This window comes from Lygodium microphyllum, chromosome 29, assembly GCF_053477565.2.
Source record: "Lygodium microphyllum isolate KBCC chromosome 29, Lygodium_microphyllum_v1.1.10, whole genome shotgun sequence".
NCBI classification, from domain to species: domain Eukaryota; kingdom Viridiplantae; phylum Streptophyta; class Polypodiopsida; order Schizaeales; family Lygodiaceae; genus Lygodium; species Lygodium microphyllum.
Window position 1 is genome coordinate 101,955,473 of NC_141163.1, and position 144,179 is coordinate 102,099,651.

The 144,179-nt window shown below is 41.4% G+C and overlaps 1 protein-coding gene across 1 annotated transcript; it reads left to right on the top strand.

The window, feature by feature from the left end:
• The first annotated feature begins 19,410 nt into the window (after window positions 1-19,410).
• Window positions 19,411-75,615, top strand: LRS1 (Transducin/WD40 repeat-like superfamily protein). The gene is made up of 18 exons (XM_087671272.1): window positions 19,411-19,711; window positions 24,046-24,153; window positions 24,255-24,416; window positions 24,522-24,584; window positions 24,694-24,780; window positions 24,901-25,218; window positions 25,303-25,400; window positions 25,505-25,540; window positions 26,665-26,785; window positions 26,864-27,103; window positions 53,803-53,898; window positions 53,988-54,053; window positions 54,266-54,304; window positions 54,398-54,532; window positions 56,487-56,848; window positions 57,318-57,411; window positions 74,337-74,525; window positions 74,610-75,615. The coding sequence occupies exons 2-18, from the start codon at window positions 24,046-24,048 to the stop codon at window positions 74,709-74,711; spliced, it is 2,316 nt and encodes a 771-aa protein (XP_087527398.1). The 5' UTR covers window positions 19,411-19,711; the 3' UTR covers window positions 74,712-75,615.
• The last annotated feature ends 68,564 nt before the right edge of the window (window positions 75,616-144,179 follow it).

The following is a 144,179-nucleotide window of genomic DNA, read 5'->3' on the forward strand; positions in this document are numbered from 1 at the left end:
CTTTTTGCCTTAGCATTAAGTCTAAAATTAATGCCCTATTTGGATGCATATGTTGGGGAAAAGTTGGGTTTTTTATGTAAGTATTTAGTTGATTAAAACCCTCTCTTTGTTAGCTAAAATAATTCATTGTTTTCATGGATTGTTTTGATTGAGCAACCCCCATTGTTTTAGCTTGATAATTTTTCATATCCCTTCTATACTTTTGATTTAGTGTTCAACAAGTCGAATGTCTTTATGCACTATTGCAAAATGCATAGCTCCAACCTTTGAGGATAGGGTAGAGTTAAGACTAGAAATATATTTGTTCAAATTTATCTAAAATACCTTCAACATACAGTCCCTCACTAATAAGCCTCTTTGTTGAAGTGGATAATACTACCTCTCTACCTTTTGTTTTTCCATGGGAGAAACAAAAACTTCAACCATGGCTTTCTTGAATGCATCCCAAGATGTAATAATTTGACCAATCTTGTTCATGTACCTCCACCAATTATGGGCATATCCCTCAAGATGAAGGGTTGCATAACAAATCTTTGTCTCTTCTATGCATGGGTAGAGAGAGAAATGCATCTCCAACTTGTTGATCCACACTTCCAATTCAATAAGAGAAGGGTTATCACCTTTGAAGCTCAAAATTTTATCTTCTCTTTATATTCCTTGTTATAATAATAGAGCTTTCTATTGTTAACTATCCATGAGAATACAATCTTTGCATATCACTGCCAAAAGAATGTTGTCCAAGAGGAGGGTGATCATAAGCATGTGAATTAAACTTGTGTTGTCCAACAATTGTCTTATATTGAAAGCTTCTCTCTTACTAATTTGACTTAGGTTGGAGTGTACCATATTTGGGAATTTCTTCATGTGAAGATGACTCTTGATTTATTATATCATGAGGAGATTGATAGGGTTGAGGATAAAACTATATAGAATGGATCACAACCATGCATATCCTCCTCCCTATGGCTAGAATATGCAAGTCCTTATGATGCTCATGATTCTTTGGGGCAAACACCTATATTCCCTTGAATCTTGCATATGTAGAGGTTGATTGAAATGTATCTTTGATCCTTGATGATCCTCCTACTTCAAACATAGAGCCAACATGCTAATTTTCTTAATTATTGATGGTAGGACCATTGGGAATTGAAGTAGAATCCAATTTCTCAGTTAGTATGATAAATGCTACCATTAATTGATAAAAAATGAATCCCATTCTTTGGTTGGCAACTATTAACTAATGTGACTTGGATCCCATAGTACTGATGAATACCTTCATTGATGTGTTATTAACATCATTGGAGATTTGGGAATATTTATTTGAACCATGAGAGATATTATCATCATCCCTTTGCTCATTGATGTTTGGGACTCTAAAAGAACATCCTTCTCCATTTGTAGTACTAATACCTGCAACAATTTGGCCAAAAATTGGAAGGATTTAGTTCAACATAATATGGCTATAAGTCCTCATAGCAAATATGTTGATAACTCAAGTTAGAAGAAGGTTGAGGGTTGAAATCAACACAAACAGTGCTTCCCTAGGGGCTGTCCAAGTGTTGTCTAGGAAACCCCTTGTTAGAAATTGGTTGCAACTTCAGCTCTTGATGTTCAATTGCCAAGCTTTTTAGGTTAGATTGTAGGATATAAAGCCCTCTTTGAGGAATACTTTTTTTTTTGTATTAAGATCACTCTAGTAAACTATGTAACCACTTTTTAAAACCTATTAATAATAAGAACATAACTTGTTTAGACATATCATAACCCTATTTTGCCTTATATGCCCTATAAACCTTGAGAAACCTATAGGAAAACCTATATCAATCTTATTGCACCTATCAATGCCTTGTATGGAACTTGTGATACTTGTAATTGACTTGTAAAGTCCTTATTTAAACCTATAATGAACTTGTAATCACCCTGCAATTGCCTTCAATTACCTTGAATCTTCAAGTTGACTTCAATGCTCCACTTGATTACCTATAGTGAGGGGGTATAACAATAGTCAAGGCTCCCTATAGGGGCTTAGGAATACTTAGGGGTGTGCAAAGTTTCTCCTGGACTTGGTTGTGCACCCCTTTAGAATCCTAGGTAGCAAGGGAGGGTGTCACCTCTCTTTTGTCTTGTCACCTCGTTTAGAATGGACATTTTTCGTCAATTGAAATGATTGACATGGCAAGAGTATTCTAGTCTAATCAAACAATGGGACAGGGAATTAAAATGACATTACAATTTTTAGGAAAGGAATGGAAATGATGGCATGAGCTTTGCAAATGGAATGGCTCAAATGGGATAAAAGGGAATAGGGCTACCTCAAGTACATCAATGGCATTGATACATTATAGTTTTAGGATTATTTTTCATTAATCAAATCAAGGCAATATCAAATATTAGTGTTAGAACCATTCCCATTCATTTGGGAAGGATTTAAGATGATTAAAATAAAATGTTAGTGTTAGAATCATTCCAACGCATTTGGGAAGGATTTCACTAACATTGAGCCTAGACATTGACCATTGCATGCAATTCATTCAAATTTGACGATGATATGAATTTTTGGACAATGCTAATCTATGTTTTCAACAAAGAATTGGCTTAGCAAGTGGATTACACAAAGATTAGAAAGAAATACCTCATTCTTTAAGCCAATAATTGATCGATAAAAATTATCTGCTCAATGATCCGTGGATGATTTCTCTCCAAAGGAGGCTCCAATATAACCTTTAACAACTCTAGGATGAATAAAAATGCTTCATTAACAAGACTCGGGGCTAAATATGTCAATAAATAATGCTCCAATATCTCAATCTTCAGTGTATGTCCAACAATGCTTGACAAGGAAGAGACAAGGCTAAGAATTGAAGCCTTTAGAGCAAACTTCGAAGCTTCATTGAAGCTTTAATGGCTACCAATAAAGCTCCATGTTTCCCATTTCAATAAAGGCATACAATCTCCCATACTTTAAGCTTTATTAGCATTGGTCATCATAACAAGTGTTGTAAGAATGCCTAAAATCAAGAAATGAATAATCTCAAAGCTTCTTCATAGAGCTCTTGTGGTGGCTGCCTTATTATTATCTACATAGGGTTTCAAGTTGAAGAATGTCAAAAGGATGAGTTCTAGGGCTCAAAGAATAAGCAAGTTCAAGTAGAAAGCCAAAGTAAGAAGCATAGTGATGATCAGAAGGGTTTCATGGTTGCTCCTTCAAACTAGAAGTTTTAGTGAAAATGGCATGCATTTTACACTAGGAATGTTGCTATCTAGCATGCTTCAAGCTCCCACAAATACGTGTGGATATGCTCTATTTGATTATTAAAAACTTGTTATAGAAGGTCACAAGGTAGTAGATGATTGTGAGAAGAGATGTGGAAGAAAACCCACCATGAATCTTGGAAGAAGACTTGAAGAAGGAGGAGAATAAGATCGCTTTCAAAAGGTAGAAGAGAAATGGTTATCTCTAGGCCACACAGTCCTCATTTTAGTGAAATGTCTTCAAACTTGGTGACAACCTGCTAAATACATCCAACCTTTGCCATTTTCTTTTAGATCTCCCTCAAATAGCACCAAGATTAGTCATGCTTGACTATTGAAAAGCTATGCTAGTCATTTTTATGTCTTGCAACTAAATTGTGACAAGATTGTGTGCATTGTACCATGTTTATAACTAGAAAATCACTTGAAAGGGCCTCAACTAGGATCACAATAAATCTTTGATACAAGCTAAAAGGAAGGATTCTTATTGAAAATAAATCTATTGCTAAATCTAAGAAAATATGCACACCTCATGCGTAGTGGCCATGGAAACATGCCTCCATGAAAGGTGGGAGGAGATCCTCAAGCCCCACAAGGAGATTTACAATTGATTAGAAAAAGATAGGTGCAATAGCACATCCTTTCCCTTTATAGTGATCCCCTAATTCTAGGTAATTACAAAGGTTTAGGGCAAAATTTTCTTCATTACACCTAATAATTTGCTTGACACTAAAGCTTTATTCTTTGTGAGCACTATCAAAATGGGAATAGATAGTTTGTCCTTTTTATTTAGCAGTGAATAATCAAACTCCACTTTGCATGGTCTTTTTTTTTTCATGCATAAATATCTCCTTCACTAATGCATAAAGAAGAGGGGGTGCATCTATTGAGTCATGTTCTACACAATGTAAATATAAAAGCAAGGGTGTATATCCCCACATATAGACAAGTGACAGAAAAAAGTTGCTTCCTCAAGAAGAGAGCATGCAAAAGAGCTTGAGAAGGATGAGATAAGTGAGGCTATAGAAGATTCCACAATGGATGAAGTGAGTGATAATTAGTGTGGCTGGGAAGACAAGTAGTGCCAACTTATTTGCACTAAGGTTAAAAATCTTCAAGCACACCTAAAAATAAGTGAAAATGAAGGTGAAAAAGAACATATTTCTTCATGATTACTGTGCCTTTTTTCAACATTTTAGATAATACAATATTGATATGAGAAAATGTTGAAGGATTGCCAATTGAACAAACAAGTTAGTAAGTTTTAACACAAGTAGATAGTCAAAATTATGAATGTAGACCTTTGATATTTAAGTTTCTAACACTTGGTAATGCATTTGACTTAGTGGAAGCGATTTGATCCAATCTTTAGGGGCATTGAAAGATGAATATCAATCAACAAGTCTATAACTTACACCGATAATCTTTAAGTGTACTGAGCTTTGCTCAACATGATTTATTATTCATCAATGTGTCTATAGACTAGATCATTTGTTATTATTGTAAACCTTATATTATGGCCTTATGGAAAGACAAATATTTTTCTAATGTTAGAATTGTGATTTAGGCCTCAGCAATTATGAGCAAAAGCAAGTCATTAGCATAAAAAGCAACACAATGCAATGCAATTTAGTAAAAGCAATGCCATGCAATTTACCACAAGGGAGATGGTCACTCATGCACAAGGGAAGATTGTATCCATTCTCTTGTTATGCACTCTTGCCTCTCTTGTGTATCATCAATTAACTTCAGTGAGATTGGAGGTGAAAATCAATAAACTTCGCCATGAGTGCTCATACCACAAATAGGTTGGTGCCCTTGAATGTAGACACAAACATCCAATCTTTAACAGTGGTAATAGATTATCAGCAATGTAGGTGATTGTTAAAATATTTAATGATGTTTGTTTATGATTTACTTGTAACATTGGGTTTTTTGTAATCTTTTAGAAAATAAAGTAGCCTAATTCACAAAGAGTGTAGGTTGAAAAAACAAATAGCCCACAACTTAAGAAACACAACTAAGTTGATAGCATTGACATGGAACTAAAACACAAAACAGAGCAAGGATAACAATTGACATTTTGAAAATAGTTGCCAAATTGGAGGTAGGTCCATGTCTAAGCTTCATTGCCATTTATGCTTCTCTCACCATCATTAGAGCATGTTATATCAAGCTGTTACCATTAGTAGTGCACCACATTATTGCTGCCTTCCTCACTAATGGTAAACTTTACTACCCATTTCTTGGTTTAGTCCATGTTAATTGCAACCTCCTTCAAGCTTTGTACATTTATTGATAGACATTCTCATTGTCAATTTCTAGGAGGGATCTTTATTAATTGAGTTTAAGAGAGGCCATTTTCCTAAAGGGAAATTGTATTATCAAAGGCTCTACTTTATTATGCATTTGCGAGTTAATTTATTCCACATAAGTCATTTTTTGAGAGAGCTCTTAATTTAATTATGTTTACGTAAGTGAGCCATTAATTTTAGGGCTATTGTTCTACCCAAATCTTTAGTTTGTTATGCATTTGTGTGCCTCTTTATTTTTACAATGGCTTGACTAGATCCTTAAGCATTGATTTGGTACTTTACTCCTTGAAATTTCTTCTCTTAGATTGAATGAGTTATAGTCACTTCATTATATCATCTTGTACAAAGGCCTCCTATTGTGCAAACAGGGATGCTCCCTTGGCACTTATGAGCCCAATAAAGAATGCACAAAGCAATATTTTTAAAGATGAAACATCTTCGAGAGCATTTTGAGACAAGGGGATCTACACAACATGTTAGAGCCCCAAGGGCATTGTAGATGAAGATATTGACATAGAAATGGAGAGTGATAATGGGGGGCCAAATAACCAAGCTAATGAGAAAGAGGTAGGTAACATAGTGGATGAGGTAGGGGAAGGGAAAGAAAACCAATATTGTGCAAGGAAGATCCTCTAAAACTCAACCTTGAATGCTTTCCTAGAAAGGATAGTTAAGAGGTTTGGCTATCCACTTCCATATATCCATTGTGTAGGATTATTGAGACAAAGTTCATTTGCAAGGTGAGTGCCTCTATTTTGAGAGGTCATGTATAAGGACCTTTGACAAGATGGGAGGCTATAGTACTAGGGGGCTTTTACTATCTCCAAGTGGATCTTGAGGGAGAGGAGATATTGATTACCAATGAGAGAATAGACTATTAGGACAACTATTGGAACATAGTGAATAACTTATTTGAGTATGTTGTAGATCAAAAGTCTAAGTGGTCCATATTTTTTATGAAAATAATAAGCACATGGCATGAATGCCATGCACTGCTAAATGCAGTTTTTCCCATTGCTCAATATGTTGCTTACTCTATCGTGTTTCCTAGAGGTTAATTTCTAAACCATTGACTATTCTTTAGCTATACAATGGAGGGTATCACAATGATAAGTCAAAGCATTGCTTTGTGGCTTGCCATTTCCCTTGCTCTAGCAAGCGTTACAATTTTGTGGGTCACTTATAGGATGAACAACTTTGCATACTTTCCCGCCACATTTGGTGATAGATTGTTCTATTTGAGGAGGTTGGGAAGAGGGCAGGGAAAGCACTCTATTGTCATGTCTTGACAAGGAAGACAAGTCATGGGTAAAGAGAGAGAAATGTAAGTCTTCCCATCTTGAGGAAAGAGGATTTGGTTCACAGACTAGCACAAATAATAACATGTCTTCTACTCAAGGATGAGATGGAGCAAAATATTAAAGAGCCATCAAGGGAATATATGAAGTTGGTTGAAACAAGGCAATAAGGAAGGTAGAGGTCACTCTCTCATAGAGGGAAGACATCCAAGTATGAAAGCATTGTAGATCCAACCAATTGGGGAGCATTTTGGTCTACATATTTTTCTTGCCTTGGCATGAGCCAAGTGCCATGAGGAGAAGTTGAATAAGATTGGCAAAGCATATATTCTAGATAAGCGTAAGACTCACAATGTGAGGTTGTCAAACAACTCACAACTGACCCTTTGCTCACTTGAGGGTCTACCTAATGACAAGACCATGGTCAGACATTGGCTCTACATGCATTGCTTCTAGCTTCGACACTCAACCAATATGGTTTAGAGTTGTTAAAACACATCAAAAAGCTAACTAGAGAATGGAGATAGGCATAACTTCTATGTGATGCTTTGTAGAATAAAATACTTTAGAGAGGCATTTAGAGGGCGATGGAGGGAGGGATCAAGTTTATTCGTGATGTGGATAATTAGCCAAGCTCACATAGTGCTTATTGATGAATTTTCTAAAAGTATTTGGTATTTAGTTGCCTATTAATTATTGAATGAGCTTCCAAACTTGGAAAGCATGCAATAGCGTGATGATAACCCAGCTTACATGTTTGCAAATTTGAAGCTTATTGAGGTATGATCTTTACTATTATTACATGGAAAATTAATGGACATATGGATGTGCCTATTATGGTTTGTCTCATGTTGAGTAGGTCAAGTTTGCCATAAAGAATTACAAATGTTCATGGTGGCTAGACCTTGTTAAAAGAGGAAGAACTTAAGTTGTCCTGTCACACGCACCTTATGATTGTATAGAAGACCACCAAAACATGTTCTATACCTAGCTATCCAATGCCATATCTTTCTTGAGTCATTCTTCCAACCCTCTTGACAGGCATCCTCGGTGCACTCTAACAATAGAGCTATATTGTACTATCCCTAGACAGTGTATTCGGTAGTAGTATGGCCTTAGTCATTGTATTCGTCAATGTTTCGCTCTTGTATTTTATAGAACTATGTGGTGACTAACTAATTTATAGATTTTTGTTTCAGCAATACACTCTGGGTTGATTCTTGAGTACCTTTTGTGCTTGTTTCTTGTGTTGGATTATGTCTCACTCTTCAACCAAGGCTCTGAACGTCAAAAGTGATGTCAGTGTCTATCTGTGCCAGTTCTGAGTGTGTCTAACATCATTTTTATGGCAATTGTACAAGGAAACTGATAACATTGGCAACCATGAGTTTTGTTTCTCCACGTGCTAACTTGAATGCATATGCATTTACACTATCCACTTGAGCTTATAAGCCATGCTCGGCGGTCCTAGTCCACACAATGCTAGATGGTACTATCTGTTGAGGCTGTTTCGTTTCTCAATGAGGCTATAGCTGAGGCACAACATGCTACCTTGGAATTATGGATGCGTCATTCACATTCTATTCCCCTGACTAGGAGCGAGTCGAATCGTTCTATCTTTTTGCCTATTACATCTTTGAATTTGATTAGCCAATTTCTTGCTTCACTAAACCCAGTAGGTGCTTCACTAGTAATCCCCACTTCATCTATCATCCCGGCCCCCATGGCACACCATTCTAGTATTTCCCTCCCAAAGTTCTTCGGATCTTCCAATGAAGATCAAGATGCTTTTATCTGGTAGTTTGATGTGGCATACACAGTTAATTACCTTGGTCATGCTAATGAGGCTCACAAGGTTGATGTTTTCAAATCCTCAATGCATAAGAAGGTTGCAACCTGGCTAGCTATAGAACATGGCTCGCCATCATGGAATGAAGCCCTAACTTATTTCCGTATCTGGTCCCAATGGATAGATGCACAAAAACTTGAACAACTCCACCACCTCAAGCAAGGTGATAGATTAGTTGAAGTGTATAATACCAAGTTCACAATATTGAATAGTTGCATTGATCCAAATGCACAACCAAAGGATCAAAATGCTCAATGCTTTGTATGTTCAAGGTTTCAATTAATCTATTCAGAAATCCTTTCCTCCTAATGATCTCTCTAGTGGTACTAGCATTGGCATGTTCTTTAAGAAAGCCATGAGATTAGAGGAGTTTTTGTCAAAAGAGAAGTCAAGAAAAGGGAAGAGGTCCACCGAAAAGCACCACCCTTTCAATATTTTTGGAAAAGCCATGCTCCACCTAATGCATCTTCGGCTCTACCTCACCAGATGCCATGAGGTAAGTTTAATTTTGAATCTGCTCAAACGTGTATTTGCTATTCATAGTGGTATTTTTCTAGGTCACATCATTTTGCAATCCCCTCAAAAGTTTGAATCTCCGACTGTGCCTCACCAAATGCCACAAGGTAAGTTTGAATCCCCTCAAACGTGTGTTTGTTGTTCACAATGGTATTTTGCTAGGTCACATCATTTTGTAAAATGGTTTTTCTGTTGACCTAAATAAGGTGGTAGCAATAATGGAAGCTCTCGTCCTAAATTTGCTATCTGCGTTACTTCATTTTTTAGGCCAAATCCGATAGCATGGCCATCATTTGCATCTTCTGGCATATTTGCTGTCCCACTCAACAAATTGGTGCATGTGCCTAAAGCAACTTACTAATGGAATGAAGAGGTTGACGTGGCACTCCGAGGCCTCTGGCTATTACTCTCAAATGCTTCCATTGTGATTCCACCTGATTGGGCAAAGCCCTTTGATGTATTTGTGGACGTTGAGATAGCAATCGGTAGTGCGTTGATGCAACAAGATGAAAACAAATGGTTTTTACGTCTATTCTATGCTAGTATAGGAGATTGTCAAATGTGGAGAAAAACTACTCCATCTCACTGAACGAGAATGCTTGGGCATGATCTAATCCAGTAAAAAGTTTTTGTACTATTTGCTAGGACACACATTTACTTTTCATGTAGATCATTTTGCCTTGGTCTATTTGGTCAAATAACAAAATGTTACAGGACAACTAGCTCATCGGATCCTATTACTATAGGAATTCAAGTACATAGTGGCCCATCACCTCGGGAATGAGAACGTCATTGTGGACTTTTTGTCCCACCTAGCTTTCGAAGAACCATTAACAGGTATTGATTATGAATGCCCAGATGTGCAACTCTTTGTCACAACAACAAATGACATAGACCTTAAGCTGCCACACCCTCCATGGTCATGGTATGAACAAATGATGAATTTCCTAGAAATAGGGGTAGCCCCACCCCATCTCTAGAAGGACCAATGAAAACAACTAGCCCTCCGGAGCTAGTGTTTTGAGGTCATCATGGGCCAACTATACTACCGCACTCTCTTTGAAAGAAGTGTTGTAGAGAGTGGTCCTCCCAATGGAGCAACATGGTGTCCTAAAGGAAGCACACCAAGGAGTTGTTGGTAATCACTTTACTTCTGAGGTCACAATCTGAAAAATATAGTAAGTTAGACTATGGTAGCTAATAATGTAGGGGGATGTTCGCAAATGGATCCAGCACTGTGACTCTTGCCAACAACGAATGGGCCAACCCAGAGCTAGAGATTGCTTACCACTCCAACCAATCCTTCCATTAGAACCTTTCCAAAAGTGGGGATTGGAATTTGTTGGACCCATCTCTCCAGCTATTGCCTACACTCGTAATAACAAGCACATATTGACAGCAACCAACTACTGCACCAAATGGGTAAAAGCTTAGGCTCTACCAAATAGCACTACCAAGTTAGTAGCTAAATGCCTATTCTGGGATATCTTCACCAAGTATGGCATATCAATCAAATTGATCAATGAGACCGAGGTACATTATTTGTCAATAAGGTCATCAAAGGGCTCACATCATTCTTTCTAATTGTCCATAAAGAGTCGCCTCCTTACTATCTATAAACAAATGGTTTAGCCAAATCCACCAACAAAGTTACGTGCAAGATTCTCACCAAATTGGTAGGTCAACACCAAAAAGCTTAAGATACCAAGCTTCTTGCCACACTGTAGGCTTTCTAGACATCTTTCAAGGTCGCAATCGGCATGACACCCTAGAAGTTAGCCTTTGGATTGAAAACCATTACACCACTGGAATTTGTAGTTCTTAGTTTTTGACAGGCAGTACAAGATGGGCTGATTCTCGAGGAATCCCTCCCATTCTAGATGGAAGCCATCACTCAGCTCAAAGAAGATTGCATATGTATCACCTACATCTTATTCAATGTCCAAGCTTGGCAAAAACACCAAGTTGACCGACTATACAAGAAGCCATTGTTCCACAAAGGCCAAGTTGTCCTAGTTTTCAAAACCCAAATGGGGAAATTCCCCAACAAACTCAATTTCTAGTGGAGTGGTCCATTCTGGGTATTTCATGACTTCGACACTAATTGATTTTATTTGACTTACTTATAGGGTGAGTCACTATCAAGGCCTACTAATGGATTTTGGCTATGACATTATCATGTGGAGGGCTTCTAGTGCCCATTCCCCCTCAATCTAAATTCCCTTACTTCTCCTTCTACATCGGATCCCAAATTGTCCCCTCCATTGTGGTCGCCCACCTTCACATTGAATTCAATCCAAAGTTAAGTCCTCTTGACATGGTGTGCAATTATGACACCCACTCATTTGAGAATATGCCCAACAACAACATGATTTCTCAAAAATCTTTGTCGCATCATACATGGTTATAGGTTGTTTTGTTGATGGCGCACATGCATTGGCCATAGCTTCTGCACATTAGCTCGCCAACCTTTTAAGGTAGTTTTCCTCTCTCACTACTCTCATTTTTATCTCCCTATGGTGATCATCACCTTAGCTCCCCAATTTCCCTTCTTTGTGCCCTCTGTGCATCCCTTGCTACATGTATGGCTATGGCAAACTTCTAGTTATACACTAAGGAAGTGTATCCCCCCCACTACAAAGGCCATCAATAGCACCCTTGCCCTTAGTTGGATGCACTACATCTAACCCAATTCATCACCCTCCCATGGGCCACTATCCCAATCCACCCTGATACTCTATCAATCCTGGAACAACTTGATAAAAGCCATACCATCCACATCCAAGGCCGAAAGTACAATCTCTTAACTCGTTGTGTAGGAGAAGTTGGCTCTGTCAGGGCTCATCAACCAACCCACCAACTCTCTCCACCCAAGCGATGGAAGACGCCTTCATCCTAATCACTAACAAGGAGTATTGGCTCATCAACATCCTCGCACCGCACAAGTCAAATCAGGAGGCCCTCAAGTTCTTGCTTGAGATGCTTTACTTGCAGGTGAAGGCCTTCAACATATTAACAAATGTGGCCTCTTTGTTATTCTCCCCTTCTTCCCTTATTGTTGCTTGGGCCCATATTCTGTAGGAGCACCTCTTTGTCGAGGCTAGATGTGTTTCCCACTAGACATCCATTGTCAAGGCAGTGAAGGTGATGTGCGAGCAACACTTTACCCTTCTTTTCGCCCTTTACTCTGGTTGAACATGCTTGCCTCCTTACCTCCCTAATAGTTGATACCCCCCAGCCTTATCCAGAAATGACAACCACTACACATAGCCCCTCTCCTCAAAGGTTGAGGAGCCCAAGGAAGGTGAGAAAGGACAAGGACTCAAATATGAGGTCCCAACCACCATTGAAGACCAAGTCCTCAAAATGGAGAACCACTCAGAGAGCAACCCCAACAAACAAGCTACCACCCAAGCATGTCCCTAGTAGGAAACCCCTCCTCGCCCAAGAAGTCCACCTAAGCCCCACCAGCCTCTCCTCCAAACTTGCCCTCTTGAAGACACCGGGGAGAAAATGCCCATGGGAAGACAAACCCCAACAAGAGACCATGCCCCCTGACCAAGTGACCGAAGACCCTATAGCCTTGACAAGCTCCACCCTAATTGCCCAGCCCCTCATAGGCAATGGTTGGAGAAGCTGAAACACAAGCTCTAGGTTTCCATGCCAAACTCTTGTCCTCAACTCCCACCTTTGCATGACAAGCTGGATGAGCTAGACTTTGAGGCTAAGTCTGTCCCTCCCACCCAACCACTAACCATAGTGGTCCCTTCCCTCCTCAATAGTAATAAGGTAAGAGTGCTCCCATTGGCTCTGGCCCAACACACTCCACCTTTGGCTTGGCAGTCAAATTCAAGCTCATTGCCCCTGTCAAAATTAGGAGCAGCCACATCCCTAATCGGCCGGAGAAAGAGTCCCAACCTATCCCAAAGCACACATGCTTACTAGAAAGGGAAGTAAGTTATCATGGAGGAGTGCATCCCCATCTTGAGCAACGAGAAAGCTTTCCCCAAGGCCTTGGACCCTTTTGACTTCTCCATAGGCACAAGCTTTGCAGATCCAAAGTGGCAGCTAATGGTCGAGCACTGCCAAGCACTGGAGCAATGGAACGAGGAGGCAAAGGAATGTATCCGAATCCTATAATAGGCTGTCTTGGACTTGAACCGTGACTAGAAGGTGGAATTTGACATGCTTTGGCAGCATATTCCAGAGGAACAACAAGTTAGAGTTGCCCGATAGATGAAGAAGGCTGACATTCCTCTATCCTGCTCTGATTCACAGCACAATTGACTCTCACCCTTCCCTAAAGCGTCGCCGGAGTGTTTGCCTCCATCCCAAGCTCCAAATCAAGCAAGAGTCGTGATCTGATTAGGGGGACGAATCCCCTAATCTCAACAATTCAAGCCAAGGTCAAGTAGTCGGAGATCCTAGCCTTGATGATCTACCCTTAAAAAAACCCATCTGCTCGCACCCATGACATAGTAACATTAGCCACCAATGCTCAAATTCGAGCTCAACTAATCAAATATGAAGCCCTCTCTCTCAAGTGTTGGAACCACATTCATTCCCTCCTTAGTGTTAAGACCATGCATGAGTAGGAGATGGATGCCATGTAGACCCACCTTCCTCGAGTGTCCTTTTTAGTGGGACCAACTCCAACAGCAATTCGGCTTGGCACAATCTACCTAGAGAAGCTTGTGGCCGAGCTTGTCTTCCACAACACCCCACAAATTGACCTTTGTGGACCCGCATGGACCTTTGGCTTCAACAGCACCACCTCCAGTACAACCCTCTCCCTCCATTGCAGCCACAACCACTCAATCCAGCAGCACTTTGCCATTGGCCCTCGCCAAATTGCAACCCGCTACTCCTGCCTATTCCCCAAGGTCTAGGTCCAATTCTGAACCAAGAACAGAGGAGTAATGGAGACCCAGCTTGGCGCATAGGTTGAGAGAATGTCATGTTGCTTGCCTGACATGGCACATGGGTAGTGAGAAGGCCTCGTTGCAAACAATGACCTATATAAATAGGAGGAAACAAAGCACGGTTGTTGTTGTTGTTTCAGGCATACTCTCTATCCTGGAGACCGGTAGAAAGAGGTCCTCTTGCTCAATGCCATATCCTTCTTGAGTCATTCTTCCAGCTCTCTTTGACAGACAAAGTGTTAAATCTTAGAGATAGGATTGATTTGAGTCAAATGGTTGAGCCATGTATAGCTTTTATGTTATAGATATTGTAAAACTTATCATTATTGGTCATTGCAAAGGGGAAATTCAAGTGAAATCGCTAACACTTGAAGTGGTTCTATTATAGGGACAAAAATGGAGGTTAGAAAAGAAGTGTTGGCCTACTTTGCTATGTACACACCTAGTAGCTCAAGTGTGGGGCCTCAAACATGAATGCGACTATGATCTAGTCTAAGAAGTGAACCTTCCATCATTTTAAGCAACTAGAATATTACCATAGATATAAGAGATAAATCACATGGTACTAGTTACATGCTTAATTGTGAGAGGCGGGCTTGGAATTCATTGTGTGACATGCATTGGGTTGTTGATGGGGCCTTCTTGGTATCAAATGAAGCTAGTAAAAGATTATATGTCATTATACACATTTGGATGGTGCATGGAATGAGCTAAGCCAGATCACCTTACTTATCTAACAAAGGTACATGGAGAGGTTGGGATGATGAAGCTATTGCTCTGATCTTTCAAAGACACTTATCTTCTATTGTTAGCCAACCATTTTAGCTTAAGACAATTATCAACAACACATGCAATCTTTCCTTGAATACATGGAAGGCAAGTTAGGCCCAAATATTGCCTTATTACTAGCTATGATAGTGTACTCATGGAATTGTTTGTGGCTATATTGTTAGATTGATCCCTGAGGCCATTGGAATAAGGTTGACTAGTCTTTGACACCTTCAAAGCTTATGCTTTAAGCCATTGTGATCCTTTTAGATTATGCAACTTCTTATGACTATTTAATACAATTTGACTTTGCATTAAAAAAATTTATATGCTTGAGTATCACCTATTTGGCCCCTCATTGTCACTCTCTAGGGGGCCCTTTATTGGTCCTTCTCTTTAGAGAATGCCCATAGTGAAGAAGAGTGTTGCACATCTTGCAAATTAACAAGTAAATATGACATTCATTTTGGAACTTATTATTTAGAAAGTTTAAAAATAGAATATGATTTGTAGAAAGGGGAGAGAGAGAGAGAGAGAGAGAGAGAGAGAGAGAGAGAGAGAGAGAGAGAGAGAGAGAGAGAGAGAGAGAGAGAGAGAGAGAGAGAGAGAGAGCTTGTATTTTCTACATTTGTTTGATTTTAAGACTTTTAATGTGTGAATAGCATTGTAAAATGAGTTTTTTTTCTAATTTTAATATTTATTTTAAAAATATGTACAAAATAACATGAGTAAATGAATCATAACCTATATGTATAGTAAAAAAGGAGAACAATAGATTTTACATTAATAACACATTATTGGCTTATATAATATTATTATGCTCATTATAATTATATCAAACACATATTTCTTCTCAAAATTAATGACTGTACGCCAACTACTTGCTATACATTATATTGTATTTATGTGTGTGTTTTTGAAATGGCTAACATAGAGGGAAATATTATTTTCATCATGCTACACATGTATACTATGATTAGTACATTTAGGTCTATATATTTGCAATAAGATCAAATTATATATTGGTTACTTATTTACAATATTTTTGTCTTTCATTTTATTTATGTTATTTGCATGTTATAGATTTGGTGATTTGGTTGTTTTTAATTTAAATGTCAATTTGACATCATTTAGAGTTATTTTATGTATATAATAGTATGACCATATTCTTATGTTGAACCTGTTTGTAACTATGCCAACTTGATAGAAATATGCATTCTTCAATAGTTAGGAGGTACACCTTGTAGTAGTTAAATCCTAGACTCTTCAATTTGAAATATGCTATGTTTATGCCATGTGCCATGAGGCTTGCTCACCATGAATGCAATCATATAAATAAATGGCACTTTCGTCTCACTCTTTTCCACCCTTTCGATAGAGAAATGTTTCTAAAATTGTCAACCAATGTGGTTTTTGGATTATCCAAGTCAGTAGATAGTTTAAAGCTAGACATTCTCCTACAAAAGCTATTGGAGCAATCTAAAAACCATCCATTCTTCTCTAAAAGACATTGCAAGAATTTAAAGCCATTTGTTCCCCTGTGAAAGCCATTGGAATAGTCTAAAACCATCCATTCTCCTCAAAAATTAGTCCCCTTAATCGCACGATAATGAAATAAACTTAATTGAACAACAAAATTACACAACCCAACAACCAACCCCCCCCCCCCCCCCCCCTCCCCCCCCAAAACATTTGGAATGTTTACAAGACTAACTTTTAAGGTTCTCTGGATAAGGGAATGAGAGTTCTAACATGTCAATGAGCAATTGTGGTGCATGTTTGTATATGTGACTCTAAGCAATAGATGTGATCTTTTGTTTTGTAAATTGCATAAATGCAAATGGATCACATCTTCAAGGGTGAAATGGTTAAATATAAATTTGGAGGATTATAACGATCAAAGTAACAATTGCCATGCAAAGCAATGCTTGGGGAATTAGATAATGTTACATGCTAGATCATAGTGCAAGGTTGTATTGAGGACCGTATGCTTTGCCAACATGTACCTACTCATTTTGGATGGGCATGGGAGTCATCCATAGGCTATTGATGATAGATTCACGTTAGTATTCTTTTTGCATAAACCTCACATAAATTAGAACCATTAGAAATCGTTGCCTTCAAGTCATTCAAGCCAAGATTCCATTAGGGAAAATACTTTTTGGAAGCATTAGTTAGACTTGGTATGCAAGCAAGATAAAATTATAAGAGCATGAGTTAGACTCATAGATGATCTTAAGTTGTGATGTTAGAGGATGTTTCACAAGTCTTATGAACTCCTCTTAATGCTTGAGATGAAGATGAAGGTCGTAGGAGTGTTGGTCTTCTTCTCTTGTAAATAACCTCCATCACAAAGAAGTCCTGACACCCATGCTAAATATAGAGGCAAAGATTGACAAGGGTTCAAAGCATCTTATGTGTTTCCTTGAGTAAAGTTGTTGTTTGCAATCACACACACACACACACACACACACACACACACACACACACACACACACACACACACACACACACACACACACACACACACACACACACACACACACACACACACACACACACACACACACACACACACACACACACACACACACACACACACACACACACACACACACACACACACACACACACACACACACACACACACACACACACACACACACACACACACACACACACACACACACACACACACACACACACACACACAAAATAAAAAAAAGTGAGTATCTTATGTGAACCCCCTTCATGTATCATTCGTTCCATTGCATTGCATGACATAATTGGCTATGAAAATGCACAAAGCTTATCAATGCACTTCTTACCACATACAAACCAGCCACAGTTAAGAGATGTTCCCAAGATATGAACCTTGAATACCAATGACATACTATGAAAGCATGGGAGCCTTGAACAACACCATACACCTCATTTTGGTATCCTAGTTAGATCTATTCGATGTGTAGAGAAAGGTATATTCTATTTGTAGAGAAAGGTCTAGTCATTTTCATCTCTTGGTCCATATCTATTATATATGTAAAGAATGATATTGAAAATTACGAGGTACAATGTAAAGTGGCGACTCAATGCTTCAATGCCATTTATGTGGGCGGTGAGTTCCAAATAGCCATTTGCTAGATGGGGTAGGTAGGTGGTGGTGGTGGTCCAAGAACATTTTGATGGAAAGACAACCAATGCTAGGGGGCATAGCCCGTTGGTTAAAGCTCATTACTACGAGTAAGAGCATCTAAGTTTGAATCTAGCTTTCGCAATGTCCTCATCAACAAATTTGGCGCATAAAAAAAGAAAAGAGAGAAAAAGATTCATAATGTCCTCATTAATAATTTTGGCACAAGAAATGCATAACAAGCAACTTGGCAAGATTTGTGCACATCATCGATATGAGATACAAAAATAAAAAAATCGAATATCTTATGTGAACCCCCTTCATGTCAATCATTCATTCCGTTGCATTGCATGACATACTTGTCTATGAAAATGAACAAAACTTATCAATGCACTTCTTACCACACAAACCATCCACAATTAAGAGAGGTTCCCAAGCTATTAACCTTGAAAACCAATGACATACTACAAAAAACATGCATGCATTGAACAAAAATTGCATACACCTTATTTTGGTCTCCTAGTAAGATCTATTCTATGTGTAGAGACAGATCTATTCCATTTGTAGAGAAAGATCTAGTCATTTTTGTCTCCTAGTTAGATCTATTCTATATGTAAAGAAAGATATTGAAAATTACAAGGTCCAATGTAGAGTGGCGACTCATTGCTTCAATGCCATTTGTGTGGGTGGTGAGTGGCCAAATAGCCATTTGCTAGATGGGCCAAGTAGGTGGTGGTAGTGGTCAGAGAACATTCCCTTAAATGGGAAATCCACTACTATGAATGTATCCAAAGATGGAAGAGTAATAACATGGAGATGGGAGGGTAAGAGAGAAGATGACTTGGTAGATAGCAGATGGAATGGTACACTTAGCCATTCCAAGCCCATTCAAAAGCTCCATCAATGAGAAAACAACCGAGGTTGGGGGGAACGACCTAGTTGGTTAAAGCTCATGGCTACAAGCAAGAGGATCTGAGTTTGAATCTAGCTTCCCCAATGTCCTCATCAGTAATGGTGCCTTAAAAAAAAAAAAAAAGAGAAAGCAACCACCCATGCTTGAGCACAATGACCTCTCAGGGTCATGCTAGCGTTATGCGTGAGATGTTAGCATCATTGAGTGATGCACATTTGCCGGCTGTGTGACTGGACCCTTAGAGGGGTTGGCCTTTGTTTATGCTTTCCCAGTGCCAGCTAGGCTTGGGTACGAAGCTCGGACAAGTCGGACCACTTTTTGAAACGTCAGGGCCAGCTAGGCTCGGGGGTCCGAGCCGACGTGGCAGCACTGCCGAGCCTAAACGGCAGTCTACGGAGGGCACCACATCAAAGAACGCTGTGTGCGTTTTTCTTTGTTCTCGTCATCGTCTTCCTTTTTCAACACCCCCTCTTTTGTTTTCTTTCATTCCTTGGCAACCATTTGCTGTGCGCGCATGCCCGTGCGAGTGTTTCCCATTTTGCGCCCCTTCGTCCTTTCATGCCCCGTTTGCGGCTCCGGGCTTCTGATTTGATCGCAGCCTTCCCACCATTGCCAGCTGACGCTGTGGAATTGGAGCTCGATACAGGAGGCCCTCCTCCCAGCGATGCGCTTCCCCTATGTGATCTTCTCCGTGCAGCGCCCTTTCAGCTTATTGCTCCAGCACGCCTCCAAGGAGTTTGTTTTCTGAGTGAGTTCTGATCTCTCATTCCTCCAATCCTGGCCATTTTCGCTGCCATTCGTTAGATTAAACCCTAGACTTTTGATCATCTCAAGCCTTGTTTCGCCCAATTGGAAGGATCATAGCAATAGAGGTTGGGCAGTTGGTCCACATATACATGAATGTCTCATTTATTTTAATATAAACAATCATCGATTATTTGTGATCATAGATTGCTTGTAAAAATCCATCAGCGTCCGTGTATTTTCACATGTGCGGCCCTGCTGTAGGTCATGCAGGCGGACATTGTTGTGTCTAACGTCTGTGAATATCATGGTTTGCATATTCAAATGTCTATGGCATGATTTGATTTAGAGGTCCAATCATTGCCTGCAATTAAGTACACCTTATGAAATGAAAATGGCTGTATATTCTAGCTAGCCCTAAGTTTTTCTTTAAATGAATACGAAACAAAAATATCTGGCCTTTTGCACTATTTGTCATTGTATGTGCAGCTGGACTAATTTAGCTAATTTGTACTAGCTGGGCAGGCCAAAACCATACTCTCAGTTGACTGCTAGGAGTTGCAAGCTCAGGTTTTCTTGCATATCTATTAAGCAGTGCATCTTTACATCATCTATGGCGCAGTTAAGCTAGCTACTTTTCCTGGATTAGTAAGGTCTGCTGAAGCAGTATGTCTTGTAACCCTGAATAGCTAAGACCCTATATCCATGGCTAAAGGAAATCAGAGAAGCTATCTGAGGCACTCAGGTCACATACATCCTTAGGAAGTCAGGAAAATGAATTGTAAAGAAATAGAAACCAAAGCTGGGAGACAAAGTAAGAGAGAAGGTTTCCACAAAGAAAATGCATTTCACATTTAAGAGCAGTGAGAAATTTTACCACATTTAAGAGCAATAAGAAATCTCACCAAGGAGCCAAGGTAGATGACAAAATACATTGATGAAGCTAGAGCTTTAGAATCAAATAGGTAAGTTGGCCATACTGTTAAAATCCTAGAAACGCAGGGAAGACATTTAAAGAGAATTCAAGGAGTATTGAGATAATGAACTTGTACCATAGAAGTGAATCAATAATTTGGGGTTTGTTTTGGCAAACTGCTTCTTACATGGTCAGCTAGGATATGTAAGAAGAGTTTGGAACATTTAAAGGGCTTTGTGAAAAGGAAGTTGTGGGATCTAGATTCCGATCACTAATTATTTTTACATATTTTTGGATTATCTAGTCATGATTACTCAATTGCACCATTGTGCCCAAGAACCCTAATGATAATGCTCGAGTTATCCTTTCTCATTTTGATTGAAAGAGGTCCGGCTCCTTTTGTTTTTATTCTACTATTACTACATGCTGAGTTGACAAAAATGATCCTCTATTTGATGCTAAAAGCTCACTTTCTTGATTGGGAGAAGGGCAAGAAGTAAGGTAAATCTAAAAGCCACCTCCCTAGTATGTGACACAAGTTCTTATGCTTCACTGGGAACATCGGCATGAGAAATTGTTGGCATGCGATATAGACTTCAATCTACATCTTATCATGCACTATGTGTACAATATCTCGTGGTTGGTTGTTCAAGGGATACCTTTAAATGTGTTGGTTTGGATAGGCATACAAAGTACCAAAACCCAAACACATCATGCAATATCATTATCGCCACCACTCACATTACCAAACATGCCACTATCTCAATTGCAATATACCATTTGTAGTGGTTGCTACTAAAGGAGAGGTGTTGAGCAGTGAAGAATGCGAGAAGGAGAACCAAAAAGTAGAAGGAAAACATGCCATTGGTGAAGGAAAGGAGGGTGAATGCAAGAACATAGCACTCTTTCTTTGATACCATGAAGGTGATCAAGGAGCACAAAGGGCAAGAGGGAAATACACATATTGAGGAATGAGGGGATGAATAATGAGAGATTGTAAGGGTGTCTACATATATTGAACAATTTGAGCAAACGAGTACATGAAATTGACACTTTAAGCACGAACGAACAAGGCTCTAATGGGATGAAAGAGACATATGAGGGTGCCTACATATTGACATCCTTCTGCAATGCATAAATCCCTTGTTAGAAATGTGTGCAAAGGTGTTAGGATGGATCTCCAAACACAAGAAATTAAGGTGACCACCAAGGAACTTGATTGTATATATGGTGAAAGCTGAGATGGCGCTTGAGGGTGGTGCATAAGCACGACATGCCATTAAGGGTGTTGAACAGTGGGAAGATCACCTTAGTGGGATGAGGGGCCAATCGACCCAAAGAACAAGAGGACTAAATCTTGCCCGTATATGAGCATACACGTTTATGACACATGAGAACATGGCTAGACCCAATGTGGCAGCCCAAAATGTGTCTTACAACCCTAAATAATCCCAGAAGTGGGGAGAGCTCCTAATGTCCCCCCATTAACTTTAGTGTAGGGTTCACAAACAAAATAGCATCATTTTGGAGAGATTGGCTGCAGGAACAGCTGTTGGCCAAGCAGGCTTATTTAATTGTGAAAGAATCTGTTGGAGCTGCTAGTGTTGAAAGTGGAAGACAGAATTGCAACTAGAACTCCATCTGAATTGTGTGTTTGATGGAAGATTTTGGTATTGACTGATCCATATGCTATTCAAGTAGTGTTTGGAACTATTGAAGACTGCATTGAGACTGCTTCAGTGGGTTTGAATGTCCAAGAAACTCCTGGGTTCTGAAGTCTTATGGTTTAAAGGCTGAAAATTTGGTAAATTGGAAATCGGATCACGCTTTGATTGGCATATCTCTACCTCTGCCGGATCCACTATCCTCTCTAACTTGTGCCAAGGGCCTCTGACATTCACCATGTTAAGGCCTTGTTTGATAGTGTCATGGTCAAAGGAGACTGATTCTAGATTCCAAATAAAAAATATTTCAAATGTTCCTGTAGAAATCCCCCGAATGGCCTTTTGTGAGACATTTACTGAAGCCTCTTAGAAGATTGGCACTGGCATCTCCTCAAAGACCTTCACTGAAGCTATGCAGTTCATTGGATGTGACGGGTGTCTCAATTGGTACATTTCAGGACACTGTAGGAGAGGTCTCCTGAGAGGAGCTAAAATCTTGGAAATGCCCACCTGCTTTTGAGTTTGGGCTTGAATCTGTATTGCCAACCGACCAATCTTCAAAAAGCTGGTGGTAACTCCTGCAAAAACGACTGTAAAGTTTCCATGTCTGCTGTTGAGAGGCTGTACTGAACTGAAACTGCAAACTTGTCAGCCTGAACTGAGGAGAGGAGTGTGGCTGCTGTCCTGAAGCAATAATGAAGCAGCACAGATCTGTCTGAGAAGCTATGTGACTGATCTGTTGCAAAATACTGGGCTAGAAGGCCTGCTGCACTGTTGCCTTGCCTGGAAAATTTTTGATCTGCAATAATGATGCCATTCTGGGATGCATCCCAAGTAAAATGCAAAATTTGCATACCTGAACATGCTGCATAGGAAGACAAAGCAAGAGCTGAATGTAGTTTTCTAGGCCCTTGAGTGCAAAAATATTAAAAGACAGGTGGAAATTGTTGTGCTCTGGTTCCTTTCCTGTCTGCCTTTGTAGTGTGTATCGTCCACCTTGCACACAACCCATGTCTGATTTATAGTAAATTCGGTCATTGTCTGCATACATTGTGTGGCCCATGGGAATAAAGGTATAATGTAAGTAATCTAATCGGTCAGTTAAATGCATAGCAATATTGGAAAGTATGAAAAATACCCAAATGTTCTCTGGAAAATCAGGATGACGTTGCAGGTGGCCCACACCAAGAATTACCATAAGGTATGTAATGCCTGTGGCCCAACCATTGTGAAATGTGCTTGATCCATTCCCACCACAAACATCTCAAGAACCATAAGTGCACTGCCTCTGCCCGTGATAAGTCAGAGCAAATGCGGCTTGGTACAAGAAGTTAGCCCAAAAATCCCGGGACTTGAAGTGCCAAATAAGAAACCATAAGGTGTAGTCACTCTGATGTTAGACTTTGGGGGGTTTACTAGGTCTTTGATAGATTTCCAAAGCCCCCTGTAGCTCATTTGGATTCTGTGCCTTGTTGTATTCCCCACAAGATTTTCCTTGTGAATGATATTGACGTCTACATAGCTTCATTTTACCTTTTGAACATACGGAATCCTGAATTGCGTTTCATTTTTAAGACTAGAAAAAATCAGATTTACTGATGTGGCAAGGCTTACCTTTTATCTCATTTGAAGGACTTATGTTGAGTTCAACTCATGTGCTTTAGGGCTTTGTATGATTTAGATGATGTTATTTGGGTGGAGGGATGAATTAAGAATCATGTAGGTCTAACGAGTTCCCATTTGGCATTGGCATGGAAGATGGTCGGCATGCATCGAGTGGGTAACACAGGAAATGTCACAAATTCAGTTCGTCCTCGCAGAGAACGGCGCTTGACTTATGTTCTTACAGATTCTAACGACTCCAAGGTTTTGCCCACAACTTTTGGCAATACTTTTTTGATTATTATCTCTTTTGACATTGTAGTTCAATAAGTCATCATGCTAATTAAAGTCAACTTCACTGACAGCATTGTTCAGGGATAAACTGCTTGACAGTAAGCTCCTTACCAGCTGAAGGTGGAAGCAATGGTCTATTATTTAGTGGTAGCCGTGATGGAACACTAAAGAGATGGGAGGTGACAGATGATAATGCTACATGTTCCGCAACTTTTGAATCACATATTGACTGGGTACAGTGAATGTGTGTTGTTCATTGTCAAAAGTTTTGTATTTCACTATATCGTTGGTAGTATTGAAAATTTTAAGGCTTTTTTCTGATGGAATCTGTAATACAGGTCAATGATGCAGTTTTGACAGGGGACACTCTTGTTTCTTGCTCGTCTGATACAACTATTAAGGTAAGTTAAATGCTGCAGTCTTTAAAAGGGATGCCAGTTGACTTCAAAGTCTTTACACCTTCTCTGTTGCAAATAAGTAACTTAATTTCAGTTGAACTTTTTTGTTTAGACTTGGCGAGCTTTTTCTGATGGCATATGCACAAAGACCTTACGGCAGCATTCTGATTATGTCATAGCCCTTGCAGCTGCAAAGCATGTGAGTTGAAGTTTTATTTAAGTTTAAAGAAATCACAAATATGACTACTTTTCAGATTCTTTTTGGGGCTGAAGTGTTGTTGAGCACCTCTAACATTAACTCCCTGGCTGCATATTTTAGAGCAATGTCATTGCCTCAGCAGGTTTAGGTGGGGAGGTGTTTGTCTGGGATGTAGATGCAGCCAATATACCTGTCTCTAAAGCTGCTAATGAGGCTGTGGATGAAGATGGGTATGATGGAAATGCTGGCACAGTGCTATCCAGTCAGACCTTGGCTGGGACTGAACGCTCTGCCTGTACAAGCTACAATGGTGCTGCAATTAATGTGACATCTGCACAAGGCTACACACCCATTGCTGCAAAGGGCCATAAAGAGTCTGTATATGCCTTAGCTATGAATGATGCTGGCACTGTTCTAGTGTCTGGAGGCACAGAAAAGGTTGATATGTCATCATTTAGTTGCTTTTAGTTGTCCTTGAGTCTGGCTGAATGTTGATGAAGGTTTTAGTTGTTAATTTTACAGGCAGTTCGAGTGTGGGATCCTAGAACAGGCACAAAGAAGATGAAATTGAAAGGGCACACTGACAACATACGTGCTCTTATATTAGATCCCACTGGCAGGTGACATTCTTCAAATTGAAAAGGACTTCCAGGTTTATTATTAGTTTCTCCTTTGCTCGCATATTCTTGAACGATTGTTTGTTTTCCTCTTTTATGTGTTGCAGATTCTGTTTGTCGGGGTCTTCAGATTCAATGATTAGGTGGGCGTGGAATTTCAGATATCTGCACACCACTTACAATTCTTGCTGTCTGTTTGTTTAGCATAGCCTCTTTTCATGCAAGTTTCCTGGTAAAGTGTCTGTTGAACAAATACCACGTTATCGTGAAGAACAGAGTTTGAGGTTATCCATATGATTTCTTAATTCCTGTAACTTGTTACTATTTCTTCTTTCTGTTTCAATTGTTTTCTACTGTGCATTTTGACTTTCAGCATGGCTAAATGCATGAAATATATCTAGCTGTTTACAGGGTTACATGTGGAACAGGAGGATACCTCCTACTTCTTTGATGAGGTGCAAGAAAACAGTGTGGGTGCTTAAAAGGATTAAAATGCCTAGTGGTTGTAGTTTTATGTGTGCAAATTGACATTCCAAAAACACTTTGATGAAAGGAGTCAAGATCCAGTTCTTAGATTGTTTGGGTATGGCAGTTTGCACGACGCCTCTTAGCATGTGCATATGTGCTCGCAAACTTATACTTTCTCCTCACTGTCTCTTGGCACCTCTTCTTTTGTTTTTAAGTGCCTTATAAGCACTGAGTCAGTGGACTGTTAGTTGAGAGAATATTGTACTGTGCCCATTTTGATGTGCACAATGACAAGTTTTTGTACTGGCAACATGATACCTTTGCAGGTTTTGGTTCTCACTGCATTATGCTAGTAGTGTATATGTCTTTGTCTACATTCTGATGTGTACCTCTTTTTGAGAATGGTAAAAGGTGACATGTATTGGGGATACCAGGCCTTGGCACTTGAAAGACACCTACGTAATCTGGAGAAGTTTTTGTGCTGACTGCAGTATGAATGTCTTTCTGTGGTTTGGCATTTTATCTCTGCAATTTGCAGGTCGTGTTCCAGGGTCCTTCCATGAGAGCTCTTGTAGCTATTTCCACCCTTAACTTTGTCTCAGGATGTGAATATCAATGTTATCTACCTTTGCAGTATGTTTGCATGATTTAAATCTGGTGCTGGCCACATTTTAGAGATTTAAAATGTCCTCAGTATATTAAAAAGGAATTTGACATAATTGCTCTTTGAAGTATTATACTTTTTAGAGTTATGGTGCCTAGATGTTCTAAGCAGTTGGTATTATTTATTTCAAACCAGGCTGTGGGATTTAGGACAGCAGCGATGTGTGCATTCTTATGCTGTTCATACAGACTCTGTATGGGCCCTTGCAACAACACCTTCGTTTAATCACGTCTATAGTGGTGGAAGAGATTTGTCAGTAAGTTCTATGCCTGCTTGTGTTTTGTAGTAACTAACCCATCCTTTGATTCCTACTAACAAGAAATTGGTGGAACAGATTTATTTAACAGATCTGTCCTCCAGAGACAGTCTTCTAATTTGCTCAGAACAGCATCCCATCTTGTCTCTAGCATTGGAAGGTGATGACTGGCTGTGGGTGGCAACATCAGATTCTTCTCTTCATAAGTGGCCTACAAAAGAACGGAGTTCTACCAAAAACTTGCAGCGGGCAAGTTCTTTTGTGGCAGGCACTTTACCCTTTGCCAGGGCAAGGGCATGCTTGGAAAGCTCACCACCTGTAAGACATTAACCAATCCTTATTTTCTTTTTTACTCATGTAAAAAGCTAACTTAGCAATGATTGCATTTCAAGAATTAAATTGTTATAATGTCCTCAAACTTCGGGAATCAAGCATAATTTAGCTTTTTGGTACAAATTCTTGTTACAATAAACTGAAGGCTTCAGTGCTAAAGTTTATTCAGAGTTGCCAAATTAAATGAGCAACACAAAACATGTGGCTTTTAAAGGGAGATTACACGTGAAATGTGGGAGTGTTGAACTCAAGCACGTTTTTCTCCTTGTGTATTCTTTGAGATAAGTTGTAATATATTTATCTCCTTTCACATATATTGCACAAGTTGAGTGCTTTCCTATTGTGTATTTAGTCTTTATCACTCTTGTTTATGTAAATAAATGATATGGAAAACACAGAAAAAGCAAAGTGTATGCTCAATTTGTAGAATACTGATTGATAATGAACGTATGAATGGATGATGATACAACCAGAGGGCCTAGAACTATTGTGCCTCTAGGACTAGGGCAGAGGTGATGAGAAGACGCTCTGCCATCCTCACAAGCCAAGGCTTCTTTGGAGAAGTAAAGATGGTGTTATCCACCTCATAGAGATGCACAAAAACTGACTCCATCGTTGGGGCTAGTGTAGCCTTGGAATTCTTCGCCCCAGGTCAAAGATGGGAGTATTTCTACCAACATTTCCCCTTTGGATTGCCATAGTGCGGACACTTCGGATGACCTGTGGACTTATTGTTGTCCTTTTCTTACTCTTCCTTTGGTTTCTTGCCTTTCTTTTGCTTTTGGTTGCCACTTAAAGACGTCCCAATTGGAAAAGCATGACTAGTTGTTCTTGTTCCACTTGAACTTGTCTCCTTATGTCAGGAGTTCTACTCCAATATCATAGCCCCAAGCTATTCCCATGTGATGGTATCCCAATCCCTAGAGACTAGTCTAGGAAGTGCCGAACTACCCGAGTTTCTGCTTTGATCAAACTATAGGTTCTTTAGGGATTAGTTTCAAACCAAAGCCACAGACTTACAAGTAAGAAGCATAAGTACAACGTAAGATCATAGAATATGCATACCTCAAGCTTATAAAGTGCTTTTAGGTGCTTTTATGATTGGATGTTTGTATTTAGGATTTAGAATGTCTACCTCAATCTTACTAAAGGGCTTTTAGGTGCTTTCATGGTTGGGTGTTTGTTTTTAGGATTTAGAAGGTCTACCACCTTCTACGGAAGGAGGTGACTTACACATGTGAGGTGCAAGTCAATTATTTTGTCATGTGGGACTTAGGATCCCGAGATAGCAATTGGTGCCAAAGGGAGAAGCTATAATGAGTTATGCTTGACAGGTACGAGGTGGTATCCGGTGTCAGATTTGGGCCTAGACCAATTTATTGACCACTAATGCTAGTGGTGACTTTAGGGACTAGGCATTAATTAATTAATTAATTAATGCTAGTCGAAGGATCAATAAATACTCAAGGATACTTGAGAGACAAATTGGCCTAGTTAATTTAATTATTGGCTAGTGGTTTTTTTTTGGGGGTACTAAAATAGTTATTAAGTTAATTTTGAGAATTAATATTTTGAAAATTAATTTAATAAGATGGATAATGGGATTAGAAGGTTGGCACTTGGCAAAACTTGCCCATGTAGATGGGAAAAACGTTTTTGAGAGAGAGAGAGAGAGAGAGAGAGAGAGAGAGAGAGAGAGTTACGAAAGAGAGAGAGAGAGAGAGAGAGAGAGAGAGAGAGAGAGAGAGAGAGAGAGAGAGAGATTGCCGTTGTTGCTGCAACAGTTGATAGGCCATTTCCGAGAGAGAGAGAGAGAGAGAGAGAGAGAGAGAGAGAGAGAGTTACAAAAAAGAGAGAGAGAGAGAGAGAGATTGCCGTTGTTGCTGCAACAGTTGATAGGCCATTTCCGGCCAGTAAGAGACCCTCTTGGAGAGAGAGAGAGAGAGAGAGAGAGAGAGAGAGAGAGAGAGAGAGCCGTTCTTGCTGCAACAGTTGACAGGCCATTTTTGGTTAGTAAGAGACGCTCTAGGAGTTGGTGATTCGCCTAGAAGAGAGTACAACAATAGATGACAGCGATTTGAGGGTTGTTTCAGCTAGGCAACATTTGGGGTGTTTGATAAGCGGAGACAACTTTCATGGCTATGTAGATAGGGGAGCAACTGATTTCTTTCATTGTTTTGTGATGGAAGTCTGAATTTTCTCTCTCTTCAGCATTCTCTCTTATCCTCTAGCTATCTTGCAAGTTATCTTAGCAAAATCCAGCCATTTGAGTCATCATAGATGGAGATTTTGGTTAATCTCTATTGTAAATTGTCATTTGCATAAAAAATTAGGGTTTGACAGCTACCTTGGAATGCATGCTCAAAATTGAAGACCTAGGACTTGAGTTTCAGCATTTGAAATTGAAGAAATTTCAAGAGATTCAAGAGGTCAACTAGCCAATATTAAATTTGATGTCAAATTTGTCTCACAAGGAGCAGGGTTCAAGCCAATTCTCTAGCAAACCAAGGGGCAAATTGGTTTGAAGGCTTGCTGGTCATTTATGATAGCAAGAGGCACTGGGATTAGCGAAGGAGATTGGTGAATCTTTGTTGTACTTCATCAATTTGCAATTGAAGATAAAGAATTGCCACAATGTTTGCTAGTTTTGGGGTCAACAAGTTGTCCATTGTCCAAGATTAAAGTAGTAAAGTGTGTATTTCAGTTTATGTGATTTATTTACTTTTTGTAATTATTGTTAAATCAAGTTATTACCACCCTCTCTGAGGAGGAAAATAGGTTTTAGTGATCCCTCTCGGCTATGAAGGAGGGATAGATGTATCCTCTCCTAATATGCTCAAGTTACTAAGTGGGGAAGATAGTTTGAGTCTTAGGTAGACTGTCCTTGGCCTTTGTATGTCACTTATCATCAAAATGATTAGACTTTTGATAATGATGAGAGTTCATATTTTGCTTTGGGGCATTTTGCCACCTCATTTCAATCCTAGAGGGGAGTTACTTTACTTAGTCATGATCCAACTGGGCCTTGTTGGCGTTTTTTCAATCCCCTTGCTTCCCTTTTTTGTGTGATAGAAGCCAAAGGCCCTCTCCGAATATGATAGATGGGGTTTCTTGGTAAACCTGATTGAACAACGTTATGAAACGCATGTCAAAGTATGTGACGATGCAGAGAGACAGTAGGGTTTGTAGGGAGAAACAAAGTGTGTAAGGCAAACACTAAGAGAGAAGAGAAACTCAAAAACACGAGAACGAGATGCTAAAGCACTGAATCATGCTATGTGAAGAAAGCTAATACAATGGAGCCGAAGCTCAAAAGATGACTATACTGTCCTGTTGGAATTAGACGATGGCATCTGTTGGGAATCTACACAATGAAGGGAGTGAAATGTAGTTCTCTGGGCAGTGGGCTATTGAAGTAACCTAAAGATGAAGGACAACTATTGAGGGAGAAAAACACAGTCCTTGCCATTTGAAAGGAAAAAGGAGATCGCTAGCTATCGAGGGAGCGAATTTCAGTCCTTTGAAGTGAGGAGTGGGTTGAGGTTTCAAACGCAAATGCTAGAGGCCGCAAGGCAATAAATTGCTAGGCATGAATTGATACTAGGTAGAAGAAGAGTGACGCCAAGCCAGTAGATGTTGACGCCAAGTAGGAGGAGATAATGCCAGACAGTGGGGAAGCCTTCAGACTGAAAAACGCAGGTGAAAGTGGCACTTGAGGGAGATGGGTGCTGATGCCAAGTAGAGGGATGGTAATGCTAGGTGAAAGATGCTCTAAACGCAAGGTTTGATGCTATGGGAACAGGGTGCCTAAAGTAGAGAGAAAAGATGGTGGAAGACAACCACAAACCATGAACTGCAATGTTTGCGAGAAGGGATGTGAGGGCTGGAGAGAGGAGGGAAGGGTATTTGATGACGAAAGAAGAGTTGCGAAGAGTGTGGGTAGTGGTGTAGAAAGAATGGAGAGATGGCCTATTTATAGGCCTCAATTGTCTAGCGTGGCGCACCACTGAGTGGGCGTCCACTGATAAAGTGCCTAGAATGAGGATGCCAGCCCTTTTTGGGGCTGTCAATGCGAAACCCTAATTGAGGTGGATACATGGAAGAAGCGGTTTCTCAATACCTCCTCTCAGGCCCAAAAAGGGATGAAGAAAGAGGAGTGAAAAGAGTAAAGAGAAGATGGAGAGGATCCTTGAGATCCAAGGTTTCCACTTGAAAGGTAACATGTAGTAAGGAACAATAGATAGAATGAATTAGTGAAGCCGAATCCACCTTAGGACAGAAGCTACTAGCTCTTTAACTCCATGTTGGAAGGAATTCGAAGGCCTTGTCACCAAGTCACGGCTAAACCTCCAAGGCCTTGATCTAGGTGGTACCTAAGGATCTTGGGTATCATGAGGAGAAATGACTGCTCGAAGATAGCCATCCCCAAAGAGTAAATGATGGGTGAAGAACTTCATGATGAGTAGGTATCCCCTCTGAGGGTGGAGATGGAGGAGCCCCCTCAAAAGTAAAAGAAGTAGAAGCCCCCATGGAGGGCATGGAAAGAACGTCCCCCTTTGAATCCCCCTATGTGAGAGAGAGGGAATCTAAAAACTCATGGATCACGGACTTTGAATCATTTGATGATGAAGGAAGTGCCGTTGGTTGTGCCAAAGAAGGTATCTGGGGTGCCAAAGATGTTGAAGAACTCCGAGAGGTGGCCTCTTGAATGTGAATAGTTGAGGGTGGGGAAAGATGAGGCTCATGCTAAGCCCAGGGAGGGCAAAAGTTGGTGGCTCTTAATGGAGTGGAGTGTGGAGGTGAAGTAATGGAAGGAGTCGAACAACCACTGTCTCGAGGAGTGGGCTGATGACTAGACGGTGTCCAACAATCACTATCTCTTGGTGGAGCGGACTGTAGAACCATGGGTTGGCGAGGTGGCATTCTTGAAATCCTAGAAGTAGAGAAATCTTTATAGCGCATGGCGGTGGTCGTGAGGAGGTTGAGGTACCAAGTGATCATCCTTTGGCTTGAAAGGTCTCAGTGCATATCAGGTGCACCTTATTGCCTTGAGTATAAAAATTTGAAAGCCGGTGCAGAATAAACTTTGTGGCCTAGAAGGGAGATGTGGCATAACGAGTGCCTAGATGTGTGTGTTTCGGTAGTGTAGGGAGCAAAGGTCCATGTCAGCAAGCATTGATGGGGGGTTTGATGATGTCGAAAGAGGAGCACCTAGTGGTCTGTCCATTTGCCCGTGAAGTCATAGCACCGGAATGTCAACCTGTAAAAGGAAGGGAAGGATATCTCTATCTCCTGTTGATGCAATGGAAATAAAAGGGAAATCAATAGATGATGCCGAACTTGCAATCTGTCTTTGCCTTCTCTAAGGAACAAGATCTTTAGCTCTCTGAGCTCGTGTTCTCCGATACCATGTAAGAGTATGCAGGTATGCTTTGATACCATGTTAGAATATGTGACGTTGCAGAGAGATAGTAGGGTTTGCGGGGAGAAACACAGTGTGTATGGAAAACAATGAGAGAGAAGAGAAACTCAGAAACACGAGAACAAGATGATGAGGGATTGAATCGTGCTATGTGAAGAAAAGCTGATACAGTGGAGCTGAAGCTCAGAAGGCAACTGTATTGTCTTGTCTGAATCAAGCGGCAGCACATGTAGGGAATTTGCACGGTGCAAGGAGTGAAATGCAATGCCCTGGGTAGTGGGCTATTGAAGTAACTTGATGATGAAGGACAACTATCAAGGGAGCGAAACACAGTCCTCAAATGGCATCCGAGAGGAAGAAGGAAAGCATCAGCTCTTGAGGGAGCGAATTGTAGTCCTCTAAAGCCAGGAGTGGGTCAAGGTTGCAAACATAAGTGCCAGAGGCTGCAAGGTAGATAATCGCTAAGCATGAATTGATGCTAGGCGGAAGAAGAGTGATGCCAAGCTAGTAGATGTTGATGCCAAGTAGGAGGAGATGATACCAGATAGTGGGGAAGCCTCCAGACTGAAAAACGAAGGTGAAAGTGGAGCGTGAAGGATAAGGGTGCTGACGCCAAGTAGAGGGATGGTGACACCATGTTGAAGATCTACAAACGCAAGGCTTGACGCTATGGGAATAGGGCGCCTAAAGTAGAGGGAGAAGATGGTGGGAAACATCCATGAACCACGAAGTGCAATATACGCCAGAAGGGTGTGAGGGCAGTGGAAGGGCTAGAGAGAGGAGGGAAGGGTGTTTGATGATGGAATAAATGGAGAGGTGGCCTATTTATAGGCCGTAGCTGTCCAGGGTGGTGCACCATTGAGTGGGCGCCCACTGATTAAGTGCCCGGAATGAGGGTGCCAGCCCTTTTTGGGGCTGTGAGTGTGCAACCCTAACTGAGGTGGATACATGAAAGAACTGATGTCAGCTGCTGTAGGGTGTATAGATGTTGGGTGGTGATTGAAGACAGCAAACACAGCTGTACAGCAGGTTGCCAAGCAGTGGACGGCTCTTGAACAGCAGTGGCAGGAGACCAACTGCTGAGGTATCACCCAAAAGGGGTGTAAATAGCAGTGAGCATGAAGAGCACTGATGGTAGCTGAGTGGAATAATTGGGGGATTGAATGCACAAACTCAAGACTCCTACTTATAGATGATTGGGGGTGCATTTGTCCTACTGTAAAAAAATAAAGCCATTAATTTTTGGTAATTTAGCACTAATTGCTTTTTGGGGCTGTTTTAAGGAGAGTAAATTAGTCATTAATGCACCATAATCAATAGAGAGTGCAAACCCTAATGTTACTGGTTTAATAGACCCTCGGTGCCAGCAAGGATAGAAACATGAAGAAAAGGTAGGTGGCAGGGAGCCGGCACGGTCTGAATCATGATCTGAATTCCAATCTCTTTGGTCTCTATTGCGATCCTCTTGATCTTCATGATCTTGACATAGAGAATGAAGCAATGAAGGAACAAATCTTCATAGATGAGAAATGAATGCTGAATGTAAGGCTGTGGCAAACAGCCCTTGCATGCTAATCTTGTTAGCGAGAGCGCTGGATTCAGGTAGAAGATGACTGAAATGCAGGTGACAATGAGAGAATGGAAGCAAGAAAATCTGACAGTGATCAGCCCTGATCATAGGAGGCAGTGGAAATAGCTTGCACTTGGGAAATTTACTGGCTGCTGCATTTGGAGGTGAAATTGCTGGCCGATCTGCATTGCATCTGAAGGTAGCAAACTGGCTGACCTGCTGAAGCCACATGGCAAATTCTGCAATGCAGCCATGAATTGGGATAGCTATGAACAATTGGAACAAGGTTCTAGCAAATGTGATCTGGCTGGAGAACTGAAAACACAATATGCACGTGTGACGAGATGCTCTAAACACAAAAACACAACAATCGTACGACAAAGCACAAATTGATAACACAGAACACAGTTAGGGTTAGGGTAACTCAAAGACAATAAACACAGGTAATAATGAAATGAATGACTTTTGAATATACAATGCTTATGTGGCTGGGCGACAGCCGGTAGGATGAGGCGACAGGTGAGGAGAGAGAGAACTGTGCAGGCGGTAGCTCCAACAGCAAAACTCAGGCTGGTTGGTGACATGACAGGTTGGAAACTTGGCAGCTGCAGTCAGCAGACTGAAATCAACTCTGAATAGTGGGTGGAAGGCTGGAAACAGGTGCCGAACTGTTGTAGATAGCAATGGCCAGCTTGGACCGCGATGCCCTCTATGTTTGGGGTGTGGGCAGCAAGCTGAAAGACCTGAAATCTGCAAAAACGAGATTTGAAGATGGAGAGCAGACTGTCTATTTATAGAATGTTTGGGAGCCCCCACTTAACTCTCTTGAATCGCACCCCATTTTAGGGTTTTAAGTAAAATAAGCCTAAAATAGACATAAGATAAGCTGTTTTGGGGCTGTTTAAGTGGCTAATGACACTTCTTAGCTCAACATCACGGACAGCCAAAGCTCATCCTAGGACCTAGATCATATCTAGCATATGGCATGTGCGAATATACGGAATGCTAACAAACCTTGTGTCAATAGAGGTCAGGCCGCCCTAGGGTCATCATTGCACATCATTTTAGTATCACCTCTAGCAGCTTATCCTTATTGCCTTGAACATCCATTCTACAATGTTCTATCCAAGATGTTTTGGGATGATAGTCTCATCTAATGGAGGATATATGAGCATGATGCTTAGTGTGTACATGAAACCAGCCTTCCTCCTCGGATAGGGTGGTAAATAACCTGATTAAGCACTATTTATAGAAATTAACAAATTCACAAAACTGAAATGCACACTTGACCATATAATCTTGGCAATTGGACACCCTGTTGGCCCCAAAATTGGCGCCCCTTTCGGTATTTATTTAACTTAATTGAAGAAGAAGTTGATATAGGATAGGATTCTCCCAGTCCTTTTCGGTATTCAAATTTCCCTTGCTGTCCAAAATGACCAGCAAGTCTTCAATCTGATTTGCCCCTTGATTCGGGTGGTCAATTGGCTTTCACCCTCTAAAATGGAGATGGAAAATGCCCCAAATTCGTTGATTTTCTGGTCCCTCCGCTTGAATTTGACTAAAAATAGCTTCAGCCCTGTTGAATCCAAAAGTTGGAGCTTCCAATTTCTCGCACACTTCGTGAGGCTGCTACTAAACCCTAATTTCTGTTGTAGGTTAGGGTTTACAGCAGAGAAATCTGAAATTTCTCCCCTTACTGTTCAAAATGACTACCAAGTCTTCAATATGATTTGCCCCTTGATTCGGGTAGTCAATTGGCCTTCAACCGCTTTAATGGAATGGAAAGTGCCCCAAATTCATTGATTTTTTGGTCTCTCCACTTGAATTTGACTAAAAACAGCTTCAGCCCTGTTGAATCCAAGTGTTGGAGCTTTCAATTTTTGGCACACTTCTCGAGGTTGCTGCTAAATCCTAATTTTTGTTGCAGATTAGAGCTTACAGCAGAGAAATTTGAAATTTCTCAGCCTCTGGTGATCTCAATGCTGTAATCTTCAGAGGAAGGTTGTAGAAAGCTGGGAGATGAGAGAGAATGCTAAGGATAGAGAAAATTCAAACTTTCTTTGCGAAGAATTGAAAAAAATTTGTCATTTATTGCTGCTGCCCTATCTCAATAACTTGTAAATGTAAAGAACCGAAGAAAATCAGTCATTTACTACTGTTGCCCTGTTTGAACAACCTGTAGATGTTGTCACCTGCTCCTAGCTGCCTCAGAAGGTCCTTCAATGGCTGCAAATTAGACGAGCAGTATCTCCTCTCTCTCTCTTGCAAGCCGAATACACTAAAATACCTCTCTCAAACCTCTAAAGGCGTTTTTCAGTCTTGTATGGGCATTTTTGACAAGTGAGAGTCTTTCCAAATGGTTTTTCTAGCATTATCCATAATTAAATATTAATTTTCAATCTTTAAATACTGAAAATTAATTTAATAATTATTTTAGTGCCCTGAAAAATAATTAAACAGGCCATATATTAAATTGTCTAGGTAACTTCCATTCTCGAGTGTCTCTGTGCTATCTTTGACCATCAGATTGGCGTTAAGTATCATTGAATGCCACTTCACTAGTGTCACCAATTGACATTTATGGACAAATGAATCATTTGGACCAACAACTGATACCAGATACCACCAACCACATGTGTGGCATAACTTATAGCAACTTTTATCTTTGAGATCCCGTGATTTCCTCAGGTCTTGAGCTCGTAGATTTACTCTAACCCCAGTTACACCTCACATGTGCAACATTTATTTAACGATGTGATTAAAAATTAATCCACATGTTAAGTGAGGTTTCAAAAATAAATGTCCTCATGACAGTACATGTCTATTTTTAGTCATATTTACATTAGTTCTGTATTCCATGGCAATGTGTTCTTGCAAATATATGATGTACTTTTGTTTTTCTCTGGTAGGCAATTTTGGCCTCTAATAAATATTAGTACCTCTCTTTTTTTTTCCCCGTACCGATTCGTTATATTATATCATAGACGAAGTATAGAAGAATATAAAAATTAGGGCAAGGTCACTAAAAAGACTTCTGATGCCAAGAAACTAAGTCATCTCTGACCAAGATATGAGCATGCTATATAAGATCAAGCTACCACTGGAGAAGTCCCTTAAGCTTCACAATATGATGCTTGATGCAGAATCTTCATATGAGGTTGCACTAGACCGTGATATTTAGCTTTATCAAATATCAATCAAGAGGACACGTCCTAGTCCCCACCAAAATATACCAAACGTCTGAGAGGAGGGTCCAAATCTTCTAAGAAAAAGGGCATGAGATGAATTTGTGATGGGAAGACTCAACCATAGTGGTATAGAAGAAACAATTCCCATTAGAAATACCCCTATGTTGAAGAGTCGATGCAAGGCCCCCGCTACAATTCTCCAAATGAATACCTTACATTTGAATGGTGTCTTGTTGTCTCTTTCCTCCATTATTATCAATTTCCACTAGGCTTTAGATCTGTGCAATCTCCAAAGTGCATTTGCTTTGGTGGTCAACCATGTGCGGTCTCGGATCGGGGAATGATAAAATTGATTAACTGAAGAAGATTGAAGGATCAAACATTCTACAAGATCTCAATCTTGCTAGGGACAATGAGAATCTAGGATAGGAAAGAGTTGCCAAGCTTGCAAGAGATCAAAAAATTTGCCCAAAGATCATTGTAGCTTGGAGGTATCCAAAAGACCCATCTGATAGTGCGAAAGGACATTAGTGTGCCTTGGGGCAAGAGAGTGGCATCAACCGTCGAGGTCAATCCAAAACGAGCCATGCGATTGAACTTAGGAAAACCTCCGATTTGCCTTCCCAAGAAAGTAGACAAGAGATTGCTAGAATTTCCATTTGTAATGAATTGGCTGCTTGTTTGTCCTCTGGGAGATGCCATTGGGCCTTGAAAAGCACCATTTTCCATGAGCACACCAAATGATTAAGAAGAACTGAGGTAAATGAAGAAAAATAAACCTTGGCATTAATTACATGCCATCGCGAACCTTGAATCTTCGTGTTACCATGCCAAAGTCCTCGATCCTCAAGAAAAGCACGGACAATAAGAGTCCAGGGTTGTTAATCAATACACAATGCTTGAAACAGGGACTGATGAAGGGCTGCCATATGGATCTCCACATTCAAAACAGCCCCACCTCCCATGGACTTTGGGGTGCAAACATGAGTCCACACTCTCTTGGCGTCAACATCCACCCTATGTGGCATTATCCTCCACCCTTCTGGCGGCTCCACCTTCTTGCGTTTGGCTACTAGGGAGGTTCCTCACCATTTGGCGTCTGTCTCCATTAGGCATCACCATCATCAGAGTCAGTTGCACCTTGCGTTTGGTTCCTGGCCGCTTCCCACCCTTTTGACATCGTTCTAGCAGCTTGCGTCACCTCACTAGGCTTGCGTTTGCAGATGGAGGCTTCATCGACTATCTCCCTGCTTGTAGGTACCACTCTTCATCCCTGCGTTTGCAGATTCAGAGGCTTCTCACCCTTCGACAACAGTCTCCCTGCTCTAGGTGACACCTCCTTATCTTGCTTTTGTAGACTCAGAGGCTTCTTCGGTAGTGTTCTTCCACTACAGGGCTTCCTTTTTGCTATGGCACCCTTGTATCAAATTCACTTCATCAGTATGATTCATCTTTCATCATCTTCTGTGTTTCTTTTCTCTCTCAGTGTTTGTCGTACACATTGTGTTTTCCCTCGCAAACCCTACTGTCTCTTTGGTCACTTAGTCATTTTGATGCTGCCTAGTAAGTGATGGATGATAAATCCCAAATTATCTTTACACTTTTTGCACATTGGAAATCAATCTTTCAAAAGAGTCCAAACCCTCTAGTGAAAAATCACATAAGAATCTCTCCAATAGTTGGGTCATGTAGCGCTTGAAAACATCATGACTCAAAAAGGAAGAGTTGAATCTCAAGGGAAGCCTATCCAAGAGACTGGCAAAAGCATCCATCGGCTGCCTAATCATGTCAAGCTGCAAAGAGAAATGATTAGATAAGACATTGCAAGACTCACATTTTCAAAATTTCTAGTAAGAAGGAGTTCTCATGCATGGCATAAATATGGTCCAATCAAGACTACATGGCAAAGTATTCACTTAGGTAAATATTGAAGCTGATGGAGAAAGCCAAGACCAAAGATCTTGTAGTGATGTCCATCGTAAAGCCTGCCAAGCCTTGCTTTCGGAGGTATCCATCAAAGAGTGCTCTTTAGTAGATTGGGATGGGTCAACACACATGTTAAAATCGCCCATAAGCAAACCTGGTTTTCCCAGGGCTAGAGAATTTTGAAGATGGCTTTGTAAGGCCTAATGATGCAATGTCATTAGGTGCATAAAGGCCAACTAGTGATAAAAGCTACCCTTTATAAACAATTTCAATCACTAGGAAGCGTCCATGAACATCATTCCTAATAAGCATTGATTGGAATTCCTCGTGCATAACCATGAGGACATTGAATAGTGTTTAGTCTTGTAGCTAGCATAAAAAAGATGGAATCCATGACAATCCAAAAGACGATCAACATCATCATGAGTTTAATGCTCAACTTATCGCGAAAACAAATCCTATGAGCATCATCATGAGTTTAATGCTCAATTTATCGCGAATTCAAATCCTATGAACATTCCAAGTGGCAATTCGCATATGTGAAATCAAAAAACTCATGGACGAGGTTGCTCATGCCTTGTTTGAACTTTCTTTGCCAAAGCCTCCAAAATTCCATCATCCAGAAAGCTTTCCAAACAACAAAAGCATTTTTCCCCATGCGAGCAAATTTCTTAGAAGAAGGGCTATTTCATTTGTTAGGGCCAAATGAGGATATTTACGATCCCATGGGGTGATCACATTGCCTTTACGACAAAAAACAAGGTGTATTGGAGGATCCTCGGGGTGATCTTGAGAATGCTTAACTTGCAATCTCGGTTGGGTGTTTGCTTCGAACTAGAATGGTCCATGCCAGGTGCACAAGCCACCTCTGAAGATTTATTCTTTCTACGTACATACGTATGAAATGAATATTGGGTGCTTGACGATGGACCCATCGGTTGCTGAATTTCAACCTTCTTGCCCTTTCTATGCTGAGCATGAACCCATCTAGAATAATTTGGATTTGAAGAAAGCACAGGTTGCCTATCAGGAACCACATCCTTTGCAGAGTCCATTCTTCGGCTAGTGGTGCCTCAACCATCAAAATTGGCACCCCTTTCGGTATTTCTTTAGCTTTATTGAAGAAGAAGTTGATGTACAATGGGATTCTCCCAATCCCTTTTGGTATTCCAACTCCCCTTGCTATTCAAAATCACCAGCAAGTCCTTAACCTGATTTGCTCCTTGATTTGGGCAATCAATTGGCCTTCACCTGCTTTGATGGAGATGAAAAATGCCCCAAATTCAATTATTTGCTCGTCCCTCCACTTGAATAGGCTAAAAACAGCTTCAGCCTTGTTGAATCCAAGTCATGGAGCTTCCAATTTCTGGCACACTTTCCAAGATTGTTGCTAAACCCTAATTTCTGTTGCAGATTAGGGTTTACAGTAGAGAAATCTGAAATTTCTCAGCCTCCAGGGATCCAAATGCTGAGATCTTCAGAGCAAGGTTGTGAAATGGTTGGGAGATGAGAGAGAAAGCTGTAGAGAGAGAAAATTCAGAGTTTTGTCGCGAAGAATGACTGAAAATCAGTCAAATGCAGCTGCTGCCCTGCCACAACAGCATGTAGATGCAAAGAACTGAAGAAAATCAATCATTTACAGCTGCTGCCCTGTCTCAACAGCCTGTAGATGCTGTCACCTACTGTTGATTGGTCTTCTTCTACCCTTGGTTGCCTCAGAAGGTTCTCCAATGGCTGCAAATCATTCCCGTAGCCTCTCCTTCCTCTCCCTTGCAGACTGAATTTATAGAAATGCTTCTCTCCAGCCTCTAAAGACGTTTTTCAATCTTGTATGGGCATTTTTGACAAGTGGCAGCCTTCCCAAATGGTTTTTCCAGCATTTTTCATAATTATATATTAATTCTTAGACTTTAAATACTGAACATTAATCTAATAATTATTTCAGTCCCTTGAAAAATAATATGACTGGCCAATATTTAAATTGGCTAGGCAACTTCCATTCTCAAGTGTCTCTGCGTCATCTTTGACCATCAGATTGACGTTAGGTACCATTAAACACCACTTCTCTAGTGTTACCAATTGACACTTATGGCGAAATGGATGACCTAGGCCAACAACTGGCATCGGATACCACCAAGTACTTGTGCGGCATAACTTATAACAACTTTTGTCTTTGACATCCCGTGATTTCTTCGGGTCTCGGGCTCATAAATTTCCTTTAACTGTAGTTGCACCTCACATGTGCAACATTTACGTAATCACGTGATTAAAAATTAATCCACATGTTAAGTGAGGTTTCAAAAATACATGTTCTCATGACAGCTCTCCCCCCTGAAATCTTTGTGATCGTCCTCGATTGCATTGCCAAATGCATCAAAAGCAAAGTACTACATTAGAATTTCCATAGGGCATCATAGTCAACACGACATTGCCCACTGCTGTTCAACCATTCCATATGGCTAACATATGCTGAAAATTGCAAGCCAACATAACATAAGATAAGACTCACAAAGAATCTCAAAAACATTGCTAGATTATCATGTGACGTGTCTATTTCTCATGAGCTCAACTCATCTGGCAAAACCAAACCATAGTATAGCGAAAAAGCATAAACCATGGCGAAAACATCAATGGCATCATAACATATGACGTTGTCCATGCATTGAAAACTGAGCATAATCTGATCATAAACTGATCACTTGTTGATCTGAGAACTGATCACAAACTATTGCAAATGTGACCCCAAACTAATCACAAACTCATTGCAAAAACCGACCAGTAATCAATGCAAAAACTGATGCATAACCGATCCAAAAAGTGACCATAAACGGTTCTTAAGTTGATAAAAAACTGAATTGAAACCGATCAGAAATTCTGTCTCAAAATTGAGCCAAAATTCATGCTAAATTGATCATAAGTTGATGCAAAAGTATAGTTCGAGTGCGCAGGTGAAACTCATACTCATCTGCATACATCTCACAGTGACTAGTACAATACGTAGTGATCTCATGGCAAACATACTGTCAGTGCAGTACCTTGGATACATGTTGAATACATCCGAGATTCACTACATACGAGAGCTGTCCATAACTGGAGGAGGGGAAGTGCTATCTCCCCCTTGAGCATCAAGCAATACTCAGGACCCTTGCTTTGCTGAACCTAATGGAGCCTGAACTAAAGTCGGCTCTAATTGAAAGGCATCTAGGTAAAGCTGCAACAACTGAGGATGGTCTGCCAAGTCATCCATTTGGCATCCATTGGTGAATAATTCTGAAATTTCACCAATTATCTCCTGGAAAGTTTACCTTTGATCTTTCTTTCCTTATGTGCCAAAATCTGCTCAGGTACCAAAATCTCATCTAGCTCCTCAACCTCAGGCTGAATTTCAGTAGACATATCCTCTGGGACATCACCATGAAAAGGCCTCAACAAACTGATATGAAAGGTATTATGTATTCACCAATGTAGATGTAATTTTAGTCGATATGCCACATCGTTGATCTTCTCCAACATCTGGAAGGGCCCATAGTATCTCATACTGAACTTCGGATATAATCTTTCTATTCCTTTCATCCTTTTTAGCCTTGCCTTTTCAAAACACAGCAATACTTAATCACCCTTTGCAAACTGCAAAGCACGTCTGTGGCGATCAGCGGCCCTCTTTTACTTTTCTTGCGATCTCTGAAGTGCATATTTTATCTTTGCAGATGCTACATCCAAGTTTTCCACATAACGATGAGCCTCAAAGATCTTATCCTTAGTCGGCAAAATAGGTGGTACCTTCTTGTCACCCTCAACCACTTCAAATGGAGCTTTGTCCGTAGACTATGCACTATGTTGTTGTAAGCAAACTCAACCAAGGGTAAATACTGCTCCCACTGTGTCTTGTGGTCTGAAACATAGCACCTCAAAAGATCTAACACTATAGAATTTGCTTCCTCAGACTGACCATCTGTCTGCAGATGGAAGGATGATGAGAATTTCAGCGTGGTATCCATATTTTCAAACAAGCCCTTCCAAAATAAATAGGTCATCCAGGGGCCTCAATCACTAATGATCGACTGTGGCATACTATGATACTTAAAGATGTGCTGCAAAAACAATCGTGCCATATGATCAACCTTTATTTTCTTTCTCACCGGAATGAAATGGGCTTGTTTGCTAAACCTGAAAATGATAGTACATATCCCATCATTTCCTATAGGTGTCTTAGGAAGCTAAAAAATAAAGTCCATTGCAATGCTGTGCCAAGGTCTATTTGGAATAGGTAAGGGCTGCTATAAACCAGGCATCTTTTGCCTATCATGCTTTACCTTCTGGCATACGATGCATGTCTTAAGAAATTGTTCTACATCATGCCTCAAAGCTAGCTAATAAAAGAAATGCTCCATTGCCTTGATCGTGGCATCAATACCTCAGTGTCTTGCATACGGAGGAACATGACTTTCAGTGATAACTCTAGGTCTTAACTGCTTTGTGACACATAGTCCTCCATGCATCATCAGAAATCCATCTCTTAGCACAAAGTATTCATGCCTTTGGCCATTGCAAAGCTGATCATAAACATTAGCAAAGTCCGAATCAGCAACATATTGCTGTTTCATAGCATCCAACTCAGTGTGAGAAACCATGCTGACGGTTGAAATTTGTGGCTTACGTGACTGTGCATCAGCCACAACATTCTTTTTACCATCAATATGTATAATCTGAAAATGTAACATAGAGAGAAAATTTGCCCATTTCATATGCTTCTCTGACAACTTTGTTTGCGTCAGAAAGTACCTTAAAGTTTGATGGTCTGTTTGCACTGTAAAATCAGCCCCTAACAAATAATGTTTCCACGTAGACACTGCATGAATTACAACCAAGAGCTCTTTCTCATAGACCTGCAAATTCTTTTCTGCATCGTGGAGAATTTGGCTCTCATAAGCCAAAACTCAGCTGTCTTGCATAAGAACAGTCCCATTGCTGTTACCACATGCATCACATTGAACTATGAATGACTTTCTTAGATCGGGCAACACAAGCACAAGATTTGAAGTCATCTTTTCCTTCAACTTTTCAAATGTTGAAATTTCCATTGTTGTCTATCTAAATGGCACATCCTTCTTCTGCAAGGCATTCAATGGAGATGCAATTTCAACAAACCCGCGTACATACTTCTTGTAGTAAGAGCATAAACACAAGAAGCTGCGGATCTCATGCACATTCCTCAAAGGTGGCCATGATCGTATTGCTTCAACCTTTGCAAGGTCGATGCAAATACCATTAGCCAATACAATATGGCCCAAAAAGTGGCTTTTATGCAAGAAGAATTTACTTTTCTTGTCATTGATAACCAGCCTATGGTCACGCAGTTCATTGAACACAATATCCAAGTGTTTTCTATGCTCTACCTCGTTCTTGGAATAGACAATCATGTCATCAAAGAAAGTGCCCACAAATCCTGTATGTGGCCTGAAGATACGATCCATCATCCGATTAAAAGTGGTAGGAGCATTCGTAGGTCCAAAAGGCATAACAAGAAACTCATGCAATCCAAAAGATGTTCTAAAAGCTGTCTTAGGCACATCTTCTGGTCTAATGCGTATCTGATGATACCCACTTTTCAAATCTATATGGCTAAATATAGCTGCCCCTTGCAATCTATCCATAATGTCATCGATCCGAGGGATCGGAAAGCGATTCTTTATTGTGATATTTTTTAGAGTATGATAATCAATGCACATACGCCATGAACCATTCTTTTTCTACACCAAAAGCACTGGAGAACAAAAAGGAGATGAGCTGGGCTGAATCAACCCTTTTTCTAATAGCTCATTTATCTAAGTCATAATCTCCTCCTGTTGGGCTGCACGAACTCTGTAGGGTGGCTTATTAGGTGGGCTACTTTCATGGATAAGATCTATGCCATGATCTTCTGGCCTTTTAGGCAGTAGCTGACCTGGAAGTGTTTGAGAGAAGCAATCAGCATACATTTGCAGAAATGACATGCGATTCTTCTATAACTTAGATATGTTTTCAACATTCTCACTCTCATCTTTATTCTTACTAAAAACCAAATACGTTGAAAGATGATTTTTCATTACTTTAGAAATGGCAGTTGTAGATACAACAAGGACAGATTTACTTTTCAACTTTACATCAAGTGTGAGTACCTTTCCCTTATGCTGAATAGTGATCTTTTTTTGCATGAGAATCAATCACTGCATGCATACGGTGACACCATGGCATACCAAGCAGTACATCACAATCCTCAAGTGGAGCAATGAAGAACTCTTCGCTGTCCACATATCCTTGTATGTGAAACCAAAGCTTTCCAATGAGCAGTGTGACGGGCTCCCTAAACGGGCGGCCATGTCAACAGAGATGAAGTTGGCTCATGCACCATTATCAAAGAAAATCAATGCATGTTGAACCCTAATTTTGCCCCATGCTCTGCACAACTTAGTAGCATCATCATTGTGCTAATCACTAATAACATTGAGCACCAATCCCATTGATGTTTTAGGCTTCTTTCCTTTAGAATCTCCCTAATTTTCTATTTTTCCAGCTTGCTGCCTATTGGGACAGTCCCTTGCAATGTGACTCTCCTGTTCACAAATAAAACATTTATTTGCAGCCATCAATTCCCTACGTTGTGTCAATGTTTTCGAGCCCTTTCTTTGTTGTTTTAGGCTCTTTTCAGGCTGATTTTTAGATCTGCCCCTTTTCTTAGCCTTATTCGGCTTCTCCCCACTCTCTAGGAAGCTAGAATCCTTCCCGCATAGCAAAGCATCGGCTGTAGCAGCAGTTTCTGTAAGTTGAGACATGCTAGATATGGTGGATTTAATGCAAAAATCCTTGATTCCTTTGGGCAGCCCACAAACATATTTTTCCACTTGCTCATGAAGGGGTACGGGGCGATAAGAAGTAATAGGCAGCAATGCATCCCAAAACTTCTTAATTATATTGCTCCAAATTCTTACATTCCTTAGCATCCAGCTTATTCCAAGCTGTCATGATGTCTACCTCAAAGGTACTTGTCAACCAATTCGATGCAAACATTTGCTTGAATTGTATCTACGTTGACGGTGCTCTACCTTGCATCAAAAGTGTGGACCACCACTGTAATGCATTCCCTTTCAAGAAAGTGACTGCCTTTTGAATCTTTGAGGACTCCGTGAAGTTCCCCCTTGAATAGGTTGCATCAAACTGTTGAATGAAAGTCAGAGCTTTCAGCCTATCTTGTACATCGTTGAAGGACTCAAACTTCACTCCTTTTCCACCCTCATCATAGTCGTTTGCTGCCCCTTTGGGTGTCAAGTTGTCATACACTGGCTGCTGCAAAAAGGGTGCATTTGCTGAATTTACATCAAAACCAACGCCAAACGGAGCATTTGCATGACCGATATTCATTCCTTGAGCCCCATATGCATTTGGGGGTGCAGATGCAGTACCAAATATGCTACTTTGTGCCCCAGGCATCAAGCCAATGCTGCCGTACATAGGGTTTTGCATTTTTCCAGCCATACCCAAATACATCGGGCCTTGCACTCCATGCATTGGTTGCTGCATACCATAGGGATTTGTGCCATACATTCCCGTATGCGGTCCTTGTCCAACCATAGCATGAAAAATCGTGCTTCCACCAAAATATCTTGGCTGTCCCATCATAGCATGCAGGCTTGGCTGCCATAAATCCATTGGATTGGCACTTCCGTGATGGCCTTGCATTTGCATTCCTTGCCCCGTAGGTACCAACTGTTTTATTTCATTAGCATCTTTGGGAGCTTCAAATGAAGGGTTTAGCATTATCTTCAGTGCATCTTGTTGTCCTGAAGGTGTAGAAGACGCCTTCTTCTTATTGCCTTTGCTGTCCTTCCTTGGAGCATTAAAAAATTGGGTAAATTGAGGATCCTTTGCCAATTTAGCAAAGAGATTTGCTGCTATCCACATCCGATTCTTGAACTGGTCATGTAAGCATGACCTCATAAAAACCCTTGGGGCCCACAGAAACCTCTTCAACATTATTATACCTTTAAATGGGAGTCAACCATTGCCGGATCCAAGGTATCACCGGTACCCTATCTCCCACTGTGATAAAGACTCCTTGTTATAACATTTATCTCAAACCCGTCATTGATCAATGCAATGAAAAAAAGTATGCACTTTTTGTGTGTCAACATCCAGCCAAGGAGCAAGACCCCCCTTGCATATAAACATCTGATCAAACGGAAGGTTACCAAAGGGTCAATGGAAACAAAGAGGCCTCGAATGGATCACTCTAGAAAACTCTAGCTGGGGATGGGTGAGCTAAGCCTCTAATCCAATTATGAGACAATAGCAAGGAACTATCAAAGGTGACATAAGCTACATAGAAACACCAGGGACTAGAGGCTAAGCGGCAGGGAATGGTGGCTCGATGACAAAGAAAAGGGTTAGCTGCATAAAAGAAAGGCCCAAAGAAGATCGGAAACCCTGAAGCAACTCCTCACGATCTTGGGAAGCCCTCTCTGGAACACAAAGGGTGAGGAAATCCATAGCCGCATCCCCCCTGTGAAAGGTATGGGAGGTACGAGGGAACCGCTAGAGGAGGTGGTGGGGATGGGATGAAACCTATGGAATAGATAATGCACAATTGGAAACAAGTGCAGTAAGAGAAAGCTGCCTTAGAGGGCCTTGTACAAAGGAAGGGGAATGGAGCATAGATACTAGATAGCCCCTTCTTTGACCAACCTGTCACAAAAGTGTCTCTTGTAGAAGAATCCTCAACAAAGATGGCTAGCTCGATGAAGACAACGCAGGTCTTGAGTTTGGGAAGGCCATGGGCTAAGAGGAGAGAGAAGCCCAAGTTAAGAATATATAGGGACTCAAAAATGGAGCTCGATGGATGGTCAGACAATAGAGGCAAGGTGCCAACACTATTGATAGGCACCGAAGAATCGTCACTAATAGTGACGATACTCTCAGACAGATAGAGAACCTGCAGCAAATCACCTCGAGGAGTCATAGGACTCGAGGCACCAGTAGCAATGAGCCCAGGCTATTATATGAAGAGACAGTTAAAGAAGGCTCCTCCACTTGATAAATGTGTAGAAACACAAACTCAGTGGAAATAGCGGGTGACGAAGTAGAGGTAGAGGAAGGCTCTGATGTAGATCCACCCTTTGCTCCCAGATGAAGATGTGGGTATATCCTCTAGCACTTCTCCTCGGGGTGCGTGGTCTTCTCACAATGAGGACACATGGGATATCTTCTACGCTTCCCCACAAAAGTTATCAGAGTCGAAAGATGACTCCAACTTCTCTTCTTTTTCTTCTACTCAGCTTGTCCTGTGCTTGTAGATAAACCACATAAGCACGGCCATGTGCACGGACTACGCAAGAATCTGGCTCACTGTGATGCGCATCTTCCTCAAGCACCAATGGGACTAGCTCCTCCCAAATGAGTCTCTTAGCTACGAGAAGTGAGAAGATTGGTGTGGAACACATCATATGTTGATGATGGAAGGTGTGAGAGAAGTGTCATAGCTAGGTCCTTCGAAGAAATGTCTATACCAAGGAATGAAAGCTCATCCTGAATCTCCTCCATCCTCTGGATGTGACCCCTCATCGTAAGGAAATTTGCGATAGAAGTTGTTGTAGCTTCAATTCAAGAGATAAGCGATGCCCAAATGTTTGGACTCGGAAGAGAGACATCAATCTCCTCCAAATCTCTGTAGCGGTGCAAAGATGTCAAACATGCACAAGCATAGAATCTGTACAACTCAAAAGGAGAGAAGAGCGGGCTTTGGCATTCAACTGATCCTATAAATCTACCGAATCTGTGGTCACATCATCATGAGGATCCACGATAGGTCAGGGTACAGGGATTGTAACAAAATCCAAAGGTCACAGTCATTGAGTAGGCACTCTGTGCAGCACGACCATAAAGGGTAGCTCGTCCCATCCAGCTTGTTGGATGCGGAGAGAGAGGGTAGGATTGGCACATGCGTAGGAGATACCATCAATACCAATGTGGGACTAGAAGCCTGGGAAGAATATAACGGGAGAGAGTGCTGCCATTGGAATAAAGGTGAATAATTAGAGTTGTCCTTGGGATAATCGGGGTCCATTAGGCAACAACGATACTGAAGAAGATTGATTGGGGCAAGGTAGGCAGGGACTAAGGGAGTATTCGATGTCAAAGGGAACACACAATGCCGAGCAAAGGAAGGGAGCAGTAAATGCATAGGAAAATAGGTCTTCAGTCTACAATCGCAGCCAAATTCAGGGGCTGGTAATGTACCAGAAGTGCTCGGAAATGGTGTACCTGCAATAAACACAAATGCGCCGTGCTGCTGGCCTAAAAATGAAGCCGCTTAGCACTGAAAAGAAGTTGCCCTGGTCAAAAAAATCCAGCCAATTTGAAACGTAGTAGAGAAAGGATGCTATCAAGCTCGCAAATATTCTGCCCAGCCTTAAAGGCTGCCGCCTAGCAGAAAGGAGGCTGCCTAGCAGCAAAACACAGATTCAGGGGGGTTGCTTGCAGAAAACACAAGGAATGTATGGTCTATTCCTGCAGCAAGTGTGTTGAGGGCTGCTTGCAAAAAAACGTAGGCAATATAGGGCCTGGTTCTGGAGCATTTGCGCTAGGGGCTGCCTACAGAAAACATAGGTTTGTTTTGGTGTTGCATAGCTAATAGAATGGCCACCCAGCCTGTTTGACACCACCTGGGTGCAGTAATGGTGCTGCCAAGCCTGGTAGAGGCCGCCTAGGAGCAAAACACAAATCTGCCTTGGTAAACGCAGCCCTAAAGAAAAGGGCTGGAAACAGGCTACCTTGCCCTATTTGACTCCAAATGCAATATTTGCAGCATGTGTAGAAGACGCCCAACAAGTTTCGTCACGGACAACACGCTCCTCTTCAAGATCTCCGGGTCCCATGTGTGGCTCTAATACCATGTGAGAGTGCGCAATAGAAAGAGGAAAGTGAACATTGAGAGGAGGAGACAAAGGGAGAACACAGGAGAGAGAAGGAACCATGTGATTGCAATGGCTGAAGGTACAAGGTTGCAGTAGTCAGCTCCAACATGCAGCTCTATGTGTCAGTGTGGGCACCGGATGGTAGTAGGGGAATGAGAGAATGAGCAAGGCTGGTTGATCACCAAGGATCAATGATGGATAATGAAAGTGGGAAGGCAAGTTGCCTATACATAGGTGCAAAAGAGGGAAAACCCTAAATGTGGTCAAACCTTTAAAAAAATAGCCAAAAGTGCACGAAAAGAAATACACCAATGTGTCCTCCATCTAAAGTGTCTAAAACACATAAAATGACAAACAATGTCAGAGCTCCTAATATCCTTGTTTGACTGAGACTGAGGCTCACAGGTAGGGGATGACCACACAAGACACACATGACTTCTAACAAAAGCATCAACCACCTGGTCTATGAAAGCCATATTGAGCTCAGACATGATTCGTTTTTCGCACTCTTTGCCTCACGGTTTTATCTGTTTGCGGTGTTGAAAAGATGACATCCCTGGTTGGTGCTTGACTCCCCTGGGCTGCACGGTCTGCTGTAGGTCACAGCCTGCTGTCTGCATACAGGTCTGCTGGAGTCTCTTTTTTGTGTGATAGACTGCGAAGATTCACTCATGGGTGGACTGTAAACCTGCACAAATGCCTGACCATGCAGGGGTCGTGAAGTTCTCTTTACCGACTGCAGAGCAGCGTACCTCTCTTAGAGGTCATGGTGGTCTTGGTCTGTGACCATGTCCTTGTGACTGCATGCACGTGACAGCAGGTCACATGTGCCTGTGACTGCACATGTGTGACAGCAGGTCTCGTGGACTCTGTGCTTATGCAGTATATAATCTGACTTGCCTTAGTGAAGCTCAGCTGGACAGTGTCTTTGCAGGGCTGGTTGTCTGTATCTCTACAGGCCTACAGGCCATGTCTGTCTGCTGAACAGGAGCCTGCAGGGTTGTGAAACAGCAGGGCAGTCAGAGGCGAAGTCCCTCAAGAGACTATCTCTCACTCCCTCCATTCTGCAGGCACAACAGGTGCACGCGACAGCAGATCAATGGTGCTGCAGATGCCCAGGTGCACGCGCTTTCAGGAATGAGGGCTGCAGGTCACAGGAAGGCAGCAGGCTCAGGCGCACAGGCAGCATCTTAGTGCCCCCCCCCCCCCCCCCCCCCCCCCTCTTCTCTCTCTCTCTCTCTCTCTCTCTCTCTCTCTCTCTCTCTCTCTCGTTTAGAGTAGTAGCTCACCTTTGGTAAAGACTCCTTACAGACTGTGATAACACAGATATTTTAATTTGAGCTTCAATGGTTCTCCATGCGAGAGGAAGTGGAAGCTAGGTTGGCATGAGGCTTTGCAAAACTTGGTGTGCTTGAGGGATGGTGCACCCATGTGTAGTTTCAAGAGCCATGGACCAAACTATGGCTTTTTGATACTTTGGTGACATTGACACTTCTCTATAGAGTATGAGATTTTGGGACCTAACTTGTACCACATGAGGAGAGAGCCACTTGCGAGTCAAAGGATAGAATGGACCAAGAGAGATTCCAACGACGGTTGGCAGCCCATGGAGAGGCCACTAGTTATGATAGCTTGTAGGATACCGAGTAAGTTGTCAACACCCCATGAGATCATCAAAGCTCGACTAAGTGCCACACCAATGGTCATAGAGGCTCTCTTCTAGGTGCTGACTTTCTGCCAATGACTATGGGTGCTCCCACAATAAAGATTGCCTCACTTGGCACATGGGTCCTTCAGGCAGTTAGTGGTAGAGGGTGATAGCCATTTTTGGTATGTGTGACTTTTTTTGAGCTCACATGGGATGAGGATTGATCCCTCCATTTGGATATAGCCGTGATTGCCTCTAGTTGGAGCTTAACCATCTTGAAATGAATTGAGTGATTAGGATGGATATTATGAGATAGGACTTGGGTGAGTCCCCCATAGAAACTAGGTACGAGGATGATTCTCTATCAAATACTCCTTACACCTCTTAGAGGGTGCTTTTATCACACAATGAGCCTATGTAGACACCATAGTCACAAGTGATGGCCATTTTTGGACTTGAAGATTGGAGAGACGGTAGCTTCTTTCCATCCACGTCCCATTCCATGTGACTATATAGTCACAAGTGACGGACATTCCTCCCCATCCCCTGTTCCTCGTTCCCGTCCCATTTTGTGACATGCACTTGTCACATGGCCTTAGATATGCTATTGGCCGGACCTGCTCCTCCTCATATTAGCTGAGGACAGAGATAGGGGGATATGAGGGCATCACAATGGAGGATCACATCTGCCATATATGTGGGATAGAAACAGAGATTGAGGATCACTACATGCCACTGCACTGTATAGTACAAGATTAGGGGATGTCTTTTCGAGACAGCTTTGGTCCATTACAGTGGATCATGGGGTGTTGAGGATCAGAAATGCCTTGTCAGGCCATTCTCACAAGGAGTTACCTTGGTGCAAATTGAAACTTTGTGCTAGACAAGATGCCAATGACCTACGGAGATGACCCCGTTGCCTTCAGTCTCCGACTCTCCAGATCCAAGCCATCATCACCTGCCATAGGAGGCATCCACCTAGACGCACAAGCCTTGATGACTGGGAGCAGTGGAGGAAGCACCCCATGGCAGATCTGCTTTACACTGTAGTGGCAACTTGATTGCAACACTTTCCAGGAGTAGGCTTAGCTAGAACTACTTGTCAGACTGAGTCATATCTACTGAGTAGACATGATCTGATTTTATTTAGCTTTGACTCCATTTTATCTAGTACTTCATTATGGGACATCATGTCACTTCTACTACATTCACAGGTCTATATGTCACTTTGGGTTTTTGCAGATGTTAACATACCTTTCTCTCTCTCTCTCTCTCTCTCTCTCTTTTTTCGTAAATCTCTCTCTCTCTCTCTCTCTCTCGCTTGCTCGCTCGCTCGCTAGCACTCTCTTTTGGGGCGGCTCCCCCCAAGCATATGCATGCTCATAGTATTTGTTTTCTGTGTAAATAACTACACACCCACACTTCAGCACATGTGATGGTCTGCCCTGTTGTTGATCTATGCTACATGAGTATGGAAACTTCATGCAATCCCATTTAAGTCAAACCCTTAACGCACCATAACTGCAAATGTGACCTTGGAATTAAGAAAAACTTTTTCATGGACCTCTACAGGTTCACATATAGAACTACATGAACAAATGAGTGCCAAAGCAGACAAGAAGGGGGGAACAAATTTTAATGTCTCATCTAATACCCGTGGAAACTGATGTATGGCTCAAACATTTGTTACATTATGAAGGACCTATTCTAAGATCTCCTGTGTTGCTTTAAACAAACTTTCTTATCTGGTTGGTTTTTCTTTTGAAACTTTGATTCTGTCAACATGCATTTTTCTACCAAGTGAATTATTTTTACTTTAAACAGACTGTTAGCTCACGAACGTATTTATATTTACGTGCCTTAGAGACATTCTGTTGCATTGCTGCATCTTGTGGCTTGCAGAGGATGCAGATGGGTTTTGGTTTTGCACTAGCACAGAGTAAAGTCAAGTCCAAGATTATCTTTTTTAATTGTTGTACAGGTTCCATTAAACATGGAGCCATCTTGCACCATTCTCGGTACACCAGGGATTGTTCGGCACACAATCTTGAATGATAGACGACATGTCTTGACAAAGGTTAGTGTTTGTTTTGATTTTGTCTAGTCAAAATTTGCAACTCTCAGCAATTCAGCTCGCTTTCTAATATCTGCATCACTTTTCCTTAGGATGCTGCCGGTTATGTGAAACTGTGGGAAATTACACGGGGAGCAGTGATTGCTGACTACGGCAAGGTAAAACAACTTGATTCTTACTTGCTTTGACTTTCTCTTTTAACATTTCTACTTTTTTGTTGGCAGTTTAGGCCTATACTGATATTTTGGCTGCAGCATAATGAGACTAAGGATTTGAACTGGAAATTGGCTGTTACTCACAGTTAAGTGAGGATCAGTATATCTTTATTTTAATCAAAGCTGTAACACTGCTTGGACATTCAATTTGTCAGGTCTCCTTCGAAGATAAGGAGAAAGACTTATTTGAGATGGTATTGTGCAATTTTTCTTGAGTTTACTTGAAGAGATGCCTTACTTAAAGCTGCAGATAGATTTCTTAAATTGGATTTAAACTTGCATTATAGGTCAGCGTGTCTGCGTGGTTCACAATGGACACAAGATTGGGGAGCATTTCTGTCCACTTAGATACTCCTCAATGCTTTTCAGCAGAGATGTATGCTGTAGACCTGCAGGTTCCAGGTGCATCAGAAGAACTAAAGGTAAAGTGGAACAGAAAAATTTTGAGATCATATTAAGAGAACTTGGCAATTGATATTTCTAAATTTAACTCAAATATTCCAAATTAAATAGATTTAGCCAGGAATCACTAGCATGGAATGACGCTCTGTCTTGAACTTTAATTTTATGATTTGAAAGCACATTCTTTACAAATGAAGAGATTGTTATGAGTTCTGTTTCAAATTTTTGCAGTTCCATATGCTTCTTGCTTAGGCTCAATCTTGACATACTTTCCAATTTGAGGTTTTCCCTGGGCTGTTTTATAAATCTTGTTGAAGTGTGCAAGTTTTCACTCCAAGTTGTTTGAGGAGATCGTTATGTGGCATAAGATGCTATACAGGCTGATTTGTCATAGTTTGTGCATTGTTGAACCTGCCTGTGTGACTTTCACTGGCTGCAAATGTTGTGGGCTGTTTCTTGGGGCTGAACTGAGAAGCACAAGTAGTGTAAATTGTTGCAACAGTTGCTTGAAGTTCAGATTTACAGTTGTAACTTGTGAATGATAGTGACCTTCAAGGAGGCTATGGCTGCTGTTGTCAATAGGCGATTTTTGAATCTGTTATGACTGTTAGCCAACTGGTAATTGCCTTGACTGCAAATATATTTGTCAGACTTACGTATAGCTTAGGCATGCCACATGTGGGTGTAGGAGCTACATTTGGATCTAGTAATCAATGAAGTGGGCATCGGTTGGAATCTGGACCAGATACTGTTTCTTGCATCTCTGCGAAGGAACTTGGAGCAATGTTCTTTCCAACCTCCAGACCCAAGCTACATCATCTCTTTCTATACCTGCGTATCAAAGAAATGCTTAGGTCATTTGCCATCTGCAAACTGCAGATTGTCTCCTCCGTATCAGGTGGATTGGATTTTACCTAGTTACAATGTTTTTCTATTTTTCTTCATATACTCTCAGTTGTGGATTCTGCCCCATGTCCAGGTACAGTCGTGGCTGTTTTTTTCATGTTGACTTTGCAATTTAAGTCAGCTTTTTGACAATTGAGTTCAATGCTTTGCTTTGAACAAACGAACCTTTCCTTTATTGGTATTGTTTATCAGGCATCAATAGAGAGAATGTAATAAGCGGTTGTGTACAGAAGGGTCTAGAATAATTCAACACTTTATAGCTCCATCAACCTGGTACTTGACATTCCATGTCTTCTTCTGTGGAAGGCCTGTTCTGAAATCCCATTTCACTGTCTGGCATCTCAAACACATGGATGGAGCATATCTCAAATTTGGTGCATATTCCCTTGTAGAAGAGTGGGAATATGAAGCAACTTGTTCAAAACAATGCTGACCAAATCTTTAAACATGGATGAGGCCATCCCAAATTTTGTGTTGCATATGCCTATAGAAGGGTGGAAGAAGAAGTACCTGGGCTTGCTGCATATCTGTCAGATCATGTGTTTTGAGTTTTGTACAACTTTAAGCTGGTTTGTCTTTAAGACTGATTTACAAACTCGGTTACCTTATCGCATTTTGACCACTATCTTGTCTTGTTACGGTGATGGCTGTAGGCTTTCCCTGAAATATTTATTACAAACTGTGTGACCAGGATGTTGCAAACGATTACTAGTTCAACCCACCATGTAGTTAATATTCTCTGTTTGGCAGTAATTGTCTTTACATCTCATCCACGTCAGGTACTTGATCTGCAACACAATTAAATTCCTTAATTGTGTATGAGCTGAAGTAGTGACATGGAATTAACATCCATGAATAATTACTCACAATTTGTGAACGCACTTGGGCAAATGAAAATGCATGCTGTGGCCTTGTTGTTCACTATCCTACTTCTAAGTTGAGAAATTAACTACCTATTAATTTGCCAAATGCTTTTCACAAATTTAAAGATGAACACGTCCTCTGCTCTATTTAGCCCATCATTTGCTTATGCTTTTGTGGGTGGAAATGACTGTTTTGCAAATGCAGCTGAATCTAGGTCAGGAGACGATACGTGGGCTATTCAGTCATTGGCTGACCCGCAGACGGCTGAGGGCCACAGCAGTACCAGTTGCTAATGGAGATCCTGTAAGCGGACATGGGAATCATGCTGGTGGTAGAGGTTCTAATTCAGATGCCTATATGGTTGCTGAAAATCACAATCCAATCGTGCACCCGGCTTTTGAGTTTTCAACCTCATCTCCACCTTCCATCATCACAGAGGGGTCTCAGGGAGGTCCATGGCGCAAAAAGATTACTGATTTGGATGGCTCAGAGGATGAAAAAGATCTGCCTTCGTGGTGCTTAGACTGTTTGCTGCATGGCAGATATCCCCCAAGGGAGAATGCAAAGTACTTTCTGAGCAGAACTTTCTTTGCATGCATTTTTCTGAAGTTTTTGTACTTCTGTTCCCTCTTCATTTATTAAAAGTGATTTACAACACCCAAAGAAATGTAAAGTTTGGTGGTGATCTGAGGAATGTATCTAGTTATGGTTCTGCACTTCATGCTTTAGGATCAATATATTTTTTCAAGATTCCGGCATGCTGTGCTGTGGGCTGAGGTTTCATATACTTGCTTTGGAAAGAACCTATTAAAAATATCTGATAGTATGAGCCATGGCATCTATTTCACTTGTTTAGTCCACGGTATACTTTCCCTGTTCTATGTTGATGCATACATAGGTGGTGCATCTTTTAGTCTTCATTTGTACCTGACCCTTTCCAGATGGCAATACATAAATTGATGTCTCAAGATCTGAAAGTCTGCTTGATTCTGTTTTTGTTCTCTGATAAAGGCTACTATTCTTGGCAAAATGCAGGTGCAGCTTTTATCTACAGCCAGCTGAGGGGACCACTGTTCAAGTGCTTACACAAGGGAAGCTGAGTGCTCCTCGAATACTTCGAATTCAAAAGGTGCTCATAAGCTCCATTTGCTCTGTGAATTGTATCTTTTCATACATATGTTTCTTTTTGAGTAAGTGCCTATATCATAATGTGCATACTTCCCTTCCTGCTGAATTTTTTTCTCATATTCCCCAAACCCCTATGGCAGTACTGAAAATTTTGATGTTTGATACTTGTCAAAGTACATAACTGAATCCTTTACAACCTGTTGCCTGTTGAACACCCTAGCTAGATCAAAATAGGAGTTACAATGCACGATATGATACCCATGACCCCAAACAACTGCTTGGCTCGCATCTTGCAGTTTTTCGTAGTGAACTCTCGCAGCTTTCATATGTGCCAACTCTGGAGTCTTGTATTTGCGGCCTTTACACTGGTGAAGAAATGAAAAAAGCTATGAAAGCTATCGATTGACATTGTCTCTTAATTATAAAACACATTTGGGCACAAATTGGGTCTTCAAGAGGTCTGTAGATCAGGTCTCTTTGCTGTCCTTCATGGCTCAGTTGCAACCTCTTGGCCCACTACTCAATTCCCTACCCTCAGATTTGCCCCAGAGAGGCCAGAATGAGACAGAGACAGCCCAACATGGAAGATATAGGTGCATGCAACCCAAAACTTATCCAAACTTGACATTTCGCAAATTCCATTTTCATTGGGGCCTTCACGTACAAATTCAAGCTGCATGGCCCTTTTGGCCTGCCCTCATTAAAATACATTAAATGGTATCCATGTTGGGTATTTCACTTATGCCTCACTTACGCCTATTCTCACATAGGAATGTCGGTGATTAGTAGGACACTAGGGCACTTTTCTCTGGGTATGAGAGGTTTTTTCCCCTAGACGCATGGTCTTATTTCATATGTGCTTATGTCACACACTTACGGGCACTTATCGTGTTCGGGTGTGAACACCCCCTACAACCCTAAGGTTTAAGGATTGTACCTCGTACTTTCAGTTTACACTCTTTCAGTCTATTGCATTGGGTGTCGTGCCTCACTCTCACACTGTCTATTGATTTCTGTGCTGATTTCAATTCTGTCTCCATCTCACATTTGGTATCAGAGCTTTGGCTCTGTTCAGCTTAGCTCAGGTTCCGCTCAGCCTCCGGGGAGCTTCTTGCTCAGTCCAGCTTTGCCTCCTGTCGCCACAGACCTCCAGGTTGCCACAGCAGCCACCAGCACATGTAGGCCGTCTTGCTCCCGCTAGGCTACGTCTGCCTTCAGCACCTGTGCTACACCCTTGAGCCTCTCCCACAGCACCTGCAGTGTTGCATCCTGCACTGCCAACTCGACTGCCAGCTTGCCTGAAAGCACTGGAAGCTCGCCTGAAAGCCGTCTGTGGCAGTGCTCGCCATGCCAGCTGTCCATCAGCGTTCTGCCCTGCGCCGCCTGTCAGTCATGCTACCTAAAACGCCGCCTGCACTTGAGTAAACTCTCGCCAGTCCTGTCTGAAGCGCCTCTAGCTCCCGCTAGTTCCGTCTAAAGCGCCTCTTGCTCCCGCTTGCTGAGCGTTGCATACCCGCCTGTGGCCAACGCCGCCCGTTTGTGTGCAGTGCTGCCTCTGTAGCTCGCCACCTACTCAGGCCACCCGTCTGCCGGGTAATTTAAAAAAGAAAAAGAAGAAAAAAGTACATTTTTATTCCAAAATCAATTTCTGGAAGAGGGGGGTTTTTACCCAAGCAGACACAAAATTGTGGATACGTGTCCCAGACACGGTGGATGCAAATTTCTAGGCAAATTTATCAGACATTTTGGGGCTTTTGTGTTTTTTGAGGACATTGGCATATGTACTGCAGTTTCATTCATTGATAGACTGTTTTGGACACATTTGGGGCAAGAAATTTTGGGGATTTTGTTGATAAACACTGAATGCACCTTGGATTGCGTGCATTACAGACAATGTTGACAGAGTGCACCTTAGTGTACTAATTGCAAAACTTTATTTCTTGCAATTTTTGGAAATTATGAGATTTCCAGTTTGGTCCAGCTTGGACATTGCTCTTTTGCTTCTTTTGGTAATTGATTATCATGGCAAATTAGGGAGGAGATGTCTTTATCTATGTGTCCAAGGAGGATAGATTAGATGGTAATAACTACTCACTTTGGTCCTTCATGATGAAGAATGTGCTTGTGGCGAAAAATCTTTGGGATTATGTCAATGGAGAAGAAGTTAGTCCCGGAGTTGTGGCTCCAGCTACTCCTCCTCCAGGAGGACGTGCACAACGGGCACCTTAGCATGCTCCACTTCAGCCACTTTCCCAAAGATCAACTCCTCAAAAAGCATGGGATACACGGCATGCACAGGCTTTGTCGCTGATTGCATTGGCAGTTCATCGGTCCATCATCCCCCATATTTGTTCAACAGCTTCTTCACGAGAAGCTTGGCTAACTTTGGAGTAAATGTTTGCAGGAAAGAATGAGACTCACATCTCTTTTTTAAAGAAAGAGCTAGAGACATTGAAAATGGATGAGGGTGATTCTATTCAGGATCACTTGAACAAAATTCAAGACTTGTGCGAGCAACTCATGAATGGTGATGAGTACTATTCGGATGCACAGATGATATCTACTACATTGAACTCATTACCTCCTTCATACTTGGCTTTTTATACGGCCTTAAACCTCATCATGAGGATTGCCGCATAGCTGATCACTTTTCTTCAGTTAGTCAGTTTGCTTCTAGAGGAGGAGCAAATAAGAAGAAATAGTGGTGTGGATGCCATAACCTCTGAGTAGGCTTTTATGGCTAGATAGAAGGGCAAAGGCAGCCAAGTAAAGAATGCTCTGTAGAGCTTTGGGACTTTTGGCACATCACAGACAAGTGAAAAACAAGGGGGCATGCAAGCCAAAAAGGGCAAATGCCATTATTGCAAGAAGCCAGGCTACTACATCACTGAGTGCAGAAAGCGCATCGCCAAGGAGAAGAAGTCAAGAATGTCTGTTTCTGATGCTCCTTCCATTGCTACTGAGTCTGCGTTCTTTGTTGCAGACAGGGGCTATTACTTTTACACATATAGTTATGACACTTCTTGGGCTGATCGAGCATTTAGCTCTATTGAGGATGCATGCACTTGGTTTTTTGACAGTGATGCTTCTAGGCATATTACATCTCGCAGAGATTTATTTGCTTCTGTTGGTGCAGCTCCAATTGGCAAGTCTGTACAATGTGCCAACAATGCATCATACCTTGTTAGAGGTATTGGGGAGATTGTACTCACAGCCATTGATGGCTCTATTCTTCGCTTACAGGATGCTTTGCTTGTGCCAGGCATAAAGAAGAATCTGCTCTCTATTTCTTCTTTGGCACGTTGTGGATTGGAGGTCACATTTGATGATGATAGATGTATGGTGAGAGACAAAGAACACATGACTTTGGTTTTGACAGCAGACACTTTATGTCATGGGTTATACGAGTTGGATGCTCTTTCAGTTGATCAGTCAGCGTACTTGGCATCCACTCTTACTCGTGCTATGATACAGACAGAGTTATGACCTGCTAGGATGGGGCATGTGAACTTTGGTAGCTTGATGCTCTTATAGTGTACATAGATGCTAGATGGATTACCGCTATTGGAGAAACCTCCTGAGCATTTATGCAAAGGATGTATTTTGGGAAAAATGCATCATTTTTCGTTTCCTTGTGATGTTGCTTTTAGAGCAACAGCTAGGTTGTAGTTAGTGCATTCAGATGTATGTGGGTCTATGCAAACAAAGTCATTGGTTGGATGTTATTATTTTGTGACTTTTATTGATGACTTTACTCGATTTTGTTGGGTCTACTCTTTGGTCAAAAAGTTAGAAGTGTATGATGCATTCTTGGCTTTTGTTGCACTTGTTGAGAATCAATCTGGTTGTAAAATTAAGACTCTTTGTTCGGATCGAGGGGGGGAATACATGTCCTCTATGCTAAATTCCTTTTTGAAGCAAAAGGGCATTGTCCATTAGTATACTACTGCTTATACTCCATAGCAGAATGGGGTTGTAGAGAGGAAGAATTGGTCACTCATGGAGATGGCCAAATGTATGCTGAAAGCAAAGAGCTTGCCACACAGGTTTTGGATGGAAGCTGTCATGTGTGCTTGCCATGTTTTGAACAGATGCCCTACCAAAGCGTTAAAGAAAATTATACCTTTTGAGGCTTGGAACAGCCGGAAACCTTCTGTTGGACACTTTCATACCTTTGGGTGTCTTGCATATGCACACATTCCATAGGTACTCAGAAAAAAGTTGGATAACAAGGTTGTCAAATGCATTTTTGTGGGATATAGTAGTGAAAGCAAAGGTTACAGACTATATGATCCTGTCTCTAAAAAGGTGTTTGTTAGTAGGGATGTACTATTTGATGAAAAATCAGAATTGTCCCTTGCTGGTTTAGACACATATCAGGCTGCCCGTGATGTATTTGAAGGGCTGCTGCCCATTACATTTGGTGATTTAGCTGGAGTTTCAGCAAGTGAACTCAATGTTCAGCTAGCTGTTCCGTTGGAAGATGTAGAAAATCAGCCATTGGCTGATCTGAATATTCAGTAAAGTGCTGAAATTGAAATTCAGCAAGAGCTTATGCACAGTCAGGAGCATAGTACGGGGGAGTTTCGGAAACGGGGGAAAGGGAAATGGAAAAAACCAGAGTTTCGGAGTTTTGGCCAAATTTTGGAAATGGAGAAACGGCATTTTGGATTGTACACTAAAATAAATATAGTATTATGTGGGTATATAAATATATTAATGCCTGCAATAACATGTACCCAAATTTCATATAGAACTTTGAGTCTTCATGTCATATGATTGAAATCTTGATTCATTACACATGGCATGACTCACGAGTGAAGATTGAAGAGTCAAAACTCAATGGTTGAAACTTAAGACAGCTTAACACAGTTAAGACTCAATTTTCAAAACTTAAGGTAACAAAATGAATTATAATTTATGACTCATGAATCATCTATGATCTAAAGGGCAGTGAAGACTAATATCAAGAACAATGGAACAATAATCAAGATGCATAATAAGTGAAATCCAGATACAATGATACATGTAACTACATCATGTGAATAATCTGTCAAAACTCCAAAGTCCACTGAGCACTGAGCACTATTTACTAGTCTCTAGACTCTAGTAACTATTGAGTAATAAATATCAACATCAATGAACAGCTGGCAACTGTAGTCTAAACAACAAAGCCCGGCCAAGTAGTCTTTCACTCGCGTTATTCTTCTTGATTTCTCTAATCCACAATAGTTGCACCGCCACTTCTTTGATCGGTTGGAGCTCTCGTATCCCTTGATTGGAGTGATGTGCCTCCAATATGGATCCGATGCGAAGAAGAAGAATAAGAAGAGGAGGAGGAGGAGGGGGAGAAACTGGAGTGCCTCAAAATGGATTGTAGGATGCCGAAATGCTGGTCTGCCGTTTCTGTTTCGGTTCGAAATGGCCGGTCTGTTTCAGCAGCCCCGAAACGCCATTTCGGGGTACTATGGTCAGGAGGCAAGACAAATGCCTAGATGGTACTTACAGACTATGAAAAATAGTCATCTGGATGCACCCATGGCTGGTCGTACTAGAAGGCAAGCTCGTATGCATGATACTGCACATACCACGGAGTTTGTTATGGTAACAAGCACCCTTGATGATGAGGAGCCTGAATGTTTTGAGGATGCACAATAGAGTGTTCATTAGATGGCAGCAATGCAAGCTGAATTGGATTCTATATCCAAGAATCAAACATGGGATTTAGTGTCTTTTACCTTTGGGAGGAAAGCCATTGGAACAAAATGGGTCTACAAGCTAAAACGAAATGCAGATGGTTCCTTTGACAAATATGAGGCAAGGCCTGTAGCTAAAGGCTATGCACAGAAGAAAGGCATTGACTATGAGGAGACATTTGCTTCTACTTTCCGCATGACGACCGTTAGGTCTATGGTTGCTTTGGCTGCCCATTATGGATGGACTCTGCATCAGTTGGATATTAAAACTACATTTTTGCATGGGGAACTTCATGAGGAAGTATATGTACATCAGCCTATTGGTTTTGCAGTTGAGGGATCGGAACACTTGGTTTGCAAGCTGAAAAAAGCTTTATATGGTTTGAAACAAGCTCCTAGAGCTTGGTATGCAAAGATAGATGCTTTCTTGCTTAGCCAAGGGTTTATAAACAGCTCATCTGAGTCTACCCTTTACGTATGTAAAGAGGGGGGATCCATGTTGATCATTTGCCTTTATGTTGATGATCTCTTGCTTACAAGGACACATGCTGATCAGATCTCAGCATTTAAACAAAATTTGCAGCAAACTTTTGACATGTTAGACTTGGGGTCTTTGCATTATTACTTGGGCATTCAGTTCATACATGATGCTAGAGGTATTGGTTTATCACTGTCAAGATACATTGGTAAAATTCTTGAGAAGTTTGGCTTACAGGATTGCAAGCCAATCTGTACACCAATGGAACCTGGACTAAAGCTGCCATTACATGATGATAGTGATTTGTTTGATATACACATATATGCTCCAGCAGTTGGATGTCTTATTTACCTATGCAACCCTAGGCCGGACATACAGTTTGCAGTTTCAGCCTTGAGCAGATATATGCATCAGCCATGCATGTCACATTGGCAAGCTGTTAACTATGTCTTCCGTTACTTGCAGGGTATTAGATCTCTTGGATTGCTTTATGCCAAGGGGGGACCATTACAGTTACATGCTTACAGTGATTCTGATTGGGCTGGTGATTATGATTCACGTCACTCCACTAGTGGCAATTGTTTCTTTCTAGGCTCATCTTTTTTTTGCAAATAAAGTGTGGCTAATTATATTACTTCAGAAAAACCTTGAATACGAAGAAGTGCTCCTACTCAACAGACTAGTTGGAGCTGATACAAAGTCATAGAAATATAAAATATACAAGCCTCTTAGAGTGGTCTAGGGGGAATGGGGGACAAGAAGCCATGGAGAGGGGGTGTATTGCCATTTGGGGGTGCTTGCCTGTATTACGAAAAACAAGTCCAGATAGCCCCAAGTGTACATGAAGTGAAGACGGAGCTCTTGACGAGAGCTCGTTACTCACCCTACACCTGGTCCCATCGGCCGCGAAGGGAGTGGACGATGGAGGTCCAAAGCTCTGCCAAAGTCGCTTGTACAGAAAGTCTCTCTGCTCCAAAAACCTCTTGACATCGCGCCTTCCAGATTTTTCATCTAGAGAGACTCCCTACGATCTCCTATATCTCAAAGCAGTCTGCTGTGGGGTCCAATACTCGGCGGATGGGTAGAGCCTCCAAGCCAGCTACTGCACACGACTCAACTTCAATAAGGAAGATCGTGTCCTGTATCCCAGCCTCATACAGAAGGTGACGACCTTGGCTGGCTGCCTGCCAGCAGAAAGCTCCCCATGAGATACATCCAAGGCTGGGTGCTATGCGGCGAAGGATGCAGCATGCTTCTCTCCACACTAGGTACGCCGCCTCACACAACTAGAGGCAGTGCTTTGGAGTTTTCAGAAGCTGCTATGTGCAACGTTTACATCCTCCATCCTTCTGCATCTGGGCTAACCAACTCCCTACCGCCAGGCCTCCATGTGCCACCAACCATATGAAATATGATACTCTCCTCGGCCTCCAGCTGTCCCATAGGCAGCGCTAGAAAGTCTGTCGGAAAGCATCCGTGATGTTGTGCTCCGTCCAGTTCTACTACGCAACGACGCTCAGTCCATGTCCTCCTACATCAGCACGTGTCTGCCAATCTTGGCTCTATTCTCTAGGAACGTTGGTGGCTTCTTGGCCACCGTAGTGGCCGGCCATAGCTACTCTCCTGGATCCCACTCCAGCTCATTAAGTGGTCTGCCCTCCCAGATCCAAAGGTGTCACTCCTTGAGCTCCTCCTAGAAAACATAGAGGTTCAGTCGCCATGTCTTCCTCTGAAGGCCCACCACCCAAATCCTTCTCCACAAAAGGGTAGCTATCCCCTCATCTTGCTGTCCTGTGCCAAGGGCCAGGCGTCCCCCCTCCTAAACGGTGAAGAAAGTCCCTTGCGGGGCGCCACCTATTCTGCCTGCCACCTGTAGGGGGATATTTGTTGGTGAAAACTTAGCGGCCCATATCTCCTTGGCTCTCATGCCAGGGGGCCAAGCCACTCCTGACGTATTGCTGCGTCAATCTCCCTTCTCCTTAACTCAACTCCTCTTTGGCAACCTGATGCCTGCTGCAACACGTCCTCGTCCACCAACCTGTACACCTCTCGCCAGGTCCTGATGGTGCGAGCCGGGCCGGCCTCCCAACCAGCCCACTAGATGTGGGGGTACTTGCCAATCTGTACCCCCTCCTGATCTCTGACTTGGGGGTTCCAGATCACCGGTTGACAGTCTATCTCCTCCTGGCAACCTGGGGGGACTCTGAATTAGGGCCTTATGGAGGCCTTGCCACACAGGAAGTAAGCTATGTAATAAGGGGGATCTTGGGGGGGGGGGGTTTATCTGGGCCGTTGTGAAGATCCATCTCAAGGACGGTCTCCAATCCTTGCTAAGCCTCGGGCTGCACTCGTAGAGGCCCTCTTGCAGTAGGACCTTCCAGGTCCTCCTGGTGTGAGACCCGGACTACAAGGTTGCCCAAAAGGGCCATATTCTGATACTTTGGGTCAATGAACACAAGCCCTCCCTCTGACCGATGCCGGATGATGGTCGCCCACGCCACCTCGGCTCGAGAGTCCCCGGAACCGTCGGCCCAGAGGTAATTCCACACTATGCGGCGAAGTTGAGTAGCACAGGATAAGGAGAAGCACCAACATGAGGCGATGTACCAAGCCGTCGCTAGGAGGATTTGGTTGACCATCAGGGCTCGGCCCACAAGGGAGGCGAGCAGTATTCCAATAGGTTGGCTTCCTCCGAATAGAGTCGAGGACTGGGAGAAACTGCTGGGCGGGGGTGATGTTGAGTCCCACCTGGAACCCTGGGTAGCGGACGGTCTGCCCTCTGCACACCCATCTAAATCCCAAGTGGATGCTCCACTTCGTACTGAAGTCCGGGTCTGCAAGGAAACCAATCGACTTCCGCCAGTTGATTTTCGCTCTTGCTGCAGTACAGAATACCTCGAGAGCTAGTCTCACCCTCTCCAGCATCAACTCATTGTCCTCCATGTAAAGTGCTATATCATCTGCATACTCTTGAGTCTAACAACTCCGTCTCCTTTCTCACTGGAAGGCGGAGGCCGTGTAACCTACTCACAGGTGATGTGAGGAAGTGAGACATCGCCTCTGCAAAGAGTAGGAACAGATACGGGGCTAGTGGGCAGCCTTGCCGTACTGATCTCTCCAGTCGAAACTCCTTCCCTCTCCTACCACCTATGAGAACCTTGTTGGTAGCCAATCTGTAGAGTGCGGAGACCCCATGGATCCATGCCTAGGGGAAGCCCAACCTCTCCATGATGCCCTCCAAGAAGTACCAGTCTACCCTATCATAGGCTTTCTCAAAATCCAGGAATAGTATTGCCAATCCCTGACCACTATGCTAGGTCCACTTTGTCACCGCAAAGAAGGTAAAGACATTGTCTAGGATGCTCCTATCCTAGACAAAGCCTGTCTGTGTGTCATGAATGATGTCTGGAAGCACGGGGCAGAGTCACCTACCAATCATCTTTTCAAATGCCTTATAGGCAACTGGCAACAGGGTGATCGGTCTCCACTGACACAGCTCCAACTGGTCTCTCCCTTTGGGAAGGAGATTAATAAGACCTGCCGATAAAATCCTTGGCATCCGACTTGAACTGAAAATCTCCTAGAAAGCCAGCAATAAGGAGTCCTTCACTACCTCCCAGAAGGTGGTGAGAAAGCCTTAGAGAGGCCATCCTCTCCCGAGCATTTTTGCCCGTCCTGTGTGTGGAAAGCCTCCTCTAATTCCTTCTCTGTGAAGGGGGATAGGAGGGAGTGTCCCATCTCCTTTGTGACGAGGGACAGGTGGTGATCCCAGACTTGCTATCTATAATGCTGTCCTCTGGTTGAGGTTGTCTCATGCTAGAAAAGGCGTATGTAGTAGTCAGTGCCAATCTCCATCACCTTGTTTGGGCTATAGAGCGAATCCTCCCATGCTGATCCCGAAGGCTGCATATCTACTCTCTTAAGGTGTGGGGCTCTTGTGCTTGAAAGAACTCTCTGTACATCATGTCCCCCTTCCGCGCCCAGAAGGCTGTTGAGGTGTGGAATGAGAACTTCGAGTGCCTATCCTCTAGGCCGGCGATGGCTGCTCGTGCGTGCACCTCCTGTGCGCGGAGGATGGGATCCCTTGGTGTCTCCTATAATAATCTCTGTATGGTTGCTAGGTCTCACCGGAGTGCTCTCTCCTCCTCCCAGCACTGTTGCTTGGGCTGTAGGGTTGCCTCTTGGCAGATATTGCTCGACTCGGCTAGGACCTCTGCAACCTCCTCTGCGATCCGGTCCCTCGTGCTCCACTCCCTATTCCAAATCTGCTCTATCTGTCTCTTCACCTCCTCTCTCCTGTAGATCGAGTCAAGGATCTGACATGATTGTGTACCTAGGGAAGATGCAAGTGGCTAGTATCAGGAGGACTGGGCAGTGATTGGACAAAGTGGTGCTAACCAATTGCCCTATCTGGCCTTTGCGAGAGTATCCTCACTTTTCCACATAGAACTTGTCCAACTGCTCCAGCAAGACTCCGCCTAGCCGCTTGTATTCCCACGAGAAGTCCAATGACCTTTCCCTCCTGTGAAAAACTGGGTAGGAAGATCTCCCATGCCTCCTGCTCCTCCCCAGCCATGCCTTGGTAGTTTTCGCCTCTACCTTCTTGGTCCTCTAAGGCCTCCAGGTTGTTGAAGTCTTCTCCAACAATCCAAGAGTCCACCTCTGGGAGTCCTACTGTAATCTCCACGTAAAACCTGATGCGTGCCCTGACCTCAGTGGGGGCATAGACATTGAGGACTCCAAGGTACGAGTCCCCAATATCCAAAGTGACCCATAGAACTCTCCCTACCACAATCGCCTCGTGATCTCGTATGTAGGCGGTAAGGCTTGTGCCAATATAGGTGCATACACCTCCACTCTTGCCGTGGGCACCGATGGCACACTCCCAGTAGATGTGTGACCTGCCTGGGAGAACCCTCCCTACCCGATGGGCTTGGGCGGGGGTGAGCTTGTGCTCCTGTAGAAGTAGGATGCCTATCCATCCCGCAAGGCCCGGTTGCAACTCCTGCCGAACAGTCAACTTTCTATACCATGTGTCCACTGTAGTGGAGACTATTCATATTCCAGGGTGCAAGGTGTAAGCTCATGGGGAAACCTGTGATTGATCGAACAGGCATCTGTTCGGTGTGGAAGCTGCTCATGAGGAGGAAAAACTGTGAGGCATGCAAGTATGCTTTGCCGCAGGCTTGGATGGCGAACTCCAGACCCCCATGGTGGCCCTCAGACCATAGGGGTAATAGATACTCCAGGTGATACTACCAATGCATCTATTAGCCATGCTGAGAGTCTGACTCTGTACACTGGTAGAAATGTGTCACCTGTGCCAGGGGCCACTCGATCATATCCCTTGGAGCTCCCCACTGTGGAGGGGCTCGAAAGATAATGCTCAAGTGTGGGACCTTGGCACCAGCCCACCAGTTAATGTCCATTATGCAACCAGGCCACTGCTGTGCAAACAGTGCTAGTTCTTCGTCTCCAATCCATTGAGAGATGTGGTCCGCCACCTGACTCTTCACCTCCTCCTCTATTTGTGTTGTTGTCCAATCCTTTGAGTGAGAGGACTGAAGGAAAAAAAGCGTAGTTTGGTCCATCCGATGGTGCTAGTAGATTGACCTTGCCCTTCTTGACCTATGAACCACGAAGATCCCCACCTCTAGAGGTAGTGGAAACTCTCCACGCTCCGCAACTCTCAGGTAGGACCATGGGCCACTGCGGAAAAACTCCTGTGGTAACAGCTGTGCATGTCTCGGGAAAGTGTGACGGGCGGCAGGGACAGTGAGTTGGTGGCTGTGTGGGAGGGGGAAGATTGCTAGTGCGAGGAGGATGTAGGTGTGTGTGGCTTATCACCTCCTGTGGGAGGAGGGGGGGTGGGTCTGGGGGGGGGATCACCTGAACTGGGTGCGGATCAGGGGAGGTGCTCGGCAGGGGAGGTGGTGGGTGGGAAGAGGATCGAGGGATGGTGGGATAGTCGGGGTTAGGGGGTATGTGGCGGGTGTGGGGGGGGGGTTTTGGTGGCCCTGGAAAGGGGGGGGTGTGGGCTAGGGTTAGTGGAAGGGCCATGAGAGGTAGGGGTGGGTGAGTGTGGGGGTTGTGGGATCTCAGGTGAGGTAGTTTGTGGCGTGGGTGGTGGATGTGGGGGACTACAGTCCTACCGAGTGTGGCGGGCAGGGAGGGACTGCGGAGTGCTCTATCGAGGGGGCATCGCTCGCCCTCTTGCTCCCTGCTATCGAGGCTATGTTTGAGGAGCTGGTTGCAGCCCCCCTTGCCGTCTCCCTCTCTGTCGTCTTTAGACCCATGTGAAGCCATTAGCGTCCACGCGCAGGCTTGTCGACGGAGCCACCTTGGCTTCGAAACGTGTGCAATCTGTTGCTTGATGCCCAAAGTTGTGGCAACGCAGACATTGCCCTGGTTGCCCAGTGACAATGACCTGTTGCCTAAAGGAGTGACCTCCTGCCTCAATCTCCAGGAACTTTGGTATACTCTTTGTGTTTTTCATGGCCACTCATACCTTTGGGACTCTTGTAGTTATGATTGCATCCGCGAAGGAGGTAGGAAGAATTGTGCCGAAGAGCCGTCCAAAGTTCTCCACTAATTGGTAGTACTCTACCGCCAGTCCGGGAAAAAGTAAGGTGACTGGATATTTGAGAAATCTGTTATGGAGCACAAATGTCTCCACTGTGAAGTCGCTATACCAGGGAACCATGTAAATGACCCCCTTCGTGGAGGCATTCCTTGGCCGATGAGGAGTGCCTCTGTGATCTGCGCTGTGCCAATGCACAGTGTGGAGTGGAACCAATCCTGCAGTTGGGCCCTCGATGGGGAGTGTCCAACGACCTCACTAAAGATCGCTGTTTCTTTCAACTCCAGCTTTGTGGCACGGACGGCTAATAGCTGTTCCTCAGAGAGGATGATTCGCAAGGTGTTTGACTGGGGGCACTCGCAGAATGTGCGGCGTTTGACCAGAGGTTTCCATTGTGTGTCCTTGCTGAGAACCTACCTATCACGTTGTTGTGCTACTAGAGGGGGGGAGTTGCTGCAGGGGGAGGGAGCGATTGGAGGGAGGGGTCGATGGCGAGGGGGGGGGGGGGGAGGGGGGAAGTTTCTATATTCCAATCAAGTGGTGTATTTGCCTAGCCAGGCCTCAACGCGGAGGTGGCAGGGGTAGCGAGGGGGGGTTTTGAGGGCGGGGGAATGGCAAAGTCTTGCTTGGCGGGGGGGAAGGGGGGGGCCTGGCACAGGGCCTTGTCTGGCGGGGGGGTAGCAGGGTGGCAAGCCATTGGGGGGGGGGGGGAGGGGGAGTTTGTAGGGCGGACGCGCCATTGGGCTGTAGGCAAGGCGATGGGCAAGGCAGGGAGCATTAGGCGAGGGCAGGGAGCTAGGGTGACAGGTGGGGGCGACAGGCCACAGATGGGTCCACAGGTAGGGGCGGGGGGGACCGTAGGCGATGGCAATGGGTAGGGGTGGGCGTGAGGAAATAGTCGGCAGGGCAGGGTAGCAGGCGATGCGATGGGCAGGAGTCATGTGAAGCAGAATACAAGGCAGTTTTCACTACCACAGTTGAATGCGTATGGATTAGACGTTTGCTAGTTGATCTGGATGTATCTGTTACGGAGCCTACTCCTTTGTTCAGTGACAGTCAAAGTGCCATTGCAGTGGCATGGAACCCAGTGTTTCATGCACGTACGAAACACATTTGAGATACATTATCACTTTGTCAGAGAGAGGCTACATGTAGGTGATATCGGCCTTGTCTATTGTCCTACCACCAATAATGTGGTAGACATCTTCACCAAAGCTCTTCCTCGTGACAAATTTGAAGCATTTCGCAATGCTTTAAATTTGATCTCTTTTGGTGGCGGATGATCCTTGTACTCTTGATCACTCTTCACTCCAGGGGGGTTTGTTGGGTATTTTACTTACGCCTCACTTATGCCTATGCTCACATAAGAGTGTTGGTGATTAGTAGGACACTGGGGCACTTTTTACTCTCGGTATGAGAGGTTTTTTCCCCCAGACTTATGGTCTTATTTCGTATGTGCTTATGTCACACACTTACGGGTACTTATCGTGTTCGGCTGTGAACACCCCCTACAACTGTCATGAGGACATGTATTTTTGAAACCTCACTTAACATGTGGATTAATTTTAATCACATGATTAAGTAAATGTTGCACATGTGAGGTACAACTGGAGTTAAAGTAAATTTACGAGCTCAGAACACCTGAAGAAATCACGAGATGCTGAAGGCAAAAGTGCTATAAGTTATGCCGCATAGGTACTTGGTGGTATCTGGTGCGAGTTGTTGGCCTAGGTCATCCATTTGGCCGTAAGTGTCAATTGGTGACACTAGAGAAGCGACGTTTAATGGTACCTAACGCCAATTTGATAGTCAAAGATGGCGCAGAGACTCGGGAATGGAAGTTGCCTAGCCTATTTAATTAATGGCTAGTTAGATTATTTTTCAGGGCACCGAAATAATTATTAGATTAATTTTCAGTATTTAAAGACTAAAAGTTAATATTTAATTATGAAAAATGTTGGAAAAACCATTTGGGAAGGTTGCCACTTGTCAAAAATACCCATGCAAGACTGAAAAACGTCTTTAGAGGCTGGAGAGAAGCATTTCTATAAATTGAGTCTGCAAGGGAGAGGGAGAAGAGGCTACTGGTCTGATTTGCAGCCATTGGAGGATCTTTTGAGGCAGCCAGGGGTAGAAGAAGACTAATCAACAGTAGGTGACAGCATCTACAGGCTGTTGAGATAGGGCAACAGCTGTAAATGACTGATTTTCTTAGTTCTATGCATCTACATGCTGTTGTGGCAGGGCAGCAGCTGCATTTGACTGATTTTCAGTCGTTCTTCGCGACAAAACTCTGAATTTTCTCTCTCTACAGCTTTCCCTCTCATCTCCCAACCATTTCATAGCCTTGCTTCGAAGATCTCAGCATTTGGACCCTTAAAGGCAAAGAAATTTCAGATTTCTCTGCTGTAAACCCTAATTTGTAGCAGAAATTAGGGTTTAGCAACAGCCTCGAGAATCGTGCCAGATATTGGAAGCTCCAAGACTTGGATTGAATAGGGCTGAAGCTGTTTTTAGCCTATTCAAGTGGAGGGACCAGCAAATAATTGAATTTGGGGCATTTTCCATTTCCATCAAAGCAGGTGAAGGCCAATTGATTGCCCGAATCAAGAGGAAAATTGGATTAAAGACTTGCTGGTGATTCATCACAACAAGGGGAGTTGGAATACCAAAAGGGATTGGGAGAATCCCATTGTAAATCAACTTATTCTTCAATAAAGCTAAAGAAATACCGAAAGGGGCGCCAATTTTGGGGCCAATCGGATGTGCATTGTCCAAGATCAATAGGTAAATTTGTATTTTCAAATTTGCATTAATTGTTTGCTTCTGTAATTTAGTTGTAATCAGGGATTTACCACCTATCCACGGAAGGAAGGCTGGTTACAAGAACCCTAAGGTTTAAGGGTTGTACCTTGTACTTTTAGTTTACACTCTTTCATTCTATTGCATTGGGTGTCGTGCTCACATTGTCTACTGATTTCTGTGCTGAGCTTCGATTCTGTCTCCATCTCACAGTCCAACCTCAATTTTAAATTCTGAGTGTTGAAACTTTCCACAAACATTAGTTTAGGACATTAAATCTGCTAAATTTCTAATTCCCATGACATTAAAATCATTTCCAAGGGGAAATTCAATGTCCTTTACCAAGGGGAAATTCAATCAGTAAAATTTCTAATTCCCATTACATTAAAATCGTTTCCAAGGGGAAATTCAATGTCCTTTACCAAGATCTGTCCTAGGTATTCCATTGGCACTTGTCCACAACTACTTCTGCCAACATCCCCCATGAGAGAGATAGAACCCAACATGGAAGATACAGGTGCATGCAACCCAAAACTTATCCAAACTTGACATTTGGCCAATTTCCATTTTCATTGGGGCCCCCACATACAAATTCAAGCTGCATGGTCCTTTTGGTCTGCCCTCATTAAAATACATTAAATGGTGTCCAACCTCAATTTTAAATTCTGAGTGTTGAAACTTTCTACAAACACTAGTTTAGGACATTAAATCAGTTAAATTTCTAATTCCCATGACAGAAGCCATAGATTAGATTTGTATTTCATATTCCTTGAACACTTCCATGTACTTGGTCTAAGCTGTTACCATAGTTAGAGCATAGGCCAAAGTCCTAGGGTAACATGAATTGCAAAGGCTTTTTGCATCTTATTACATTTTTTGTATGAAAAAGCACACATGCGGCGCATGTGAACATTGCTTGGAATTATGTGTTTGGTTCAGCCATTGTTAAGGGCACAAAAATGATTGAAAACAATTCAAATGGAGAGGGAAAGGGAGATGACATGTGCACTACTGGACTTAAGTTATGTAATTCCCAAGACTATGCATAAGCAAGACAATAGCATGCCCTTACAGGCAATGCTAACAAATGACTCCAAGAATTTTGTGCTAAACATCTTGTAACATTGTTAGACCTGCTAGCATTTTCCTTTTTCAACATCTGTAGTTATACAAGCTATTTATTGCATGCCTTTTCAAGAGATTGATATAGCCAATTTGTTTCTTTAGTAAGTTTTTTGTTGTGCATACATTTACTATGGAGGAGAAAAGGTCTCGATGATATTTTCCTGAGTACAAGTGTGCCAACAACAAGCTATTTGTTTTGCCTTGGAACTGTAACTCATTGTTCCTTGCACACAATCTTGCCACAGGTGATCAATTATGTATTAGAAAAGATGGTACTCGATAAACCAGTAGAAGATGGCAGTACAGACCCAGTACCATCAACAGTGCAGGGTGGCAACCAACAACACTCATCCAACGGAGCTGGATTTCGGGCAGGCATCCGGGTTTGGCAACAGAAGGTCAAGCCAGATGTGGAAATTTTGTGCAATAACCAGGTAAGCAAGATTGTTGATCAATCAATTGACGTAAAGGTGGGATACTGTTGTTTCAGTTGATTGACAACATTGTTAAATTGTCAGGTGCTTCCATCAGAGATGAGTTTGGCAACTGTCCGCCAGTATATATGGAAAAAACCAGATGACCTTTACTTGTACTTCAGAGTTGTGACACCAAGTAAATGATTGTTTTAGTGTTTTCTGCAGAGGCGATTTTGCCTGTTGTTACTGGAGTAGTTACTAACAGTAGCTTATCCACCTGTACACTTAAGAGATGAGGCGGCCCACAGACTGCCTCAGTCAGATTGCAGTTCTACTGAAGGAGGTTTTATGCTCAGTACATTTCTTCTGAACAGTTCTTGAGCCAAGGAGTTTTGATGCATCTGCAAGGCCAAGGGTCTGTTCACTGTATTCATGACATGAGGCTTGAGTGAGAAACCAACTGTATGTAAATGTCCAGGTTATGATAACACACGGAAGTCATCAATAGGTGTTATCACTTTGTTCAGGAAGGTGTGTAGTCGTAAATCCAAGTCATTTTTCAGCGGTTCACTTACGGAGTGTTCAGTATTTGGCGCCAACTACTTCCTAATATCTCTGGCTGTGTGGGCGACAATAATGGACTTCATCTATGAGCTAAATTTACTAGCTGGTAGGCATTAATGCTACTGGCATTTTTCTAGTTTGCAAGTTCTGGAAAGACATTGCTTGCTATGTGCTATTTAGATATTATTGGCATTGTACTATCATGCAAAGACATTGCTTAGTATATGCTGTGAATAGCCTAATTGGGTTCTTAAGAATGACAGAGCAGTTGGTCATAAATACCTGAATCTTTGAATGCATGAGGAGGCATTTGGAGTCCTTCCATGCATTTGTTTAGTTTTGGAGTTCAGGCTTGTATCCTGATATTGGAAGGGGTGTACTGTCAGTGGAAAGCCTGTCATTGGCTCAGGCTGATGACATATCAGTAGATATGAATTAGGATTTTTAGCCTTCTTGCAAGCATTTGACCAGGAAAGAACAGGATGACCTGGAAAGTATGTGATTAGGGTGTTTTCATATGGTTCAAAAGTAAAGAATGATCATAGAGTGTGAGTTTGGGTATTGTATTATGTGAAAATGTTTGGTTTTAGATCTGAATTTGGGGATCGTTCAGTACCTTTGTGGGTGTGCACTCACTATGCCCACACTTGAATGCTCTTGATTCTCCTCACTTCCGTTAGGGATCTCCATGACATGTGGGGGTTGGGACCCATCTCCTCCATAGGTGCTTGTAGCTGCTACTCGTGACTCGCTAGATGCAATGTCTTCCATTTGGCATCAAGATTGGTGTTGGGGAGCAACACATTTGAAACATCTGACCCTCGTTGGTGAGGCCTAAGGTCCACGATCAAGCACCTAACCCTGACGGCTTGTAGGATGAACTCAAGGTCGGCCTGTAGTGATTACTTCTTCATCTTGTGAATGCTCCCCTTGGTACCAATGCGGATTGGTTTGTAGTTGGGTCCCTCTTGTTACTCCACTTTTGAATAAACTATAAGATCCATTAGATCTCTTTTGAATGAGATCTACTTCTTCTTCACCCTTCTAGTGCAAAAAACTAAAGTTAGAAAATAATACAAGCATTGAAAAACACTAGGAAATTTGATAGACGTTAGAACACTATGAAGTTAGCCTACTTGTTGATGTACTTGTCTTTCTAGTTGCATTGGAAGGCGGCCTTTTCTTTGTTTTGAACAATAGCATCAATATAATAGATCTTGATACTTTAAGTCGAAATGCAAAATTGGTGAATGTAAGGCTCGTGAATGTGTAATGCAAGTTTGGGATATCACCCAATTGACCACTTGGTCGTTCACAATGTGATTGGAGGAAGGTCCCGATGTGATCGAGCTCGCTTTATCCCATTTAGTGCATAGAAACAATGTTGATGTAATTCTACTACTTTCTTAGCTAATATATAGAGTTAAGCGCCTCTTTTGTGGGCATTTGGGTGTCTCCCAATAGACAAAAGAGTAGATGTGATGATAGAAGCAAAATTAACGTTATGAATAATTAAGATATAAACAACTATTTGGTTTTGTATGATTGGCTTAAAATTGAGTATGGTGTTTAATCTATTTCTTCTCTCCTTTTGGGATCAATCAAGGGCCTTCTTAGATGTTTTTATTTTATCATGAATTTAACAAGTTGTCTATAATCATTGCTCTTGCATGGTTTTAACCATTTAAGAGAATGTTTGTAATCATTGCTCTTAGATGGTGTCTTTAATGGTCTTATCTTGTTGTCTTGTTCTTTTTCATTTGATGCTTTCTTTCATTCTCAAATGTTTTTTTAAGGTTACATATTGCTTCTAATCTCTAGCTTTTAAAAGGATCATAGATGTCTCTATTAATGCACAACAATTGTCTTGATAATTGGTTTACATAAAGTAATCTAAGTTTGTTGGTTTCACGAAGGTAATTGTGTAGCTCTACTTGTCTTGATTTTGCAAGTGAGACCTTACCATTGATACCAATTGTTTAGATTTGATTTGAAGGTGAAGTAATAGGTTGGGTCGGAGGTGTACAATTCTCTCCAACCTAGAGCACCTTTCCTTTTAGATTGCTTGAGAACTTATAATGGTGATCACAAAAGTTCGTTTTTACTTAGTTGATGGCCACTATCCCCACAATCTCTAGTGATCGCCCCACACCAATATTCAACAATAGGGATATTCATAATCATATTTGTATCCTTTGTGCCTAGTCCATGGCCCTTTTGTACATTGCCTATAATAATGAGCCATTGAATGCTATGAACCATTGCAATGTCCATGACCTTTATCATTGAGGACATGAATTCCTTGGGGCTTTGGATAGTTGAACTTGAAGATCATGCACACTATGGTAAGGGGTGAATAACTAGGAGAGTTCTAGTAGTAATGCATATTCATGTCCAATTTGCATGGTAAAAGAAGCATATTCTTGAAATATGCCTTGGGTGTAACTATGATCTGTTAAAGTGTTGCATAGTACAATACATATCTTAATATTTCATTAAAAATCCATTAAGAATAATAAAAGTATCCTCATTCAATGCATCTTAGGCTTGTGTGTCAAACCATATAGCCATATGATCAACATTTAATTTCTCCTCAAATTGAAAATTGTAGATGAGGCCATTGCATTTGTAAGTATACTTGCTTATATATGATGGGGCCATTGCATTTGTTTCACACTTTTGTTTCTACAAGAGTCCAAACCATATATACCAGCTTTCATATAATTTGTGTCACAATTGCAAATTAAAGTACACAAACACATGCTACCATATATCATTTACTTTGCAACCATTTAAAAAAATGTCAACTTGAGTCTCTTATTGTTTGCAAGTTGCACAACCACCATCTCTTATACAATGTTTTTCTTCTAGGAAAATTTTCCATTGAGGCTAAAAATAAGAATCCTTGAGTATAGTTGGCCAAAAACATGGTCATTTTCTAGCCCCCAAAAACATAATGATCATCCAAAGGAAATTTGGCAACAAAATTGGGTTTTTATAGCCTAAAATCGGTTTTTAAAATACAAGATAAGTGTGGATATCTATAGAGCGCCATAGATAAGTATGGTAAAGAATGTGATAAGGTGCCTCAAAGTTGAGGAGTTTGTCACCAAATGGTGATAGTTTTTTCATAGGAGACACTTGAGGAAAAAAAACACTGGTCTACATTGCATGAAATTAACCATGGTATTAGTCCATGTAAGGTCATAAGAGATGCTTGGGAAAAAAACACTGGTCTACATTGCATGCAATTAACCATGCTATTAGTCCATGTAAGGTCATAATGCAACTTATAAGCTTTCATGCTTGATAAGTTACCATGGATAAGTGCCATAATAAGTTGTGTAGTGTATGCACATCAACTTGTAATTCTTGTTTGTCCATGTAGACTCACAAGTTCATGTCACCCATTGATGTCAACATGTGTATGGCACAAGAAAGGCCCATCCATATATGCTCAACTCCAAAGACTTCAATCCCTACTTAATCCATGCTTAGAGAGTCCATGATTTCTTTAAATGTATACATCTATGGGAAGTTTAATACAAACTAATGCCATGCATATGATCTTTGAACCTTCATGCTATGGATTCATGGGTTACAAGATATGTAAATGTTCTAAAATGAAGGTATATTCTACCAACTATCAAGCACCAATTAGCATAGCATTTATGGCAACATCAAACTTTTAAGAGATATCTATATAGTTTCATGGCTCTAACCCCACTATCGATCGAGAAAAACTAGAAGCACTACCCTAGATAAAACTATGTAATTATATGGAATTATGTAAACATGTCTAAGAAGCCCCCACTATCAATTGAGGAAAACTAGAAGCACTATCCTAGATAAAACTATGTAAAGAGATTTTTTGAATGTTGCTTAATTTTCCTTTTAATGAGCTCAAATCTTGTAATTTACTCATTTTCTTATCTTGGCATTAGTGATGCTCCATTTTGCTTAGTTCATTTTTGGTCTCTCATAAAATTTTCACAACATAGTGTGGACAATTAAAACTATATTGCTTTACAAGTAAAATTCAAGTTTTCCTTTGACTAGACAAGACATATGATTAGAAGGCATATGATTTTGTGGACCTTGAATGTTTTGAAGACTTCAAACCCATTTTCCCTTACCCATTAGTACATCACAAATCGTGTGAATTTTATAGTAATTACCAATGTAATTAATCTTAAAAAGAATTATAACATTCTAAAACATTATAAAGCTTATGAAATTGTATAAATAAGAACGCAATGTTTCATCAGGAAAAACTTGGACTCGTTTCTAGACCATTTAAGAAATTCCATCTTAGTTTGGAGAGAGGTATAAAAAACCATTAAAAATAATATGATATTGATTTTATGTTTTGTCTCCTTTTAAAGGTGTGTTAAGTAGTACCACTGGGCTATTTAAGTTGTCAATTACATTATTAAGAGTATAATGGTTAGTACTTAGAATATAATGGCCCATGTTTCGATTGATCTCAATTGATGGTGCACTCCCTTTTTAATCAAAATTTGAGCCAAACAATGGTGCAAAGCCACAAGATACATTTTGACATATTCACATTTTTGAAAGGACCTTCAAAAACAAGCTAGATAGTAGAAAATGGCTAGGATGAGATAAATAGCATAGAGGGAGATGGTTGGGGTTGGATAAACAACATAGTTATAATGGAGAGACGAATATCACCTCAACCTTGAGTTTGATCATGAGCACGAATCCCTACATAAGAAATATAAAATCTTTTTGTCTTTGTCTTTCGAAGAAGTGTGTTGAGATTACAAGGGACTAGGAGTATAGACATGTGGATTAACATGACGTTGTATCCAAAAGATCTTTTGCAAAACTCTTCATATCCATGTGAGAATATAACATCCTTGATTAAATTTCTTGGAGACAGGTACAATGGTCTCATAGGATACACCCAAGATCTAGGCATAATCAATGATGTGCATGCTAGAAAGAGGTTTTCTTGAAAGAGAGAGTATATCTTTGAGGCAAACGATAGAGCAATGTAAGTAGAAGCAATTATAGAATGGGGAGATGATCACAGAGCTTGAAAAAAAAAGAGATCAACTAAGCTTATTAAAACAATAATAGGGGTTTATAAACCTAGCAAAAAACCTTTGAATATACAAGCAATGAAGTTGTGAAGGAGTGGTACAAAGAAGATGGCACATGTATCAAGGTAAGGTCTTTGTTTATTGTTTCTCTATCTAAAAATAATATTTTTATAACATTTTCATTTTTTAATAAGTGATTTTTTTAATTTCAAAAATAGATGTAACTTTCACCAAGCTATCTCATACTTGGAACCATCAATTGCACATATTAACATGATTTTGAATAGGGAAGTTGCCAAAGAAGCCATAAAGGACTATAAATACAAGAAGATTACCAAAAGGGAGATCGAGAACTTCATGAAAGAGAACTAGCTCCATCCATGCTATACACAGCCAATATTGGATGAGATAGGTATGCGGCTATCTACAAATCTCTACAACTAAAGATGAAGGGATCCAGGTAGCATGTTCAATATTGCAAAATCCAACATCATTATAAGAATACAACTATTTACAAAATCTCTACAACCAAAGATGAAGGAATCTAGGATGCATGTTCAATATTGCAAAATCCAACATAACTTATAAGAATACAAAAGTAAGTGAAAGAACATGTTTTAGAGGACTTGGGAACCCTCTTCCCAATATCTAAGATATATATTATGCATCGATAAGGGGGGTGGCATATGATAAATACAATAATATATTTTCAACTTGGAGACCATTCAATCCTATTGTATTCAATTATTTGAAGTCACCGTAGAAGGAGTAATCGTATGCTCAAATTTATGCTAAAGTAGTATAGGCGGGAGGGGGAGGTTTAGCAACACTTGTAAAAAGAACGGGCAGCATTAGTGACAAACATCAAAAAGAAAAATAAATCAATGTTGCTTAAATGATGCATAAATTGCATTGCTTAAGCAACAAAAACTCTTGTGAACGACCAATTTCTCATTTTTTGCATGGTTTGCCCATGCTTCAAAGCTCAAGTTCTATGATGTAGTTAATTAACTCTCTTTTTTGTGTGATCCCTCTCAATCAAAGCGTTATATGATTTCAGATAAAAAAAGAGCACTATAGATGGTAACGCTAAAATCACATCTCATGAAATCTTTTTACATCCAAGCTAACATAATTTGTATTCGATTAAGTTTTGCAGATATACAGTTAAACAATAGTAAAGTAGAGTTTCAGTGATTTGTTCGATTTGTTAAATCTATTCGATCTTCATTAATGTCATCCCTATCTTACTATTATCTTAACCTACTGCTATGGTATACCTTTGTTAACTGAATCAATTTAACATTTTTGATGCGGACCATCTACCACCACTTAAAGTGTATATTTTATGTTTAGTCTCTACAACACTACTTTATAAGCAACAAGATGTCCTTTTTATTTTATGGCTAAACAAGAACTTGGCAATGACAAAAACCAATTACTTGCATAGATCACAAAAATATAAGATGTTGGGTTGATGGAGACTTGAGTTGTTATTATAATAATAATAAATACTGAACTATATATCTTGATTACAAGACTGAAATGCAAGATCGATGGACAAGATTGAGACACAAAACAAGACTCAAATACAATACATGCTTGAGTTTAGCTCATGACCTTGAAGAGGACTTACCTTGCAAGCACCCCAAAGTTGGCATTGACAAGGCTAAAGGTCTTGTAGCCTAAGAGCACTATTTTTACTAATTCATGGAGACTTCTAAATAGGTGATGACATAAGTGCTAATACATTAATTGAGACAAGCATCAATATAAGCATTGAAGATCCTAGATAGGGATAGAACTAAAGCTTTTGGGCAAGGTCAAAACTTCAAAGGGATCTTCTAGTGGTCTCTAGATAATTCTTGGACTTCTTACATGTGTTGGTTGGTGCTTTTTGAAGGTTGAAACTTGGTTTACATCTTGGTTGTCTTGTTTCATGGGCTCCATTATTTTAAGGTAGTATTCATAATTAGAAAAATATGCAATGTTGAGTAGAAGCATGATAATTTTTTAAAGGCAAACTTTGAAAATTATAATAGGTACATCCAATTCTCTTAATGTATTAATTATACAATGCCAAAGATATATCTCTAAGACTTGATTTGCCTCTCCATTTGTACATGCTTTGTGGATCATTGGCCAAAGAGAGATTGACATGCACAATCATGAATTTGGAGAGACCATTCAAAAAATTAGATATGAACTATTGGCCATGGTGATAAAAAATATCATTGGATAATCCATGGTATTGATAGAAATTCTCAAGAAAGAGTTTTGCTTTACTTTTCCTAGTAAAAACATTAGTTGTTGGAATGAAGTGTGTCATCTTTGTAAATTCTTCATCTATATCGGGCTCCTTTTAGAGTTGTTTAGACCACAACCCTATTATATGGTCTATTAACCACAACTAGAATAGAATTAATGCAATCCATAGGTAACGATAACCATGGTTTTCTAGGAATAGGCAAAGTATGGTGTAAGCCATGTGGATGATTAGGTGAAACCTTGGACCTATTAGAAGTATCATGTGTGTATAGACTACTTGACATGCTTCCACATTTGAAGGCCACCAAAAGTCATGTGATATAAGCTCTATTGTCTTATTTGTTCCAAAATACCCCACCATTGGAAGGTCTTCTCTTATTTGGATTAATTGAAATGGAGTTGATCCCAATAATATGTAAATGAGTTCCTTGTAATACAACAATTTATCAACACATTCAAGGACTAGGCCTACTCAAAACATAATTGATAAAATCATCATCGGGGGCGCTATGTGGTGTTATATGTAGTATTATGATTATTGATCTAGGTAGCATTATTTAGTCCAAATAGTGGTGCTTATATGTATTTTACCCCATTATTTGACTTTTCTCAAATATTGGATGGATAATTGAATTAAAATGTTTTTGATCGAAAATCTTTCAAATGAAATGTCTTTCACTCACAAATATAAAATTAAGTCCACCTTGATTTTTGCTCTCTTCCCTACTTGCAAAAAAGAACACTAACTATCATTTTTCAATTTTTTTTTCAATAGTAGTATTGGTAGGTAATTTCTTAGTTGGTCATACATGCTCAACAACATGTATACTTTCATTCTATTATGGTGTGTGTTTTGGTATGTGTTTGTGCATATGTACAAGTGTTTAATATGTGTGCAAGTGCATATGTGTAAGCATACTACTAGTGTGTGCATATATCCAAGTGTGCATGTGCGTGTGTGTGCACGTGTCTCTCTCTCTGTGCTCTCTTCTCTACTCTCTCCCCTTCACGTGTGTGTGTGTGTGTGTGCGTGTGTGTGCGCGCGCGTGTGTGCACTCTCTTTTTTCTCTAACTACCCTCTCTCAGACCAATTTTGAAATTTTGTCTCATTCGTGTCATATTTTAAAATCTCATCATTTTGGTTTTTATTCAAGTACCATCATTTCAAAATTTATACAAGAATTCATAAAATTTAGAAAAAAATAATGAAGATAATTTTATAAGTAGAGATATATGCTAGGTTTCATTGCCCAATGTGGTTAACAATATTCTACTTTACTAAGGGATTATCACATCATTGTTTGAGCTAGTTTCTCAAGTCTATAGTAGGAAGAGCATAGATTTATTGCATTGACATGTGATTTTAACTTGATCATTGAATTTTTCACTTTGATTAAATTTTGCAAGTACATAGACAAATTCAAGAAGCTTATAATGTGAATTTAACTTGGTTTTTGACTTTTAACTTTTGTTAAATGTTGCAAGTACATATACAAATTTAAGAAGCTTATAATAGCTCCAAATTAGAGGTCTAGATATAATTACACAAATAGATGCTCAATTTTAAGATTGAGCCTCAAAATCACGAAAAATTATCAATCCTTAATTGTTATATATTGTAACTTCACATATAAATTCATGCAACTAATAGTAACTCTTAAAATTTAGGCTCTAGATACAAGGAGAGAGCTGGAGGCTCAATTTTAAGATTGATCCTCAGCATCATGTATAGCTTATCCATGTCTATGCACATGTCACATTATAGCATCTCATTTTCTCGTCTAGATCTCCCTTTGAGGGTTTTGAAAGAATGAGAAATGAAAGAAATTGTGGATATTATACAAAGATAGAGAATTAGACAGTGGTATGGTAGAAGAAAAGGCTCAATTTTAAAGTTAAAATTGAGTTTGAAACTAGAAAATGTTGTGAAAATATAGATTGGAATTGTTCAAATGGGCTTCTATGGAAAATTCAATGCTTGTAATAGCTTAGAAATTTTTGCTTTGCATAAGACCAAGTCTTCTTCTTTCATACCTTTATGGACAGCTTGGGTTGGAAGCACAGTTCCTTTAGGGGCAAGGCAATTGCATATTTTTGTCTTTTTTCCTGAAACATCAATGGGGTCATCATGCATATAAGCTTTGAGCTTCTCTATCACTTGCTTGATTTGTTCTTGGTATTTTTGCATTTCCTGTTGTAACCATTGTTTTGTTTGGTGCATTTTTATTGGAAGAGGTAATTGGGAGATGGAATAAATACTTCAACTAAACTTTTCCAATAGAGGAATATGTGTCTTCTCTCTTTGGTAGGACAATACAACATGGTCATTCCAAAAAGTATATGGAGTTAAATGATGAAGAATGCCAGTCCCTATCAGCAGGTCATGGTGCATTTGGTGTATGAGTTGGATTTCAATTGGAAGTTTGATTTCTCCCAAATAGAGCAAAGCTTTGACAATTTTGGAGAGAGTAACCCTTTTATTGTTAGACAGTTCTACTGTTATAGGACTTCTATCTTGTATATAGTCTAGAGCAAACAACTCTTAGGTAGCTATGGTTAAACTAGAGGCTATATCTAGCAAGCACGAAACTAATTGATTGGTTTGGGCTTAGAGTCATTAAGTGGAGAAGACAGTAGAGATGCAAATGGATCTCTGAGAATTTATATGGTGGCTTGTGCAATGTGCTTTCGGGACTGAATGGATCTCTTGAAACATTTACATAAAGAATGTAACTCCACTTGCATTGTCTAGAAAGCTTTGACCATCTCATTCAGTTCACGAGTTGTTTCAGTAGTAGTCCTTGAAATATCATCCACAAATTGTTGTATAATTCTTGGGTTGTGCATTTGTTCTATCTTGTGGGGAATGAATATATTTGCCTTTTTGAGAGTGTCTATAAGTACTAAGGGTACCATGCCTAGGAAGATCATGAGGATTAGAAAAACATTCTTCTTTGATTTTATTTTTCTAAATTTTCTTCTGTTTAGAGGAAGTTGTTTCTGAGTCATCAGGGGAGGTCTGAAGCTTTGATTACTCTACTTTTGATGATTCTTGTTTGCTTTTGTCTTTCCCTTTGTGATGTGATTTCTTGGAGTATGAAGTAGAGGGAAAGTATTTCTCTTTTCCTTTTGGAGAAAAAGTAGAAGGAATTGCATGTGCATTGAGGGTTTGTACTTGAGTCAAAGATTCTTCATCTTCATCTTCTTTTTTATCCTTATTGAAAGCATCATTTGTAGAAGCTTCTTCATTCCAATAACTATACATATCTGTAGAGTCTATATCAGATAATGAATCAATAGTTTTAGAGGGAGTATCAATAGAATAATCATCCAAGGATGAAGAATACTGTGATACAGAATCAAAGTCATAGGAGTTAGATATGAAAGATTCTTTAGTCAAATAGGGAGAGTCAGAGGATGTTGCTTTCGATAGATAGTGGTGCAAATTAGCCACTTTAGGCTTATAATTTTTTTTAGTCTAGTCTTTGTCCTTTTGATGAGGACTTTTGTTGGCTAAATGATTGAAGTTTCCACAAATGTAACATTTTAACCGCTTCGTTTGAGAAGATCAGTGAGCACACCGGGAATTGTGGGTTTGTTTGCTATCATTCGAACCATAATGGTCATTCTTTTGCCTTCGATAAGAGTGATCATATGCGTATTTGTAAGAGGAATATCTGTGTGACCGGTGATGTCAATGGTGGGAGACAAAGCTTTAGATCTTTGTTGGGATAAAGAGCAGTGCTCTTGTCCACCCGTAAGGGCCAGTAGTACATATACCTATCTAAAATCATTATTGAGGTACACTCTTCAATACCACAAATCGTGTGTCTCTATCTCTTCTCTCTCTCTCTCTCTCTCTCTCTCTCTCTCTCTCTCTCAACCTGCATCTCTAAACAGAAGCTCCATTGCATCTACCTCAACAAATTAGAGCTTAATTCAAGCAATCAAGAGCTTGGCATTTCTTCAGGTGCAGGAGCTTGAAGTTGAAGAAGAGTTCACTGTGAAGAGTCTACAGGCAGGGCAGCAATGTTTGAAGCTTCTTCTTGAAGCTTGAAACTTCCTCTTCATTCGAGCTTGTTGGCATCTATCGCTGGCCATTTGGGGACCCTCCCCATCATCTCCAACACTTCAACCAACATTTTAATCCCTTTAGGGCTGAAGGGGCCATCATCATGGGTATGTAGATCTGGTTTTTCAACATGCTCAAGACCTACATCAGTTGCTCCTCTTCATTTGGCATCATAGTTGCGCTCCAAACTTTGCATCTATTGCTTAGCATTGAGAATTGAAGTGTAGTATTACACTTGGGACTGATATACATTCAGCTTCAGGTATGAAATACATAGTATTCAGATCTGTAATAAATAGGGCAGCACTTGCTCTCTTGAGATTGATGCTCATTTGATGGCTATTAGATATCTTGATGCTGGATGCTTTGGGAATCATGTGGCATTGTCTTGAGGCCATTTTGAGCTAATCTTGGAAGGATTTGGCTCAGTTTGTAGACATGCTTGTGGCTTGAATACATAGTCCACAGCCTACAATTTAGAGGAAGCTCTCTTTCCTATAATGACATTGGTCCTTGGACATGCATGTTGATGCATATACATGCTCAAGTGATGTCAAGACACTGAGGAATGATATGCCTATGTATTGAAGTGCTTTTGGACTGATTTTGATTGAGATTTCACTCAGTTTTGACAAAGATTTGGCTGCTAGAATAACAGGGCTGAATGACATTTTGAATGCGTATGAATTATGTCGTGCTTTTAGACTTGGTCTCCGGCATTCTATACCATGTATTCATGCTTGCGGTTGATTTTACATGCTTGTATTTGATTTTGGAATGCATTTGAGTAGTAATTAGAGCTCATTTTTGGATCAGCTTTACTTACATGTCTATTGTTGTACATTCAAGACATTTTTCTAAATTGCAGGACAACCACTTGTATTGTTAGGAATTTCAAGATTGCACTCTGTTTTTGTCAGGAAATTGGTATGTTTACTATCATTGAATTCTTTTTTAGGCATTTTGGGAAATGAACCGATATATGTTCTTGCTGTACATACTTAGGGATATTCCTGACATGCTACTGAGTGGATTTTGGAGCTTCCATTGCTTGGCATTAGCTGTCATTTATTGTCATATAGTTATTTGGGTGTGAATCATGGCTAGCAGTAGTGACAATCATCTTATGCATATCAAGAAGCTTGAAGGAGCACACAACTTTGCAGTTTGGCAAAAGCAGTGCTATAATATGCTGTTGCAGAAGAAGCAAGCAAAGCCGATTAAACTAAAGGGAACAAAACCAGTTGATGTAAAGTAGGATGATTGGGATGAGCTGAATGAGCTTGCACGCTGCTCGACCATTGAGCTATCGATTTCTAATGCCTTGATGTTTAACATTGAAGGGTTGGATTCTACTTATGACATTTGGAAGAGACTAGAAGAGTTGTATGCCTAGAGAAGTGGTGCAAGCAAAGTCTACTGACTAAAGAAACTCATGGATTTGCGTATGAAAGAGGGTAGTGCAATGTCTACTCACCTTAGTGAGTTTAACTCCATTTTCATCTAGCTTGCCGCTTTGAAGTTCAATATTGATGATGAGTTCAAAGCTACGTTCTTGCTTTGCACTTTGCCAGAGAGCTAGGATACCTTCAGAACTGTTATGAGCAATTCTAATGCTATGCTTTTGTATGCTGATGTAGAGAGTGCTCTACTCATGGAAGAAATGAATCGGCAAAACAATGCATCCAGTAAGTCTTCCAGTGCTTTGCATACTAGAGGTAGATCACAATAGAAAGGCAAATCTGATAGCAAGAGACATAGTAAATCACGTGGTAATGATGTTGAATGCCATCACTGTGGCAAGAAGGGTTACTTCAAATGTGACTGCTATATATGGAAGAAAGAAAACGGAAGGGCAAGAAGACGGATGACAGCAAAGAAGAGAAGAAAGAGAGTCAACTTGCTAAGAAGAGCAGTGTAAAGATTGAAGAGGTGAATGTAGTCAACCATGAGAGCAACAATGGGAATGATGTACTCTTTGTCTCTTCATGTTTCGGTGCACATGCTTTGATAGCCTATATGGATGATGACATGCACACTTGGATTTTGGATTCAGGTGCCTCTTTTCATGCCACCCCTCATCGTGAGTGGTTTATAGACTATACAGGAGGTCAACATTGTGTTGTCCATCTTGGGGATAATCATGCATGTGACATTGCAGGCATTGGTAGTGTGCAACTGCAGTTTCAACATGGATCTGTCTTCACTTCTCAGAATGTAAGGCATGTACCATAGCTCAAGAAGAGCTTGATTAGTACTGGACAGCTAGACGACGATGGTTTTCATACCACCTTTGGTGAAGATGGGAAATGGAAGATATGTAAGGGATTTAGGGTTATTGCCAGAGGTTGCAAGAGTGATACTTTGTATCCACTTCATGTATTTAGTGTGCGTGACCATGTTGCCGCCGTGATTGAGTAGCCAAGTGTTTCCTTGTGGCATGGCCGATTGGGACACATGAATCAAACATGAATGAAAGTACTTTCTCATTTGGGTTACTTGCCTTGTCTTTGTTATGCTGATTTTGAGCAGTGTGATCATTGTGTTTATGACATCTCATAAAAGGTCTTTTTCACTGAAATCTTTGCCTTTAGAGTTAGTACATTCCGATGTATGTTAGATGCCAGGGTTATCTCTAGGAGGAAAGAAATACTTTGTCACATTTGTCGATGATGCTACTCGGAAGGTATGGGTTTACCCTATTTGTAGCAAGGACAAAGTGCTTGACAAGTTTCAGAAATTCTTGGCATGGGTTGAGAATCAAATTGATAAGATACTTAAGTGTCTTCGCTCTGACAACAGTGGGGAATATGTGTCCAAAGCCTTTCATGCATTTTGTGACAGCAAGGGGATAAAGAGGGAGCTCACTGCCCCTCATAATCCACCCCAAAATGGAGTTGCAGAGTGCATGAATCGGACCATACAGGATAAGGTCTGTACGATGTTGTCTCATGCTGCATTACCCCATGGCTTTTGGGCAAAGGTTGTTATGACAACCATTCATCTGATTAACAGCTCACCAAATAGGTCTTTGGGGAGAAGAGTTCCTCAGGAAGAGCGGTCGGGCAAGCCACATTCTTATGCTAATTTGCGAGTGTTTGGCTATGAGGCTTTTGTGCACATACAAAAAGAAGAACGCATCAAACTGGAACCAAAGTCATGCAAATGCATATTCCTAGGATACGTTGACGAGGGTGAGATGGGGCATAGACTTTGGGATCCCGAGAAAAGAAAAATAGTACGTAGCAATGACTTGATCTTCTATGAAGATTGCATGCATAAGCAACCCAAGAAGATTGAGGAAGTCAGAAGGGTTGTCTTGAAGGAGGATGTACATTTTAGATAGTCATTTGTGCCTGGTGGACAACATTATGTACCTCCTATAAATACTCCTAAAAATGCATGAAATGGTGCTGGAAATGACCAATAAGGTATTGTTCATGATACATCACAATTTCAGCCTGAAAACATGTAGTTAGGACAACATGCTGGAATTTCAGGATAGCAACCTGTATATGCAGAATTACAGGCATGTATTTCAGGACAACAACTTGTAAATGCAAATTTGCAGACCCAATAGCTAGCAAATGCTGAGCCTTTGCTTTGTAGGTTGACTCGACCATTGAGACCACCTAATAGGTTTGTTCTTGGTGTGCAGTATGCTGCAGATTATGTCATGTTGACAGATTGTTGTGAGCCGTCATGCTTCAAGGAAGCAATGAGTAGACTGGACAGCAAGAAGTGGTTCAAGGCCATGCTGTCGAAAATGGAATCACTTGATAAGAATGGTACTTGGGACTTGGTGCAATTGCCTAAAGGGCAGAAAACTCTTCCATGCAAGTGGGTTTACAAGATGAAGGTCATTTTTGGTTCCTCACCAAAGTATAAAGCAAGATTGGTTGCAAAGGGGTACAAGCAAGAACATGGAATTGACTTTGATGAGATATTCTCTCCTGTAGTCAAGATGACTACCTTGAGAACCATTTTGGGATTGGTTGTAGCTGAGGATAAGGAGCTCATATAGATGGATGTAAAGACTACATTTTTACATGGTGATCTGCATGAGGACATATATATGCAACAACCTGAGTGTTTTGTTGCTAAAGGCAAAGAGAAGATGGTATGTAAACTGAAACAGAGTTTGTATGGGCTGAAATAGGTACCGAGGGAATAGTATCATAAGTTTGATACTTTCATGCAGTCTCATGGCTTTCATAGAAGTCAAGTTGATCACTGCTTGTACACCAAGAAGGCAGCAGATGGCAACCTGATTATCTTGGTTCTGTATGTTGATGACATGCTGATTGTTGGCAGGGGTACTCATGCCTTGGATTCATTGAAGCAAAGTCTTCATGGCAAATTTGACATGAAGGATCTTGGTGATGCCAATCACATTCTTGGGATGTGAATACACAGAGATAGATTGAAGGGGTTACTCTATCTATCTCAGCTGGAGTATGTATCCAAGATTTTGCAACATTTCAATATGGAGGGGGGGAAAGCAATCGAAGTTCCATTGCCTCCATATGTGAAACTTAGTGCAGAGGACAACCCTACATCTGATGATGAGAAGGTTGAAATGGCCAAGATTTTGTATGCTTCAGCCATTGACCGTTTGATGTATGCTATGGTTGCTACACATCCTGACATTGCCTTTACAGTGGAAGTGGTTAGCAGGTACATGGCAAACCCTGGCAAGAAGCATTGGGAAGTAGTGAAAGGTATTATGAGATACCTCAAGGGCACAAAGGATTTGTACATTTTCTTTGGTAAGCAAAAGGCATCTGTTGTTGGCTTTACTGATGTAGACTATGTTGGACATGCGGACTACAGGAAGTCCACTTCAAGAAATATGTTTAACTTCATAGGGGATCTGTGTCTTGGATATCCATGCTATTGCAGAAGTGTGTTGCACTATCTACTACAGAGGCATAGTATGTGGCTGCCACTGAGGCATGCAAAGAGGCCTTATGGCTATCACATTTGGTTGCTAAGCTTGGGATTACTGAGGTTCCTATTCTCCACTGTGATAGTCAAAGTGCTATCATGTTAGCAAGGAACCCTGTCTTTCATGCAAAGACAAAACACATATAGGTGAAGTATCATTTCGTCAGAGAGGTACTTGACAACAAGAGCATTGAGCTGGTCAAGGTGCACATTGATGATAACCTTGCAAACCTTCTCATGAAGGGTCTTCCAGCAAAGAGGTTTGCCCATTGCCAGTAGATGATGGGTATTGGATAGGTATCATCTCTTCAGCTTTGTACATAGTTAGACTTAGCTGATTCTTTTCCTCTACCTTTGGGCACATTGCCTTTAGGGGCAGGTTGTTGGGATAAAGGGCAGTGCCCGTGTCCGCCCGTAAGGGCCATCAGGCTGTACATAGTATATATACCTATCTAAAATCATTATTGAGGTACACTCTTTAGTACCACAAATCATGTGTCTCTATCTCTTCTCTCTCTCTCTCAACCTACATCTCTACACAAAAGCTCCATTGCATCTACCTCAACAATCTCCACCAGCCAAAGTGAGACCTAGAAGAAGTCCAAGGACAACAACTACATTTATCAAATCCAAAATCCTTAATGTTTCCTAGCATCTTTGCATACTTCACTGGGAAATCTCTGTTGCAATGAAATTAATTTTTGTTGATGGCACACTTCCTTAATTGTATGTTCAACACTTTGGATGATTTGTCCCCACTTTCATTGAAATCTCTTTTTTCTTGTTGCATTTTTTGCTTGTAGAAAAAAGAGATTGGTTCTAGGAAAGAACATATATTATCTATGATCACATAGTTTAACTTTAAAAATGCTTCTCTAGCTTCGACAATATCATCCAGTTAATTCACCACTAATTCACCTAGCAATATTCAAAGAACAAAGTAACTAGGTCAGGTTGTTGGGCAATGGCCAACTTAATCTGATGATGAATAGAAATCCACCATTGTTGTAATTCACCAACAAAATCATGTGTCATGGAATTTAAAACATCTAAGCCATTCGCAGTAGGCTTTTCTAGCAATTTCTGTCCCACATAAGCATACATCATGTAGATAAGTAATTTTATTTCAGGTTTTTTCCATCAATGGACCAAATGGAAAAAAATCCACTTTTTCAAGGACACCTAATTTATCAAGTTTCTTGGAAGAGTCTCCATCCTTAGAAGAATGGGCATTCAAGAATTTAGGGTCAGAATCAATAGGGTGATGGGGATTGATAGGAATAAACTGATCATCAACTAAATCAATGACACTATCACCATCCTCATTAGAAGAGGAGATGCTATAGATCAAGTGGTTATGAGCATTAGCATCTAAAATGTACCAAGTTGGAATATTAGAGGTTGGAGTGTGTTCTAGATCAAGTGGTTATGAGCATTAGCATCTAAAATGTACCAAGCTGGAATATTAGAGGTTGGAGTGTGTTCTAGAGATTCACCCATCATGCCAGAATCATACTTGTTCTGCACATACCTACCAATGTTAACTTTATCACAGTGTTTAGGAGAAATCTTCAAGGGCATTTCTCGAAGCAGAGCATCTTCTTTCTGTTGGACCATGCAAAATGCTAAATAGTCAATATCATGAAAATCATGGTGATATTCCATTGGCTCCCATTCTGGAAACATCATGTACATGTATTCTTCCAATTCTTGTTTAGTTGGTTTTTCATGGGAATTTACCAAAGGAACTCTAGTAGCATGGCCTATACAATTTGCTGGCAAGGTAGAAGGACCAGCACCATCAGTGGGCTTAGGCTTGTAGATAATTTTTTCATCATCTTCATTTGTAGGGGGAAACATGCAAGGTACATAAATTCTTTGAATATCCGTCATGATTGAATCCATATCAGCTTCACTCATTTCATCTATATCTTGGACTATGGATTTGCCTTTAACATCTATTGAGACAACTGTATGAAAATTGAGAGAGTTCCTCTTGAGGGAGAACTAAACATAAGTGACTATCCTTTATGTAATCTTTTTTCAGACAATAGAGCCCAATCAATAACAAGAGGTTGCATCAGATTAGAAGTAGCACTTGTAGTGGTAGCAGTAACATAACTACCACTAACCAGAGATGGGGAAGCTACATTAGCTAACTATTGAATAGGGAGCTTACGTTTTAGTTTCTACATTAATTCCTATAATTCTTGTACAAATATTGAGGATGCATGCTAGGGTGGATCACTAATGAGCAAGTAGACAATCATAATGAGACATAAGTAATGACAAAAGAGAACAACTGATATTACTCAAGTAGAATGAAAGTACAATTGAATGAGAATGATAGATGCAATGGGTGTGGGGATGAGCGTGTTTTATAACCTTACAATAGGTGTTATTGGTAGGTGAAAATAGGTGGAAAGGGACCATGGTATTCACCAACTATGGTTTTAATAAACTATGCATACATGACCTAGTCTAAGGCTTTATTTGCAGTGTGATTATTTGCCTTGTTGTTCATTACAAAGGGGCTATAGAGTGTGTGTGATTGCACATTTCTCAACACCCCTCCTCAATCACAACCGAGAAAAGCATTGAGTATACATAGGCTGTCATGAGTAGAACCTTGCTAAGTATTGTAGACATAGAAAGAACCAACCATATAAAGCTAGAGGCTACCACAAGGCCTCACTAAGTGTGTAGAGACTATAGTGCAAAGGTTACATGAGGAGTACAATAGGTTATGGTAAGAACATTAGGCAAGTACACATTCAAAACCTAAAAAAGTCTATCAGAAACAAAAGAGAGATTGGGGCTTTGATATCCACTAGCTTCAGCTTTGGCATGTTGATTAATGTGGTAGACACATTATCATACTCAAGTGGAAGACTTTTAAGAAGTACTCCAATGCAAATATCTTTATCCATCTTCAAGTTGATTCCTACAAGTTGTGTCAACAATCTTTCCATATAATTCAAATGAGTTGCAAGTGAGGTACTACTTTTCATATCAAGCCCAAAGAATTCAATTCGCAAACCATATTTGGAGGATTTAGAATGTGCTCCAAATAGGGTCTCTAATCTTTCCCATGTCTCTTGAGAGGTCTTACACTCATCAACATGATGAATGTAGCTGTCATCAAGCTCTAGCTTGATGACAGCTTGATTTTATCATCTTTTTTGTCCCATATTAGTGAGAGTGTAGCTTCCCTTGGTTTCTTCTCTTGACCATTTGTAAATAGACCACAATTATTTCTTTATCAAGATTAGTTTGATCCTTGTTTGCCATGTGTAGAACTCGACACCTTTGAATTAGCATGAGGGTGAATCTTTGCCCATTTTGATGGCAGGAGCAATAGCAAATAATTGACAATAGATCAACAAGAGAGTCAAAGTTGAATGTGTCAAAAGACACAAGAAGCACTAGTGCCAAAAAGCACTATGTGAGTATCAAGAGATACTTTGATGTTGGATCTTGATGTTGAATCCCCTCCTTGCTGATTTGAAGTGGTGGCTTTGCTGAAGATTGAGTGTTGTAGCAAAGTAGATAGTTGGTGACATGATTGAGTCAAAGGGAGTGAGAAAATGGAGTGAAGTATGAGCTTGGAGTTTAATGGCTATATGGCTGCCTTTAGGGTTTTTGATAAGGCGACTAGTTTTTTCTTCCCTGTAGCTCAAGGTGACAATTATCAGCCAAGATTTTTGGTGAGTAGGTAGCTCAGAGATATGCCTTTGAAAGCCCTATGATTCAGATCAGCATTGTAGAGTGCATGGGCTATGTGAAGCGTACGACCAAGAAACACGTGAAAACAAGAAGCGAGCAGGAGAACGCGCAATGTTGGAGTGAAGAAAGGCCAATGTTATCATGTGAAGTAATAGGCAATTGCACCTAGAGCAGGAAAGGATACCCCCATAAGAAAGCACAAGTTAAAATGGCATAGTTGGAGAGATTTAGGTCCTCCAAGACAGGTAGATAGCTGTGGAGGTAGGTGAGGAAATCATAGAGAGGAGGAGAGAACCAAAATTCAACTTGTGATTACATGTTTGACTTAATTGATGACCCTAGTTACTAATTAGCAATGAGACCTACTCTGATATCATATAAAGATATTGAGGATACATGCTAGGGTGAATCACTAATGATCAAGTAGACAATCAAAATGAGACATAATGAGAATGATAGATGGAATGGGTGTTGGGATGAGTGCCTTTTATAGGCTCATAGTAGGTGGTATTTGTTAAGAAGTAAACTAGAGAGAGAGAAAGACGAGAGAGAAGACTGCAAAAGAGAGAGAAGAAGCGCAAAAGTAAGAGAAAGAGAGCGACGAGGAGAGAGAAACATAGAAAGAAGTAAGAAGCCATTAAAGGTGAGAGCAAGGTAATGAGAAGAAGGACACTAATGTATTAATGTGTCAAAAGATGAGAAAATTTACATGCCCCCTCCTTTTATACCTATGCCAGTGTGACATGGCATCACTATTATTTACACCTTAGATCCTTATTCCTCCCAATCCATCCCATCCCGAGGGTTTTTTTCCCTTAGAAAAAAACTTTCAAAGATTGGAAAAGGATGGATAGAACAGAGTACTACTCTGTTTTCCAGTTTACAAATGGGAAAATGTATGAAAGATAAGAAACATATGGACTGATATTAAGGAATGGAAGTAGGCCTCAGCTATATACATAATCAAGAATGCTTCAAAAGTACTTGGAGCCTTAAATTCTTCAATTGGTGAACTCAAAATAAAGTAGACAGCTTGCTATATAAATAGATCCTATTGAACCAAATTTGCCATAACTTCCAGTAGAAGTGTCCGAATGAGGCATGCCACATGTCAAAACATAACTCTTGGAGAGTAATTTGAGCCTGTGTAGGTTGCATAACTCTGAAAATTGGGTAGAATAAAAACTATTCTACAATAGTCTATTGTCTCCCTGTCTACACCATAATTGGCTCCATAGTCAGTAAGCTTCAGCCCACCAATATGTCCCTTAGGTAAGGAAACCCATCTAATATGGAATCAGGCCTCCAATAAGCTTCCTCAGATGGTAAACCTCTCCATTTGATCAAATATTCAATGATGTAATGAGATCGAAGCTTCTTCTCATGCTCACCTATGACAGCCCCTCGGATGTACTAAATAAGACCTTCTTCATCAATAGGTGGCAGCTCATCAAGTGTATCAACAGGATCACCGTAAAAGGCTTGAGTTGACTAACATGGAATACATTATGAATATTAGTGGAAGAGGGTAGCTCCAATCTATATGCCAAGTCTCCAATTCACTTCAAGATCCGATAGGGCCATAAAATCTATGAGCAAGATTGTTACTGGATCCATATTTCAAAGTAGAATACTGAGACTTGGGCACCTTCAACAAAACAAATTCTCCTTCTTGGAACTCTAAAGGTTGCCTCTTCTCATTTGCATACATCTTCATTTGGTCTTGGTCTTTCCTAAGATTCATCTTACATTGCTGAAGAAGGGTTTGCATTCTTTCCAATTCTTCTTTCCCACGAGGATTGATTCTTTCATTAAAGATGACTGTGGGTTAAGGCACCTTATAACAGCCATACATAGCCTCAAAGGGCAAAAATCCAATACTAGCATGAGTAGAGTTATTGTAGGCAAACTCAGCCACCAAGTGTAACCAAGAATCCCATGAATTCTGGACATCATAATAGAAATGGCAAAGATAAGTCTCCAACCACTTATTTACCCTTTCTGTCTATCCATCAATTTGTGATGATAGGCCATAGAGGGAGCTAATTTAGTGCCCATGGATGTGAATACCTGTCAAAAGTTACTCATGAACTTCGAATCTCTGTCATGAACAATCACATGCGATAATCCATGTAATCTAAAAGTCTACTCCATAAACTAACTGGCCACTTGAGAAGTAGTAAACTGGGTCTTGGTTGGAATGAAATGGGCTGCCTTGATGAGTCTATCCAGCACCACATATATACTATTCCATCCCTTTTTAGTAGTAGGCAATTCATAATGAAGTCCATGGTAATGTGCGTTCATTTGCTTGTAGGAATGGGTAATGGCTGCAACAAATCACCTGGCTTATGGGTACTGTCCTTATTTTGCTGACAAGGCATGCACTTCATGACGAAGTCCTTAACATATTTCCACAGTCCTTTCCAATAGAAACTTTTGTTTATCCTATCATAGGTTTTGAAAACTCCAAGGTGTCTAGCTAAAGGCAAAGAATGCAACTCCTCCATAATTTTGTATGTAAAAGAAGAAGTAGAGGGAATGACAATCTTGCCAATTGACCAGATGAGGCCATTTTGATGCTGATAATGTGAGTTATCTTCCATGAGACCTGCTATAATTTCTAAAAAATATGGCCAAGCTCTTCATCCAAAAGTTAAGCCTCCTATAATTCTTCAATCCAGTCACTTTGTAGCTCAATCATTGTTGAAACTTTGCAAGCTCACATACGAGAAAGAGAATCAGCCACTATAGCCCCTTGTATGAGTGATACCAAAATCATAATTTTGCAATGTAGCTACCCACCTACGCTGCTTTAGGAGTAAGATTGGACTAAGTGAGAAAATACTTAAGGACCTTGTGATCACTTTGAACTCTGAAGCGATTGCCATACAAATAATGGTACCATTTATTTATTGCATACAAGATAGCCACCATCTCTTGGTCATAAATATTCATAGCCATTTCCTTATCTGTAAGCTTGCAGCTTTCAAAGGCAATCACTTCATGCTCATGTAGCAAAACAGCCCCAATGCCTCATCCACTGGCATCACAATATATGGTACACTCCTTCGAAAAATCTGGGCATACTAGAATAGGAGTAGAAGTAAGAAGTTCCTTTAACTGGTTGAAGTTACTATTTATAAGAGCATCCCAAAAGAAAACTTCCTTCTTCAACCTATCAATCAAAGGAGCTATAATAGCCACGTAATGCTTAATGAATCAATGATAAAATGAAGATAGACCAAGAAATCCTCTAAGTGAAGTAGTGGTAGTAGGTGTCGACCAATCTTTAATACACTGCACCTTCTTGGGGTCAGCCTGAATCCCTTTTTCAGTGACAATATATCCCAAGTATTCCGCTTCAGTTTGCATGAAAGAACATTTCTTCTCCTTAGCAAAGAGTCTATGATGTCTCAATACATAAAAAAACTTCCTCATGTGTGATAGATGGTCCTGAAGGGTCTTACTATAAATCAAAATGTCATCAAAGAAGACCAAGACAAAGTAAAAGAGGAAATGCTGCAAAATCTTGTTCATCAGACTCTAAAAGGTAGTGATAGCATTTATAAGCCCAAATGGCATCACTAGGAAATGATAGAGCCCTCGATTAGTCCTAAAAGTAGTCTTGATTTCATCACCCTCTCACATACAGATCTGATGATATCCTAACCTCAAGTCAATCTTCATAAAGAATCTAGCCTCCTTAAGCTCATCAAGAAAATTATTAATCTTGGGTATTGGGTACCTATTCTCCATTGTGATCTTGTTAAGATCCATGTAATCATTACACATTTTGAAAGATCCATCTTTCTTTTTAACTAACAAGATCGAAGATGCATAGGGTGAAGAACTAGGTTCAATGAATCCATTTCAAGAAGCTCCTTGATTTGCTTGGCTATTTCTTCACGCTCACACTTTGGCAAATTTGTAGGGTGGCTTATTGATTGGCTTTGAGTTGGGCTCCAAATCAATGGGGTGATCTTTTGCTCTCTTGGAAGGCAATGAAGTAGGCATCTTAAGCAAATCCCTATACTCCTCAAGAAGAGCTTTCAAGGTTGGGTGACTTGCTGAATTTGTGAAGTGATCTTCAACCTCTTTATTCAAATGCAAGACAAATATCTATGAGCGCATTTTGTACTCTTTTTTGAGTTGTTGAATGGTGATAAGTTGAAAATCTAATTTACTAGGAATTCCCTGTAAATGGATGAGCTGTCCATCAAAGATAAACTCCATATACAATTGTGAGAAATCCAAAGTGATTTTGCCTAATGTCATCAACCAATCACAACCGAGTATAATATTTATGGGCCCCATTTCCAAAGTTATCAAGTTTACTTTTGCTTCATAATTTTCAGTCAACTGTAAAGAAATATGTGGGCATATTTGTGTTGATTTATTCTTCACCATTGGCCACTTGAACTCTTATGGCCTGCCGTAAGTCAGTGAAAAGACAATTCGGCTTGTCCATAATGGACTTATTCACAAAATTGTGTGTACTATCACTATCTATTAAGATGAACACTGCCTTCCCGTGAATGTTACCCTTCATATGAAGTGTATTAGGGCTCTTAGAACCTATCCAAGAATCCATGGAAATGGAACAACTAGTGGCAGCAAGTGGCCCATCATAAATCCCTCCTGGGTCAAAAGGAACACTCCCACCTGGATCAAAAGGAAAAGAGTCGGTCGGATCATAAAAATATTATTGCCCAACTTCTTCCTCAAGATTATCATTTTCAGTAGTAGGTACAATTGCATCGGTCTCATCAATTTCATCTTCTCAAAATCCTAAAGACTAATATACTATGAACCTTGGCTTTTGTATTTTTGTATACACACTTTTTGGCTTGATCGGGTGTATACTTTTTCCCACATTTGAAGTATAAGACTTTTTTCTTTCTTTTTTTGTAGAGGTCCATAGGAATAGACTTGGGATTCGTATTGGCTGAAATAGATTTAGGCTTGTTGTCCCCTTGTTTGAAATCAACTCTAGGACTATTTGCTATCCTGAAATTTCTTGGAGGTTGAAGCATTGAATGATGGATAAGTTGGCACTCTTAAGCTCCCACTTGGCGCATAATTGCTGCCATAAACATTGCCAACTTATCCCTGTTTGAAAACAGTTCTCCTTGGCTATCCATAACTAGGCTGAAATGAAGAATTCCTTCTATATCTTCTTCCATAGTGCTTTGCAAGCTCAATAGCTTTGAAAAGAGTGGTAGGGTTTCGCACCATAACATCAGCTGATAATAAAGGCTCTAAACCATACATATACTTGTGGAGTTTAGCTTCATCATTAATACTCTTTACATGCATGGCAAGATTGAGGAATTGGTCAGTTTGCTTTCTTACACTTAGGCCTCTTTGCTCTAATCCATACCATATTCGTGCCAATTTCTCTTTTTCAAGAGGAGAGACAAAGACCTCAGCCATAAGTGTCTTGAATGCTTCCCAATTCTCTACAAGTATATTCTCATTCTTAATGTATCTCCACCAAGTATGCGCATATCCCTTCGAATGCAAGGAAGAAAAATGAATCTTCATATCATCAATTCTAAGGAATATATCAAAGTAAGATTCCAAGTTGGAAATCCATTCCTCTAGATCAGATGGTGAAGATGATTGTCCATTGTACTTTACCAAGATGATATTATCTTTCAGCTCTCTTTCATGGAAGGGTTTCTACCCCAAAATAGATTGGTCATGAGTATTAGGCATGGAATATCCAAAATGAGATGGAATTCTCCTAATAGGTGGCTGAGAACTAGTATAAAACGTTTTGGTTGGTAAAGGACATCTAGGAATTTGGGTATTTAGCACAAAAGCTTGGGAATTGGCACAATTCAAATTGCCCAAATAGTCATCATGTCTTTGTGAAGTCTCACCTACTTCATATTCGCTATTTGGAATATCACTTTGTCTAATAATTCCATGACCTTGACCATTTTGGTTAGGTGGCTGAAGTAGGACTGAGAGTTCACTGTTTGAATGAGCTTTCTCCTTAGCTTCTTTAGATCCCATTCGCATTTGCATCCATTGGGAGAATTTAGCCATTATTTGACCATTATATTCTACTAGCTTGTCAATGGAAGCCTTTTTTTGGGTAGTGGAATCCACTAACTTCTCAATGGAAGACTTCATTTGACTAGTAGACAATACCATCTACTTCACTCTTGATAATAGCTCCATATGACATTGGGTATGCCTATTCTCATGTTCACACATGGTATTGTTGAGTGCATTGATTTCTCCATGCACTTGAGGCTCTTCAAGGCTCTCTTGAGGTATATTATCCAGCATGGAATCTCTGATTTGTTGTGTATACTCATCTTGGGCCTTATTCTTACCTTTATGCCCTACTATAGTAGTGCAGTCCTGCAACGCCCCCTATCAGAAAATTGGCTAAAGCTCTGATTCCCAAATTTTTTGATTCAAATCAAAGCCAACAATGCCCTCTTGAAGCTAAGCTATAGCACGTTATAATAGATTTAGGACAAAAAATTCTACATTCAATCTCTAAATCTGAACTATCCAGGCCTGCATCCTGTTTCAACCTGTTAATACCTTGTTTTCACATATAAGGGTAAAACGGTGGTTCCAAATGGCTACCAAACCCTGTAGGAGGCTAAATAGGACGTTTGGACATTGTGTAGTACTTGCACTCGTACTTCAGTAATGAAGTTGGTATATGTAAAGACATGTAAATACCCTGCAATGTCTTGTAAAGTCCCTATTTTGTCCTATTTTGCTCTTGAAGGTACTTGAGTCTTTGAAGGCACTTCAATCTTTAATTCTTCACTCACTGTATCTGTGTGAGGGATAAAATGGTAGGACATGCTCCCTACACAGGCTTTGAATCACCGGGAGGTGGGCAAAGTTCCTCTCGGGTCGGTTGGTTGCACCCCTTTGGGATCTTCAATAGTGAGAGAGGGTCACCTCTCTTTTGTCTCACTATCTCCCCCAACATCCACCTTTTTCCTTAGTGGGAATATCAACATGGCAATAGCACAATACTCTAATCAATCATCGTGAGATGTATTACTGAAATATCCATTCAACCCTTTTTATAAAATGCAATAGGATAGAAAATTTGAAAAATTGGATGGAAAGAGGGTTTCACCTATGCAATTCAATGACTCACTGATTGCTAGTACTTACTCTTTTACTATCTTTCAATCTTGAGTAAAAGAAATCAGTCAATCAATGGATTAGAGTAAGCAATCTTATCAATCAATCGGATTAAATGGAATGTTGAAAATTTCAATTTGAAGCTTCTAATTCAGTGAGATTAGATCCAATATACATCAAGCAAACATTGCATTACATGAATGGACTGATTCAAGCAATAGTTGGCTAAGATTTTATGAAAATTATTCAATTCTATAATCTCTCAATCAATTGGATAAAGCTCAACAAATGGATGAATGAGAGAGATTAAGAATTGAAGAAGAATACCTTTGACATGGTTGATGATGACTTGATTAATCCCCAAATGCTTGATGAAGCCTCTAGTGGTCCAATGTTGCCAAAATAATATTCAAGGCTTTTGTATTTGATGCTTGGGAGCAATCTTGAAGCTTCAGATACTTAAGATTGAAGCATAAAATCCATTTCTCCCAAATTTTGACTCCATGGAAGCTCTTGAGCTTCAATCTTTGACCATTCCTGCTCAATCCTTGCAATTTCTTCAAGAATCCTTACTAATGAAATGATCCCACGGGCTGAAATAAGGAAGAATATTCAAGAAATTGATGAGAATTGAAAGCTTGAGCTGAAGCTTTCATGGCTATCCATGGCTAGGTTTTCTTAGAAATGGGAGAAGAGGAGAATGCCAACTTTGCCCTAAATTAGTGGAAGCTTTAGCATGCTAAAGGTCTGTGACAATGCCACAAGCACCATGATGATTAGCAGGAGGAGAATTGAGCTAGGAATCACCTCAAAAATTGTGCAGCAATTTTTGGGCCTATTCTCTACAGTACACAACTCAGCCCATGCACAAATAGGCACTCTATTATAATTTTCAAAGTTTGCCTTAAAAAGAATTCTCGTGCATTACTCCCCTTTTGCTCAACATGTTGCATATTTTTCCAATCATGGATAATACACAAGTATTTTTATACAGAAGCATTCTCCAATATTCTATTTGCTGTACACATGTATTCTCCAACACTCTTTTAGTCATTTAAATATTTGTTGTACAAGGGTATTCTCCAATTTTCAAATCGAGCCTTGATGCACTTTTGAGTTTCAATGTTTTAGCTTTGAGTTTCTCCATGTGTATTACTTTTAAGTTTATTTAAGACTTAGGCCTCGAGGTGCACCACAAGCTACAACTTCTAAGAAGAACTTTTGCACTTTTTACAATTTTGTGTTTGAACCTTATGTGGACTTGTGGTCCTTAATAGCATACACTCTCTTGTAAGTTTGAGGCAAGTTCCTTCTTCAAGGTTGTGGTATTAATAGGATTCAAAATTATGCAAATAAATCATTTGAAAAGTTCTTACAAATGATGCTTTTCTTATTTGTTTGATCTCATTGTGACATGAGGAGCATGTAATATGTAATCAAAGTGAGCAAACAAAATCCAAGATATGGCTTGAAACATTCTATAAGCTTTATCTCATCACAATGGGTTTGAAAAGTACCCAAATCATGAAATAGTGTCAAATTTCTTAAATTGATATTCTCTTTTCTCTGTGCACTCTTTCTTATTCTAAAGTGTGAGATACTCTCAAATACTTATGAAATGAGGGCATATAATGTGTAATCTAAGTGGGCAAACAAGATCCAAGATATGGCTTCAAAAGTTCTATAAGCTTACATTGTCATAGTTGGTTTGAAAAGTGCCAAAAGCATGAAATAGTGTCAAAATTCCTAAATAGATGTTCTCTTTTCTTTCTCTACTCTTTCTTATTCTAAAGTGTGAGATACTCTCCAATACAATAGCATAATCAAAAACCTAAAATTTACATGAGTTCATTTGAAGTGTAAGAAAGTTTCTAACATAGCAAAAAAAGCTCTTAACTATTATAATCATTCTAAAGTGTGAGTATTTTTTTAACACAATAGAATGATCAACCTTCAAGATTCTCTACATAAATTTTCTTTATATATCAATAATAATATTATTATTTAAATATTTATCAATATATAGTTAAAAACTAATTTGTAATATTTGAAAATTTATTTATTTATTTCACTCAACTAATTATCTTAATTTATGAAATTATTTAAAATATATTTAAATAATTAAATAATCTATATATTTAAGAATTTAACTACATTTTATTATTAACTATATTTAACTATTTAACTAATAGAATATTAACTTTTTTTAAAAATTCTATATTAGCTATTAAATTATTAAAATGTTTAACTATTCTAACCAATCTAAAATTTGACTATTTTAACAAGTCTAAATAGCTATTTTCACTAATTTGAATTTATATAATAATAAGTTATCTATATACAATTTCAATTTTCTAATTTGCGAGCTTCTTCTTAATCCAAGCTAGAAGCTTGAATACAAGTGCTTACACAAATGCATGAATACATAGCTTTTGATCAAAAGGATTTTGATTGAAAAGCCTTTCGAGTGAAGCATAAGCAATATTCCACTATTTTAAAAAAATAATAGGATTGCATTTTTGAGACCAACATGATATCTTATTTCTTTAGGTAAGAACTTAACATTTAAAGCCATAAAACAGTAAAACTAAATGTGGTAGAATGCAATAACTTATCTTTTTTAAAAGACAATGTATTAATGAAAATGCAAGCCTAAACCTTCGGCCATTATTCACATAAAATACAAATTTCGAATTATGTAAAATGCAACCTCATTGATGAGTTGACTATGGCACTTCAAATGATATGGTCTTGCTCTCTATGACTAAGCGATTAATCTTTGTTTTTGTACAGTGATAACTTGCTTAAAAGCTAGTAAAAAATATGTATGCATAATATTCACAAAGTATTGATTGGTCACTTGCAAAATCCCATAATCTACTTTTTCAAGATATATAGCATTGTATCTTCTCCTCTGATTGACTGGAGATTGTTATACTCTCTAAGCCTAACAAGGGAGGGGATTGAGGAGGTTATGTCTAGTTATACCCATCTTGAGGATGGTGAGCTTATAACTATAGTCACACAATTGGCCATGCTTAACCCTCAAAGGCAAAGTCAAGTGGAGAACATTGAGTCAAGTGTTGGAACTCAATTGACACTATCCATCTCAATGTGCTTTTTTTTTTTGTCCTAGGATACATGTAAATTCTTTTTGTAAACATTTTGTGAGAGTTGGACTCACTCCTATGCAAATTTATTGTCTACATCTGATGACTCACTCCTATTTCACTATGTAAAGCATTTAAAAAACTACATGCCAAACAATGAAACCAAAATGTTGCACTATATGAGCTCAATTTAAGAGCCATTTGATACACCCTTACTCTTTCAAGGGTTAAATACACAAACTCCCTAGTTATCTCTCACCTAGCACACACACACACACACACACTCACACACACATCTAATGACTCAATGCAATGTAGTGAGTGAACTTACCAATACTTAGCATGTTGTTGATGCTCACATCAATAAGCTACGCTCCATGACCCATGCATGCACTTTCTCGCTCTCTCAAGCACTCAACTCATCATGAAGGGATAAAGATGATGAGAAGATAATGATTGAAGCTTTACCATGCACAAGTCCCTCACTCAACACATTCTCGTGCACTCCCTCTCCTTTACTCTCATACATGTGGACAATAGAATAGTAAGAAAGATAGAAAGAAAAGTTAGCACATACATGAATAGCCTCTTCAATTATTTTTTATCCTTTATATACATGATTTTTGGGATTAGGGTTTCCTAATTTACCTTGGGTATCCAATCCACTTTTGTGGTCATATGATTGGTCTTCCCTCTATTTGTGTGCACCTAGACCTTATCTTAGTGTAAAAATTAAATTGTGCACATCCTAGCCTTTTAATGCCACTCAATTTTGTATATGATTTTTATGGAAGGAATCTTGGCTCCCCATAAAAATTTCAAAATTTTTGGAAACCTTTCGAACTTTTTGGTTAACAACAATACAGGCCTCACTTCTTCATTGTTTGATACAACTAAGTAAGTATATCCTGGGCATTCTTAGCTTTACATACATCTCTCAATTTTTTACTTTTGTACCAAAAATGTTATTTAATTCCTCCCATGCTTTCTTTGTTATTCCTTTAATATTGATATGGTGGATAAGGCCTAGAGCAAGATACAAACCAATTAAGGCAAGCGCTTTTTCATCCCTTTTTGCCCATTCTTTAGTCATTTGTGGTGGTGCACTGAGGCCATGATTTTTATGGAGAGCTCTTATCGAGCTATTTCCCATGGTAGTGTCTAACTCCTTATAACGAATTAGATTCGAGATTTTGGCCAATAGTAATCATGCATATGATAGACTTTTTTACAAACAAATTGTTTAGTCAATGTGAATAGGACTCATGCTAAATTGGTTTTGAGTCACATTAGTGCAAAGAGGACTTACAAATATTTAGTTTTGACAACCTTAATGTGAACAAGGCTCAAGGAATAACTGGTTTCAAAGGAGATAGTGTGAAATGAGTTTTTTCGAAGGGGGTTACTTTACCTTAGGCTTTAGATTTAAAAAGTTTAAAAAACGCTATCTGTTTGAAAAGTGAATGCATGCAAGGTGCCATTTTTCTCAATGTTGTGCAAGCATGATCATGAGCTACCACATTTTCTGCTACTTAATGACATGATTGCTCCATTGGTGAGGATGTCAATCGTGCCACTATAATGATGCTTATGGGGCTGCTAGATTGCTAACATGGAGCTTGAGTCATGAACACCAAGTGATGCCTTAACAATGATGCATGTCGGTGTCAGCACTTGGTGGAGATGATAAAGCTTTTGTGGTGAAGCTCACTATCGGATGCTACTATGGCAATTTGCATAGCCACCTTATGTGTTGTTGAAATATGCTAGTTGAGTTAATGACCTTGTGAGAGCTAGTTGTAGATAGATCAATGCTATGTGTAAGCATTGACTATGATCAAATGTTCCCAATGATATTGGATAGTGGATAATGAAGTGACATACGTAGTATACAAGTGCATGGATCTGCCACCTATAATGTATATGTGTGCAAGTATTGTAAGTGTAGTGAATACATGGGTGGCATATGCATAGGTGCCTTTTTCTCCCAACAACCTCCCACTTAAAGACAAATGTATCTCTAGTGAGGCAACAACAAGAAAATAGTGACAAAGTAAAAATGTATATAGAATACAATAGGATGAGGAAATATGTCATCTCATCTTATGCCCATCATCTTGCAAAGGAAGGCAAAAGGTTCTAGTAAGAGACATCTAGTGAGCACATCTATAGGGTTTTGGTTAATTGATATGTTGATAAGGTCAATGGACTTGTCCTCAATGATCTCCCTCATAAATGGTAATGCATCTCAATGTGTTTTGTCTTTACATGAAATATCATATTCTTGGCCAATTGAATAGCATTCATAGAATGTGAATGTAGCATAGGAACCACATTAGTAATACCAAGATCTCCCACCAAACAGCCTAACTAAAGAGCCTCCTTGTAACCCTTAATGGATGGCTGCAATATACTTTGCCTCTATAGTAGATAGAACCTCCAGTAAAAGCGAAGGTATAGCCAGAGGTGGACTTCCTAATATCATAATGTCTTTCATAATTAGAGTTAGTGTACCCCATTACCCATGTATCCTAGCTACCATAACATATGCACATACATGCAATGCCCTTAAGATACCTCATGATACCCTTCATGGTACTCTAATGCCACTTGCTAGGAGTAGCCATATAGCATGCTACGACTCCCACTACAAATGCTATGTTAGGACGAGTGGCTATCATGATATATATCAAACTACCTACTACATATGCATAAGGAGTCTTGGCCATCTTGGCATTCTACTTATCGAACTACAAATAAATCGGGGTGACAAACCTTCACATAAGAAGGTACAGAACAGCCAATAGGCTTAACATCTCGTATATGAAACTGCTCAAGGACCTTCTAGGTGTACTCCTTCTGTGATAAGTAAAGAAGCCCTTAGAGTGACCACACGTGATGCACATCCCAAGAATATGTGAGGTCTATCCCATGTTCTTAATTGCAAAGCTCTTTTTGAGTTGACATTTTAAGGCATCCAACTTATCATGAGTGCTCTTAGTAATCAACATATCATCCACATAGAGTTCCAAAATCATAAGGCTATCATCACAAGCCTTCTTTGTGTGTATGAACACAGATCTATATCACTATCAAGATATCCTTGTGAATGCATAAAAGCATCAAACTTGTGGTACCATTTCCTAAGTGTCTTCTTAAGACCATAAAGGCTCTTTTCCAACTTGCATATTAGACATTCCTTGTCTTTTTCCTCAAATCCCTTAGACTATTGCATATAAATCTCATCATGCAAGTCCCCATGTAAGAAAGTTATCTTTACATCTATTTGATAAAGATCCATATCTAACTACACAACCAAAGCCAATACCAAGAGTAGGGTAGTCATCTTGACTATAGGAGAGAAGGCTTCATCAAAGTTAACACCATGCTCCTGCTTAAAATCCTTAGCAATTGGTCTAGCCTTATACATTGACTTGGGGCATCTAGGGGTACTCTTCAACTCGTAGATCCACTTGCATGGCAAATCATGTTTTCCATTAGAAAAAGGAACCAAATCCCACATATGATTTTTTTGTAATGAGTCATACTCTGACTATATGGCCCTCTCCCGAGAGTGACTATCACCTTTGTGCATAGCCTCATTATAGGTAAGAGGATTACCAGTATAATCTATTACCATAACTTAGTCCATGGAGGGCTCAAACCGCTCACAATTTCTATGTTATGGGATATGCCTATGCCTCATGTGAGTAATCATCAATGAAAGTAACTAAATACTTTGTGCCACCTAACAGGATTGACAAGACATAGCTCTACAAACATCAAAATGAATAAGAGTCAGAGGCTCATCCACATGCGTAATGCTAGGCTTCTTATGTGAACCGCATGTTTGTCTATCATAAAGACAATGATCAAAAGAAACAAAATATTTATAGTCAAAGGCCAAAAAATACTACAAATGGGTAAGCATTTTCATTCCCTTTAATGACATGTACCCAAGGCAATGATGCCATAACGATACATGTGTGTGGGAGCTCTCGCTCAACCGCCAAGACCCACAGACCGCTTATTGCTTCAAGCGTTCCAAGCCAAGCACTAATGGCTACCTCTCACATAACCAACGCGCCATCCATCTCTATGGGTGTAGTGAGCTTACCTCCATGCCCGATCGAGTTACCTCCTCTCCCGAGCACTCCGGTAGCTCCATGATCCAAGTGCAAGCTTCAAGCGAGCTCCATCCTCAAGCTCCTCGCTCCAAGCTCCATTGCCGCGAGCAAGAGAAGAGAAGAGAAGAGAAGAGAAGAGAAGAGAAGAAGAGAGGATAAGATGGAGATTTTATCCTCCCCGGTCCCTCACCCTCACACCCTCACACTCCCTCTCTCAACAAGCACAAGCTCAAGCAAACAAGAACAAGGAGAAAAAGAAGAAGAGGAGAGCTACTTTTGGCCACACATAAGAATAAGCTTCTCATTCACTTTTCAACTTTATATACAAAACCCTAAATCCCTTTTGGGCGGTCATCCCCTTATCCCCTTTTTTACATGGCCGGTCATGGCCTAGGCCCTTTTTCCCATTGTCCTCCTATCTTCCTAGCTACCTTCCTACTGCCCATCTACCTTTACAAATTGCACGAGTGAGAGCCCGGCGCTCTTTAAATTAAATCATGATGCGCTTGCGCTCTTTTACAAAAGTATTGACTTGCGCTTTTTCTTGTGTGCCTTTTTCCTTTATTTAGGACTTTTCTGCACTTCTTGTGTTTTCATATTTTTCTTGGCGTGCCTTCGTCTTCCGTTTCACTTTTGCCTTGGCCTTTGTCTTCTGCTTTAGATTTTCTGGATTTTCCACCTTGTTCGTTTGAGGGTTAACATTACCCCCCTCTTAGACGCCAATATTAGATTTGATCAGGTAGTGGGAGCCTTCAATGTTGGTGGTGGATCGCCCTTGTTGAGTCTACTTGAAAAAAGAAAAAGGAAGTGCACTACCCGGGGGTGTGTCTACCTCACTGTGTAGTGTTGCATGGTTTCTGTGCTAGTGGAACTGGGAGTTGGATCGAACCTCAGGGGAGCCTGTGGTGTTGTCCCACACTTGAGGACCCAGTTTGTGTATAGGGGAGGTGATGTGGGTGTCACTTAGGGAGACAAATCGAGCACAAACTCCCTAGCTGTGTCCTGCCCTTGTTGGTCCCTAAGTGTGAAGTGGGGGGACATGAAGGGCTAGGGGGTCCCGACTGACCAAGGCCACCGTACATGCCTAACCTGAGGACCCCTAGGTGCAGTGTCTATGGCACTCTGATATTCATGGAAAAGCTCATTATTCATTTTCTTTTTCTTTGCGTGGGTCTTTATTTGCTTTCTCTTTTATTTTTATTTTTATTTTTTATTTTTTTATTTCTCTTTTTTTGTTTTGTTTTTGTGAAATACGCGGGATCTCTAGCATGGCAGATGCGGAAGCTATGGAGGTTGAAAGAGGAAAAAGAAACTCATGAAGACATACCCTGACTAGGACAAATTGTTACACAAGTGAATTAGGTTCCAAGATTGAGACTTGGACTCATGAACACAATCTTGTGTATTGACAGTGACATGATACTTTACTGGAAAGAAAAGGGTACTATCATTGCATTAGAAAAAGAGTGCAAGTACAATACTTTATAGGAATTGAGTGGTGGTACTTTCTCCTACTGTGCATATGGGATTCTGGTCCTGAGCCCTCACTGCTTCTCACAAAGGAACTAAAGTAGGTGTGATTGCAAATATCTCAACACCCCTCCTCAATCACAACCAAAAGTACAAAGTGTGTAGAGGCTTTAGTGAAAGCAACACCTACAAAGTGTGGGCACACCATAAACATGGCAAAAACACCAGAGGCTGTCGCAGAAAAGGCTAAGTGTGGGTACCACAAACATGATGGACATCCAGAGGCTGTAGCAGGGACCTCGCAAAGTGTACAGAGGCTGTAGTATAGGGATAACTAAGGAGTTTACAAGTTTATGTTTGAGGCATTAGGGCTAGGAAATACAAAACTAAAAAAGTCCATCCGAATAGAAGGACTGATGAGGTTTGTCCTTCTCTTGGTGGTCTTCTTCTTGTTCCTTTGCTCCATTTTCTTCTTCTTCTTTGACTGCAACTAGATAGGCCTTTTGGGACCTCTTTCTGGCGTGGCAGAACTTCTCGATGTGTCCGGTCCTTTTGCAGAAGTGACAAAAGAGCTGATCCTTCTTGCCTTTGTACCTGTTGCCAACATATAATGCATGCTCATCTCTAGAGGTACTTGGTTCTTCCTTAGTTTTTAGCTTCTTTTCCTCCTCTAACAGTGATGCCTGGATATCAACAAGTTTAGGATTTGGCATGTTGATTAAAGTTGTTGATACATTATTATATTCAGGAGGCAAACTCTTAAGTAGAACACCGATGCAAACATCTTCTTCCATTTTAATGTTGATTCCTGCAAGTTGGGTTAGAAGTCCTTCCATGTAATTTAAATGTGTGGCAAGTGATGTGCTGGACTTTATTTCAAGCCTGAAAAACACAATTAGGAGACCATACTTTGATGATTTAGACTATGCACCGAACAAGGTGTCAAGTCTCTTCCATGTATCTTGTGAGGTCTCATAGTTATCCACATGGTGGATATAGCTGTCGTATAGCTCCAGTTTGATAATGGCCTGAGCCTTATCATCGTTCTTTTGCCAAGTGATAGAAAGATCCGCATCACAAGGCTTCTTTTCTTTTCCAGTGGTAATGACCCAGAGGTCCTTCTTCATCAGGATCAATTTGATACGGGTCTGCCAGGTATGAAACCCGACTCCTTTGAAACGGGCAGTTGGAGAATCTTTGCCCATGTTCGACTTGAGAGACTAGCAGCAAATTAGCTTCAAATGACTGAGAATAACGAGGAATGAGTTGATCTTTGTATGTGTCAAAAGACGCAAGCAATGGCAGTGAAGTATCAAAATATACTAGTTTGAAATTTGATGTTTGTTGCTTGAGTTTGACTTGATGATCTTCAAAAAATCTTCATACCCACAAAAAGAGAGCATAGCGTCAATGCTCTCATAGATGAAGGAGCAGATTTTAATATCTTGACCTATGAAGCATGGACCCTACTAGACCAACTAGAGCTCACACCGACTAATGCAACTCTTAGTCCGTACGACGGACATCCACAGCACTCATAGGAAAGTGCAAAATCTTGGTAACTATTGAAACTAAAAGCTTGCATATCCTATTCCATGTTCCTCCAAATAGCGCTAGTTGTGGAAAGGAAACCCTCCTAGGACGACCCTTCAAAAGGGCGACAAAGTGTGAGGCTGATTACATAGTGCAGAGGATACACTTAACACTATCGGGTGTGAGGATAATCACAACCTTTAGTAAGGGTGACCTCATCAAACCTTGAGGGAAAGACAAGGAACATTCCTACATGCTAGCCAAGCCTAGTGATGAGAGCAAGGACTTGTTGAAAGAGTGGCTACAAGTGCATATTGAACAGAGAGAACCAATGAGTGAGGCCAGGCTTGAAATAAGAAGGTCAAAAGACAATGCCAAGGATAGGCTTTGGACTTACAAATATCGTAGAAGACCACAAAAGAATCCCAAGCCTTATAGAGGAAGGTATCGATGGAGAGCCAGCACAACACCACGATGGATACCCAAAGCATTGCTATGTGCTCAAGGGTATTATGCAAGTAACCGATGGATTTGGGTACCAAAACCCCTTGCTAAACCAGCTCTATCAGTTGAAGACCAGATTGCATCAAAAGCAAAGAAGCATAGGAGGAAATCTAAGAGAAACTCCAGGTCTCGGGGCAAGAAACCAAACATGAGTGTTCGAAAGGAAGAGCCTCAGCCTAGCATGCTTAATATAAGATGTCAGATGTAACCATTGAGCGTGCACAAAGACCACTAGTGTTCAAGGAGCTTTTGAATTCCCAAGAGGATAATGAGCACCACAGGCACAATGCTGCTCATAAGAAGACTGATTGCTCAACAAAGCAAATGGTACAATTGTATAGCAGCCATGAGCAAATCTTTCAGCCATTGCCAAGTCCACCTAAGAGTCCCAGATCTCCTACACCCTCTTTTCCTAAATGGACATAGGAAGCACAACAGCAGCCTTCAAGTGCAGCTGTTCAATCCTAATCTCTATCCCCATCTAAGCTTCCAAATGTCCAAGAGGTGGGACATGACACCCCCTGTAGCTCTCGGCTCAAGGATATGCTTGTGCAATTTATTTTGACTAGCTTGATCCGCACAAATGAATGCACAAAGGGCAAGAAAAGACACGGCCATTTCCAATCCGCCTAAGGACTTGACATCGCAGTTGACTAATAGTAGCATGGCCACTGAACGAACTGCTACTACTTCCAATCAGGAATCACGGCAGTCATAGTCTCGAGCCGTGATGATACCTCCGGTGGAAGGCATCCTTAGTCATTCACCTATGAAAGAGGTGTTGCAACCAACATCTTTGACACCCTTGGCACTGCCAAATCACTTGAAGCCTAGGTTTGAGGAGAGATCTCTCAAAGAGGTGGCCAAGGAGAGGGTGCATTTGACCAGTCAACCTAGCAAGGCTATTCAGTAGGCCGCATCCATCTCCCATAAGGACACACTAGAGAAAGAGAATGCCGAGGCCCAACCAAACACATCAACGGTTGACCTGGTTTAGGGTCCCGATTCCTTAAAAGATGCACCACAATTTCCCAAGAAAAAGAGGAGAAAACAACAGCAGTTACTAGTGGCTGTAGACACCAAGAAGTTTGAGACCAAGAGTGCTGATGAGCTGAGGAATAAAGCATCAAGTCCATCTATCAATGAGCCCATTGCCATCTCTCCTAACAGCGGTGAAACCTCAGACACATCCGTATGCTCTGAAAAATCAAAGCAACCATTACCATCAATGGTTGCTTGCAACACTCAATCCACCGACATCAGAACTCGCATTGACCAATCAAAAGTGGATACAAAACTGTCACAACAGGATGACAAGACTATACCAGTCACATCCAAGGAGAACCATGACACAATAGCAACAAGGCCTCAAGAGAAACATGGGAACCCCGAGGACATAAGAAATCCTAGTGTTGACCAATCTTGCTCATCTGGGCCCGACCCCCCGGCTATGCTTAAGCCCAGAAAAACTCCCAGAACCTTGCAGGAGATAGCTTGGTCACCTCATATAAGGATAAGATTCACACATGTAATCTTCCATGAGGAATCACCAAAAGATACAAAGTAGCTTGCATCATCAAATTTTCCAATAGAGAGTAGGCTTTTGATCAAAGTCAAAACATGGTATACATCATGCAGAGTAAAGATGCTACGTGCGTGAAGAAAATTGCAATCGTACATCTCAAATACCAACAATATCCAATGCCAAGTCATTACCCAATCTAATAGATCCTATCATGCTGCAGTAGGAATGAAACCACTATCAATGAGGAGTAACATGAAATCAAGCCTCTGAATCAATCGGCCAATACTAAGCATAAGTAGATGAGGCATTAGTTAATTATGAAACATCAAGAGAAGAAGCTACAAGTATATAATGATCATCTGAATCATTTTGTACTATATTTATCTCTTCAATCTTGACGTTGGACTTACTATAGACAATGTTGTGACCATCATTCTTTTCTTCTAATTTTTCCTATTCCTTTTCCTTATGCTTGTCATCATGCATTTATGGCACTATGGCCAAATATGACCTGGATTCCCACAATAATGACAAGTCAATGTGGACTTATGTCCACAAGACTTATTGCAATACCATCCAAGTGACTGGGATTGAGACTTCTCAAAGTCTCTCCCACAATGATCATTACACTCTTAGCATTACTACCTCTAATTGTCAAAGCATAAGAGCTTCAAGAAGCATCAATATTCTTTCAATTAACTTCTTCATTCAATAATGCACCTTGTACATTCTATAGTTTTAGCCCATCAATAGGCATATTTTCACACATAGCATTACGAAATGTGTTCCATGATTCATGCAATGTGACTAGCAAGAACAATGGTTGAAGATTCTCCTTAAAGTCAATCCTCTACAAAGACAAGTGGCTGAAAATAGAATGAAACTCATTTAATTGGGTGGACATGGAGGTCCCCTCCTTCATAGGAAGGTTCATGAGTTGCTTCAGTCAATACATTTGAGAGGTAGGGCTTTGCTTATCATAGATATCATGGATCTTCTCCCATAACTACACAATCTGCCCTTCAAAGACAATATTGTAGAATATTTTCTTAGAGAGTGACAAAATGATTATGGATTTACATAACTTAGCCCAATCCTTTGTATCAAAGCATTTGGGCTTTACACCCTCGTGTATCAATGGCTTAATTTGCAAATTTTGCACCAAAACTTACAATATATGTGCCTTCCAATAGCTATAACTAGTGCCATCCAATTTATCAATGTTAAAGATAGCACAATCATTTGATCCACTAGCCATTATGCCAACAAATGAAAAGCATAGTACAAGAAAATAGGTTGTTATAAATGACAGCAAACCAGCCCCAAATCATAGCGAAGATAAGGTCTAAATGGAAGCAAATACCAAAGTGTAGGGCACCTTCAATTACATCATTGCTATAATAAATTTAGTAGTGAATACAAGATAAAATGTGGGCAATTGATCAAGGAAATCCAAGCTCACACTACTAGATATATCTTGCAACCAACAGGATATGTAAGAGTAGTTAGTAGTGATTGGGCATGCAACCAATAGAGCAACATTATTATGTATCAGTAAACCACATATCCAATAGAAATAGACATCATAGATATAGTAGGTCTCTTTGGAGGAATAAAAGAGAACTATCAAATGCATGACCAATTGAGCAAGCATAACGAAGCTCAATACATAGTTGAGCAGTGTGTATATATATCACAAAAAAAAAACTAGGTGCCATGTCCAAAGCATGAATAAAATCAACCCACTAAAGAGTAACTACATCTAATATAAGCATCAAGAGAGCATGTACACAACTCAATGAGTCCCACTATCTCAATGAAAGAAGCTCAATTGCATAGATTCCAATGCTCTACTCAAATGCAAAATATCCAAGTAGCTCAAGTGACTCCCACTAGAACAAAACCAAATGCCAACAAAGTAAGTGCAAGCTCAATGCATGAAATACATAAGCATCCACAAGCTAAGATACATCAAGACTATACATTCAAGAGTAATATAGTAAATCCTCAAGCTCATAAGTGTAGAACACTATGTCAAGTAGCCACTACCCAATACAAATGTCACCAAACTCAAAGTCAAATCTCAAAAGCTTTCAAGAGCATATTCGGGTGCATAGCATCAATGTCATACATCAATACATCCAATGAAGTACCCGAACGACATTAAATCCCAATAACCATAACCTTCACAATCAAATAGCTTGTTATCCACTATATTATAGCTGTGAAATACCTTGCATAAACTAAGCTACGATAGTTCAAATCAAGCCAAGAGAACCTCAAGACATCCTCCAAACATGTACCGATAATCCTATCAACATATGAGCATCAATAGGCATAGGTATGAGCTCAAAAAATAGTTGAAATGGATGTCTCTATTTTATAACAACATGCTGCCCTTTTCATGTAGTGAATGGTTGAATCTTAGAAGCTCAAAAAGAATGCCCAATGCCAGAAGACCACCAATGGAAGTAATGCCAAGCCTTGTCAAGGTTTCCAAGAAGCCATAGGAGCTAGAGATGATGTCCATTTGATAAAAAATGGGAGCAATAGTAGGAGACACAATTTGTGCTAATGTTATTATATATTAATGCTATTGATAACCCAAATGCTTAGTTCTAGAGAAAGCTAATACAAGTAAGAAAGAAGGGGAGCATCAATGTTTACCTTCAATTAAAGAAGCCATGGATGTTAAGAAGAATGTGATGTAGGTATTTGATGATCGGCAAATCAGTGCAAATAAAGGCACAAAAATGTGCTCACATGGAAACAACTTTTTGTAAAAAGACACTTTGCAAATGTACCCCTTTGTCAAAATTTCAAATATGAAGCAATGTAAAATGTGTAGTCCTAAAGAGACACACTATAAAATATTGCTAGGAAAAGGAAAGGTCAAACCCTTTTGTCTATGCTAAAAATTGAAAGGTCCTTAGACCTTAGTCCATGTATGCAAATTTGAATATTTATAATTCAAGAAAGGAAAAGGAGGTGGTTGCAGCCGTGGGATTTGGGGAGGTGGGAGGTTGAGGTGGTTACACCCTCTCTCTTCCTTTATCTTCTTCTCTCACGGTTCATTTCTCCCTCTCTCATTTTGGCACAACACTTGCCTTCTTGTTCTTGTTTTCCCTCTCTTGTGCTCCTTTGCAAGATCTCATGGAGAGTGAGGAAGAGGAAGAGGGTGAGGATGGAAGAATTGTCCAATTTTTTGTGTGCCTTCCTCTTGTGTGTTTGGAGAGCATGGATTCTTGGTGAGAAGAGAGTTTTCTTGCAGGTTTTTGTGGCCAGCAATGTATTTGCAGCCTCTACCTAGCCGGTTCGTGGTTCTCATGGTGCTGTGGCAGGGTTCGTGGTTCTCATGATTCTTAGGTCGTGGATACACCTCCCACACCCTGGTCACCCCCCTATGGGCACCTCCCTGGGCACCCCCATGGTCCCCCTATCCCTACCCTTCCCCCATGGGCCCCCCACCCATTCTCTCCCATGGGCACCCCCCCACACCCTTTCCCCCACCCAACCCCCCGGCCACCCTTCCCTATCCCCCCCACCCCCACCTTTCTCTCTCCCCGACCCCTTCCCCCCCAACCACCTCTCTTCATCTCCCTCTCCCTGCGTGCCATCTCCCCCCTCCATCTCCATCTCCACCTCCATCTCCCTCTCCATCTCCTCCTCATCTCCTCTTCTCCTCTCCCTCCTCCTCATGTCCCTCCTCCTCCTCTTCTCCTCCCTCCTCTCCTCCACGGCGCCCTGCTCTTCTCCTCCTCGCCTTCGTCCCGCCACGGAGCCCTGCCGCCCCCTCCTCGTGGGCTGCCCCGCCTGAGCCTGCCTGGCGCCCTCCCGCTGGCGTTGCAGGCCGCCCCGCCCTCGCCTGGCGTTTCGTCGTGGTGCCCGCCGTCTTCGCCCTCGTGCCGCCCTGTGTCCCTCTGGCCTGCCACCACTGCCCCTCCTCATTGCGCTCTGTGGCCGCCGACGTCACGCCCTGTGGCCCTCTGGACTCGCGCCCCTCTGGCCCTGTCCGCCACCTCCTTCTGCCGCTCGTGCCAAGTGCCCCGCCTCTAGTGCTCGCCGTCTTCGACCTGTCCCCACCATCCTCCCCTCCCACCCCCACCCAAGCCCACTGTAACACCCAACCGCAGAAACCCCCCATAAGCCCCCCGTCCCACCCGCCGAAGTCTCCTCATAAGTCCTATTCCCCCCCGCAGAAACCCAAAGGTGTGTGTGCGCGCGTGGCTGTTCGTGTGATTGTGGTTGTTCGTGTTCGTGTGCGGGAGTCCGCTAGCGGATGTTCACGCGCGGGGACGCGCGTTAGCTGGTCCGTGAGGTGGTGTGCAACCGGCTGTTCACACGCAGCTGACACGTAGTCCATTCCTGGGTATATTCCCGGATTTTTAATTCCAATACCCAAAAACACTCAAAATACATTGAAAAATTAAAAATCATTAAAAAACACTTAAAATTAAAAAAATTTACCGAAAAATCTTGAAAAATTTCCAATCTTTCTGCAGTAAATTGCAATCTTTTTCTAAACTGAAAATTTCAGAAAAAAAATTCAAAAATATTTTAAAATTAAAAATTCTTTTAAAAATACCAAAAATATGAAAATAATTCATTAAAATGGGTAAAAATTCCAATTTAATTGCAAAAAAAATCTTGAAAATTCCATTAACTTTTTTGTTTATTTTTGGAATATTTTCTAAGCTGAAAATGATGTGTCATTTTATTCCATGATTATTTTATGGTAAAAATACTTCATTAAATGCTAAATTCATAAAAAATTCTCTTTAATTCAAAACACAAACTAAAAATTCTAGCAAAATCCAGATACCTTGGTTCTTTTTGGATTGCTGACCTCCATTTGGGATTGAGAAGTGCGCATTCATTGCATACACATATACCCACTACCAGGCATTCTCTTTGATTGTCTGTGTTTGTGGTGTGTGTGTAACCATCTGAATGGCGCCCTCTCGTACTCCTCCCCCGATTCAGTATGTTCCTTTGGCTGTCCATGATTATTTTTTGTTACTGGATTTGGACGTTGTTGCTAAAGCGGGCTTGTCCAAGTTCGTGAGCCTTTCTTTCCCACTGGTTCCAGATGATCCTTCCCTTTGTGACGAGTTTTAACCTCTTACAGTAAGAGGTTTGGTCTAGTTCGTGGCACTACTGTTCTTCTGACATCGAAGAGTCTAGGCAAGGCTCTTGGTCTGCCATATCGTGGGGAGTCTGTCCCTACCGCCAGACAGTTGTTTACCAATGATAATATTTTGAAGCTGTTGCAGAAGCAAACTCAAGATGTTCTTGATCCGAAGAAGGTCATTACCACGTCAGGAGTGGGTGTTTCCATGATTTCCAATCCCTTATGGAAACAGATATGCCAATTCCTTCAGGACAGGTTCATGCCTGCAAAATCCCCATCTCATTATCTTTCCAAGGAGTTGTTTACAGCTTCACGAATGATTTTGAAAGGCATCACCATTGATTGGAGTACCTACCTCCTCTCCAAGATGGATCACCATTTTATCCGAGCTACTCGAGGAAATGTGACTAATGTTACATTTGGGTCCTTCCTCTATGTCTTCTTACTACATGCTGCCCCTGCAAAGGAAGTTCATTTACCTCCAGTTGATCCTCCAAAAGTTCCTCCTCCGCCTCATAATGATGATGTGATAATTGAGGATGATGATTCTCCTCCTCCCCTGGTCATTCAGAGAAAACGCCTCAAGAGGGTGGCTGAGTCAATGCCTATTCCTCCAATTCCAGTGACAATTCCTGCCTAGTCTTGCAGCAGCTTGCCTGCATTCCTTCAGACACCAAATCTTTTCAGAGCCCATAGAGATGGGATGCTCGACCTTACTATTCATTTTGTTCACCGCCTGGTAACAGGAGATGCTATTCCGTTCCTGTGCAAGGATATCCAGAGTTCTATTGAACTTTCGATGACTGCTTGTATCCAGCAATTATATTCTTCATTTTATGATGAAGTTCGGCAGTCTAAGGAGGAATTGAATAAGACCAATACTGAGTTAGCCTCTGCTCAGGAGAAATTCTCTGACCTTTGTACGCAAATGGAGCAGCAGACTAAGCTCATGGATGCTCAGAAAGCTGAAATTTCTAACTTGAAAGCTAAGTTGGTAGAAGCTAGGTCTCAAGTGGTTGCTGTAAAACAAAGGAGAGGGATAAGTTATAGAAGGAGAGTCAAGAGATGAAGGAGGTGATAGCTGCCCAAGCAGAGAAGTTGAAATCCACCACAGCTATTTTAGACCAGAGCAATGCTCAAATCCAACAACTCAAAGATTAGTTGGCTCAGTCTCGGTCTAATACACAGAGTCCTGTGCAACCAGTTTCTCTTTTATCCCCTGCAGACTTGGTAGCTCTTCAGAGAACAGCTACCTTATGTCCCTTATTTCAAGCCAAGGTGGAAAGATTGCAATCTCACATGGATTTGTTATGGTCTTCTTTTGAGCAGTATCAAGAATATGTTCAACCAGATCATTTCTTTTTTGTCCATTATCAACAATAGAAGTTGGCCTTCTATATAAAGCTTTCCATGATGGATTTACCTATTCCAAAGGATGGATGGAGTGGGGCCTGGTCATCTTATTTGCTGATAGAAGTCGTGAGGATGGTTTTTGAAGACTCTGTCACTCCAGATACGATGCTTCTGTCCTATATGTATTTGAGGGGTGATTTACTAATTCCAGATGATGAAGATCTGGCTTGGTATGTCGGAGATGTGGTATTGCAAGCTTCTTTGTATGTCCGACATTTGGAGTTGAGGATGATGAGATGTTCCAGGGATATTTTTCCAAGGTGGCTGAGTGTCCTGAGTTTTCATGGCACACTATGGTTGATTCTGTCATTTTGAATCACCGTCAGGTCAAAGATTCAGCTCATGCCCATAACACTAAACAACTGAGGGTGGATCTTTTAGCCTATCTCTCCAACCAACCTCCATTTGATACTTCTTTCTTTCAAGCCTATCATCGTAGATCAGCTTTAGGTCCATCCTTACCATGTTTAACTCATTATCAACAAATGGCTCATAGGTATGATGCTTATATTTCCCTTTTTCAATCTAACCCAAAAGTCATTTTACCCCTTCTTTTCCAACCTGAAGGATCTCCTCAAATTCCTATCTTTACGCATTGTTCTTTTATTGAAGATCGAGTTTTTCTACCTCCTGATCCTTGTCCTTCCCCATCCCCTGATATTCTATTAACTTTTCTTGCTTATCTTTTAACGCCTTTCTTAACAGAATCTCCTCAATTTTCAGCCAATCCATCTTTAATCCATTCTTCATTTTATGATTTTGCCGTGGGATTTGGGGAGGTGGGAGGTTGAGGTGGTTACAGAGGAAGACAGTCTGCGGTGGTCAGAGATCAGAAGTGGAGTGTTACAGATGCGGAGAAAAGGGACACATTTCACCAAATTGTCCAAATTCCACAAGGTCAGTGGATTACAAGCCCTTATGCAGTCGATGCAAAGGAGAAGGCCACACTGCAAAAGACTGTCCAAGCCCAGCCCAAGTGAAAAACAGTTCTACTGATAGTCCGGCCAAGGCCCAAGAGCCTACCTCCAATTTAGTGGAATTGGAAGTTGCTGCCATCACGCCTGCAAAGAAGAAGGAACCACCTATCCAGAAAGAAAATAATCCTCCTGCCAGAATAGTGAAGTTTAATCTTCCACCAGAAGAACAAAATAGAAGAGAGCCTGACAGTGCCGTACAGAGCACCACAGTGCCATAGAGAGTCACAGAGACAGTTTCAGAGACAGGACCAGAGGTCCAGGAGATAGAAGAGGAGGAAGTGCCACAAGTGGCAGAAGAAGTTCCCATGATGCCCCTGTTGGAAGAAGAAAGGAAAATGAAAATGGGTGTTGCCCCATTCCCTAACCGTTTAGAGAAGCTAGTGGATCCTATTAAGGAATACGATCTGGTCAGAGATCTAGATACCTTTAAACCAAACCTCACATTCCAACAATTATTGATGCTGTCTCCCAGTTGCCGAAAAAGGTTCAAGAGTATACTAACAAGAAGACATGGCTTAAGGATTGCTCCCTCAACAGCAACAAAGTCTAACAAAGCTCCAGAGCCTATAAAAGAAGTGGACATGGCTAACGCCTTCCTAGATCCAGGTACCCCAGAGACTAGCATGTGGATAGAAGGCTGCTTCATTGCAAATGCATTGATTGATGGTGGTTCATCAGTGAACATTATGACGGATGTGACAATGAAGGATCTAGGCCTACAAGGTGTGCAACCAACCCAATGGCTCATCAGACTGGCGAATCAGAGCAGAATCAAGCCTTTGAGCATTCTCCCATATGTGAAGACTACAATGGCTGGAAAAGATTATTAGCTAACCTATCTGGTGGTGAAGCCAAATTCTTATGGTACATCCTACCCCCTATTACTGGGTAGACCATGGCTTTTTGAAGCTAGAGCAAGGACAGATTGGTTCAAAGGAACCTTGACCTTGGGTAGAGGGCCCAATAAAGTGGTGCTGAAGCTATATGGTGCTCAAAAAGGACATGGATCCACCTCCTTGGAATTATCTTCTGACTCCCCTAATGAGGCTACAGATGGAACATCAGCAGACGAAGATGCTGTCAAATAGATCCTTCCCAAGAAAACAGTGGCACATTCCTTAACAGTGGATACTGTAAGCCAACTCCCAAAAGATGCAAAGCCATTATCAATGGGTGAATACTTCCTACCTGAACCAGGAACGATTTCCGAAATCACTTCTGACAGTGAGATAGAAGCATGGATGTACTGCTCTCCCTGTTACATGGCCAAAGTAGAGCCAGAGACAGAGGCAGAAGATGAAACAAAGAACCTGTTCTTCTCTTACAGAGCTCCTACAGAGACAGAGCCAGAGACAGAGACAGAGACAGAGACAGAAGAGGATGGAGACAATATTGAAGAAGAAGGTTATGAAAGCAAGATAGAAGAGTCTATCCCACCTGAAGAGGATACATATGAAGAAGAAGTTCCATAAGCATCAGAAGCAGACGAGCTCATGCTGTGGGACAGAATGGAGATGGTACCATTTGGTCTGGCAAATGGATTTTCTCATATGCAAAATCTTTATAAGAAATGGTTAAAGAAGACCAAGCCATCTTTCAGCAGTGGCTCTTGCCGTCCTCACCCATCCTTGCCAAAGAAAGATGATGATGATGCACCGTGCCAACAAGCACCAGTCTCACAATTCCAACAGGCATCAGAGGGTCCCTGTTATGTGGCATTCCTGGACGTGTCATCAGAAGATGAGTCTTCAAGCCAAGAGGTAACTAATCTTGAAACCAAACCCGAAACAGCTCTAATCCCATTTCAACATCTCAAGAGGCAACCTAAGTCTCCACGAAGAGAAGAAGTTGGTTCTAGTGGGACATCAGATGAAGACACCACCCCCTTGAAGGAGTCGGATCTGTACCTAGAAGCAGTCCGCGGGACCTTCATCCGTGAAGTAGAAGGTGAAAGGCAGTTAACTTTTGTGGATGCAGATGGCACTGAGCGCCATTTGAAGGTGGGTAGCAGCCTACGAGAGGAGGAGTTGTCAACTTTGTACAACTTGTTGAAAGAGAATTTGGACGTGTTTGCGTGGTCCTACAAAGACCTAAAGGGGATTGATCCCACAATATGTCAGCATCATATTGATTTGGAGCCTGATGCCAAGCCAGTAGGGCAACGACAGAGGCGGATGAACCCGAACTATTTGACCTTGGTGAAAGCAGAGCTGCTGAAGCTTCTGGAAGCCGAGTTCATCTATCCAGTGGTGGCAAATAGTGAATGGGTTTCACCCATCGTGGTGGTACCCAAGAAGAATGCCAAGCTTCATATATGTGTGAATTTCTGCAAGTTGAATTCCAAGACGAAGAAGGATCATTTTCCTATCCCTTTCACAGACCAACTGTTGGACACAGTGGCAGGACATGAGCTTTATTTCCTTCTGGATGGATTCAGTGGGTATAACCAAGTGCAGATAGCAGAAGAAGACCAATCCAAAACAACCTTCACCACAGAATGGGGGACCTATGCTTATCAAGTGATGCCATTTGGGCTCTGCAATGCCCCTGCTACTTTCCAGCGAGTCGTGATGGCTGCGTTCCAAAATCATCTGCATGTCTTTATTGAGGTATATTTGGATGACTTCTGTGTCTATAGTTTGATCCGTGGGGACACCTGGAACAATGTTTTGACCGATGCCGAGAGTATGGGATTTTTCTCAACCCCGACAAATGCATCTTTGGGGTCTCTTCTGGAGTTCTGTTGGGCCACATCATCTCTGCACAAGGGATATCAATAGACCCTGCAAGGATAAAAAAGATTGCAGCTTTGCCAGTACCCACCAACCTCAAACAGTTGAGGGGATTCCTAGGCCACGTGGGTTACTACAGAAGGTTCATAGCCCATTTTGCAACAAAGGCAACCTCCTTGCACAAGCTTCTGAGGAAAGATGCAGAGTTTATTTGGATGGAAGAATGTGACAAAGCCTTCAACACTCTGAAGCAGTGTCTGATTGAGACACCCATTCTGCAACCTCCTGATTGGATGAAAGAGTTCCATGTACACACTGATGTATCAATTGAAGGCTTAGGCGCAGTTCTCTGCTAGAGGGGTTCCTTGAAGCTGGATCAACCCATCTATTACGCAAGCCGAAAAGTCACTGATAGGGAACAAAACTATACAGTGACAGAGCTGGAGTGCTTGGCAATGGTGTTTGCCCTAGAGAAGTTTCGTCACTATCTGCTGTCTACCCACTTTAAATTTTATGTGGATCACGAGGCCCTGTCCTTCTTGATGAACAAAGCAGACGTGAAAGGACGACTGATGAGATGTTTGCTCTTATTCCAAGAGTTTGACTTTGAGGTAATTACCAAACCTGGTTGTTCCCATGTTCTGGCTGATCATCTATCGCGTATCCCACAGATTGCAGATGAGGAGCAGGATGATCCAGACCTCCCTGATGCTTCCCTATTCTTGGTAGAAACTGTAAACCCCTGGTATGCAGATATTGCCAATCTGCTTGGCAACCCAACAGTACCCTCCTGGAATTTCTAGTCAGGAAAGGAAAAAGCTTATGTTAGAATCAGCCCCCTACACCCTGTTAGGCGGTGCACTATACAAGAAGGGCAAAGATGAAGTGCTCAGAAGATGTGTTGCAGGAGATGAGATTGGGATTGTTCTGAAGGCTTGCCATGACGAGCCGTGTGGAGGCCACTTTGCAAGAGAAGCCACAGCCAGGAAGGCTTTGTTAGCAGGATACTGGTGGCCGACCATCCACAAGGATGCCTATGATTACTGTAAAAGATGTGATGCTTGTCAGAGAATGGGGAAACCTACCAAGACTAGTGCCATACCACTGCAACCCATTCTTCCTTTGAAGCCGTTTGAGAAGTGGGGCATGGACTTCGTAGGCCCAATCGATCCTCCCACTAGAAGGAAGCAGAACAGATACATCCTCGTATGTACGGATTATGTCACAAAGTGGTGTGAAGCTAAAGTCCTAAAGCGGGACGATGGTAACATCGTGGCTCTGTTCATGTACGAGGACATCATCACCCGTTTTGGCAGTCCCTTAGAGATGGTAAGTGACAGAGGCACTCATTTCATTAATAAAGTCATGGAAGAGTTAACAGAGTTGTATAAGATCCGCCATCGCAAGTCCACTCCTTATTACCCCAGAGCCAACGGCCAAGTCGAAGTCACCAATCGCATCCTCTGCTCGATCCTCACAAGAACAATTGCCGCACATCTTCGTGACTGGGATGATCGACTTACAAAGGTCCTCTGGGCGTACAGAACCTCCCATAAAGCAGCCACAGGACAGACACCCTTCCAGCTGGTGTATGGTACAGAAGATGTTTTCCTTGTTGAACTGGAATTGCCCTCTTTGCGAGTGGCTATCAAAGAGCATTTGGGGGACGATGATTCACTGCAACACCGTCTCCTGCACCTGGAATGTTTGGACGAAACTCGCAGGATGGCTCTACAGTGCATGGAAGCCACGCAAGCTTGACGCAAGGCTTACCATGACAGCTTCATCAAGCACAAGGAGTTCAAGGAAGGTGATTTGGTCCTAGCCTATGATTCAGGATTTTGCAAGTTTCCTGGCAATCTTCAACAGCGGTGGATGGGCCCATATAAGGTACTTGCTGTCAACCCTAATGGCTCTGTCCAAGTGCAGACCATTGATGCCTCTGATGATCCCTTCCTGATCAATGGATATCGCTTGAAGAAGTACTTTCCTCCTTGGGGATCTTGACAATCACGGTCACCTGATCCTTTCCCTCGTTGGCGTGGCACTATCACTCTTATGATGCTACTTTTGATAGCCGTTCTTCAGCCACTCCTAATGAGATGGATACAACCCTCTGTCCCCTCAGCCCCACCTTCCAGCCCTGATCTCTTATCCTCTATTTTCCACCAGCGGCAGTGGCGAGGTTGGTTCTGACATATGGTCTTTCTACCATTCCTTTCCTATTTCTTTTTTTTTAAAAAGAGAAAAAAGAAAAAAATATACATATCGGTCATGGGAGAAAAGGACTTCGGTCCCTGTCATGCCGACCTATTCTTCGAGAAAAGGTGGAGACACCCTCGGGAATAGGGGAAAACAAGAAAAAAGAAAACAAGAAAGAAAAAAAAACAAAGAGAAAAGGAAAACAGAAAAAAACTGTTATGGGAGAAAAGGAAGCAATTCCCTGTCATAGCAGGCCTCGTTCCAAGAAAAGGTGGTTAACACCCTTGGGCGAGAAGCTAGCTGTGGAAAAGGTGGCAACATCCAACAGTCCAGAAAGTGGATTCATCAATTGATATCCCCAGGATCCAGTTCTGAAGCTACCTCCCTTGGTACGCTGTGTCCTGGGTCTTTCTGCAGAGCGTCTAATTGTCCTCTAGCAGACAACATGTCCTATGTAACACAACGTTCGATCTGATGGCTACCTCCCTGGGTACGCCTCTTCAACAACTGACGATGCGATCTTCATTGACAACCCCTTGAGTGATGTGAGCTTTCATCCTAACCGGATGGGGAAGTGAGTATGGTTGCCCTCTGTAACTATCAACAGAGAGCGAGATAGAGGGTGGGGTGAGTGACCAGTCTTTTCCCTTTAAATCAAATGAGAGGAGAGAAATGTAAATGCAGTGTTGCACGCACGGGATGGGCCTCTCAATGCACAAAGCACGATCTGTTTCTGTGCACTGCACTATAAGGCTCCCTGGCCTTCCTTCTCGCACCGTATGCCGGCACAGGGCAGGATGCACAGTTACACCATCAAATGCGCACAAGGCATACAACCTTTGCACAAGTGACCGTGAGGATTACATCAATGGGTTTCAGGACATGGTTGCCCTCTGTATCTTTCAACAGAGCGTGAGACAAAGGGTGGGCTGAGTGTGACTGGAGTTTCTTCAATCAATTACCGAGAGGTGAGATTGAGGGACGTTACGACACTTGGAGTCAAGTATGTTCCCGTTTCCCTATGCACCCACGGGATGGGTCTCTACCGTCATCACAGGACATGTCACCCTGCTCTGTACACTGCACTGTAAGGCTCCCTTGCCTTCCTCCTTGCACTTATGCCAAACGAGTTGGACGCACTAATGCACCATCAACTGTGCACCCTGGCATACTCCTTCTGCACCATTCCCCTGTCGATTTCTAAACCGGGTATGAGATATGGGTTTCAATCATTATTCCTCGAGTGATATTAGTCATGGGGTGAGTGATTGCTCTTTCATTCCATATGAGTGATTGTGCGTTGAGTGCAACATTCCTCCTCATCGACGAATTTCTTGTGATTCCTTCAACCAGCTACCTCCCTGGGTGCTGCCGTATGGTCCCTGCCATGACGGATGTGTGCTGTGAAGATGCCTTGGTACCTCCTGCAGTCGACCACGACAGTGGACGTGCCATCGACAATCAACCTTGATTCTCGACAACATGGGCCAAGTTTTTCTAACCCTACACCTTCTGTTTCTCAGTGATGATCATGTTTTAAGTGTGGGGGCTTTAGTGGATGGTCTATTGTGTGGTCCTCGATCCCTGTTGCTCGGTTAACCCTATCCGTTAAGGACTTAAGTGTGGGGACGCGTCCCTGCGCGTCTACATTGTATATCCCTCTGCATATGCCTCAACCTGCTAATGCCTCTCTGCCATGACTTACTTTTACCCTGATGGGGTCCCTTCCCATCCACCCGTCCATTTTTCACCCACCCTCGGGGCTGTTCCCTTGCAGTTCTCCTTAATTCCCTTATTTTGTTGTGTTTTCATGTGAATGCACCCTACGTTCAGTGGACTTCCAATCTGACTTTACAAACCTGTTCCTCCCTTTGAACTGCCCATTTTTCCTTTTTACCCACCCCTGTTCCGATGCATGATTCTCGAGTTATTAATTTTTGAAGCATTTTGCACAAATTGGTCGGTTTTCCATGTGAACGGATTTTTCTTGCTTCGGAACCGTGATTTCCCGTCATAGCCCTGCCACCCACTTTCTCCCTGATATTTTTCCTTTTTCCTCCATGTCCTTCTGATGCACGGTTTGTCCAATATTAATTTTTGCGATTTCTCGAGACTTTTTCGTGCGTCTTTTTGACATTTTTCCATGTGAACCTGCCCTGTTTGCATCGGAATTCCAATTTGACTTGACAGCCGTGTCCACCCTGCCTTCCCCCACCTTTTCCCTTTTTCCTCCACCCTCTTTCGCCTTTTGGATTTTTAATTATTAATTTTTAAATGTGTTTTCGGGCGTATTTTTGGTTTTTTTGCATGTGAACCCCTCCTACTTCTGCCGGAACTGCGTTTTGACATGACAATCCTGTACCCCCCTTCCTGCGGACATTTTTTCTTTTTACTGCCTGTCATTCCGACAAGCGGTTCGTCCAATATTAATTTCCGATCCCATTTTCGGGTTTTTTTTGGGTTTTTTCCATATGAACGCATCTTCTCTTAGTCGGAACCATGTTTTGATATGATAGGATTGTCAAGCATGTCTTTCTACACATTTTTCCTTTTTCCTGCCCTTCGTTTCGATGCACGAATCTTCCGATATTAATTTTCATTTGCATTTTTGGACCCCTTTTTCGTGTTTTTTGCATGTGAACACCTTGTCTTTCCCCCAAAACCCCCGTTGCGCTTTTTCCCTATCTTCCCCCTGCCGTCCTGCACAATTTTTGTTTTTACGACATTTCGTTTCGATGCCCGGATTGTGAGAAATATTAATTTTTCTTTATTTTTACGTGTTTCGCGTGAATCGTTCCGCGCGTGAACGCATCCGTTTTTGATTTCACACGTCTCCACATGCCCCGTCGCGTCCGTGTGCCCCGTACCGCCATCCCGGCGCTATTTCGATCCCGTCACGGCAAATTTTTTTACCCCGCCCCGCGCACGCGCGCAGGACGGGGACACGTTTTTCTTTTATGGTAGCCATTCCCTCCCCTGGGCACCCCATGGTCCCCTTACCCCTACCCTTCCCCCCATGGGCACCCCTCCCATTCCCTCCCATGGGCACCCCATGGTCGCCCTACCCCCACCCACACCCATGGTCACCCCTCCCATGGGCATCTTCCATGGGCACTTCCCCACTTCCCTTGATACCCCCCCACATCCATGGGCCCCCACCCACATCCCTGGGCCCCCACCTCCCGGGCACCCTTCCCTATCCCCCCTACCTTTCTCTCTCCCCGACCCCTTCCCCCCCAACCACCTCTCTCCATCTCCCTCTCCCTGCGTACCTCCATCTCCCTCTCCTTCACGCTCCTCCATCTCCACCTCTCCCTTCCCTCCTCCTCCTCTCCTTTCCCTCCTTTTCCTCTTCTCCTCCCTCCTCTCCTCCACGTCACCCTACCCTTCTCCTCCCTCCTCTCCTCCACGGAGCCCTGCCGCCCCCTCCTGTGGTGATGCCGCCTGTCCCTGCCGCCCTCGCCTATGGTGCCCGCCGTCTGCGCCTCTGTCCGCCCGCCACCCGTGCCGCCCTGTGGTCGTCGAGTTCCCTGCCTGCCACCTCGTGCGCCCGCCACCCTGTGCCTTGTCCGCCCCGTGGCCTCTGACGCCGCTTGCCTCCCGCCTTCCGCGCCCTAACGCTGGGCCTCCTTCCCTGCCCCGCCCGCTGTCGTCCACCACGTGTTCCGCAAACCCCATTCCCCCACACAATCCCCCCTTTCCCCCCCACAGTCCCATAAACCCCACCCCCCTGCAAGCCCCCCTTCCCCCCCACAGTCACACTACCCCCCACCCACCCCCCTTCAAGCCCCCTTCCCCCCCCAGGCACACAATTCCCCACACCCACCCCCACCCAAGCCCCCCTTCTCCCCTAAGGCACACAATTCCCCACCCACCCCCACCCAAGCCCCCCTTCCCCCCATAGTCACAATCCCCCACCACCCCCTGCAAGCCCCCCTTCACCCCCAGGCCCACCAAACCCCTCCCACCCCCACCCAAGCCCACTGTCACACCCAACCGCAGAAACCCCCCATAAGCCCCCCGTCCCACCCGCCGAAATCTCCTCATAAGCCCTGTCCTCCCCCTCCCCCCCCCCCTGCAGAAACCCAACCGCAGAAAACCCCCCATAAGTCCCCAGTCCCACCCGCGGAAACCACCGGCCGACACCCAGCAGCACCCAACCGTAACACGCAGAAACCCGCAGCCACCATTCTTAGTCCATTCTCCCCCGCAAAGGTGTATGTGCGCGCGTGGCTGTTCGTGTGATTGTGGTTGTTCGTGTTCGTGTGCGGGAGTCCGCTAGCGGATGTTCACGCGCGGGGACGCACATTCCCTTGTCCGTGAGGTGGTGTGCAGCCGGCTATTCACACGCAGCTGACACACAGTCCATTCCTGGGTATATTCCCGGATTTTTAATTCCAATACCCGAAAACACTCAAAATACATTGAAAATTTCTTTTAAACATACCCAAAATATAAAAAAAATCATTAAAAATGGTAAAAATTCCAATTTAATTGCAAAAAAATTCTTGAAAATTCCATTAACTATTTTGCTTATTTTTGGAATATTTTCTAAGCTGAAAATGATGTGTCATTTTATTCCATGATTATTTTATGGTAAAAATATTTCATTAAATGCTAAATTCATAAAAAATTCTCTTTAATTCAAAACACAAACTGAAAATTCTAGCAAAATCCAGATACCTTGGTTCTCTTTGGATTGCTGACCTCCATTTGGGATTGAGAAGTGCGCATTCATTGCATACACATACACCCACTTCGAGGTATTTTTCCTTTTATATTTTTATTTTTTTCTGCTACCCCAAAATCCACGTTTAATTTTTAACATGAACCCTAAACACCACCATGGCACGCGCGCTCGCGCTAAACACACCATTTTATAATAAAAATTAACCTGTCGTTTACTTAGCACGCGCTAAGTGCGCTTAAGAGGCACTTTAATATTTTTAATTAAAATGAACCAGCCGTCACAAGAGCACGCACTGGCAAAAAAGCGCTCCACATCACCTTAATTTTTAATAAATGAATTTGCATTTAGAGACCCAGTCTGGGTATCGAAGTCCGGGATTCGAATTAATGCACCGGTTCAACCTAATAATTGGTAATTAAAATTTTAAGAAGGAACCGGTGTTTTCTTGATAAGGTTTATCACTTAATTAAAAATTCACCCATTTTTAAATAATTGAATAAAATAAACCTTTCATTAAATTAATTTCCCCTCACTGCACTTATTTCCCCTTTTTAATGAACTCGTTTCGTGGGATGGGTACGCGAGGTCTTCGGAGTTGTCTCCATGGTCAAACCTGATTATCAAAGTTGTAGTCTTGATATGTGTGGGTTGTTGTTATGTTTTGGTTCAATTTCTTTGATACGGTTAAGGATACGGTGTGTACTTTTTTCTTTATTTCTTGATACGGGGATTTGGATGCTTGCATGTTGCATAGCATGAAGCTTTCGGTCGCATATGTGTAGAGGTCATGTCGAATTTTTTCTAGGCTATGGTTTACTTGGGGATAGTTGGTCGAGTCACGTTTTACCACTTTGGTTGATATCTTATCCTTGGTTTTTGTCTGTTGCTTTGCAGGCATTCTCTTTGATTGTCTGTGTTTGTGGTGTGTGTGTGTAACCATCTAAATGGCGCCCTCTCGTACTCCTCCCCCGATTCAGTATGTTCCTTTGGTTGTCCATGATTATTCTTTATTACTGGATTTGGACGTTGTTGCTAAAGCGGGCTTATCCAAGTTCGTGAGCCTGTCTTTCCCACTCGTTCCAGATGATCCTTCCCTTTGTGACGAGTTTTTAACCTCTTACAGTAAGAGGTCTGGTCCAGTTTGTGGCACTACTGTTCTTCTGATACCAAAGAGTCTAGGCAAGGTGCTTGGTCTGCCATATCGTGGGGAGTCTGTCCCTGCTGCCAGACAGTTGTTCACCAATGATGATATTTTGAAGCTATCGCAGAAGCAGACTCAAGATGTTCTTGATCCGAAGAAGGTCATTACCACGTCAGGAGTGGGTGTTTCCATGATTTCCAATCCCTTATGGAAACAGATTTGCCAATTCCTTCAGGGCAGGTTCATGCCTGCAAAATCCCCATCTCATTATCTTTCCAAGGAGTTGTTTATAGCTTCACGAATGATTTTGAAAGGCATAACCATTGATTGGAGTACCTACCTCCTCTCCAAGATGGATCACCATTTTATCCGAGCTACTCAAGGAAATGTAACTAATGTTACATTTGGGTACTTCCTCTATGTCTTCTTACTACATGCTGCCCCTGCAAAGGAAGTTCCTTTACCTCCAGTTGATCCTCCAGAAGTTCCTCCTCCTCCTCTTAATGAAGATGATGACGTGATAATTGAGGATGATGATTCTCCTCCTCCCTTGGTCATTCAGCGAAAACGCCTCAAGAGGGTGGCTGAGTCAATGCCTATTCCTCCAGTTCCAGTGACAATTCCTGCCCAGTCTTGCAATAGCTTGCCTGCATTCCTTCAGACACCAAATCTTTTCAGAGCCCATAGAGATGGGATGCTCGACCTTACTATTTCTTTTGTTCACCACCTGGTAACAAGAGATGCTATTCCGTTCCTGTGCAAGGATATCCAGAGTTCTATTGAACTTTCGATGACTGCCTGTATCCAGCAATTATATTCTTCATTTTATGATGAAGTTCAACAGTCTAAGGAGGAACTGAATAAGACCACTACTGAGTTAGTCTCTGCTCAGGAGAAATTCTCTGACCTTTGTACGCAAATGGAGCAGCAGACTAAGCTCGTGGATACTCAGAAAGCTGAAATCTCTAAGTTGAAAGCTGAGTTGGCAGAAGCTAGGTCTCAAGTGGTTGCTGTAACAGAGGAGAGGAATAAGATGATAACTGCCCAAGCAGAGAAGTTGAAATCCATCACATCTATTTTAGACCAGAGCAATGCTCAAATCCAACAACTCAAAGATCAGTTGGCTCAGTCTCGGTCTAATACACAGAGTCCTGTGCAGCCTGTTTCTCTTTTATCCCCTGCAGACTTGGCAGCTCTTCAGAGACATGCTACCTTATGTCCCTTATTTCAGGCCAAGGTGGAAAGATTGCAATCTCGCATGGATTTGTTATGGTCTTCTTTTGAGCAGTATCAAGAATATGTTCCACCAGATCATTCCTTTTTTGTCCATTATCAACAACAGAAGTTGGCCTTCTATATAAAGCTTTCCACGATGAATTTACCTATTCCAAAGGATAGATGGAGTGGGGCCTGGTCATCTGATTTGCTGATAGAAGTCATGAGGATGGTTTTTGAAGACTATGTCACTCCAGATACGATGCTTCTGTCCTATATGTATTTGAGGGGTGATTTATGATTCCAGATGAGGAAGATCTGGCTTGGTATGTCGGAGATGTGGTATTACAAGCTTCTTTGTATGTCCGACATTTGGAGTTGAGAATTGATGAGACATTCCAAGGATATTCTTCAAAGGTGGATGAGTGTCTTGAGTTTTCATGGCACACTATGGTTGATTCTTTCATTTTGAATCACTGTCAGGTCAAAGCTTCAGCTCATGCCCAGAACACTAACCAACTGAGGGTGGATCTTTTAGCCTATCTTTCCAATCAACCTCCATTTGATACTTCTTTCTTTCAAGCCTATCATCGTAGATCAGCTTTAGGTCCATCCTTACCATGCCTAACTCATTATCAACAAATGGCTCATAGGTATGATGCTTATATTTCCCTTTTTCAATCTAACCCAAAAGTCATTTTACCCCTTCTTTTCCAACCTCAAGGATCTCCTCAAATTCCTATCTTTACCCATTGTTCTTTTATTGAAGATCGAGTTTTTCTACCTCCTGATTCTTGTCCTTCCCCATCCCCTGATATTCTATCAACTTTTCCTGCTTATATTTTAACGCCTTTCTTAACAGAATCTCCTCAATTTTCAGCCAATCCATCTTTAATCCATTCTTCATTTTATGATTTTTCCTATCCATCACTTCATCCTCTTTCATTAGTCCACCTTCCATCTCCTAACACTTCTATTCCTAATCCTCCTCAGTTGGTTAGTGGGTATCCAGGTTTTGATCAGAAGATTCTTCGAAGAAGAGGCTGGAGTTCAAATGATTCCCTTACTAGACCTCAAATCAATTGGCCATTGATCCCAGGAGAATGGATAAGTGCTAGTCAGGCTTATCAGAATTATCAGCATTTTGCTCAGCAGTATTCTCAGTCTGCAGATCCTTCTGTGCGCTTAACTGCTCATTTTACTTGGTACCTGGCGTATATGCATAGGCATTCTCATAATGATTCAAAGCCTATTCCAAAGTTTGCATGAATGTCAATGTGACCATTGATTCCCAGCAATTGGATGTATTGTACTTTCATGCCCTCTGTTTGCCTAGTAGATACATTGTCCTGTTGGAAAGGATGTGCTGCCTTCAATTTTTTCAGAATCCTCCCAAGACATTTGTAGATGAATCTTTGTCCATGGATCGTTTTCAAAATCACCAATCTTTCAAGAGGGATCATCTTCATTGATACCTTTGCCATGTATGGTGGATGATTTTTAATGATAAATCTCTCTTTTTGGAGGAGTCATTCAGATGGTTGTGTTGTGTGTAGTGTTTGTGTTGTGGGTTAATTGATGTAATAAGATTGTGGTGGTTGCCTATTCGATTTACTTTCGTGCGAGCTACATTTTTGGAGAATTGTGGTGATGGTGTTGCTGGTTGGATAGTTGAAGATGCTGCAACAGAAGAAGAAGAAACCTCTTATATCCTTTACAAGTTTGTTGTGATTTCCAGTTTGATAAGAAGTGTTAATGTATAAAGGGTTTTCCTTTCGTTGTATTCTTTATATTAGATACAAGTTGTAAGTTGGGGTTGTGGTTGGATGGACTATTTTTGAAGATTTATTGAAGATCAAAGTTGAGCTTTTGAATGAACTTGTATTTCCTTTTTCCTGGGTCGCGAGGACGCTTCCTTATTAAGTGTGGGGATATGTTGAGTGTTGAAATGACCTATTTTTTGGCTGATTTTTGTTGTTTTTAAGAGCTGAATGGTTGATTTTATGAGATGATTGATTGGTTTGGAAGTGTTTTGAGAGTGTTTTGGATAGGTTGGAATGGTTTTATTAAGCTCATGATGTTTATTAGTAGAGATGTGAAGTTCTGTTGATGTTCTGATATGTTCTGATTGGTCCTGATTGGTTCTGTTGAGCTTCTGTTTTGTTCTGTTTTCTCTGTGTAAGGAGGGATGGGGTATTGATTGATAGGGTTTGAGATTGTTTGAAAGCTTATTGAATAGTTTTTGATGGTTTGGAATGGTTTTGGTATAAGTTATGTGGTTCTGATGCTTTTTGTTGACCTTCTGTAACTCTCTGATGAGCTTCTGATGAGCTTCTGTAGACCTTCTGTATGCTTCTGTATGTGTTCTAATGGATGAGAGTGTAGCTTAGGAAAGTTTTCTAGCCTTGGAAAGAGGTGAATACAAGTACAAAAGAGCTAAAAGAAGTGAAAGAAGTAGCTGTTGAAGACTCAAGTAAAGACTGGAGTGAAGTGACAGTGGTGAGCTACGAAAGGACACTGTAGTGGCTCTGGTGCCTCTTCATATCAGACATACCTCTTGGGAGGGGTATCCACGACCTAAGAAGGATTATTGAGAGTTATTATTGAGATATTGTAGTGAGGATATGATGTACTATTGATGGAGAGAGAGAGAGAGAGTCAGAGATAGCCAAATCTATCAAAATATTGTGATTGTACATGAGAGATTGAGAGAGAAGACTATGAAGACATTGAAGATGAATACTCTGTGATGTATTTTCATTCAAAGATGGTGTATTCCTTTGCTTTCTTTGTTATATTTATGGATTTTGTGAAGATATTGAAGAATATGGTTGATTCTATCAAATCCGTGGGAGATCTACATGATGTTCCATGAAGATTTGTTGTGCCTGGTGTTCGTTTATTCATTGTGATCATATAAAACCTAATAAAAAATCTTGTTGTTGTTACAAGTGGAGCCCTAAGAGGAACACCAAGGAAAAGAGAATTCTCTTGCAAGAAAATCTATCTTGTAACATCAACAAGCTTGTTTATTAGGTTTTATATGATCACAATGAAGAAAAGAACACTAGGCACAACAAATCTTCATGCAGCATCATGTAGATCTCCCACGGATTTGATAGAATCAACCATATTCTTCAATATCTTCACAAAATCCATCAATAGAACAAATAAAGAAAAGAAATACACCATCTTTGAATGGAAATACATCACATAGTATTCATCTTCAATATCTTCATAGTCTTCTCTCTCAATCTCTCATATACAATCACTCTGTTTTAGTAGAATTGGCTATCTCTGGCTCTCTCTCTCTCTCTCTCCATCAATAATACATCATTTTTTCACTACAATCTCTCATAATCACTCTCAATAATCCTTCTTAGGTCGTGGATACCCCTCCCAAGAGGTATGTCTGATATGAAGAGTCACCAGAACCACTACAATGTCTTTTCATAGCTCACTACTGTCACTTCACTCCAGTCTTTACTTGAGTCTTCAGCAGCTACTTCTTTCACTTCTTTTAGCTCTTTTGAAGTTGTATTCACCTCTTTCCAAGGCTAGAAAACTTTCCCAAGCTACACATACATTCTACAGAACACATACAGAAGCATACAGAATAGTCACAGTACAGTACCAGAACAACTACAGTACAGAGACAGAAGCTCTACAGAAGACCTACAGAAGGTCATCAAAACCTCATAACTCATACTCAAACCAGTCCAAACTCTCAAAAACTATTCAATAAGCTTTCAAACAATCTCAATCTCTATCAATCATCAATCCATCCCTCATACAGAAGACAATCAGAACAAAACAGAAGCTATACAGAAGGTATACAGAACCAATCAAAACCTATCAGAACTTCACATCTCTACTAATAAACATCATGAACTTCCAAAACATAATCAATATCATCCAAAACACTCTCAAACCACTTCCAAACCAATCAATCATCTCATAAAATCAACCATTCAGCTCTCAAAAACAACAAAAATCAGCCAAAAAACAAGTCATTTCAACACTCAACATATCCCCACACTTAATAAGGAAACGTCCTCACGACCCAGGAAAAAGGGAATACAAGTTCTTGTAAAAGCTCAACTTTGATCTTCAATAAATCTTCAAAAACAGTCCATTCAACCACGACCCTAACTTATCACCTGTATTTGATATAAAAATACAACGAAAGGAAAACCCTTTATACATTAACACTTCTTATCAAACTGGAAATCACAACAAACTTGTAAAGGATATAAGAGGTTTCTTCTTCTTCTTCTGCATCAGCATCTTCAACTATCCAACCACGACCCCATCACCACAATTCTTCAAAAATTGTAGCTCACACGAAAGTAAATCCAATAGGCAATCACCATGATCGTATTACATCAATTATCCCACAACACAAACACTACACACAACACAACCATCTGAATGACTCCTCCAAAAAGAGAGATTTTCATTAAAAATCATCCACCATACATTGAAAAAGGTATCAATGAAGATGATCCCTCTTGAAAGATTGGTGATTTCGGAAACAATCCATAGATAAGGATTCATCTACAAATGTTTTGGGAGGATTCTGAAAAAACTGAAGGCAGCACATCCTTTCCAACATGACAAGGTATTTGCTAGGCAAACAAAGGGCATGAAAATACAATATATCCAGTTGCTGGGAATCAATGCTCACATTGACATTCATGCACAACTTTGGAATAGGCTTTGAATCATTATGAGAATGCCTATGCATGTACACCAGGTACCAAGCAAAATGAGCTGTTAATCCCACTGAAGGATCTGCAGACTGTGAATACTGCTGAGCAAAATGAATATAGTTCTGGTATGCTTGACTGGCAGCTGTCCATTCCCCTGGAATTACTGGCCAGTTTATCTGAGGTCCTGTAAGGGAATCATTTGAGCTCCATCCCCTTCTGCTGGAAATCTAATGATCAAACCCGTCATAGTCACTAACCAACTGAGGTGGTTGAGATATAGAAGTGGCAGGAGATGGAAGTGGAATAAGGAAAAGTGGATGAAGAGAGGGGTATGCAAAATCATAAAAGGAAAAATAATTTAAAGAAGGAGTGGCTGAAAATTATAGGGAATCACTTAAGAAGGGTGTTAACTGATAAATAGGAAAGGTAGAAGGTACATGAATGGATGGAGAAGGACATGGTGGAGAAGGGAAAAATACTCTATCCTCAATAAAAGAACAGTATGTAAAGATGGAAATTTGAGGAAAAGATGAAGGTTGGAAAAGAAGGGGTAAGATAGTTGTGGAATTGGATTGACAGAGGGAAAGATATATATCATATCGGTGAGCCATTTGTTGGTAATACAGTAGGGTAGGAACAGAAGGTCCTAAGATAGACCTTCTATGATAGGCATCAAAAAAGGTAGAATCAAATGGATTATGTTTTGAAAGATAAGCTAAGAGATCCACCCTCAGTTGGTTAGTGCTCTGAACATAGGTAGGGGCTATGTTCTGTCTTTGATTTAGGACAACAGAATCAATCATGGTATGCCATGAATTATTAGGGCAAGTAGCCACTTTGGAGGAGTAACTCTGAAACATATCATCTATTCGTAACTCCAAATGGTTGACATACAAAACAGCTTGTAAAACCACGTCTCCCACATACCAAGCCATATCCACTTCATCTAGAATCAATAAGTCGCCTCGTAGATACATATATGACATCAACATGGTATCTGTCGTGACAGAATCTTCAGACACCATCCTTACCACCTCTGTCAGCAACTCAGCAGACCAAGCCCCACTCCAACCATCCTCTGGAAGAGCAAGATCCATCGTGGAAAGCTTCATGTAGAAGGCCAACTTCTGTAATTGGTAGTGGACAAAGAAAGAATGGTCTGGTGGAACATATTCCTGAAACTGCTCAAATGAAGACCATAACAAATCCATCCTGGATTGCAATCTTTCAACTTTATCTTGGAAGAGAGGACACAAGGTAGCTTGTCTCTGAAGAGCTGCCAAGTCCTACTGTGAGAGAGAAGGGATCAAGGGAACATGAGGGCTTGGAGGAACAGACCGTGACTTTGCCAATTGATCTTGCAACTGCTTGATTTGGGAAGCTTGTGATTCCACTGTGTCATTAGCAGTTTGTAAGGCTGAAAGTTTGACATCTAAAAGAGTTTGGAACTCTTGCGCTTCTTTGGACATCCTCTCCTTCTCCTCTGAAAGGCTAGTAACTACTGATTGAGCCTCTATTAACTGAATCTTCAAAGAAGATATCTCATCTCTTTGGGTTGCAACCAGTTGGGTTTGTTGCTCCATCTGCTTAAACAAATCTGCTAGGGTATCCTTAGCAGAGGCTAACTCGGATGTTGCCTTATGCAACTGGTCCTTAGACTGCATCAGTTCTTCATAAAAGGAAGCGTACAGCTGTTGAACACAGGCTGTCACTGACAATTCAATGGAACTCTGAATGTCTTTACATAGGAAAGGAATGGCATCTCCCGAGACTAGACTGTTCAATGAGGGAACTGATATATCCAACGAACCTTCTCGATGTGCTCTGAACAAGTTATTACATGTGAGATAACTAGGGAGATCACTGCCAGAGGTAGCAGGAATGGGCACTAAAGGAAGAACTGAAGGAGCTTTATCCGCTACCCGCTTCAAGGGTTTGCGCTATATGACCAGGGGAGGCGAAGAATCATCATCCTCTATATCAATTGGTTCTAACTCATCTGAAGGTGGAGGAGGAGGTACTGGATCAGATGGAGGAGGTGGAGGCACACTCTTCTGTAAACCTGAGTAGGTCAAGAAGGCAGACAAGTATGATCCATAGGTGACATTGGTAACATTGCCCCTGGTGACTTTGACGAAATGTTGATCCATTTTAGTGAGTAGGTAAGTGCTCCAATCAATAGCTACTCCTTTTAACACCATCCTTGAAGCTGTAAAAAGCTCTTTGGACAAGTAATGGGATGGCATTTTTGCAGGCATAAAGCTATCTTGGAGAAACTGACAGACCAACTTCCACACAGGATCTGTGATCATGGAAAAGGAAACTCCTGAAGAGTTGATCACCTTCTTAACATCCAGAATTTCCCTTATCTGCTTTTGTAACAGCTTCAAAATCTCTTCGTTAGAGAAAAGCTGGCGAGTGGTAACAAAGGTTTCACCTTTGGAGAGAAGAGACAGAGCCTTCCCTAGGCCTCGAGGTGTCAAAGTCATAGAAATACCCTGGACCAGTCCCGACTTCTTGCTGTAGGAGGCCAGAAACTCGTCATACAACGATGGATCCTCTGGAAGCAATGGAAAGGAGGTAGCCACAAAAGGTGTGAGTCCCGCCTTCGTGAGAGGCTCAAAAGTGAGTAGGGAAGAGTAATCCCTACTGACTAGTGGGACATACTGGATAGGGGGAGGAGCGTGAGGCACCATTCAGAAGGTTACACACACACCACAAACACAGACAATCAAGGAAAATGCCTGCAAAGCAATAGACAAAAAACCAAGGATAAGATATCAACCAAAACGATAAAACATGACTCGACCAACTATCCCCAAGCAAACCATAACCTAGAAAAAATTCGACATGACCTCTAGACATATGCGATCGAAAGCTTCATGCTATGCAACATACAAACACCCAAATCCCTATATCAGGCAATAAAGAAAAAAAACTACACACCGTACCCTTAACCGTAACAAAGAAACTGAACCAAAACATCACCACAACCCATACATATCAAGACCACAACTATGATAATCAAGTTTGACCATGGAGACAACTCCGAAGACTTCGCGTACCCATCCCACGAAACCGGGTTCATTAAAAAGGGGAAATTAAGTGCAGTGAAGGGAAATTAATTTAATGAAAGGTTCATTTTAATAAATTATTAAGAAATGGGTGAATTTTTATTAAGTGATAAACCTTATCAAGAAAACGGCGGTTCCTTCTTAAAAATTTAATTACCAATTATTAGGGTGAAGCAGTGCTTTAATTCAAATCCCGAACTGCAATACCCAGACTGGGTCTCTAAATGCAAATTCATTTATTAAAAATTAAGGTGATGTGGAGCGTTTTTTTGCCAGCGCGTGCTTTTGTGACGGCTGGTTCATTTTAATTAAAAATATTAAAGTGCCTCTTTAGCGCACGTAGCGCATGCTAAGTGAACGGCGGTTTTATTTTTATTTTAAAAAAATGGTGTGTTTAGCGCGAACGTGCGTGCCATGGTGGTGTTTAGGGTTCATTTTAAAAATTAACCGTGAGTTTTGGGGTAATGAAAAAAAAATAAAAAATAGAAGGGAAAATACCTGGTAATGGGTGTATGTAAATGCAAAGAATGCGCTCTCCTCAATCCAAAAATATCTGGATTTGTTGCGATATTTTTCAGGTTGTGTTTTGAATGAAAAATGATTATTATTTTTATTGTTGATGAATTTAGGTGTTTCATGAAGTATTTTTACAGCTAAGAAAATATGCCAAAAATAAGTAAAATTGTTAATGGAATTTTTAGGAATTTTTTGGCAATTAATTTGGAAATTTTTAGCATTTGTAATGAATTTTTTTCATTTGTTGGGTATTTTTAAAAGAATGTTTAATTTGAAAATGGTCTGAATTTTTTTTTGAAATTTGTAGGTTTGAAAAAAAAATAGGGCAATTTGCTGCAAAAATAGTGGGAATTTTTCTAGATTTTTCTGTAATTTTTTTCAGAATGTTAAGTGTTTTTTATTTATTTTTGTTTTTAATTTTTCAATGTTTTTTTTTAAAAAGGGTTTGCGGGTTTTTGAATTAAAAATCTGGTAAAATACCCAGAAATAGGTTGCGTGGCAACTGCGTGTCAGCAACCAGCTAACAATCTCCCGCACCCGAGCCCGCACAATCACACGATCAATCACGAACAACCGAACAATCACACGCGCGCGTGTGGCTACGTCTCGAGGGAAAACCGGGGTGTATGTGGATGTCTGCGGGTGGGACGGGGGTTTATGGAGGGGGTTGCTATGGTGGAGTTGCTGCGGGGCGTGAACGGTAGTTGAGCAGGGGTGCTAAGGTTCTGCGGGTTTCTGGGGGAGAACAGGGTTGGTGGTTCTGCAGGGTAGGACAGGGAGGCTTACAAGGGGGTAGGGGGGTTTGTATATGGTAGCTACGGGTGGGCGGGATGGGGGGCTTATGGAGGGTTGTGGTGGGATATCTGCGCGGGGGGGGGGGGGGAACAGTGGGTTAGGAAAGGGTACGGTGGGGGTGGGTTTGTGTGTGATTGGGGGCTTGGGTAGGCGTTGAGGGTGTGTGTGCTTGGGTGGGGGTAGTGGGTAGGTGTGGTGTCTGTGGTGGGAAAGGGGGGACAGGGGGGCGTGCAGGGACACGTGGAGGTCAACGGTGGATGGCAGCGGGAGCAGAGAACGACAGCGTGCAGGCGGGGCGACGGGCTTCATGGGTTGGAGGCGGGAGACCGTGGCGAGCGGCCACGTCAACGACGAAGGGGGCGTCGCGGCGGCAGCGGGGCGGCACAGGCTGCGTGCAGGAGGTCTTCACGGCGGCCAGGGCAGGGGCGCCATAGGTGGGCTCCACGGGGCGGCACGTCAGCGAGGGCACCACGGGAGAGGTGACGAGGGCGGCCTGGGTAGGGGCGCCAGAGGCGACGAGGGGAAGAGGGAGGGGACAGAGGCGTAGAAGAAGGGGGCGACGCTGGCGGGCGGCAAAAAGGGAGGGGAAGGAGAGATGGAGGAGGGTAGGAGAGGGAGAAGAAGATGGAGGGCAAGAAGAAGAATATGGAGGGGAGGGAGAAGAAAATGGAGGGGAGGAAGGAGCAGAGGAGGAGGAGGGAATGGAGGAGGAGGGGAGGGAGGGAACACGCAGAGGGAGAGGGATGAGAGAGACGGTTGGGGGGGGAAAGGGGTCGGGGTAGGGGGGGGATAGAGAAGGGTGTGGGGATGGGCAGGGGCCCATGGGGGGTGTCCAAGGGGGTGGGGTGCCCGGGGGAAGGGTAGGGGGGAAGGGGGTCATAGGGTGGGGTGGGCATAGGGGAAGGGGCAGGGGCCCATAGGATGGGGGGGTGCTCGAAGGGGAAAGAACGGGCGGGGGGCCCATGAGAGAAAGGCGTACCCCCATCCCGCGCCTGTGCGCGGGGCGGGGTAAAAAAAATTTACTGTGA

What these genes read in the sequence shown, in the direction of transcription:
- LRS1 (XM_087671272.1), top strand. Translation starts at nt 24,046, where the DNA reads ATGGTCGGCATGCATCGAGTGGGTAACACAGGAAATGTCACAAATTCA. An exon ending in CAGATTCTAACGACTCCAAG is followed by an intron (nt 24,154 to 24,254) that starts GTTTTGCCCACA and finishes CTTCACTGACAG; the next exon opens with CATTGTTCAGGGATAAACTG. An exon ending in TTGAATCACATATTGACTGG is followed by an intron (nt 24,417 to 24,521) that starts GTACAGTGAATG and finishes TCTGTAATACAG; the next exon opens with GTCAATGATGCAGTTTTGAC.